This window comes from Carcharodon carcharias, chromosome 9, assembly GCF_017639515.1.
Source record: "Carcharodon carcharias isolate sCarCar2 chromosome 9, sCarCar2.pri, whole genome shotgun sequence".
In the NCBI taxonomy this organism is placed as follows: Eukaryota; Metazoa; Chordata; class Chondrichthyes; order Lamniformes; family Lamnidae; genus Carcharodon; species Carcharodon carcharias.
The window spans coordinates 104254785-104392337 of NC_054475.1; the positions used below are offsets into that span (position 1 = coordinate 104254785).

At 41.8% G+C, this 137553-nt stretch overlaps 1 protein-coding gene across 6 annotated transcripts; it reads left to right on the plus strand.

Moving 5' to 3' along the window:
* The first annotated feature begins 3661 nt into the window (after positions 1–3661).
* phka1a (phosphorylase kinase, alpha 1a (muscle)) lies at positions 3662–120372 on the plus strand. Of its 6 annotated transcripts, none has more exons than XM_041195230.1 (33): positions 3662–3895; positions 10527–10685; positions 12382–12429; positions 13459–13627; positions 19931–20013; positions 22287–22367; positions 22858–22956; positions 26800–26946; positions 37433–37486; positions 39613–39735; positions 41580–41675; positions 47494–47601; positions 51911–51989; positions 54189–54323; positions 55249–55358; positions 57460–57604; positions 68991–69069; positions 70710–70861; positions 77723–77899; positions 82808–82905; positions 92957–93072; positions 93192–93348; positions 94158–94237; positions 94323–94401; positions 95642–95771; positions 100720–100824; positions 103729–103835; positions 109091–109132; positions 111175–111219; positions 112994–113167; positions 113283–113336; positions 117720–117920; positions 118856–120372. In XM_041195230.1, exons 1-33 carry the CDS (start codon positions 3818–3820, stop codon positions 119027–119029), a joined length of 3684 nt encoding a protein of 1227 aa, XP_041051164.1. In that variant the 5' UTR covers positions 3662–3817; the 3' UTR covers positions 119030–120372. The 6 variants fall into 6 exon arrangements, with proteins under 6 accessions (XP_041051164.1, XP_041051166.1, XP_041051165.1 ...); XM_041195232.1 differs by having other exon boundaries at positions 70710–70789; XM_041195231.1 differs by lacking the exon at positions 109091–109132.
* The last annotated feature ends 17181 nt before the right edge of the window (positions 120373–137553 follow it).

A 137553-nucleotide genomic window follows, 5' to 3' on the forward strand; every position in this document is an offset into this window, starting at 1 on the left:
AGCTGTGGGAGTCGGTAGGCTTGTAATGAATATTGATGGACAATCTATCATCAGAAACTGAGACAGAGAGGTCAAGGAAGGGAAGGGAAGTGTCAGTGATGGACCATGTGAAAATGACGGAGGGGTGGAAATTGGAAGCAAAATTAATAAACTTTTCCAGATTCAGACGAGAGCATGAAGCAGCACCGAAGCAGTTATCGATGTACTGGAGAAAGAATTGTGGGAGGGGGCCTGAGTAGGACTGGAACAAGGAATGTTCCACATACCCCATAAGGAGATAGGCAAAACTGGGACCCATGCGGGTACCCATAGCCATACCTTTTATTTGGAGGAAGTGAGAGGAGTTTAAGGAGAAATTGTTCAGTGAGAGAACAAGTTCAGCCAGATGGAGGAATGTAGTGGTGGATGGAGAATGTTCAGGCCCCTGTTCGAGGAAGAAGTGGAGACCCCTCAGACCATCCTGGTGGGGGATGGAAGTGTAGAGGGATTGGACATCCATGGTGAAGAGGAGGTGGTTGGGGCCAGGGAACTGGCAATTGTTGATATGGTGTAGGGTGTCAGAGGAATCACAGATGTAGGTGGGAAGAGACTGGACAAGGGGAGAGAGAATGGAATCAAGATAACAAGAAATGAGTTCCGTGGGGCAGGTACAGGCTGACATGATCGGTCTGCTGGGACAGTTCTGTTTGTGGATTTTGGGGAGGAGGTAGAAGCGGGCCGTCCGAGGTTGGGAGACAATGAGGTTGGAAGCTGTGGAAGGAATATCTCAAGAGGAGATGAGGTCAGTAACAGTCCTGGACACAATGGCTTGATGTTCAGTGATGGGGTCATGGTCTAGGGGGAGGTAGGAGGAAGTGTCTGCGAGTTGACGAAAAGCCTCTGTGAGGTAGAGGTCAGTGCGCCAGACAACAACAGCACCACCCTTGTCAGCAGGTTTGATGACAATGTCAGGGTTGGACCTGAGAGAACGGAGTGCAGCAAGTTCAGAGAGACACAGGTTAGAGTGGGTGAGAGGAGCAGAGAAATTGAGACGACTGATGTCACGCCGACAGTTCTCAATGAAAAGATCAAGAAAAGGTAAGAATCCAGAGGGAGGGGTCCAGGTGGAGGGAGAATATTGGAGGTGGGTAAAAGGATCCGTTGAACGGGGAGAGGACTCCTGCCCAAAGAAGTGAGCATGGAGACCAAGGCGGCGGAAGAAGAGTTCAGCATTGTGCCAAGCCCGAAATTGAGATGAGGGTATGAAACTGAGTCCTTTACTGAGCACTGAACGTTCAGCATCGGCCGGGGCTAGGATTGGAAGACGGAACGGGGACAGAGGGACAGGCAGGGGTGGAGGGTCCTGGATGGGCATTGGTGTCGATGAGTTGTTGGAGGTTGCGTTCCTTTGCACCTGAAAGAGACAAAGTTTTTTGTTGAGGTGTTGCATGAGACAAATAATAAAATGAAACTGGGGGCACGGGCTGCTTAGAAATAGGGTGCAGCGGTGTTGCTGGAGGGAGAGGTCGAGTGTGTTCATATGGTAGCCTACGGCACTGAGTGTGGATCTCACAATGCGACGAGGGGGAGGTAGGAGGAAGTGTCTGAGGAGCGTTGTATGTACCGGAGATACCTGTAATCCTGGGTGGGTTTGAAACATCCGCAGTGTTTTGCTTTTATCCTAATGTTTAATCGACAGCCACTCTCTTCAAGGAATGCCTGCCTTGAAGAAGTATTGCTCTTCTCTCCAACAGAATTTCTGTCCCTCTCTTTTGCCTTGTTCACCTTCATTGCTTTCCATTTCTCAACCTACCAGCATCCGCATTCAAAGGATCATCCTCCGCCATTTCTGCCAACTCCAGCATGATGCCACCACCCAACACATCTTCCCTTCACACCCCACCTCCCCCCCACCCTGCTGGCATTCCGCAGAGATTGTTCCCTCCGGACACCCTGGTTCACTCCTCCATCACCCCCTACACCTCAACCCCCTCCCACGGCACCTCCCCATGGAACTGCAGAAGGTGCAACACCTACCCCTTTACTTCCCCTCTCCTCACCGTCCAAGGGCCCAAACACTCCTTTCAAGTGAAGCAGCATTTCACTTGCACTTCCCTCAATTTAGTCTACTGCATTCACTGCTCCCAATGCGGTTTCCTCTACATTGGAGAGACCAAACGCAGACTAGGTGGCCACTTTGCAGAACACCTTCGGTCTGTCAGCAAACATGACCCAGACTTCCCTGTTGCTTGCCATTTCAACACTCCACACTGTTTTCATGCCCACATGTCCATCCTTGGCTTGCTGCATTGTTCCAGTGAAGCTTAACACAAACTGGAGGAACAGCACCTCATCTTCCAACCAGGCACTTTACAACTTTCTGGACTGAATATTGAGTTCAACAATTTTAGATCATGAACTCTCTCCTCCCCACTCCTTTTCCAATCCCCCTTTTTTCCAATAATTTAAATATATTTTTCTTTTCCTACCTGTTTCCATTATTTTTAAATGTATTTCCATCCATTGTTTTATCTCTACCTTTTAGCCTATTTCAATCCCTTCCCCCCACCCCCACTAGGGCTATATGTACCTTGCTCGTCCTGCTTTCTAACCTGAATGTCACCTATTAGCACATTCCTTAGCTAATATCACCACCTTCAACAGCTCTTTGTCCTTTTGTCTATGACATCTTTTGGCAATCTTCAATCACTGGCCCTCTATGCAGCTCTACCTGTCCCACCCTCCCTAAACCAGCTTATATTTCACCTATTTTCTATTTTCCTTAGTTCTTATGAAGTCATACAAAACGTTAACTGCGTTCCTCTCCGTAGATGCTGTCAGACCTGAGTTTTTCCCAGGTATTTTTCTTTTGGATTTCCAGCATCCGCAGTTTTTTTGCTTTTATCTTAATGAAAAATTGCAGCTGAACTGCTTTTTAAAAAAGCTCAGCAGCTTGCTAATTGCTTTTTTCAAAAGGGCGGGCAGGCTGACTTGTGATTTCAGCACCCATTCGCCTTCCGTATGTATAATTGGGAACTGGCAGGATAACATCAGTTTACCGACCCAATGTCTTTGCGCCTTGTTTTATGTAAGTGCGCGGGGGCAGCCGCAGAGGGACTAACTCTAGCGAAATAAAAAGGCACACTTCGATCAGGGGTGGCGGTGCTGGTGACCAAAACAGTTGGGGCAAGGTGAATTCTCAGTATAGACGAGTGGAGACACCCAAGCTTAGTTTCCCACAGGCTGTTCTAGAATTAAGGGGCAAATAGGAATCCCTTAAGGGGCAACAGTCAAAATAAGGGATAATCCCTGGACATATGGTCTCGGCCGTAAAATCCAGCCCATTACCTCCACCCACCTTCAATATGGCTGAGGGAAAGATAAAGTAAGACCATGGACTTTCATTATAGCTCCTTAATAAAAACACGCAAATCATCTATAAAAATACCAAATACTGACAAAAAGAATCCATCTGCCAACAAGCAAACCAGGGGCAAGATGTCCGCATGCGCAATAACCTCGTCGTTCGTCTGTGCGCATGTGCTGTGGGCAGGACCTCCTTCCGGCAGTTGGTGTCGGTGTCGCGGGTAAGGGGCGGGGTCTGCGTGGAGGCGAAGCTTGAGCGGGAGCTGTGGGGGCGGGGTTTGTGCGGAGGCGGAGTTGCGGTGGCAGTTAGCAGCGATGCGGGCCGCGGCTGTCAGGCTGGTTGTTAGGGGCGGAGACACTGGAGCTCCGCCCCGCCTTTGGGCCGGGGGAGAGTGTGAGTGAGCTGTGAGGTTGGTGGCCTGTCCGCACTGACCCAGCAGGAACTTAGAGTCAGGCGCTCGCAGCTCCGAGGATGAGGAGCCGAAGTAATTCCGGGGTGAGGCTGGACTATTACGGGCGGCTGGTGAACAACACTATCCTGTGTCACCAGGTGGGTGAATACCATCAATTTACCTTGTTAGTTGGTGCATTTTGTAGAAACTACTTCCGGCTTAATGATCAATATTGACACATGAAAGGGTCGCAGTCTTCATGGAAACACTTCGTGCAACTCAGTTAACTGGCTTTTAAACAGCTTCATGATGAAAGCACCTGATATTTTCAGCAGTGATTGAGTTAACGAGCTTTTGTTTGCAAATGAAGACACGAGACTCTAAGCTTCTTTTAGAACTTGTAGTGTGACATTTCGAAACTTCAGTCACGCTATCAATCGCAACAGGTGTTTAACTTGCCAGTGGTATGAATCTTTGTTGTCTTTATCGTTATCTTTCCTGTTTTCTTTTTTCTTTCACTGGAGTATGGAAGATATATTTAATATTTATTTCTTAAGTACGGTGACTTGCAATGTAGGCAATGCAAAGTAACAACCCACAAAAAACTTTTCATTTATATTCTCAGGTTTTGGATGACATTGGAAAGACTACATACATTGCCTGCCCTCAGGATATTAAAGCCAACCATGTAAAGTGGGACTGGAGTCATACGCAGGCCAGTCTGGTTCATGGTGGCAGGCTGGGTTTTTATGGCAATCCAGCACATTCATGATGTTTTGTCTGGTGCCAGCTACAAATCCCAGCAGATTTTTCATGTGCCTAATACCATAATTGCTACTGTATTGCACCCGTAGCTGAATTACTATGGTTAGGGTAAACGGAAAGTTGATTTCTTTCATTGATATTGATCAAGGTAATAATGATGGGAGGAAAGAACAGCTCCATGCCCTTTATGTAGTGCAGTGGGATGTTTAACTTCCAGCTGAACTAGCAAAACTGGCAGGGCAATATTGGTTTCCATATAATATAAAGGAAAGCACTCATAACTATTACTTTTCAATCTAGACGATGAATTTGATTATGTAACTGGCCATGGCATAGTGGTTCCTAAAGTTTTACAAAACCCTTTAAGAAAACACTTCTGCAAAGTATAATATTTGGGCATGCATCATCCTTTTCAATTGTTACTGATGATAACGAAACATAAAATTAAAAGTTTCTCTTGGTAAGATAACATTGTTACTGATTTTTTACTCTCCTCTGCCATTTTAGTCTTTATCTCCTCTTTCTGTTTTTTCATCCCCTTCAATGTTTTGATTGTTCTCCTATTGCTCCTGTCTCTGTTGCTTTACATATGTTCTTGTACTCTTCACACATCCCCCCTTCTAATTTGCTACTCAAGATAGGAAATGGGATCAAATAAATGAAGATTAAAAATCGCAATCTGTCTTTGTTCCCACTGGTTCATCTGAGAATATTATTACTGTTTACTGGTTGCAATGCAGATCTTGGTAAATGCAGTGTTATGATCATACACGTTGAGAAATGCAGTGGTGGACATGGAAATTCCTATCGAGGCTCTCTAAAATGTTTTGGAAACGTCCTTGAATGGAAGATGTGAGGTTGACCCATTAGGTATTCTGTTCCCTGTGATTTACAGAATAATGTAAATCACCTATTTTTGAGGTATGATTGTGCAAAACGGTAACTGGAAAACACTGGCCCAAATAGTTATGACAGAATGAAATATCATGGCCCCAAGTGTTCCCTCTCAATTAATAGCCATGTAAGCCTCTGGGAGAGACAAAAATCCAGATCAAAATCCTGAGGATAAATCTGGGACATACCTTTCTAGCATACCTATAGCAATCAAAATGAGTTCAAACAGTGATCATGAGTTACATAACCACCATTCCACCTACCTTTATGTTCATAGATGTTAGTCATGGGCTGAATCTCGTCCAGCTAATTTTTAAATTGTTCTAGTGAATCTGTAATTACCTTACGAGCCTCTAACTTATTCCAAATATTGATAACCCCCCTGCATTAGGGAAAAATCTCCAGGCATTTAACTTAGTTCTATACTTAAAAAAACTAAGATGCACGACCCTTCATTTTTCTAAACCTAGCTAGTTGCAATAGTCTGTCCACATGGACACAGCCCAGCATCTTCATAATTTAAATTGCTCCTATTAAATTTCCCCTTCTAGAATAAAAAGCTTGTAACCCTTCTTACAGCTTACAAGCAGTGAGACCTGGACAACATTCAGGCTTGGACTGGTATGTGGCAAGTAACATTTCTGCCATGCAAATGCCAGGCAATGACCACCTCCAGCAAGAGAGAATCTAACCACCTCCCCTTTCCATTTAACGGATTATAATCGATTAATTCCCCACCATCAGTAGCCTCGGAGCTACCATTGATCAGAAACTGAACTGGACCAGCTATTTAAATCTGTGGCTACAAGAGCAGGTCAGTGTGTGCGAATTCCATGGTGAGTAACTCACCACCTGACTCCCAAAAGAAATTTACTTATTACATGGTGTGCTCACTTGAACTAATAGCTCATAAATCAAAGGTCCGCATAAAACTTCATCTCCTTAATCACCCTGTGAAAGTAATTGCATCACAGTACAATTGGTCACATTAGAATTACCTTTATAGGGATTCCCTTAGTGTATGTTTTCCTACAACATAAGGTGCAGTGAAATAATACCAATAAATGTCCCATCAGTTTAAATATGTGATACAGTATCCCTGCATCTTAGTTGGCATCATTTGAACATTAGAAGCAGTTGCTTGCCAGAGCCTATCTGTGCTGTAAACACTATGTAATTCAATGTGATCCACTGCTAGCAAAGAAAAAAGTTTATGAACTGAAGAACTTCATAATCGCAGAAGTATACTTATATTAGAATGGTACAGGATTTAGTATACTTCCAGAATATATAAATGCAATGCTGGGTTCAGATGATGTTGGTGAACTGAAGCATTGGCACACTTTCATTCTTTTGTGATGGTTTTGCTTTATACGCCATTTAATCTGTATGTAAATGTAAATCCAGATGGTGAGTTCATTTTTAATTTGAAAAACTGAAAAATTGAGTTAGAAGAAACAGAGTGGTCAACACTTGGAAGGGACTTCCAGATGTGTACTGGAGGGAAACACCATTAAGAAATGATTGGATTGTATGCTTCTTCAGGAAGAATGAATGAAAAGGCCTTCCACAGCCATATTTTTCATATCATGTATGGAGGTCTCCATATTGGAACTCAGACCACATGCTCCCATTCTCTGCAGTCTGGAGGTGATTGATTTATTCACAACTATCCCCATCATGTCCCTGACTTTGAGCCATTCAACATTTTGAGGATGGAATACCATAAAGCATTTATTTTTAAATTTAAAAAATGACATTCTAACGACATGAATCAAAATAGCATCACAACAACTTAAGATAACATAAAAAAATCCAATTGACTTTTCTAATAGCTGTGGTAAAATGATCTTCAGTAGCAATATTAAGGCACCAGAATTAACCCCTGGTCACTATTGTGCTTCTGTGCTTATTGTGCTGTTATTTTTCAGCACGGTTCATCTGAAGTCTGCCAAACCAGTGCAAAGGATTGTGGAATTTAAAGCACAAATTATGGCCAGGCCAAATCCAGTTTCTGCAATCTTTTGTACTAGTTTGAAAAACATGATGCCAAAAATTGGCCCTCTCCACACAACTGATCACACCCCTCGATTGAATTAATTACTGTTATGAGTTTAAGTTAAATGTACCTGTTTACGTCAAGGTTTTGTTTTAAGGTGCTAGGACATTCTATAAATTCTGTGGCTAAAAATATACTGTCCCTCCCTAACAGCAATGTGGGTGTACCTACACCACACGGACTGGTTCAAGGAGGCATCTCACCACCTTCAGGCCAATTAGGGATGGGCAATAAATGCTGGCCTAGCCAGTGATGTCTATATGCCATGAACGAATTTTTAAAAAAACAGTTCAGAGGCTGGAAATCCTGCGGTGACTAACTCACCCCCTGACTGCCCGAAGCCTATTCACCATCTACAAGGCACAAGTTAGGAGTGTGATGGAATACTCTCCTCTTGCCTGGAGGAGTGCAGCTTCAACACTCAAGAAGCTCTAAACCACCCATAGCAAAGCAGCCTGCTTGATTGTCACCCCATCCACAAACATTCACTCCCTCCACCGCCGATGCACAGTGGCAGCAGTGTGTACCATCTACAAGATGAACTGCAGGAACCCGCCAAGCCTCCTTAGACAGCACTTTCCAAAGCCACTGCTGCCACTGTGCATCGGTGGTGGAGGGAGTGAATGTTTGTGGATGGGGTGCCAATCAAGCAGGCTGCTTTGCTATGGTTGGTTTAGAGCTTCTTGAGTGTTGAAACTGCACTCATCCAGGCAAGAGGAGAGTATTCCATCACACTCCTAACTTGTGCCTTGTAAACGACAAGGGCAACAGACACACGGGAACACCACCACCTGCACGTTCCTCTCCAAGCCACCAACCGACAGACTTGGAAATATATTGCTGTTCTTTCACTGCTGGATCAAAATCCTGGAGTTCCCTAACAGGACTGTGGGTGCACCTGCAGCAGATGGACTACAGTGGTTTAGGAAGGCATCTCACCACCACTTTCTCATGGGCAGTTAGGGGATGGACAATAAATGCTGGCCTAGCCAGCAACATCCACATCCCATGAACAAATAAAAAACTAATAGGCGTATGTTAAAAACTCTTTTTTTTTGAATACACTAAGAATTTGACTACTGCGTAACAATATAATTATTGAATGATTTTCCTTGTAATGCTATATCAGTGCTTAAAGTAGCATTGTTGGATGTTTGGGAGGGCTTGGCTTTTATCACAGATTGAGCTCAATAGTAGAAAAGTTAGGGTTCTACAATTGCCCTCAGAGTTTGTGGGGCTAGGGGAAGACAGAAGAATGGAGAATCCTGTTGAAGTATGCAAATGTGTGGATGTTGGGTGTCATTGTGATACATTCATGGCCAAATAACCTGCCACCAGTCACCACCTAGCTGAATTCCTGAAGAATGGTCATTGGGTGAGGTATTAGTGCTGCCAGTCTCTATGGAGCCCTAATAGAACAAAAGTCAGGTGGGGAAGGGAAAATCAAAAAGCATGTCAGAAAAAAATATATAAATTAGTTCTCTTGACCTAATCCCTTCCTAGTGTGTTTGGATGTTGCCACCATCGAATTGAAGCTTCAAGGAGATAACTGTCCCAATAATCTCTAATTTTACTTTCAAACATTTACTTCGTTAAATTAAGATTTGTAAAGTTGCTTAAAAATCCTGGTGCTGAAAATTGCTATGTACAAATACTGTATTGATACCGGGCGGATGTTTCCACTTGTGGGAGAGACTAGAACCAGGAGACACAGTTTAAGAAAAAGAGGCCTACTGTTTAAGATGGAGATGAGAATTTTTTTCTTTCTAAGAGTCATGAGTATGTGGAATTCTCTTCACCAGAAAGCAGTGGAGGCTAGGTCACTGAATTTATTCAAGGCAGAGTTAGACTGATTTTTCATAGATAAGGGAATCAAGAGTTCTTGGGGGCAGACGGCAAAGTGGAATTGAGACCACAACCAGAGCAGTCATGATTTTATTGAATGGCAGAGCAAGCTCAAAAGGGCTGAATGGCCTACTCCCGCTCCTCAGTCCTATGTTGCTGTAAGTTCCTATGTTCCTACATGACAAAACATTTAAAGGGAGCTAGGTAAGCACATAATGGAGAAAGGAATAGAAGGAGAAGCTGGTGGGTTTCGTTGAAGTTGGATGGGAGGAGATTTGTATGGAGCATAAACATTGGCGTTGATTGTTTGGGTACAATGGCTTGTATCTCTGCTATAAATTCTGTTACATAACTAGCAAATGATTTTGTATAGTTTTTTAAAGTAATTTTCAGTTATTTAAAATCGGGTTACTTGCAGATGGATGATTAGGCATTGATAGGATAATCCTTATCTTTTGTGGTAAACCCATATTCAGTATTAAGCCATTGTTTTAATAAAACTGCACCAAGTTACCACTCTTAAATATATCAAGGAATGTTTTTAAAGAAAAACTTTAAAAAGTTTTTAAAACCTACCTAATTGTGTTAGTGATAGGCAGTTTAGTTTGGTGGAAACCTGAGGAAGCAAAAACCTTTTGACACCACAGTTCTGGGGACAATTTGCTCCTGATCTCCAGTTTCACCAAAAGTGAAAATTCACGCCCAGATATCAGCACTAGCAGTGTGGAGAAAAGATTGTAGTTGAGCTCAGGGTCACTGTACAAGGGAGTGGGGAAAAAAAGTGAACCAGTGTTCCTGCTGCTAATCAATAGCAAGCAACTTCAGCTGTAAATTGCATAGGTGTATAATGGGTTATTGATGCAGTAGCCTCCCTTCAACAATCAGATGGTCTTTTTGCATTACTTGCGAGGTGCAGATAAGGTGCCCTTCTGTAAATTACCTGGTTATTTATGTTTCAGTGCATTATATGCTTATGGAAGTAGCATCAAGGCAACAGTTTTTGTGGTTGGCAGAGACTGATGTATAATAAATTTAGCACTGTGCAATTGTTGTTAATGGCAGTGTATAAACATCTGCAACATTTAACTGTTTAAGTAGAGAGTAGCATTATGCTGCAGTGAGTTGTGGTAAAATGAAATATCTTTGTCATAATAGAGCTTTTAACTGACAAGTTATTTAAATGTTGCTTACATTCTATCCATAACCAGTTCCCTTTTTCTTTGTAGAATACTGTAACTGGATTACTTCCTGCTAGCCCTGAACAGCAGGATGCTTGGGTTCGTGATAACGTGTATAGCATCCTGGCAGTATGGGGTCTGGGAATGGCCTATCGCAAAAATGCTGATCGAGATGAGGATAAAGCAAAAGCCTATGAGCTTGAGCAGGTGAGTAGCTGCACATAATTGATGGTTCTTGTTACACAGCGGGTGGAGTGGGGGTACAACGCTCTTACTAGCTTGGCCTAAATAGCCAAGTGGTTATGGTACTGGGTTTGTAACCCTAAGATTAAGAGTTCAAATCTCACAATGGCAAAACTATAAAACAATGTAACTTCATCTGAAAAAACAGATGGAAACGTGTTTGTACTCGAAAGAGTTACAACGCTCTTACTTACACTTATAAAGTTCTTGCACTTTTTAAGAAACATTTTTGTCAGCCACTAGCAGTAGTCAAAAGAACATAAGAATTGAGGATTGATAAGTAAATCGATCTTCCATGTACAAGGATCACTTGGATTATTTCCGTCTACCTCCTATCTTGGTATTAAACCATTTTATTTTACCGGTTAAATTAGAACCTATCTACTTTCATTTTATTGCCTCAACCAAACCCTTGTTCCCTGAAGTGGGTTGGTGTCTCTTTCAGAAGGTAATCACTCTTGAGTGTGAGCTAGTTACTCCTGAAGTTCTGTTCGGATGGAAGTTTCCTTGTCTTAATCCTGTTACTCCAGTTCACTTTTAAATTAAAATCTTGGCCTTCACGCCTTTCAGCCTTTGTACTTATATTGGCTGAGTTGTTTTAACCAATGCTCTGCTCAGCTGCCCTGTGGATATCATGGAGAACAGGAGCATTTTGCTGGTAATGGGGAGAATCACAGTATAGAAAAGGTGACTGAAATATGGCTATTCAGTGGCTTGTGGGATACCATAGATGGTGTTGGTAAAAAAAACTGCATGTCCGACTGACATGGCCTGCTAAGTAAGGATGTCAAGACCATAATGAAGTGCCTTGTTTGAGCCAATGAATAAATTAAATCCATTTTGTGGAATTAAATCCAACAGATCAGCAAGATCCTGAGTTTGTCATTGTCTGTGCTGAGCTAGCTGATCTCAGCTATGGTGATGATGAGGGCATTACAGTTGGCCATGGCATCTCTGGGATAATGATGAGGAAAAATCACCAGGGTTCCTCAGGTTGATTATCTAGTGATGTCTGTTAGAGAGTGCATTTATGTGAAAACAAAATGAGGGCCAGGTTTGTCTCAACTGTGGTGCATCCTGGATCTAAACAGCCTGCTGCAAGTGTAGGTTCATGTGAAGAACGACTACTTGTACGGAATTTCTGAAAAGCGCTAAAGCACCCTGAGCAGTACCCTGGCACTAGAAGAAGGAGATACATATGCAATAATGTGTGACCTCCTACATTCCACCCCCCCCCCCCCCCCCCCCCCCCCCAGCCATCCCCACAATTTATTTTCTCCAGTGACTTATGTAACAGAATCTCCAAGCTTAATGCTTAGCACAGTGTGTAAAATAGAGAAAAATACATTTTAAAAAGTTTTTGTATGTTAGAATTTTCTGTGTGGCTGTTAAATTATTTTAAAGTAAAATGAATAGTTAAGAATCTGGATTTCAATTTGCTTTCTTAGTTTGCTTTCAGTGCTGAAGTTCCTCTAAAATGGATCTGCTAAAGTGGTTGTAACTTAATCTCTGAACAGTGTCATCTCTGAACAGTTTGAAAATGTCATGTGAAAGCTGAGGTGGTTGCAGCAATGCCAGGAAAGGGCAACTGGAGGGTCATGGCCTGGTAGGAATTGCTGACTTCATGTAAACATGTGCTGGTTTTTATTTCATCTTCCAGAGCGTGGTGAAACTGATGCGGGGGTTGCTGCATTGTATGATGAGACAGGTACGAAACCATTCCAGATGTCACATCAGATCCTTTGCTTGTAAAGTAATTAGTCATGTTTCTCACTTCGAACTATGCCGAGTCTTGACGTCCGTCCTTGCAGCATAACTGGACTGCATTGCTAAATATTTAAAAGAAAAATCACCATGTTATGAGATCTGCTGAGTTTTTATGTGTTTTTAAAATTCATAGTGTAAAATGATTTAACTGGTAGAAATTTAACACAATCCAGATTTGGGATTTATGAGCTCTTTTAATTTGCGTTTGGAAGAAAACTTATGGAGTGGCAAGAGGTAAGAAATATTAGTATGGTATCATGACCTGGAGAAGTGATTAGCTAGGCAGCTGGCTAGTAGGCAATTAGTTTTCTCTCATCTCGTCCTGAAGACATGATGTGATATCTCTGAGGTTCTCTGAGCACTGAAGTGTTTCATCAGCTCGCTCAAGTAGTTATTCTTAATGTCTGAAGCTACTTAAGAGGGTAGACAGACCTTTCGACAGTGGGCTCATTACAGCTGAACCCTATTTAGTTCTTAAAAACAAAAAAACTGCGGATGCTGGAAATCCAAAACAAAAACAGAATTACCTGGAAAAACTCAGCAGGTCTGGCAGCATCAGCGGTCATGAGGACTCGAAACGTCAACTCTTTTCTTCTCCGCCGATGCTGCCAGACCTACTGAGTTTTTCCAGGTAATTCTGTTCCTATTTAGTTCTTACCTGCCACTCGTGCACTTATTTTCTTAGGAGTCATTGACTAGTGGTCAGGAGTAGGAACCCCTTTGATTATTTTCCCCTTTCATAGACTGGGGGGCGGGGGGGAATATGAAGTTAATTCTCAAATCCCAACTGCTATCTGTTACAATCTGCTCCTGGACTTTAGGTGCAGTGCAAAACATGGGCAGTTGACTCAACTCATTAGCTGTACCTGTGAGATATGCCCTATAAGGTTTTTGGGGGTCAGTGCAGTATATTAAGATTGACTAATCTATAGTTTATTGCTGGTGACAATATTATTCTTTAAATAAATAGATAAATAAAGTTGAAAAGTTCAAGCATAGCCAGAGTACAAACGATGCCCTTCATGCAAAGTACAACAATGGAACATGTGCTACAGTGGTTGAAGATGATCAGTGGGGTCACCTGCAAATTGATGCTACCTCCATTTTTCTGCTTTTTCTTGCACAAATGACTGCTTCAGGTAAGGAGAACCAACCAAAACTGTCCTAAAACACTAAACTGCTAGCCAATTTTCAAATTAGTGGTGATGATTCTAGTTTGCCTCTAAAACTCCCTGACAGTTGCATTTCCCAATAATTTATATAATTAATGACTTGATGTCACAGTTGCATATAAGTTGTGTGAATTTGCTTCTTTTAAATGGTTGGTTTTGAATAGTGTTGAGTTCTAATTCCAATCAATTCTAATTCCCCACATTGCACCATTCAAGAACGATTGCTTATTTCAGTTCGCATTTGTGAGCATCTGGCAATAATGCAGTATCACAACACCCTTTCCCATTGCTGTATCTGCTTCATTTAATTTGAGGGATGATATTACCAAATAGGCCTAATTAATGGTCTCTTATATGATTGTAACCTGTGATTGTTTTCAGTCACACTGGCCTAGAAATTGGTCCATGTAGTGTTCAGTTTTTGAGTGTAATTATGAATACTTTCCTTACCTAAGAAAGGATTTCCTTGCCATAGAAGGAGTGCAATGAAGGTTCACCAAGCTGGTTGCTGGGATGGCAGGATTGTCCTGTGAAAGAGATTGAGGAGACTGGGTCTGTATTTTCTACAGTTCTGAAGAATGAAGGGTAATCTTACTGAAGAATACAAACTTCTTACAGGGTTTGACAGGGTAGATGCAGGAAGGATGTTCCTCCTGGCTGGGGGGGGGTTGAGGGGCGCTCTAGAATGGAAAACAGTCTCTGAATAAGAAGTAGGCCATTTAGGGCTGAGATGAGGAGGAATTTCTTTACTCAGATGGTGGTGAGTCTTTTGAATTCTCTATCCTAGAGGGCTGTGGAAGCTCAGTCATTGACTATATTCGAAACAGAGATCGCTAGATTTCTGGCTATTAAAGACATCAAGGGATATGAGAATAGTGCAGCGATATGAGGATAGTGCAGGAAAATGGCATTGAGGTTGGAGATCAGCCATGATCTTGTTGAATGGTGGAGCATGCTTGAGGGGCTGAATGGCTTACTTCTGTTCATATTTCTATGTTTCTAGGGAGCAATATAGGAGGCAGGAAGTGTTTGCCTGTTTTTGGACAGAAGTGTGCTGCCTGTCAATAAGTAAGGACAAACACAAAGCATCCTTTATCCAAGCAAATCGGCATTAGAGCACTTACTTATTCGTATATGCAAAGGGCCTAATGCTTGACCCCTCCCACTTCTCACAGTAGGATTGCTTTGTCCTAAGCTGTAACTAAGAAGATAAGTAATGTAGCTGAATGTGAAGCAGCAGAAGCAGATGTGCTCTTCCTTGACTCCACATTAAAGGAACCGGTCACCACCACACCTGACCTCCTTCCTTGACCTTGTAAACCTTGGATGTGCTCATCTTGGTCTGCTACCATCTCCACTCCCTCCGATCTCCAGCCCTGTGTTTTCTGGCACCCTCAAACCCCTAAACCCACTTAACTTACACTTATGCCAACAATAGCTAGAGGAGAGTGTGAAAGGAGGACCCTGGAACAGGCAGTCAGCAGCACCTAGAGGAGAGTGCAAGAGGAAAACCTGGGTCAGGCAGTCAGCAACTGGAGGAGAGTGCAAGTGGAGGACCTTGGGACAGGCAGTCAGCAGCTCCTAGAGGAGAATGTGAGAGGAGGACCCTGGGGCAGGTAGTCAGCATGGGCAGGTGCTTCTGCAACTGTAGATGTGACTCCAGGATGGTATGTTGCCTCCCGGGTGCCAGGGTCAAGGATGTCACGGAATAGCTGCAGGACATCCTGAAGGTGGAGGGTGAACAGCCAGAGGTCGTGGTCCATGTTGGGACCAATGACATAGGAAGAAAGATAAATGAAGTCCAGCAAACAGACTTTAGGGAATTAGGTAAGAAATTGAAAAGCGGGACTTCAAAGTTAGTAATTTCCGGATTACTCCCAGTGCCACGCAGTAGTGAGTATAAGAACAGAAGGATAGAGCAGATGAATACGTGGCTGGAGAGATGGTACAGGAAGGAGGGCTTTAGATTCCTGGGGCATTGGGACCATTTCTGGGGGAGGTGGGACCTGTACAAGTTGGATGGGTTACATCTGAACAGGAATTGGACCAGCATCCTCGCAGGTGGTTTGCTAATGCTGATGGGGTGGATTTAAACTAAATTAGCAGGGCGATAGGACCCTGAAAAGTAGTTCAGAGGGGAGAGAAGCTGAGTTGGAATTAGAAGTTAAATGCTGATAAGTGAGTGTGGAAGGCAGATGAAACATAGGCTAGATAAGAAAGAAGTGAGTTTAGCAAGGCTAGATGAAATATATTTTAATGCAAGGAGCCTGAGCAATAGGACAGATGAGCTGACGGCACAGATAGACACATGGGAAATGATATCATAGCTATGACTGAGACTTGGCTAAAAGAAGGGCAGGATTGGCAGCTCAACATTCCTGGTTATAGGGTGTTCAGATGAGGTAGAGGGGGAGGGGATCGCAATATTGATGAAGGAATCAATTATAGCAGTGAGGAGGGATGATATCTTGGAAGGATCATCAAATGGACCTAATATTTGGAAATGAGCCCAGATAGGTGGAAGGTGTATTAGTAAGGGAGCATTTTGGAAATAAATTACCCAGTTAGATTTAGGTTAGTTATGGAAAAGGATAAGGTTGGGCCGGGAATAAAAGTTCTAAACTGGGGAAAGGTTAATTTTACTAAGAAGAGATACAATTTGGCCCAAGTGGACTGGGTGGGAGCAGCTAATTTTGCAGGTAAAACTGTGTCAGAGCATTGGGAGGCATTCATGGAGGAAATAGAGAGTACAGGACAAATATGTTTCTGTAAAGACAAAGTGGGGGACCAAGTCTGGAGAACCCTGGATGTCAAGGGACATAAAGGTTAGGATTAAGGAAAAAAGAGAAGCTTTTGGCAGATACCGAGGAATCAATATGGCAGAATCCCTAGAGGAGTTTAAAAAGTGCAGGGAGGAACTTTTAAAAGGAAATTAGGAAAGCTGAGAGTGCAGAGTGCATGAGAAAGCATTGGTGGGTAGAATAAAGGAAAATCCAAAAAGATTTTTTAAATATAAAAAGAGGAAGAGAATAACTATGGAAAGAGTAGGGCCAATAAGGGACCATAGAGGTAATCTGCGTGTGGACAAGGAAGACGTGGGTACAGTCCTCAATGAATACTTTGCATTGGTCTTCACAATGGAAAAGGGTGACACAGGTAAGGACATCAGGGTGGAGGACTGTGGAATATTAGAGGAAATTAACATAGAGTGGGTTTAGCAGCCTTAAAAGTGGATAAATCCGCAGGGCCGGATGAGATGTACCCCAGGCTGTTGAGGGAGGCAAGGGAAGAGGTATCAGGAGCCCTGGCTGTAATTTCAAATTCTCTCTGATTATAGGTTGTCTCATTATTAAAAATAGGAGGAAGGGATAGACCAGGAAATTATAGGCCAGTCAGTCTAACCTCAGTGGTGCGGAAGTTACTAGAAAGAATTCTGAGGGATGGAATATATTTGCACTTGGAGAGACATGGACTGATCAGGGATAGTCAACATGGATTTGTTAAGGAAAGGTCATGTTTGACAAATTTGATAGAATTTTTTGAGGAGGTAACCAGGAATGTTGATGATGGTAATGCATTTGATGTGGCCTACGTGGACTTTGGTAAGGCTTTTGATAAGGTGCCTTATGGCAGACTGGTCAAGAAAGTAAGAGCCCATTGGATCGAAGACAAAGTGGCACATTGGATCCAAAATTGGCTGAGAGGCAGGAAGCAGAGTTTCTGTGATTGTAAGTCTGTTTCCAGTGGGGCTCTGCATAGCTCGGTGCTGGGGTCCTTGCTGTTTGCGGTGTACATAAATGATTTGGACTTAAATGTCAGGGGCATGATCAAGAATTTTGAGGATGACATGGAAATTGGTCAGATGGTGTATAGTGAGGAGGATAGCCGTAAACTGTAGGAGAATATCAATGAACTGGTCAGGTGGGCAAAGCAGTGGCAAATGGAATTCAACCCGGAAAAGTGTGAGGTAATGCACTTGGGGAGGGCTAACAAGGCAAGGGATTGTGCTATGAATGGTAGGACCCTGGAAAGTACTGAATATCAGAGGGACCTTGGCGTGCATATCCACAGACCCCCTGAAGGTAGCAGGGCAAGTAGATAAGGTGGCAAATGGGATATTTCCTTTGTTGGCCGAGACATAGAACACCATAGCAGGGAGGTTATGCTGGAACTGTATAAAATGCTGGTTAGGCCACAACTGGAGTACTGCATGCAGTTCTGGTCACCACATTATAGAAAGGATGTGATTGCATTGGAGAAGCTGCAGAGGAGATTTACCAGGATGTTGCCTGGCTTGGAGGGTCTGAGCTTTGAGGAAAGATTAGATAGGCGTGAGTCGTTTGATGTAGCAAAGGTTGAGAGGGGACTTGATAGAGATGTATAAGATTATGAAGGGCATAGAAAGGATAGGAAGGCACTTTTTCTATTAGAGCAGGGGTCCATAACTAGGGGACATAGATTTAAGGTAAGAGGTAGAAAGCTAAGAGGGGAGTTGAGGAGAAATCTTTTCACCCAGAGGGTAGTGGGATTCTGGAACTCACTGCCTGAAAGGCTGGTTGAGTCAGAAACTCTTGTAACATCTAAGAAGTGTTTAGATATTCAGTTGTGTTGCCATAGCCTCCAGGGCTATGGGCCAAACACTGGAAAATGGGATTAGTGTAGTCAGATCTTTGTTGACTGGTGTGGACACGATGGGCTGAATGGCCTTTTTGTGCTGTAAACATCTGAGTCTATTTTCATCCACTCTTTGCTGTCGGGCTCTGAAGTCAGCTTGGCTCCATCGTCCTGTATGTCCACGTGTGCTTCTGAATTTCTCGGGCACTATGTTGGATACATCCAGTTTGATTCTCTCTTCTTGTGTTACAATGTTGCCTCTTTACATTTCCCTTTTGTCTGGCCTGATGCAGATATAGTGGTAGGTCAAAAGTTGTGATTTTTCCAGAGTTGAATCTCCAATCTCTAGCTGCCTTACAGGAAAGTTATGAAGACTAGGAATCTCTCTTCAGGAAATTATGGAAAATCAGAGCTTGAGTCACTGTTGGTTGTTTGGCCCCATTGAAACAGTCATTTCATGGGTATCTTTGACAGAAACTTGGGAATTGTTGTCATTCTTAGAATGAGACTGGTGCCTGAGGACAAAAGAGTGGCAGAACTACTGTTTCTTGAGTTTCTCATTCTGTCTCATCTCCCAGTGACTAGGTTGATTGATTGTAATTTTTCATCCCGATGGAGTCCTGAAACCTCGGAATTCCTGCACAGAAAGGAGAACTTCCCGATGGTGTTGGTATTATTTTAATTTTTGTTCTGAACCTTGATGTAAAAAAAAATCAACAATCTTTCGAAATGAAAATACTGTCATGTGAGTGCATATTGAAAACTCTCATGCTGCAATTCAGATTTACTTTACTTGAAGTTACAGCTGACATTGCAAACTTTCGCACTGTAAAGTTTTCAAAAAATTTGCATTTTCTGTGCGATTTCTTCACTTTTGTTACTGTCTGAATGGGGCTGATGTGGATTTGCTCTATTGAGTTTCCAGGTGACCCTATTGATACCAAGACTACACAAATCATTGTGCTACTTTTTGCTTAAAAGAGGATATGAAAGTTTTCCTTTGTCTTCCTCTTCTTTTATAACTATATAGATTTTCTTCCAAGATATTTTCCTCCTTTGGCTGAGCAAGTATGGCATTCATACCCAGACTTCTTCTCATCATGCTGTTAGGACTCAAGGTGTAAAACAGCAGCCTGGTGATGACCTGTCTGTTTTAATTCCTAACTGTACCTGTGACAGGGAATTTGATGGCATGGGGAATGGAACCTGAGTATCTCTACCCCAAAACATGTTTTCAGTAGCTTGTTCCAGCATACTGCCACAGCCCTAGCATTACAAAGTTTGCAGAAGCTCTGTTTACTTCATTCCAACTATCTGTAGCTGAATTTTGTTTTAATATGTGGTTTTTATTCTTTTTATTGATTCAAATCCTTCAATATATTGGAAATGATTTCCATAGATGCGTAAATCTCTTGGCATCACTGATATCTAATTGTAGAATAAGGTATCCTGGTAAATTTCTTCTCAAATGTCACTGATTTATGATTTTCATAGGAAAATTGATGGAATCAAGGAGTTCAATCTCAAATACTGGTTAAAAAAAAATCTGTATTTCATATATAATAAGGGTTTGGTTTGATTTCCTAAGTCATAAATTTGTGTACAGGATTCTCTTCATTTGAAAGCATTAATAATAAGTTTGATTTTTCCCCCTAGGTCTTCATATAATTTTTACTCTAGACGAAGTGAATTTTATACAAAATCTTGTATTTTATATTGAAGTGGCCTACAAAGTTGCAGTGAGTATTGGGATATCCTGAGCCTTCTGTTTTTAATTTATAATGTCCCTGGAAAATATCATTGTGGTTCTCCTAAATCTTATGGTAAGAGATTGAGAGAGAACATTGAGTAGCTATTCTCTGCCACTTTTATATGCTTGCTTTTATATAATTTTGCTACAAGGTATGTAGGTTCACAGCAGTTATGCACTGTATCATAATCTGGTAATGGCACGGCTGATGGTAAATGCCAAGCTGCCCAAATCCGAGAGGGAAACTCAAAATAGCTGCCAAAATTTATTTTTTGTGCTTTGTATAGTATGAGGAAAGGTTCTGAAATCAAGAAATGATGTCCCTCACTACCTGTAGTGATTTTATAGTAGAGTAGACATTTATTAAGAGCAAAACAAACAATTACACTTAAGCTCAAGAATGGTTTCACACACTAAACATTACTTTAAAACAGTTCTACAGGACCTTAACTACCCTTAGAGCTAACATTCCCCTTTTATGTTCAGCAACTATCCTTATAGATTTCAAAATCTAGAGAATTCCAGTAATTTTTACCACAAGTGCCTTTTTTTCCCATGTGGTGGCCTCTGAAGCTGACAGCAACTGGGTCTTCAGGTCTGGCATTGTTCGCACTGTCTTCTGGGAGTGCTGATCAGCTATCCTGCTGTATTCTAGGAGATCTAAGCAGCTACTTCCACCTAGGCTTCAGTATTTCCTTAAATGTGTTCTTTCCCTTTGATCTCTCTATTGTAACAACCAGTCTTTCAGAAATACTTTCTTCCCAGAGTTGATTAGGCACTTCTTTACTTTAGCTGTTAGGTTTAAAAAAAAGTAAACTTTTCCTATTTTTACCTTTATTTACTTGCACCTTTTTGTAATCTGCATATATCCCCCTTTGAACTAAAACAACTCATCAAAATTATTCCTGCTATTGTTTTATTTAAAACTCTGATTGAAGTGCCTCTTGGTTCATTAACATATCAAAACCACTTCTTACTGTTGGTTTTAGACTCTTGCAGTCAGTCTGACTTTTACTCCAATTACCATATTAACAAACTCCCAACAGCCTGTCTTCCAGTACGCCAGAAATATGACAGTAATATTACCAGACGAAAAAATATTACAATTTCTTGTTTTCTTGACATAATGCATAGGTTCGCATCCAAAATTCTACACGTGTCTGCTGTTTGTGTCAGAAACCAAGTGGATGCAGGGTGTTCCCCTAGCTTTGGAAACAGTGAAGGAGAAAATTTAACATTGTTGCATTGTTTTTTTTTTACATAAAATGAGCCACTGCTAAATTTGTGGGATTATTTCTGTTGCTCCTTGGGCTTCCTAGTTCAGCCATTTGATGAAAACGTGCCATCTGTGATGCACCCAAAGATGAGCCATAATGAATTTAGCTTCCAGTCTTTTTATGGTGGCTTTGATGGTAAAGTCAGCAAATGTACGGAAAGAGTTTAAAATTTCCACTTTTTCCCTTACAAAATATGGATGGGGGTGTTTTTTTTTAAATTGCATGAGAGGTAATCTGGAGAACTCCTTTAATAATCAGTTAAATAAACTAGCATTACGGTTCCATTATTTGGGTCAATTGGTAAGTGCATTGCTTTGTACTTGAGCCATTAAGACTAGAATGTCCCAGGTATGTTCTCTGATCTGTGAGTTAGCTGATCTCAGCCAGGGTTGGCCTGAGTACAAAGATTTAATTTTTAAATTTTTACTACAGCCATTAGATGGTGTGGAATGCTTACAGTTCTGTGCTTCTTGATATTTGTTTTTCTTTCATTATATTGTCATGATTTCTCTGCCTTTCACATCCCAGAGATAGAGATTGTGTACATATATTTTCTTTCTCTTGTCACGTTTGTCTGGGGTGAGCCTTTGGCTTAATGGGAGCATTGCTGCCTTTGAGTCAGAAGGCTCAGGCTTAGAAGCTTGCTCCATGCAGATAGTATGGGTAGACAATCAGCAGGATATTCGCATCGGGTGGTTGTAGATGGACCCCTTCACGCCATATGGTTATGGCTATGGAAGAAACGTTCATGTCACGAGCAGCCTATCAGGCAGTTAATCATCTTGCGATTCCTTATCAAAGGAAGGAATGTGATGACACAAAAATAGTCGCTGCTTGTTTTTGCATGTATTCCTAATTGTCTCTCACTGTCTCCGGTATGTATGAGTGTCCTCTTCCCCCTCTTAGACATATTTTTTCGGGTGCTTGTCCCACATGGTGATTATTACACTTTATGCTGACATGTATTGCTTTCTTTTTGTGGCAGGATTTTGGCATGTGGGAACGTGGTGACAAGACAAACACGGGAATTCCAGAGCTCAATGCCAGCTCTGTAGGTATGGCCAAAGTAAGTGTTAAATTGTGTTTTAAAACACCTGTTGTGGGTATGGAGGGGAAAAGCAATGGAACTGGATCATGCAGTGTGTTAGCATACTTGTTTTTGACCTTTTGAACCTGGACTTGAATCTGACCCAAGTTTGTGGGATGAAAGTCACCTTTCTCTGTCAGCTGCAAGGATCCCATGTGACATGGGGTTCAACAGCCCCAATCAAATTCCTTGTGTGTAGAGATTCTCACAGAATTGTGTTTACATTATTTGTCTTGTTCAGAAAAGCCAGTTAACCGGAAAAAAAACATTTTATGCTATTCTTGAGTTTGGGACAAGTGGAAGTCGCTTTAATCTGCATTTGAGTGTAATAAGATGCTCCGGGTGCCAAAAAATGGAGGGAGGGTGAAATTTCTTTTGAGCATATAAGCACACGATAACTTGCTGGAATATTTTCTTAAAATTGTATTTTAAGCGTGGTCTGAAACGAAAATCATATTTCTTATCACAGGCAGCTCTTGAGGCACTTGATGAATTGGACCTCTTTGGTGCTAAAGGAGGCCCCAAATCAGTTATTCATGTCCTGGCTGATGAAGTACAGCTTTGTCAAGTAAGATCTAAAGAAAGATGCTGCAATTAAACTTGTGCTGTGGTGGCACTGTATTCTGGTAAAAATGCAATAGAATTTTAATTATATCAAGATATACAGATTTATCCATGTAATACAAAAATTTGTACCTGGCATATTTGAAGTGGACAAGCATATATATTAGTTTAATTTTTAAAGCCATCAGTCCAAACATTAAACATTATATCATATGCCTTTAAACTTCTTTGTTGCAATATACTTTGTGGGATAAAACTCCAACTGTTAAACACAAACAACATATCTTTGCCTTAACAAAAACAGAATTACCTGGAAAAACTCAGCAGGTCTGGCAGCATCGGCGGAGAAGAAAAGAGTTGACGTTTCGAGTCCTCATGACCCTTCAACAGAACTATTGAAGGGTCATGAGGACTCGAAACATCAACTCTTTTCTTCTCCGCCGATGCTGCCAGACCTGCTGAGTTTTTCCAGGTAATTCTGTTTTTGTTTTGGATTTCCAGCATCCGCAGTTTTTTGTTTTTATATCTTTGCCTTAGCTGTGCTATCAGAAATACTGTATATCATATTAGAAAAACAAATAACGTTTGCACGTGTTTACTCTGCATACATAAATATATCTATTTTCTATATTAAATTCAGCATGTGGGTTGTGCATTTCACAGATTAGGAAGAACATTGCTTCCATGAATAAATCCATTTTGGTACCTGTAGAGCTAATTGTACCACTAGATGGTGCTGTTGGGGGTTTTCAGTGTTTTGCACTTTCCTTGTCAGATTTACACACATTTGCTGTCACACACAGCAGGATCAAGATATGCTTTTTTAAAAAAAATTAATTAAAAAAAAATTCAGCTTCTGGTACAGGGTTTGTAAAATTATTTTTAAAACTTTTCCAATTTAGACTTCATTTCTGGTAATCTATCCATAATTCTCCCTGCGGCCACCTATATCAATTAATTAAGTTTGCTTCAGCTAACCCGGAAGCTGTCATACTCCCTCTCTTCATGATTCCTACACCCTTTCTTTAATATTAAAGACTATTCTTTCTGAACTCTGGGCATCCTGCCCTGCCTCCATGACAGCAAGCCTTATTAGCATATGCCCCAAAGTGCTCATCTTTCCTGAGCAAGTTATTACTGCAAAACCTTAAAATGAAGACCACTGCATACCAGCAGTGTGTTCACTAATGAACCTGATCAATGGTCCTACAAGTCCCCCTCATCAATTACCTGTGCCTGAAAACCTACATTGGCTTCTGGTCTGGCAACACCTTAACTTTAAAATTCTCATTCTTATTTTCAAATCTCGCCATGGTCTTGTCTCTCTCTACCTCTGTAACCTCAAGAATTCTATAATTGAAGGACTGAGATCTCGGAAGGTTGCAGGATTGGAGGAGATTACAGAGATAAGGAGAGGTGCGGCTATTGAGGGATTTAAAAAGAAGGATGAGAAATTTAAAATTGATGTGTTGCCGGACTGCAGCAAATGTAGGTTAGAGAGTACAGCGACAATGAGTGAACAGGACTTTGTGCAAGTTAGGATACAGACAGTAGAGTTTTGGAGGAGTTCAACTTTATAGGGGGGTGGGGAGGTGGAAGATGGGAGGCAGGCCAAGACAGCATTGGAATAGTTAAGTCTAGACAAATAAAGAGATGAGGGTTTTAGCAGCAGTTGAGCTGAGACATGGGCAGAAGTGAGTGATGTATGGAAATGAAAGCAGATGACCTTGGTGATGGAGTGATTCCGAGGTTGGAGCTTATCTCGGAGTCAGCTAGGATGAAAAGGTTGTACACGGTCTGGTTCAGCCTTGGTTAGTGACCAGGAAGAGGGATGACCAGAAGTCGGTGGCTAAGGAACTGAGTTTCTGTAGGGGACCAAAAACAATAACTTCAGTCTTCCTAATATTTAGTTGGATGAAATTCCTATTGATCTGGGACTGATTATGAGACACGCAGTGTAACAAATCAGAGACAGTTGTGTGGGGGTGGTAGAGTAGGTGCCGTCAGTGTACATGTGGAACATTCTGGGCAGGATCTTCCCCCTGTCGGAGGGGGGTTGTGCGGGAGCAGGCGCGAGCCGACAGGTTCCCGAGGGGATGCGCTGCCATTTTACGTGGGTGGGCCAATTAAAGCTATACGCACCCTGTGCGAGCGGAGTGGCGGGGGGTGTGGTGGGGGATGTCCCTGAGCTGGGAGCGTGCTCTTTTGCGCATACACATGAAAGAGCGCACAGATCTCCCTGAGGCAAAGTGCTGCCTCAGGGAGATCGGCTCAGGTTTGAAAGTTTCAGTAAAGAAGGGGGAAAAAAATTACTGACATGTCCACTCATGTGCCACTGTCACATGAGCTGGGACATGTCAATTTCTTTTACTTAAACATTTTATAAAAATTTTACCAACCTCGTGAAACCTCATCCCGTCCGTAGGTGAGGTTTCATGTTTCTTCAGAAGCCCGCCTGGGCTCCCGGCCTGCCCGCCAACCTTAAGGTTGGACGGGCAGGTCCATTAATCTTATTAATTACATTTTTAATGGCCTTAATAGGCCTTTGACAGTTCGGCGGGCACGCAGCCGAACTGAAAATCTAAATGACATGGGGGTCACTCTGCATCATTTCACGCGTTGGCGAGTGGGCCTCGCCTCTCTGCTCGCAGAACAGAAGATTCTGCCCTATGTTACATTTTCAAATGATGTCACTGAGGGGCATCACGTAGACCCAGAATTGGAGGATGCCAAGGATAAATCATTGGGGGACATCAAAAGTAATGGTACAGGATCAGGAAGAGAAGCCACTGCAAGGGATTTCCTGGTTACCCTTCGAAAGATCAGAATGGCAGTCCTACCCAGCTGAATGGCAGAAAAGAGACATTGGAGGGAGAATGGTGTGATCAACCGTGTCAAAGGCAGCAGAGAAATTGTGAAGGATGAGGAGGAATAGTTTGCCATGTTCACATCATATAGGGTATTATTTTTGGCTTTGATCATAGAATGGTTACAGCACAGAAGGGAGCCATTTGGCCCATCATGTCTGTGCAAAAGCAACTCACCTAGTCCAACTCCCTGACTTTTTATAAAAGCAAAATACTGCGGATGCTGGGGATCTGAAATAAAAACAGAAAGTGCTGGAAAAACACAACAGATCTGGCAGTACCTGTGGAGAGAGAATATTTTGAGTCTAATATAACTTAACTTTGGAACCGAAGACTTTTCCCTGTGCTACTGCAAATTTTGTCTTTTCAGATAATAATCCAGATTCCTTTTGAAGGCCTCGATCGAATCTGCTTCCACCACACTCTCAGGCAATGCATTCCAGATCTTAATCATTCGCTGCGTATTCATTTTATTCCTCATGTCATTATTGCTTTTACATCCACGTGGTGGTCAGAGAGATCCTTGGTTTAATGTCTCATCCGAAAGACAGGACCTTCAGCACTGCAGGCCTCCCTCAACATTATACTGAAGTGTCAAATTGGGTTATGATGTGCCCAAGTGTCTGGAGTGAGACTTAAACCTACAACCTTCTTGTTCCAAGGTGAAAGTGCCATCACTGAATCAAGGTCTAGAGCATTACAAATATATCTTGAGGTCTATATATCAATATCAATAGGTTTTAATTTTTTCCTTGATTCAGTTATCTGCTACATAACTTCAGTATGTTTTGCTTATTCATGGCAATGATTGAGCAACCGTTTAGTTTAGGGTGTGGTGAAAGCCAGGTAATAATCGCAAATTGTATTCCTGGCTCCAGACTATCAGCAATTACACAGTTGTTATTTATTTCCATGCATGAACGTAATAATTGTTTTGTTTCAATATTTTTGCTGATGAAAATGTGTGTGTTTTATTTCAGTCTATTCTACATTCAATGTTACCTAGGGCATCAACATCCAAAGAGATCGATGCTGGTCTCCTCTCCGTCATCTCCTACCCAGCTTTTGCAGTCGAGAATATTGAACTTGTAGAGTTAACTAAACAAGAGATCATTACAAAGCTTCAGGTAGGTCTTTTTCCCAGTTTGCTCCCTCTTCTGTTAAGACTGACTTGTGCTGGGGTACAATTCCATAGAAGCTAGCAGCTTTCTGATAGCATTCTAAGTGGCCATTCTTTCATAGCCTCGATATTCAGCATCAGTGTATGGTTTGACAATGAGGCAAATTTTAGCTCAGTGCAATTTTGTCACTTGCACTCCCATTGTGGTATCAATCGTTAAGGGTAAAACCCTTGCTAATTATCTTGTTTCTTCTCCCGACCTGGGAGACACTTGGGTAAGTTGTAGTGGCACTATCACTATTCTGGCTGAGATGGGCTAACTCTTAGATACTAGGGATTGCTGCTTGCAGCTCGCTGGACTGCAGGGGTGGGGACCCCTCCAGCCATGAGCTGCATGTGGCCCGTTGCATTTTCAAAATCCAGCCCCACCCCACCCCACGTTCTGCACTCTGGGCCAAAAGCCGCCATGTCCTGATGCTTGAGCCTTGGCTGCAGTCACCAGAGGGCCCTGGCTGAGGGGAGAGAATGAGGCCTGAGGCCCAGGAACAGGAGTGCAGGGCAAGGATGGGAAGCCCCGGCTGCCAGACGGATGGTGAAGTATGAGTAATCTGGGGCAGGGGAGAAAGGGAGGAGGAAACCCGGCTTTGTCACCAGTTCATCCACTCTCTTCCTTCCAGCACCATTGGTGTCCCAGGACAGGGGCACAGCCCCTGTTTACTAAGGAAGAGGCCCAGACTACAGGAGCAGGTGCAGCCTCGGACTCGGAGTTGGCCAGAGTCACTGCCCTGCGCTGGTTTGGGGGTGAGTCAAAGTTGGAAAGGCAGGCAGGGTGGGAGTCGGAGGGAGAGGGTCAGGCAGGGTGGGAGTCGGAGGGAGAGGGTCAGGCAGGGTGGGAGTCGGAGGGAGAGGGTCAGGCAGGGTGGGAGTCGGAGGGGGAGGGTCAGGCAGGGTGGGAGTCGGAGGGGGAGGGGCAGGCAGTGTGGGAGTCGGAGGGGGAGGGGCAGGCAGGGTGACTGGAAAGAAAAGCCATTTGTGAGTTGCTATATCATCAGTGCCAGCATATATAACAAGGCTCATTAAGGAAGTGCAAACTCAGCCATTGCATTAAAGCAGTGGGTGAGATGAACATATCTGTATTCTCTCCTTAAAAAAAAGTTGGTTTCTCTTTGTATCTGACGCACGACTGATTTTGCCCACGTGTGAGTGGCATTTGATAAAAAGGTTCCCCAAACCTGCTGTATTGTGTTGATCAGCATTCTATAGGACAGTACGTTTGCCCACTGAACTCGTGGTCAACATGAACAAATTTGAAGCATAGCTTGAAAGAGGTTCTTACAGCATGAGATATTTTTGTAATGTAGGGATCTGTCCACAATATTTCACCTACCTGCAGCAGATCTTTATTGAAATTGGGACTTGTGGTATTACTGTTGTTGCTATGTCCAGAGTGGTTAGCCGTAGAGAACCTCTAGTAGCAAATTAGGATATAACGTTTTCCCAAAATGCTCAAATTTATTAATAAAAAGCATGTGCTGTCACTTGGTCCCAATTTCCTGCTTTATGGATCATTTTGTTTTGCATTACAGTCCTTCAATTGTCATTTTTTGAAAGGCATCTCTTGAAGTGAATGAATTAAAATTTTCTCATCACCAAAGTGCCTTCAGCTGATTCTTCTACTTTCCAATCCTGCTATCAGAACTGATAGAAGAGCTAAGATTAGGATCACAGTCAGAGAATTTTGGCTGCAAAAACACATTTTCCCATTGTGAAATTGTAGACCACAGGAATGCTGATCAAGTCTAGCTTGTTTCATTTATAACTCACTTCAGGGCTCATGAACCTGATCAAACTGACTGAGTTTGATTGGCGTTGACGTTTCGAGTCCTCAGGACCCTTCAACAGAACTAGGTGAATCCAAGGAAGGGGTGAAATATAAGCTGGTTTAAGGTGGTGGGGAGGGGGTGGGGGGGAGAGAAGTGAAGGGGGGTGGTGTGCGTGGTTGTAGGGACAACCAAGCAGTGATAGAAGCAGATCATCAAAAGATGTCACAGACAACAGAACAAAAGAACAAGGAGGTGTTGAAGTTGGTAATATATATCTAAACGAATGTGCTAATTAAGAATGGATGGTAGGGCACTCAAGGTATAGCTCTAGTGGGGGTGGGGGGAGCATAAAAGATTTAAAAATATTTAAAAATAATGGAAATAGGTGGGAAAAGAAAAATCTATATAATTTATTGGAAAAAACAAAAGGAAGGGGGAAGAAACAGAAAGGGGGTGGGGATGGAGGAGGAAGTTCAGGACCTAAAGTTGTTGAATTCAATATTCAGTCCGGAAGGCTGTAAAGTGCCTAGTCGGAAGATGAGGTGTTGTTCCTCCAGTTTGCGTTGGACTTCACTGGAACAATGCAGCAAGCCAAGGACAGACATGTGGGCAAGTGAGCAGGGTGGAGTGTTAAAATGGCAAGCGACAGGGAAGTTTGGGTCATTCTTGCGGACAGACCGCAGGTGTTCTGCAAAGCGGTCGCCCAGTTTACGTTTGGTCTCTCCAATGTAGAGGAGACCACATTGGGAGCAACGAATGCAGTAGACTAAGTTGGGGGAAATGCAAGTGAAGTGCTGCTTCACTTGAAAGGAGTGTTTGGGCCCTTGGACGGTGAGGAGAGAGGAAGTGAAGGGGCAGGTGTTACATCTTTTGCGTGGGCATGGGGTGGTGCCATAGGTGGGGGTGAGGAGTAGGCGGTGATGGAGGAGTGGATCAGGATGTCCCAGAGGGAACGATCCCTACGGAATGCCAACAGGGGGGGGTGAAGAGAAGATGTGTTTGGTGGTGGCATCATGCTGGAATTGGCGGAAATGGCGGAGGATGATCCTTTGAATGCGGAGGCTGGTGGGGTGATAAGTGAGGACAAGGGGGACCCTATCATGTTTCTGGGAGGGAAGAGAAGGCTTGAGGGCGGATGCGCGGGAGATGGGCTGGACACGGTTGAGGGCCCTGTCAATGGACGTGGGTGGAAAACCTCGGTTAAGGAAGAAGGAGGACATGTTAGAGGAACTGTTTTTGAATGTAGCATCATCGGAACAGATGCGACGGAGGCGAAGGAACTGAGAGAATGGGATGGAGTCCTTACAGGAAGCAGGGTGTGAGGAGCTGTAGTCAAGGTAGCTGTGGGAGACGGTAGGTTTGTAATGGATATTGGTGGACAGTCTATCACCAGAGATTGAGACAGAAAGGTCAAGGAAGGGAAGGGAAGTGTCAGAGATGGACCACGTGAAAATGATGGAGGGGTGTAGATTGGAAGCAACATTAATAAATTTTTCCAAGTCCCGACGAGAGCATGAAGCAGCACTGAAGTAATCATCGATGTACTGGAGAAAGAGTTGTGGAAGGGAGCTGGAGTAGGACTGGAACAAGGAATGTTCCACATACCCCATAAAGAGACAGGCATAACTGGGGCCCATGCGGGTACCCATAGCCACACCTTTTATTTGGAGGAAGTGAGAGGAGTTGAAGGAGAAATTGTTCAGTGTGAGAACAAGTTCAGCCAGACGGAGAAGAGTAGTGGTGGATGGGGATTGTTCGGGCCTCTGTTCGAGGAAGAAGCTAAGGGCCCTCAGACCATCCTGGTGGGGGATGGAGGTGTAGAGGGATTGGACGTCCATGGTGAAGAGGAAGCGGTTGGGGCCAGGAAACTGGAAATTGTTGATGTGACGTAAGGTGTCCGAGGAATCACAGATGTAGGTGGGCAGGGACTGGACAAGGGGAGAGAGAGGGGAGTCAAGATAATGAGAAATGAGTTCTGTGGGGCATAAGCAAGCTGACACAATCGGTCTACCGGGACAGTTCTGTTTGTGGATTTTGGGTAGGTGGTAGAAGCGGGCTGTCCGAGATTGGGTGACTATCAGGTTGGAAGCTGTGGGAGGAAGATCCCCAGAGGAGATGAGGTCAGTGACAGTCCTGGAAACAATGGCTTGATGTTCAGTGGTGGGGTCATGGTCCAGGGAGAGGTAGGAGGAAGTGTCTGCGAGTTGACGCTCAGCCTCCGCGAGGTAGAGGTCAGTGCGCCAGACAACAACAGCACCACCCTTGTCAGCGGGTTTGATGACAATGTCAGGGTTGGACCTGAGAGAATGGAGTGCAGTAAGTTCAGAGAGAGAGAGATTAGAATGGGTGAGAGGAGCAGAGAAATTGAGACGACTAATGTCGCGCTGACAGTTCTCAATGAAAAGATCAAGAGAAGGTAAGAATCCAGAGGGAGGGGTCCAGGTGGAGGGAGAATATTGGGTGAAAGGATCCGTTGAACGGGGAGCGGACTCCTGCCCAAAGAAGTGAGCCCGGAGACGAAGACGGCAGAAGAAGAGTTCAGCATCGTGCCGAGCCCGAAATTCTTTGAGGTAAGGGCCTAGGGGTATGAAACTAAGTCCTTTGCTGAGCACTGAACATTCAGCATCGGAGAGGGGAAGGTCAGGGGGTATAGTGTATACACGGCTGGGGCTGGGATTGGAAGATGGGGTGGGGACGGAGGGACACGCAGGGGTGGAGGGTCCTAGATGGGTGTTGGTGGTCTCCTCTACATTGGAGAGACCAAACGTAAACTGGGCGACCGCTTTGCAGAACACCTGCGGTCTGTCCGCAAGAATGACCCCAAACCTCCCTGTTGCTTGCCATTTTAACACTCCACCCTGCTCTCTTGCCCATATGTCTGTCCTTGGCTTGCTGCATTGTTCCAGTGAAGTCCAACGCAAACTGGAGGAACAACACCTCATCTTCCGACTAGGCACTTTACAGCCTTCCGGACTGAATATTGAATTCAACAACTTTAGGTCCTGAACTTCCTCCTCCATCCCCACTCCCTTTCTGTTTCTTCCCCCTTCCTTTTGTTTTTTCCAATAAATTATATAGATTTTTCTTTTCCCACCTATTTCCATTATTTTTAAATATTTTTAAATCTTTTATGCTCCTCCCACCCCCACTAGAGCTATACCTTGAGTGCCCTACCATCCATTCTTAATTAGCACATTCGTTTAGATAATATCACCAACTTCAACACAACTGTGTTCTTTTGTTCTGTTGTCTGTGACATCTTTTGATGATCTGCTTCTATCACTGCTTGGTTGTCCCTACAACCACACACACTATCCCCCTCCACTCCTCCCCGCCGCCGCCAACCCCCTCCCCCAACACCACCACCTTAAACCAGCTTATATTTCACCTCTTCCTTGGATTCACCTAGTTCTGTTGAGTCATGAGGACTCAAAACGTCAACTCTTTTCTTCTCCGCCGATGCTGCCAGACCTGCTGAGTTTTTCCAGGTAATTCTGTTTTTGTTTTGGATTTCCAGCATCCGCAGTTTTTTGTTTTTTATCTCTGAGTTTGATCAGGCTTAATTTCTGCTCCAAAAACAAACCTGTGATTTAATAGGAAATTGAATGCTCAATTGGTAACCTTAGTACCTGTGAAAATCTGACCTGGCAAGAAGTACCACACATCACAGAAAACTTCTAATTAATTTAAAATGTTAATTTTTATGTATTTTCCATTTAAAAAGGAATCCTGACTATGCTATGTATTTCAGTACAGTCCTCTGCTTGGTTACACCTGCACAGATCTCAGTACACCTCTTTCACAATGATATTCTGGAGTGAGGCAGAAAAACAAAAGTAATCATGTTAATGTCTCTCATTTGATAAAGTCTCCCATTACTTCTCTCCCCCGACTTTGAGCAGTCAGTAGTGTCCGTTTCCTTCTTGATACCCTGGTCCATTGTTCCATTACCCCAATACCATTACCCCTTCTCCAGGCACTTTCATATGCAAGATCAAGGTACAACTACTGTTCCCACCCTCTGTGTCTCTCTCTCTCTCTCTCTCTCTCTGTCTCTCTGATTCCCCCTCTGTCTCTGTCTCTCTCTCTCTCTGATTCCCACTCTCTGTTTATCTCTGTGATTCCTACTCTCTCTGTCTCTCCCTCTCTCTCCGATTCCCACTCTCTCTGTCTCTTGCACTTTCTCCGATCCCACTCTCTGTCTCTCTCCACCTACTGCCTTCCCTCTGTCTAGAGCCCCAAACGCTTCTTCAAGGTGAAACAGTGATATATTTGTACTCTATTTCGTATACAGTATTCGCTACTCACCATTGTGGTCTCAACATTTGGAAAATCAAAAGCAGATTGGATGATTGCTCTGTGGGATACATTCATTCAGTCCTTAAATGTGATCCTGAGCTTCTGATTGCTAACCAGAGGTCCCTCTCTGACCTCCCTATCCTCAGCTTCTTACACTATTCTTGTGAAAGCCAACAGAAGCTCGAGGATCAGCATTTTTTTTTATTCGGCACTTTACAGTTTTTCAGAGTCAACATTGAATTTAACAACTTTCAATCAGATCCACTGACCTACTGGATGGCGGATCCTGGTAATGGTTCTGCTGTTATCATCCACATCTCCAAGAGACCCATCTTTTGTTTCTTTACTTGTCCTATAAAAAACTCTTTTGCCTTCACTATACCATAACATATCATGCTTAATCTGTATCCTGCTATTTAATGTCATATTGTGTAGGGTTCTTGGTACTGTTATAGATTATTTCACAACCCTGTTACCTTTCTTTTCCAATTTTTTTTCTGCTTTCCCATTCCTCCTCTCCTGAAAGCATTGACACCTGTTTGTGTGGATTGTTGCTCTCTAGTGACTCACTGTTCTATATGAGGCGAGATGGTGGTGTTATGGTAATGTCACTGAACTCGTATTCCAGAGGCCCAGACTAATGCCCCAGGGACATGGGTTTGAATCCCACCGTGGCAGCTGGTAGAATTTAAATTCAATTAATAAATCTGGAATTGTAATGGCGACCATGAAACTATCATTGATTGTTGTAAAACCCCATCTGGTTCACTAATGTCCTTTAGGGAAAGAAATCTGCAATCCTTACCTAGTCTTGCCTACTCCGGATCAACAGCAATGTGGTTGACTCTTAGCTGCCCTCTGAAATAGCCTAGTTAGCCACTCAGTTCAAGGGCAAATAGGGATGAGCAACAAATGCTGCCAGCGACATCCACATCCCATGAAAGAATAAAGAATGTTGCTAGATTATTTTAACATAGAGAGCATGTAACAACATAGAAATACAGGTTACTGTAACTAATGAGTTTAAGTGTAAAATATTGATCTGTTATTACCTCTGTCGCTGATGGTCCCAAAGTATTTCACTGTATTTTTTGTTTTAATTTCATATCTGCTGGATTTGCAGTTTGTCAATTTTTCCCTATCCTGTATTTTTCCATTTTTTATTTCTGTGGACTAATGCAAAATTACCTTAGCCATGTCCTCTGTCTTCATGCATAGATCCTGTGTATGATTCTTAATTGGCCTCACCCCTTCTTTACTACCCTGTTACTATATATGTGTCTAGAGAAGGCTTTTGGATTCCATTTTGTTAGCTGCCAGATTCTTCTCATACTCTCTTTGCTTTTCTAATTTCCTTTTTCACTTGCCTTCTGAGATTTCTGTATTCAGCCTGGTTCTCACACCCTTTTTCGTTCCTTTTACTCTCTATCTCTTTCGTCATCTAGGGAGCTCTAGCTCACTTTGTCCTACCACTCCTGGGAATGTACCTCAACTGTACTTGAACCATATGCTCTTTAAAGGCAGCCCATTGTTTCATTACAGTTGCCTGCCATTCTTTGATTCCAGTTGGATTAGATCTGTTCTCACCCTGCTGAAATTGGCCCTCCAATTATGTATTTTTACTCTGAATTGTTTCCTGTCATTTATGATAGCTACCTTATGAGACTATGACCACTAAATGATCCCTTACAGATACTTGACCCACCTCATTCCCTGGAGCCAGGTCCAGCTATGCCACTTTTGTTGTTGGATTGGAAACATCCTGATCAAGAAAATTCGACTGGACACACTTCCTTCCTCTCTGAATATCCACCCTCTGTTCTTTACACTCTTACTATCCTAGTCTGTATGCGGATAATTAAAGTATCCCGATATCACTATGCTATAGTTTTAACAATTGTCCGTAGCTTCCCTGCAAATTTGCTCCTCTAGCTCTTTGCCACTAGCTGGTAGTCTATAGAGTAAACCCATAGAGTAAAGGTATCTCTATTGTTCCTTAACTCTAACCACATAGATTCTGTCCTTAATCCCTCTGGGACATCTCTCTCTAGCAATATTGTAGTATTCACCTTAATCAAAACTGTAATCCCACCTTCTTCCTTTTTTCCCTGAACAGCTTGTATACAAGAATATTTGGTACCTAGTCCTGCCCTTTATTGGCCAGGTCTCTGTTATTGCCACAACATCACTTCTCATATGGCTATCTGCGTCCGCATCTTACCAACCTTATTTACCATGCTTCTTGTGTTTATCTGCATGCGCTGTAAACCTAATTCAGACCTTATTGCATTCCCTCTTACTCTGACCCCATTTATTTCTTACTCTAGTGTTATCTGTGTTTCCCTATCTTTGTGCAGCTTGTTTCTATTTTCTAATGTTCATATCCTGCTTCCCATTCCCCTGCCAACATCACTAGCAAACAACTTTGGTCCCAGCTCAGGTTGAAGTACAACTGGAATTGTTTGCACCTCCTACAGAACCAACCTCAATGTCCCAGGAATCTAAAGCCCTCCCTCCTGCACCAACTCTCCATGCATTCATCTGCTCAAACCTCATATTTTTATACTCCCTCGTGTGTGGCATTGCAAGTAATCTGGAGATTACTATCTTTTGGGGTCCTATTTGCTAGTTTCCTTCTTAGCTCCATTAAATCTGCCTGCGGGACCTCATCCCTCTTCCTCCCTAATGCGATTGGGTACTGATATAGATCACAGCCGTACAGTGTTTACCTTGCCCCCTCAAGTGTGCTCTGCAGCAGCCCAGTCATACTCTTCACCATGGTACCAGGGAGGCAACCATCTTGGAATCAAGTCTCCGACCACAGAAGCCACCAACTTAGAACTCCCTGTCGCAATTGCTTTCCCAATCTTCTTCCTGCCTCCCTGCATTGCTGAAACATCTCTGGTGCCATGGACTTGACTCTGGCTGTGGTTTCCCAGGGAACGAGCAGTATCTTGGAATTCTCATATAGATCAGGATGCAAATTCAACAGGACTGAGGTGTCCTGCCTTGCCTCTACCTAAACTGTTTACTTAGTTAATCAGATTAAATTATTGTTTAATTGAGCTATAAGTTCTATGTTAATTAGTTTGTGTAGTTTATTAATTTAATAGTAAGCTTGATTCCTAGCTTGAATTGGACATGCCTCCCTAGCTTAACAACAAAACTAAAACTGCAATACTCACCAATCAATCATCTGTCTGCAGAATCACAGAATTGTTACAGTGTAGAAGGAAGCTCTTCGGCCTGTCGTGTCTGCACTGGTTCTCAGAATGAATAATTCACCTAGTGCCATTCTCCGGCTTGCATCTCGTAACCTTGGCCATTCTTCCTTTTCAGATAACAGTCCAATTCCCTTTTGAATACCTTGATTGAACCTGCTTCTACCATGCTCCCAGGCAGTATAATCCAGACCCTAACCACCCGTTGCATGAAAAAGCCCTTTCTCATAAGTTTGCTTCTTTTGGCAATGAGTTTAAATCTGCCCTATTGCTCTCAATCCTTTCAAGAGTGGGAACAGTTTCTCACTATCTACTCTGTCCAGACCTTTTATGATTTTGAATACCCTTTATTAAATCTACTTCAGCCTTCCCCTCGTCAAGGAAAACAGTCCTAACTCCAATCTATCTTCATAACTGAAGTTCCTCATCCCTGGAAGCATTCTCTTGAATTGCTGTCCTGTGCGGTCAATCCTGTGACATTTTTGTTAATTTTGAAGGTCCGGTTCCCCATTGCTCTGGGGCCCCCGGCCTGCCCCCTCCCTCGCGCGCGCGCCCCCCCCCCCCCAACCCGCCATTCTGCCCCGTCCCTTGACAGCCTGCCCTCCCCCTCCCTCACCCTCACTGGCCTGCCCGCCCCATCCCCTCATTCGCTTGCCCCGCCCTGGCCTCACCCCCCCCCCGCCGCCCCAGCTTGCCCCCTATCACGATGTTTCTCTCACTTTGACTCCCAAATCACTTTCACTCTCTCCCTCCCTTGCTTCCAGCTCTCTCTCTCGCTTTTCCTGGCTCCCGGTTCTACTCGCTCTGGCAATCTCTTTTGCCTTGTTGCTGCCATCACCCAGATTAAGATCGGCCAAGTCAACACAATGGGAATATACTTGAAATCCTCTGGTTCTTTATGTGCACTTAGTACCATTTTCTTTAGGCTCTGGGGATAGTTCATTGCTTTCTGCTCAAACTTAGAAACCAATGACTGCGTAGTGCTGTTGTTGAAATTTACAGTAAATCAATTGCATTAAGTAAGAAATCAAGGTAGTTCTGTGAAAATCGCTGTTCAAAGGGAGGTTGAGTGATGCAGCTAATGATAGTTTGAATGTCAGCATTGATCACTTGCCCCTAACTGTTTTTGTGCTTGTCTCCATTACAACAGGGTCGGTATGGTTGCCGCCGGTTCCTTAGAGATGGTTACAAAACTCCAAAAGAGGTATAATAGCTTTCCTTTGAGGTTTTTTAAAACTATTTATTTTTCCAGCATTTATACATATTAAGTTATCTGTAACTTTGGGTGATTCATGTACACACATATACAAAAGTTAAGTATATTGGTCAGATTTTTGCGGTCAGTAGGGTAGTGATGGCACAAATCACTAAGCTCAAAGGAAGCTGTCCACGAAGATTTAGTGATCTCCTGTATCGTGGATTTCCCCTTTCCTGGCATTAATTTGAATCTAACACCAAGTTGAGGTGACTTCAGGTTTCCAGCGACAGTGATGTCATCCAACAGGGTAAGCAGCCAATCGCATGAAGAATTATCACAGACAATGAACCAGGAAATAAAATACATTGATTATCCTTTTTTTAAAATAAATTTTGCAAAGTGTGAAATGAAGATTGAGCTATATACATTAGAAGTTTAGATGTCATTAAAATTACATTTACAAATGAGTTTTTAATCATAATGGAACATTACACATATATAAAATATATGTAACATATATATATATATATATATATAAAGCCATAAGACATCACCATTTTAGAATTGTACATTTTGTCCTTATTTTTATAATCCTTCCATTTTTATTTTACTTTCATGGTTAAACCACAAATTATATAGTGGTTGGAGTTGTTTAGAATATGCATTTCTCAGCTGCATCGGCTGAGAAGGTGGGAAATGTAAAATAGCACCACCAATGTTGGAGTGATGCAATTATGTGACATTTACATGGGCAGTTTCCGTTACAAACCTAGAAGCGGAATGTGCACTTTGATGGAAGATTTTTAATATAAACAGATTGATACGTTCACAATAAAAAATGAAAGGCAAAATTTTTCGCTGAGCAGGCAGGTGTGCGCCTGACCCGCTCAAATGTGAAACAGCACGTGATGATATCCGGTGAGTGTCCTGACACAGGATATGTCGGTTGGCTGTTGTGCGCTAAACTCGGAAACATGCCTGCCAACAATTAAGAGGGCAATTAAGCCCATTAATGGCTCAATTAACAGAAATTTTTTGTTACCTGTCCAGCGTTATGATTGGTGGGTGGGCGAATTGGCCAGCTGGCCTCTGCATTTTTCAGGAAACCTCATCCACGGGCAGGTGAGGTTTCCGTGATAAATTAAAATAAATTTCTGTGGACAGCATTTTCATTACCTACGTTTTCAGGTGGCTGATTATGAAGCTTGGACACTTTTTTTCCGATTTCTGTGACCTTTAGTTTACGTCGTTCAGGTCTTCAGCCCCTTGAGGCAGCCCTCTGCCATCAGGGAGCTTTCTGTGAGCGCTCGCCTGCGCCCATGCTGACTTCAGCACTGGCCCTCCTCCCACCACCACCCCAGCAGCACTGAGCCTTTCAGCACATGCTTCAGGCTGGCTGGCCAGCCACTGTGAATTTGCAGTCAGCGGTCTGTTTTCCGGACCTGCTGACAGCACCTGCCCGCCCACTGAACTGAAAATTCTGCCCAAAGTTTTGCATGTCATGGGTTATTTCCCAGGTGGGCAAGTTATTATTCCAAACCCATTGACAATACTCCTTTCAGGCCATTAGGAGATATGCACAAATGGCCTAAGATTAAATTGCCCTCTTTAGGAAGAGGGAATAATTAACTTCCAACCAGCACCCTCCTTCGATAGTTCAACTGAGATCAGGAGATTCTCATTCATGGAGTCACTGATGTGAACCTCCACTTTACCAATCTGATGCATTACAGGGATAAAAGCAAAAAACTGCGGATGCTGGGAATCCAAAACAAAAACAAAAATACCTGGAAAAACTCAGTAGGTCTGGCTGCATCTGCGGATAAGAGCACAGTTAACATTTCACCTCTCTTCTATGTTTACTTAGTTCTGTTGAAGGGTCATTCGGACTTGAAACGTTAACTGTGCTCCTCTCCGCAGATGCTGCCAGACCTGCTGAGTTTTTCCAGGTATTTTTGTTTTTCTGATGCATTACAGGAATTGCTTTGCTCAAGGGTATAGAGCAAGAAACAGCTAGCTTCCACTTTTTGAACAGCTAGCTTGGTTCATGCATTGTGTATCATCACTATTTGGGTAGAATTATTTCGTTTCCACTACCTTAGCTAAAAATATTCACCTTGATTTGTTTTTAGGACCCTACCAGGCTTTATTATGAACCTGCAGAACTGAAGTTTTTTGAGAACCTAGAATGTGAATGGCCTTTGTTCTGGACATATATGATACTTGATGGCTTGCTTAATAAGAATACACAGCAGGTAAAAGAAACTGTGAAGTAAATTAACTTAAAATATGTCAATCAAAATATGATTCACTCTCAGACATTAAATTTTAGGGGCAATACCTAAACAGTCTTTGTTTATTTCCACTAAGGCTTGATGAATTGTCAGTTCCTGTGATGCAGCTAAAGTATTTTATAATTGGGACATCTTGTTGCCCTGCAGGTGTCTGCCTTAGGCAGCACTTTCACTTCTGAGTCAAAAACTTGTGGGTTCAAGATCCACTCCAGAGATTTGGATGCAGAATCTAGACTGACATTCATTGCTGAATTGAGTTTTTGTTGTGTTGTTGAAGGTGCTTGTCTTTCAAACAAGATTTGAAACTAAGGTTTCATCTACCCTCACAGGTGAATATAACATATCCTAAGGCACTATTTGAATAAGTATCCTGGATTATAAGTAAAACTTATCCCTCAAATATCCTTCTCCAATATCTCCCCCAAAAAAAGATTATTTCATTGCTGTTTGCTGTATGCAGATTGGCTAGTGCATTTTGCTAAGTTACAAGAGTGATTATTCTTCAAAACTACTTCATTGAATGTGAAAATGCTTTAGAACATCCCGGGGCCATGAATGTTGCTTTATAAATGCAAGTTATTTACCTATTTCTCAATATACCTTACAAATCTTTATGAAGCAACCCATTTAACAATAGTGGCATGACTGCCAATGTTGTTGGCTTGCCTGCAATAACTTGAGTTGGGTCCAAAACAGTTAGCTTTGTCTTGGACAGATTAGAGAACTTAAGGGCACACTGTTAAAGTATTATCATAGGTTTTTGTTGAAGTGATTGTTTGCAATTTTTCACAAAATTAATCAACTGACTGAAAATAGCTGTCAGTCCTTGCATTGTGTATTTCACATATCTGTAACTTTGTTGTATGATTATGTAATTCATAAACCTTAATTAAACAAACATTATTGCATTGGCCATTAGTGTATTTGAACATGTACTTAATTTCCTATTAGTATTAAGAACCAATAGTTGATCTCATATAGTGTTTCTCAATGCTCTTTTGTGAGGAAGTGGATTATTGCAGTATTAATTACAGTAGGTGAAACAGTGTGATATGTTGGTTGGGTGGGGGAGTTATTTAGATTGTAATTATTTGTGAGGGGTAGAAGCAATTAAGTGGGTTGGGCAAATGAAAATTGACTGTAGTGAATGTTGAGAAGGAAGCTTAAAATACAAGAATTATATCATGAATGGAAGTAGCTTAGTGCTGTGGATCATCAGAGGAATTTGGGAACGCAGGTTCATAAAACATCAAAAATAACACCTTGGTAAGATGAGATTGAAAAATAAAATAAATTAAGTTCCAGGTTTTACAAGATCTATAAAATATAAAAGTGAATAGCAAATGATGAGCCTACATAAAAGTGTAGCAAGACCTCAGTTAGAGGATTGTGTGGGCACCACACTTAGAGGAAGGGTATTAGACTTTAGAGAGGGTATAACACAGATTCACCATCATCCTGCCTTGTGTGAGAAAATACAAATAAAATGAAGACTGGCTTGGAAATTTAATTTTTCCACCTTTTCTGTTGTATTATTCTATGATCTGATGTTTAGAGCAATGCAAATCAGAGTGATAGTGAAATATTAACATTATGAACGGTAGAAACTACATGATAAATAAAAACAGAATTTTCTGTAGTTGACGGTCAAGAACAAGGGGCCCTACATGTAAGAATAAATGTAGATCAGCCAAGCATTTTTTTGCAAGGATAGGACCAGTGTTTATCACACAATCTCCTATCAGTGAACATCTATGACTTGGAAAAGAACTATACTTGTTCTTTTGTGTTTTTTCTCATTAAAGGTTGAAGAGTACAGGGAAGCCCTGGATGGAATTCTTGTCAAGCAGGAGGGTGGAATACGTTTACTACCTGAACTTTATAGTGTTCCAGCTGATAAGGTAATTTTAAAATACTTCCTAATGGGTGCAGGATATCTAATAGGACTATAGAAACAAGAGCAGGCCACTCAGCCTGTTGAGCCTCCTCTGCCATTCAGTTAGATCATTGCTGATCATCTACCTCAACACACTTTCCCTTGCCATTTTCATATCCCTTCATGTCATTAGTCTCCAGAAATCTATTGACTTCTGTTTTGAAATGCTCAATTATTGAACTTCCACGGCCCTCTGGGATAGAGAATTCCAAAGATCGATCTGAGTGAAGAAATTGCTTCTCATCTCAGCCTTAAATGGCCTACCCCTTATCCTGAGATTATGTTCGCTGGTTTTAGACTCACTAGACAGGGGAAACATCTTATCTACATTTATGCTGTCATGCCCTGTAAGAATTTTCTAAGTTTCAATGAGCTCTTTATTCTTCCAAATTCAAGAGAATACAGACCCAGTCTCCCCAATCTCTCCTCTGAAGACAATCCTACTATCCCAGGGATTAATCTGGTGAACCTCCACTGCACTCCCTCTATGGCAAGTATAACCCTACTTAGATAATGGAACTGAAACTGTACATAATACTCCAGTACAGTCTCACCCTATACAATTGCAGCAAGACATCTTTATTTCTGTACTCAAATCCCCTTGCAATGAAGGCCAACATACTATTTGCCTTCCTAATTGCTTGCTGCACCTGCATGCTAGCTTTTAGTGACTCATGAACAAGGGCACCCAAGTCCCTTTGGATACCCGCACATCCCAACCTCTCACCATTTAGGAAATATTCTGCCTTCGTGTTTTTTCTACCAAAGTGAATAACTTCACATTATATTCCATCTACCATGTTCTAGCCTATTCACTTAGCCTGTCCAAGTCCTTCTGAAGCTTCCTTCCATCCTCCTCACAATTTACACTCCCACCCAGTTAGGTGTCATCAGCAAATTTGGAAATATTGCAATTAGTCTCCACATCCAAATCATTTATATAGTTTGTGGACAACTATGGATCTGGCACTGATCCTTGCAGTATCCCACTAGTAACAGCCTGCCATCCTGAGAATGATCCATTTATTCCTGCTTTCTGTCTGTTAACCAATTCTCAATCCTGTTATGGCATGGCTTATCCCAATGGGAAACTTGAAATAGCTGCCAAAACGTTTTTTGCAATTTGTATAGTACGAGGAAAGGTTCTAAAATCAGGAAATGATGTCCCCGACTACTTGTGATGATTTTATAGTAAAGTAAACATTTATTAAAAGAATAAAGGAAAAAAAATACAATTGCCTTTAAACACAAGAATGGCTTCACACAATAAGCAGTACTTCAAAACAGTTCCATAGATCTAATCATAACTACCCTCAGAGCTAACCTTTCCCTTTTCTGTTCAACTATTCTTATAGGTTTTAAAATCTATAGAATTCCAGTCATTTTTACCACACCGTGCCATTTTCCCTTGGGGTGTCCTCTGAGGCTGACAGCAACTGGGTTTTCAGGCCTGGCATTGTTCACACTGCCCTCTTGGAGTTTTGCCCAGCTATCCTGCTGTCTCCTGGGAGATCTGACCAGCTATCCTGCTGTCTTCTGGGAGATCTGACAAGCTACCCCCTTACATAGGCTTCAGTATTTCCTTAAATGCGTTCCTTCCCTTTGATCTCTCTATTGTTTCAACCAGTTTCTTCAGAAATGCTTTCTTTCCAAAATTGACTAAATTGTTCTTTACTTTAGCCCTTAGACTTATAAAAACAAACTTAACCTACCTTTACCTTACATCTTTTACAACCTGCATATATCCCCTTTTGACCCAAAACAACTTGATTCAAAAACATTCCTGTTATTGCTTTATGAAAAACCCTGATTGAAGTACCTCTTGGTTTATTAACATATCAAAACCACTTCTTACTGTTAGACCCTTACAGTCACTCTAGCTCTTAATCCAATTACAGCCTTACTTCTGGTACATAAGAAAATATGCCAGGGTTATTACCAGAAGAAAAATATTACAATTTCTTGTTTACTTGACAATCCATACTGGTATATTTTCCCCCAATCCCATGCGCTCTAATTTAATTTACAAACCACCTGTGTCGGACCTTATCAAAAGCCTTCTGAAAATCCAAATGTACCACATTCATTGCTTCTCCTATCAATGCTACAAGTAATACCCTCAAAAAACTCAGTTTGTCAAACATGATTTCCCTATCATAAATCCATGTTGACTGTGCCCAATGTTACCATTCTTCTCTAAATATCCAGTTATCATAACCTTTTTAATAGATTCTAACATTTTCACTGCTACTGACATCAACTGAACAGGCTTGTAGTTCTCCATTCTCCCTCTTCCTCCCTTCTTAAACAGTGGGGTTACATTTGCTACTTTCCAGTCTGCAGAAAATCTATAGGATTTTGAAAGATAACCACCAATGCATCCACTATCTCTCTAGCCACCTCCTTCAACACTCTGGGATGAAGCTCTTCAGGTCCAGGGGATTTACTAACCTTCAATTCATTTAACTTTTCAAGTACTACCTTTTTACTAATACTAATTTCTTTTAGTTCTTCAGTTTCACTAGTCCCTTGGTCACCTAGTATTTCTGGAAAATTTTCTGTATCTTCTTAGAGACAGATGCAAAGCAACTGTTTAGTTTTTCTGACATTCCCTGCTCTCCACTATAAATTCTCCTCTTCCTACATGCAATGGGCCCACATTTGTTCCAGCTAATCTTTCCATTTCACAAACCTGAAGAAGCTTTTACAGGCCACCTTTATGTTCCTCGCTAGTTTGCATTTATATTTTCTTCTCCCTTTCTTAATCAGTTTCTTGATCCTGCTTTGCTGAGTTCTATATTGCTCCCAATCCTTGAGCTTACCATTTTTTCGGGCATCCTTATAAGCTACTTCCTTTGATCTAATGCAATCTTTAACTTCTTTCATTAACCACAATTGATTTATCTTTTCCTTGGGTGTTTGTGCCTTAGAGGAATGTATATTTGTTACAGACCATGAAGTATTTCTTTAAATATGAGCCATTGCCTGTCTACCATCAAATTTTTGTGTATTTTCCTAATCCATCGTAACCAACTTGCCCTTCGTACCTTCATAATTTCCTTTCTTCAGATTTAAGACCCTAGTTTCAGAATGAACTGTATTGCATTCAAGCTTAATGCAAAATTCTATCATATTATGGTTGCTATTTCCCAAAAGCTCCTTTTACAGCAAGGTAAGTTAGCCCTTTCTCATTACATAACACTAAATCCAAAATAACCTGATGCCTAATTGGCTCCTCAATGTATTGCACCAGAAAGCCACTTCATACACACTCCAGGAATTCCTCCTCCACAGCATTAATGCTGATTTGGTTAACCCAGCCTATGTGTAAATTGAAGTCACCCATTATTACTGTATTGCCCATGTTACATGCATCTCTAATTTCCTGATTTATGCCATGCCCAACATTAGCACTACAGTTTGGTGGCCTATAAAAAAAAATCTCCCACCATTGTTTGCTGCCCCTTGCTGTTTCTTAGCTTCACCTAAACTGATTCCACATCTTGATCCTTTGATCTAAGATCCTCTCTTACTAACATACAGATCTTGTCCCTTTATTAAGAGTATTACTCCGTTACCTATCCCTCCTAAACGCCTTGGATATTCAGTCTCTAATCTTGGTCACCCTGTAGTTATGTCTCGGTAATGGCAATTAAATCCTACCCATTTGTTTCAATTTGTCCATTCAAGCTATCAACATTTTTATGAATGCTACATGCATTCAGATAGAGTGCCTTTACTTCTGCTTGTTTAACGTTATTTTCTATTCTGATCCTATTTGATGCTTGCCTATGCTCCATCTGTCTTTAATTTTGCTTTCTACTTTACTACTTCCTTTTATCAGTTTTACTTCCCTCGAATCTGAGATCCGTCTTGGGTTTCCATCCCTCTGCCAATTTAGTTTAATCAAATTTTGCAAATTGAATCCCATCCAAATTGGGTGACATTAAGAATATCTCACTTACCAAGTGATTTTAAAAATACCTTTGTTACCAATTTGCCTCCTGTCACAATGCTGTTTGCCAGAGTAGCCATCTAATGTACACTCTTTCCTTGTGTTGGGATGCCAAGCCCCTGCCTGATAGCTTCCCTGAAAACACATTAACTTGGTATTGGAAATGCAGTGTAGAAATACCAGTCCAATCTATAGCACAGTGTGTTAGACATTTGCTTTATCTAATTATGGCATGCTTTCTATTGACTCATCTATCTTTCATCTGCCTCATGCTGTAAGTAAATCCTGTTGTTAATGGTGACTTTGGTAGAGACAAAGCTGAAGTGTTACAACTATTCAGTCGGTACTGCAGAGAAACTCTCATGTTGCAACAAACTGTTTCTCTGGCAATGGCCAATAAATATCTGAGAGATTGATTTGATGCACCTCTGTTGCTGAATAGAACACTGTTATCTAGGAATCTTGGCCAATCATTGGTCTGCCTCCTTTCACTAAACTCTTAATAGTCTAAGTAAAATCCTTGTCCTCACAGCAAGCCATCTCACCCTAATTTAGAGTCATACCACCCAGTACACTATCTGTTTCCCCATTGTCATACCAGAAAACCACACACCAAGCAATTCTCATATAAAATATTACACTGATTTTTTTTGATACTTCTGTTGTATCAAAAAAATGTTTTGTATTTACAAAGACATTAGTTTTTGTTACTGTGCATGCTACTTGTGATCACATGAGTTTTTATGTGCGTTATTCTGAAAGTTTCTACAGGTGCTTAGGGCTTAATGTTTAAGGCGTAGAAAGTGGGACATGATTTATTTGAGTGAAGCTGATTTTTAACTCCTTCGTATCAGCTTCTAATGTGCATGTCCCAATCTTTTTATTCTACTCTCTGTAAAATAGTCAGAAAGGGTAGAAAAGATAATCACATTTTTTTTCCTGGTTTGCTGTCTGAGAATACTTCAGTGTGATTGGCTGCTTAACCTGCATGCTGACATCACTGTTGTTGGACGCTTGGAGAAACTCTTCAGCGGCGACAGATTCAAATTAACGTCAGGAAAAGAGAAATCCACACTGCAAAGATTGTAAGTTCCTTTTGGGCAGCTTCTACAAAGGCCAGCAGCAAGTGCCATTGTTTTGCTGCTGACTGCAAAATCCAGGCCCATGTTAATTGTCTGATTTTTAATGGAAGCTATCATTTTCTTTTCTCTATATTACGCTCACTTTTCATGCTTCATCTCATCCACCAGCTCAATTATTTTGGGCAGAAGTTGCCTGTAATACATGCAGAAACCTTAGTTTTATATTTCCTCACCCGTAAGAATTCTATTTAATATTTCTAACTTTTATTTGATATATTTTACTGTCGTCTTTCCACCAATCAAATGTCCTTTGCTTTCGATGCTTCCATACAGATGCAAACGTAATGATACAGGTAATTGAGAACATAAACCAGAAAGTGGAGCAGTTGGGCAGCAAATCAATTGTGAGATCGGGGTGCAGTAAAGTGATTTAATAGACTTGGTTTTAGAGAAGATATGAGTTCCCATGTGTTTCATGTATCTATCAATCCTTGGACTTTGAAAGCAAGTTAGTTAATAAACTATTATTTCTTAATTCTAATGGATTGTCTAACAATGTGGCCGATAGTTGTCAGGTTACTGGATTCTTGCCTTTCTATTTTAATCTAATGTTGTTTGAGTGATTTTTTTTTTTTGGTGGGTTGGGGGGTTAACTTTTTCTTTACAAAGCTGTACCACCTCTGCAATTTCTATCAAGTTAGAAAATGCTGCAAAATTGGTAACTGTTGTATCGTTTTGTTTTCCAGACGGATGAAGAGTGCCAAAATCCACATACTGTCAATAGGACCCCAATGGGCAAGTTACCACATATGTGGGGGCAATCCTTGTACATCCTAGGAAGTCTTGTGGCAGAGGTAACTGTCACAATTGTAAAAGAATGCTATGTTTAAAAGTAATAATTCCTTGACCAGGTGCTTTAAGATTGTTTTCACAATGTATGTACCTGTCCACCCATTCAGTTTTGTGATTAGAAATGTATGATTAGAGAAGGTAGAGTCCGAGACCATTGCTCATTGGCCTTGCTAACCTGACAACGCCAAAGGCCAGTTGGATCCCCACATCAGTGTTCTGTGGTGTTGTTTTGTTAGCGTGAACCAATTGGATTCAGATAATTAATCCCACAAAGACACATGTCAATGTTGGAAGAGTTTTTTTTTATGCATGCTGAACTTTTTATTGTGTTTTGCACATGTAGATTTGTAAGTTTCATTCCTTTAGATTTTAATTTCTTTTCCCTAATCAACCAACTACAGACAAGATCTTTTTCTGCTTTTCACCATCATTTTAGTTTTTTTTTAAAATGCCATCTAATTTTGCTTTGATTGCTATCCTTAGTGTTCTAGTTAACAAGCTGCTCTCTCCCACTTCCAATTCCTCTGCTCTGTGATCTCTTAGCCTTTCTCACTTTGGTTTACTTTTTGGTCTTTTGCCCTTTCTCTAAAACTACGTCCTTTAAATCACTTTACTGCTCCCTGACCCCACACTTGATTTATTACCCAAATGCTCCACTCCCAAACTCATGTTCTCAATTACCTGTGAATACCATTACATTTGCATCTGTATGGAAATATTAATCTTCTGGTTAATATCCCTCCTTCACATTGAGGATACCCTCCATCGTCTTGTGTGGCACTACCATCAGCACGGTAGAATAGATTTCGACCAGATCTAGCAACTCAAGACTGGGCATCCATGAGGTGCTGTGGGCCATCACCAGCAGCAGAATTGTACTCAATCTGGTGCCTCATGGCCCAGCATATCCCCCACCCTACCATTGCCATCAAGCCAGGGGATCAACCCTGGTTCAATGAAGGGTGCAGGAGGGCATGCCAGGAGCAGCACCAAACATACCTAAAAATGAGGTGTCAGCCTCAAACTATAACACAGGACCACCTGTGTGCCAAACAGCATAAGCAACAAGTGACAGACAGGGCTAAGCAAACCCACAACCAATGGATCAGATCTAAGCTCTACAATCCTGCCACGTCCAGTTGTGAATGGTCGTGGACAATTAAACAACTCACTGGAGGAGGAGGCTCCACAAATATCTCCATCCTCAGTGATGGAGGGGCCCAGCACATCAGTGCAAAAGATAAGGCTGAAGCATTTGCTACAATCTTCAACCAGAAATGCTGAGTGGATGATCCATTTTGGCCTCTTCCGGAGGTTCCCAGCATCACAGTTGCCAGTTTTCAACCAATTCGATTCACTTCATGTGATATCAAGAAACAGCTGAAGGCACTGGATACTGCAAAGGCTATGGGCCCTGACAACATTCTGGCAATTGTACTAAAGACTTGTGCTCTAGAACTTGCATCCCTAGCCAGACTGTTCCAGTACAGCTATAACACTGGCATCTACCTGGCTTTGTGGAAAATTGCCCAGGCATGTCCTGTACACACAAAGCAGGACAAATTCAAACTGGCCAATTAGTGCCACATCAGTCTACTCTCCGTCATCAGTAAAGTAATGGAAGGGGTCATCAACAGCACAATCAAGCGGCACTTGCTTAGCAATAACCTGCTCACTGACGCCCTGTTTGGGTTCCACCACGGTCACTCAGCTCCTGACCTCATTACAGCCTTGGTTCAAATATGGACAAAAGAGCTGAACTCCTGAGGTGCGATGAGAGTGACTGCCCTTGACATCAAGGCAACATTTGACAAAGTGTGGCATCAAGGAGCCCTAGCAAAACTGGAGTCAATGGGAATCGGCAAAACTTTCCACTGGTTGGAGTCATATCCAGCACAAAAGAAGATGGTTGTGGTTGTCAGAGGTCAGTCATCTCCACTCCAGACATCTCCGTGGAGGTTCTTCAGGGTAGTGTCCTCGGCCCAATCATTTTCAACTGCTTCGTCAATGATCTACCCTCCATCCTAAGGTCAGAAGTGGGGATGTTAGCTGTTGATTGCACAATGTTCAGCACCATTCGTGAATTCCTCAGATAGTGAAGCAGTCTGTGTCTAAATGCAGCAAGACTTGGGCAACATCCAGGCTTGGGCTTACACATGGCAAGTAACATTCGCGTCACACAAGAGTCAGGCAATGATCATCTCCAACAAGTGAGAATCCAACCATCACCCCTTGATGTTCAATAGCATTAGCATCACTGAATCCACCATTATCAACATCCTGGAGGTTACCATTGATCAGAAACTGAACTGGACTAGCCATATAAATACTGTGGCTACAAAAGCAGGTCAGAGATTAGGCATTGTGCGTTGAGTAATCCCCCCCACCTGACTTCCCAAAACCTGTCCACCATCTACAAGGCACAAGCCAGGAGGGTGATGGGATGCTCCCCACTTGCCTGGATGAGTGCAGCTCCCACAACACTCAAGAAGCTTGACACCATCCAGGACAAAGCAGCCTGCTTGATTGGCACCACATCCACAGACATGCACTCCCTCCACCACTGATGCACAGTAGCAGCAGTGTGTACCACCTACAAGATGCACTGCAGGAATTCACCAAGGCTCCTTTGACAGAACCTCCAAACCCATGATCACTATCATCTAGAAGGACAAGGGTAGCAGATGGAGGGGAACTTCCAGGTGATGGTGTTCCCATCTAAGTCACTTACCATCCTGACTTGGAAATATATTGCTGTTCCTTCACTGTTGCTGGGTCAAAACCCTGGAACTCCCTCCCTAACAGCACTGTGGGTGTACCTACACCACCTGGATTGCAGCAGTTCAAGAAGGCAGCTCACCACCATGTTCTCAAATGCAATTAGGGATGGGCAGTAAATGCTGGCTCAGCCAACGAAGCCCACATCCTGTAAATGAATAAATAAAAGAAAATTATTCTTAGCAGCCCAACTTGGATTGGGAGCTCTTCATTTATATAATGGCAGGCATGCCCCTGTTTATTATGACTTTGTGGTGTGACATGAATACTTAATCTGGGTGTTTGTTGCATTGTATGTGAAAGGTGACCTGGACAAATTCAGTTCCATGGTTTGGGGATGTTTCAACCACCCTTAAACAGGATGTAATGGAAAATACCAGTTCTGATAAGATTTTGAGTGAATGAATAAGTAATGTTTCTTAAAATTAGTGATCTGAAGTTGTTAGTTGTGTCGTTGGATGTTATTTAAGAAGGTGTGTATGATATTGTTTTTTTTTTTCAGCATAATTGAGACATTGATATTGAGCCAAACATGGATGATTTCACAGCTATCTTGACTCAATAGGTGTGATTTTAATCTAACTCACCAGGCGATAAATCTGTAGAATCAGATGAAATGGTGGTTTTACACCCTGTCGAATATCACTGTCCATTAACTTCAAAGAACCGTAAAGTTGTTGTAAAATCAGTGTTGCATCCAATCTTGTCAGTTTACTGACAGGAGGGTTAGGTTAAAGTTGTCCTAAATGTCCCTAACAAACTACCATTTTCAGGAGTCTATTCTGTTGAAGAGCAAGGTGTGATCGTTTTTGAAGTAAATTGGTGGTACCTGCATTGAAGGACTGTGTTTTTGGAAGCGTCTCATTAATTGAGAGGATTGTCAGCTTGGCTTTATATTTTACTATTTTAAAAAAAAAACTATTGTCTGCACAGTTCCTTCCTGGAGTCTACTATGGAGCCATTTGCTGACTGTACAAATGGTATTCCTAACGATTTTAATCAGATATATTGTGAGGAGAGAACCTTTCTCTGTTACCTCAGTGTGTCTGTTGGAAAATATCACTAGTCTCTTTTGAGACTAACTAGGTATTTTTTTCATTTCTGCTGAATCTCAGCAAATATTTGTCAAGGACGGGAGGGCATAAAATGGACAGCGCGCAATTGGATCTCAGCTAAGTGACCATAGTTAATGTGTGAGTGTAGGTAGTGATGAGAGATTCTGCTGCATGTGACACCATTGCTTGACCCATCCTTACTGTGATCATGCACATTCCAGCAGAATTGGTGACAACTGGAAAGTGGAGTGGTGTCCCTGATCAGTATATCCTTTCTTAATTACTAGACCAATTTTGTCATCCCAACTGCTGCCTCACTGAGATCAACAAGCCAACACAGACTGAAGGTCATGATTTGAAACTTTCAAAACTGTATAGCCTAGCTACACACTGCCTGTACCTTAAAAAGAGGGGAAAAGAATGTTGCCCTTGAATGAAATCTTCAACCTGTGTCTTACTACAAATGTGTTACTTCCAGGGATTTCTTGCTGCTGGTGAAATTGATCCATTGAACAGAAGGTTTGCGACTGTTCCCAGACCAGATGTTGTAGTACAAGGTATGTTTTTGAATTAATTTCTATTTTATTCATTGTTATGACAGTATTCTAATTTGGTCTTGTGGTTTGGACAGGTCAAAATAACCTACAAGCCAACATAATGCAGTATAGGGTGATTAAATTATGCATTATTCAACAATGATGACCAAGAATTGGAATACAGACCATGCTTCTGCTTTAAATATACAAATGAGACATTTATAGATGGGTTATTTCTGAAATTTATTTTCCCAGTTATATTCTGAACATGGTATATAACAAGGATGGCCACACTGCAGCTTGCAAACCACATGTGGCTTTTTGACTTAGAGTGCATTCCTTGTCTGTGAAACAGCTACATCACACATTGGAGGGAGATAAACAGCTAGGTGCAGCCTTGACCGCAAACAGCTTCATAAAGGAGAGAACCGGAGAGCACGCAGCAGCACGGAGGAGAGGGAGGAGGGTTGAGGCCAACAATTTATTCCAGTGCCATTGTGAAATTTCTTTCGTATTTTTCTGCCAATCTTATGTAGGGCTGTGCGCCATTTTCTCTGGTTCCCTAACCCACCCTCTCACTGCTGACCCTCCAGCTTGTGGCCTCTGTCTGGGAAGGGAGGAAACAATTTAATAAAGAACAGTAACTAAATAATCTACTGTAAGATACTCTGATCCAGGTTTGTTGTTCAGTAGGTGGTCACAACTTTTTTCAAGTAAAATAATTGTTTTTTTTAACCTCTTGACTAATTTTCCACATTGTAAGAGCAAGGCTGCCAAATTCAATTAAGCAGTGAGCATGTGCTAGCTCTGATGCGGGATATTGAAGCAAATGTGCCATGATCTGAATTGTGTGTGAAGGAAGCCTGGGAGATAAAAAAGGAAAAAGCTGAAGGTTTCCTCTCAGTATGTGGAATAACAATAAAAATGTACCTGTAAAGGTTGTTGTGTCTTGTGACTCTGGACTGACTTATGCTTATTGTATGTGGCTCCAAGGTTCAGAAGGTTTGGCCACCTCTGGTATATAAGCTTGCCCATGCTTTATCCAAGGTTAATTTAAGAAGAGGTCTTTGTACAAGTAAACACAAAATTGAAGTGCCTAGTGTTTGACATTTGGTACTTGCTAATATTTAATACAACCCAAGTGAAACAGGTTTGAACAGATCTGTATCCCAAATAGATTTGCCTATTTCTTTAGTTTTCTTGGGCCAGTTAGCGGTGCACACTCGATTAAGGGAGGTGAAAATGAGAGGTAGATGCCAGTTAGGTTCACTCTGACATTAAGAAATGGCTAAGTGCATTGGGCAAAGCAAAAAACTATGGGCCCTGGCAATGTGCCAAATGCTTGTGCACTAGAACTGGTTGCTGTACTAGCGAACTTGTTCAAGTACAGCTACGACACAGGCATCTACCAGACAATGTGGAAGATGACGTAAATAAGTGCTATCCACAAAACCAGAATATGTCTAGCCCTGCCAATTACTGTATTATTTTCATCCTCCCAATCACTGGTAAAGTGGTATTATTAGCCCAGTCAAGCAACACCTATTCACCAATAACCTGCTCACCAATGTTCATGTTAGGTTCTGCCAGAACCACTTGGCTCTGGTTTTCATCGCGATTTTGATCGAGATGTGGACACAAAAGCTGCGTGTTGAAAGAGAGGTGAAAGTAGCTATAGTCAACAGCAAGGCCGAATTTGACTGAGTTTGGCACCAAGGAACCCTAGAAAAACTGAAGTCAATAGGAATCAAAGGGAAAACCGACCAGTGGCTGGAGTCATACCTGACACAAAGGAAGATGGTTGTGCTTCTTGAAGGTCAGTCATCATGGCCCTAGGACTGTGCAGGTAATCGTTAGGGAAGTTACCTATGCCCAACCATTTACAGTTATGTCATCAATAACCTTCCTTCTGTCTCGAGCTCAGGGGTGGGGTTGATGATTTCCCTAAGATTCAATTTGATTCATAACTACTCTGACAATTAAGCAGCCCATGCCAGGCTACAGCAGGAACTGAATAATATATAGCTGGGCTGACAAGTGGTAGTTAAATTCACACCACATAAGTGCCAAGTGATGACTGCCATGAACAAGGCTAAGCCGAAACATCACTCCTTGACCTTCATTGACAGCCATTATTTGAGTCCCTCAATACAAACTCAGCTCACAGATGAAAAACATTACATTTTTGTCCATCTAAAATGCCTTTCTGTTTAATTTCAGTGGCAATAGTGGCAGAAACAAAAGGAATAAAGGAAATCCTGGAGAAGCATGGAATCAATGTACAAACTATAACAGAAGTTTTTCCAATCCGAGTGCAGCCAGCTCGTATTCTTTCTCATATCTATGCAAGACTTGGTGAGAATACCTTTTCTCATTTAGTTGCATTGCTAGTGGGAATTACTGGGAGATTACTTAATGGACTGAGATTTAACTTTAGTTGCTTTCTATGTATTAATGTTTTCTTGTGCAGCAGTAATGAAGATACATTAACTAGGAAAAATATGAATGGGCAATCCAATATTTGCAATCATACATGTTAACGCTGAGAAAAGCACACTTGCCCATTTCAGTTGCAAAGTGTCAGAATTAAATCAAATGAGAAGGTCTAGCAAAGAAACTGTAAAATAAGGCTGCTTATTGTTCACCCAGTAATGTGCCATAGCACAAAAATCATAAGAGCACCTTGTACACTATAGAAACATTATTTTTTGTATATCTATGTTTATATTTATTTTAACCCCAAAGTTAACATAAAAATACAAAAAGGTAGGAGGAAAAGACCATCAGACCCATCCAGCCAGACATATTGTAACCACATATACCATTCATGTGTTCTTTGGCGATGTAGGACTGGAAATAATAGGCTGCTGCTGTCCCCATGCACCCCCAGCTAAAAGGTCAGGGGGAGGGGTGAGAGCCCATCCCCGCTCTGAAAGGCTGCCCCACAACTTGAGGCAGGACTTCCTTCCCTCAGTTACAGAAAGCCCGTCTTGGAAAGCTGCTGGCCACTTGGAAATTGGCATCTCTCCAGTACCAGTAGTGCCACTGGGAGTGGTGGCCACTGCTGGTACAGTAGCAAGGCTTGCAGGAAGCCTTACTGACCCTGAAGCCAGGAACACAGGGAAGCCTGGGTCTTGCTGGGTTGTGGTCCTCTGCAATTTCTCTGGAGCAGAGAGTTCTTCATTTGGGGACCAAAACTGGACACAACACTCTAGGTTTGAGGATTAGTGATTTTGGCCTTTAAGACGTAGCTTACACACACATCCAATTTTGTCGGCAGGTCGCAATAAGAGAATGATGCTGAGTGGTCGGCCTTACCGGCACATGGGTATTCTTGGCACATCCAAATTGTATTTTATTAGGGATGAAATTTTTGCTTTCACACCTCAGGTAAGGGCAAATTAACCTTATTTTTAAAATTCCATTTCAGGAATTGTTTTTCTTTTACTGAATAATATATTCCCTCCTTTAGGTACTCCATAGTATTACATAGTCCAGAGTTCTCAGCACATCCCTGATGGAATTTAGCAGAGAACACAGAAACAGGAATAGAGCATTTAGCCTCTGTTCTGCCATTCAGTGAGATCATGAAAGATCTGTGGCCTGACTCCATATATATCCACTTGTCTCATATCCCTTAATACCTTGGTTATAAGAAATCTAGCAATCTCAAATTTAAAATAACAGTTGGCCCAGCATCAACTGCTGTTTGTGGGAAAGAATACTAAATTTCTACCATGTCTTTCAGTGTAGAAGTGTTCCCTAACTTCACTTGTGACAGGCCTGACTCTAACTTTTAGGTTATGTCCCCTACTCTTAGATTCCCCAATCAGTGGAAATAGTTTCTCTCTAACTACCCGAACAACTTTGATAAATTGCCCCCTAATCTTCTAAATTCTAGGAAGCGAAATCCTAGTTTGTGTAATCTTTTCATGTAATTTAGCCCATGGTATTCGGGTATCATTCTGGTAAATCAACATTGCATTCCCTCCAATGCAAATATATCCTTCCTCAGGTATATAGAGTGGAGCACACTAACTCCAGGTGTGGTGTAATCAAGGCTTTGTTTAGCTATTGCATGACTTCTAATGCCTTGTATTATAATCCTCTAGATATAAAGGCCAGCATTTCAATTAGCCTTTTTAATTATTTTTTTGTACCTGCCCATGACATTTTCATCCATGTACTTCGATCTCCACAGCTTGTGGCTTTTCAACATTTAGAAAGTAGCCATGTTCTATCTTTTTAGGTCCAGAGTGGATGAACTCACATTTGCCTGTGTTGTAATCCATTTGCCACAGTTTAGCCCATTCACTGAATTTATTAATATTTCTTTGTTATTTTATCTTTCCATCTTCCATCTACAATGCCGTCTATCTTTGTGTCGTTGGCAAATTTGGGTGTGTGGCTTATGATCCTATCATCCGTGTCGTTAAAAATAATAATGAATAGTTGAAGCCCCAAATCCACGTGCTTGCAAGACACTGCTTGTCACACATCCTGTCAGTTAGAGTACCTACCTTTATTCAGTTCCAAAGATGAGGATTTGAAACATTGGGCAGAATCTTGCCCTTGGATGGTGGGTGGGCCCCAGCGGCTTAGTGGCAGGTGGGCAGCCAACCTCCGCTACTGAAACAGGGCCCGCCACCATCTTAAGTGGGCGGGCCAATTAAGGCCTGCCCGGCGGCATCCCTGACGGGAAGCACTATTGTGTGTGTGTGTGTGTGTGTGTGTGTGTGTGTGTGTGTGTGTGTGTGTGTGTGTGTGTGTGTGTGTGTGTGTGTGTGTGTGTGTGTGTGTGTGTGTGTGTGTGTGTGTGTGTGTGTGTGTGTGTGTGTGTGTGTGTGTGTGTGTGTGTGTGTGTGTGTGTGTGTGTGTGTGTGTGTGTGTGTGTGTGTGTGTGTGTGTGTGCTTTATTGAATGCCTCCTTGAAGTCCATGTAAATAACATCCGCAGACATTCCCCTGTCAACAACTTTGGTCACCTCAAGAAAACTCAATCAGATTCCTCAAGCATGATCTACCCTTTTCAAAACCATCCTGGCACACTCGAATCAGCAACAGATTTTCAAGATGTTCACTTATTCTATCTTTAATTATGGACTTTAGCAACAGATCTTAGGCTAATTGGTCTATCATTTCCTGGTTTCCCTCTTTGCTTTTGTTAGATAGTGAAGCAACATGTTCAATTTTCCAATCTAAAGGAGATGCTTCAAACAAAAGTTATCATACTTGTGGTGTTGCTGGAAAAAGACTGGAGGCCCACTGTTACATTTCCAATTTCATATAGAATAGTCAGTAAGTTGATCACTCTGATTCCTATAATAAATTAGGATACTTTTCACAATGTCTACCTATCGCTGATCATTCTATGATGTGGATTAATACAGTGACACACTGCGCAAGCTAAACTGTCTGAGTACTATGAGTACTCTTGCATCTTGTTTTCCTTTTATGTACATCAAATCATTTGAAAAACTATCTGTTTACAGTTTATTGATAAGCAGCAGTTTTACCTGGCCCTTGATAATCGAATGGTCGTTGAGATGCTTCGAACAGAGTTGTCATACTTATGTCGTTGCTGGCGAAAGACTGGACGACCCACTGTAACATTTCCAATTTCACAGACCATGCTTAGTAAGTTGAGTATTTTGATTTCTATCATACGTTGAAAATATTTATAACTTTTTAAAAGAAATCCCCAAATGTTTAATCTTGATAGCACTGAGCTCAGATGGTATATTGTTGTACAGACGCTAGCAGCTCTCTGGCACCTCACAGGCACCAGCAGCTTGTACTTCATATTTGAATCAAGCAGTAAATTTTGACTAACTGTTCAAGTGTGGGTAGCATCCTGGCTGATTCTAATTTTGTTCAAACCTGCCATCCACACGCATGTACTTTCTAACAAAGACGCACTAGACCATGATCAGGAGTAGGAAAATAGCCAGATTATTAATTTATAAACTATGATACATAAAAATTAATAACCTATGTGTCTATAATCTGTACACCTAGCTGGTGTTTCCTGTGCTTCATACTCCTTTGTCAAGTTTCAGGTCTCACATTCAAATTTTTGTGTGGCATTTCAAAATGTAAATGAAAGAAACAATGTGATTCTCCCAGGAGTATAAAATGTAATAGGGAGAATTCCTATGGTCTTTTAGTTGACCACTTTATTAACTCATCCAATGTTTGCTTATTTAGAAATCGTTGTTTATGAATTTAAAGAGACACACACTTGCACCTTAGCAGAAGAATAATGCATTTCTTTGCTGGCATTATGTTATTGTGCTTATAAAATAGCACATTTTCTGACAATGTAAGTAAGAACATTTATTTGTTTATTAAATATGGCATTTCAGGGTCACGTGATAGAACACGTGAAAAGTTATCTTATGCTGTATGCTTCTGAGCTTGACCCTGAAATTCATAAATGCATTATGATTTGTAATGTTCCTTAATGAAACAACAATGAACTCAGTAAATTGGAGAACTGGGTCATTCAGACGTCAATTTGTAAAGTGCAGAGTTGCCAGTAATTCAAAGTTTGCCGACTAAACAGCTAATTTTAGAAAATTGTGAAACTCTGTTTCCTTAAGATTAAACTTCAGAGTGTTAAAGGGACACAGATCCAACTCATTTCATTGTTCATTGCATGGGAGAAACACTGGGTGGAATTTAATGTTACCCTAGAGGTGGACTGGAAGGTGGAAAGGCCCATATAATTGAGCAACAAGGTCAGGGGTGGAGACACCATCGCTTTCACGACTCCCCCAGATTAAGTTCTGGGCAGGAAAGAGCAAGGATGGTCTTCCTGCCTGGAAACCAATTGAAGCTCAAGTGGCCACTTAAAGGCCTCATCCCGCCACCACAGGTATTCAACGAGCAATGGATGGGGTCATGCCATGTCAGTAACCCGCTAGATGAACTCTGGCGGGTGTACTTGAGCCCTGGTAGGGAGAGTGTTCAACCTACTTGGGGAGCCCATGCCCAATGGAGAGACCTGCATGTGCCAAGCACCACCCATGTGTGAAGATCCTTGCCTGCCCTTAAAACTAACCCTCTTTACTCCCTACTTTGTGGGACCCTCCCCACCTGCCCCTGGTGGGCCTACACTCCAGGTACCAGTGATGATTCTGCCTGGGCTTATTGCAATACCAACCATGGCTACTGCTTAAAGAGGTGCTGCATTGAGAGGTACTCGAAAACTGCCAGTCTCTGGCCAGCAGCTCTTGGAAACGGGACATCCACTCTGACCACAATGAGAACCACAATGCTAACCAGGTAACTGCCTAATTGGCTTTAAATCGGTTGGGGGTGCTTAGAATGGCTTCGGGGGCATTGAAAGCTGGTGGATCAACCCATTGCCATGGGCATTAAAATCCACCAATGTCGCCTTATAAAATAATGTATTAGTTGACTTACCTTGAATAATGCCATACATGTGTATGCATCTGTAGAGAGAGATTAAGTTTTGATATCTTCTATGTAAGTGATAATAGCAGTGATTTATTATCACATTCTGCTTTCTGACCTTAATGCCACCATAAGCACCTTCTTTAGCCAGTACCACTACCATTAACACTCCTTTGTCCTTTTGTTCATGACAACTTTGGCAGTCTGTCCTTTGACCCCACCTATCGCTGGCTTTCTATACAGTTTCACCTGCTCCACCGCGCCGCGCCCCCCCCCCCCCCCCAACAGTATAAATTTCATCACATTTTTAATTCTCTTTAGCTCTGAAGAAGAGTCATACAGACTCGAAACGTTAACTGTTTTTCTCCCCTCAGATGCTGTTGGACCTGCTGAGTTTTTCCAGCATTTTCTGTTTTTTTTTTGTTTCAGATTTCCAGCATCTGCAGTATTTTGCTTTTAAGCAAAAGTCATCAATACAAAGGGGAGGCTAGTGATAGCTACAAATATATATTTTTGTGCTTTCAGCCACCCTTTGTACCCTCACAAGTTGAAAAATGTAGTAGAGGAAGACACAGATGATGAAATTTAGCAAAAATTTATTTTAAACTTACCTGTTGTTGGATCCAGTGCCCTGGTTTGTTGAGGCTAAAGGATTGTTGTTGCATGCTTGTTTTGGGGTGACCAAGTTGGTACCAAGACAGAGACGACCTGTGGACCATCCTTAGAAGAAACACATTCTGTTTATTTACAAAAGGAACTCAGCAACTATACTTGTGTGCTTGTAACTCAAAACTCTGTCTTTTCTCTTCAGACTCTAACTCAAGACTACTGACTACAGCGGTAGACCCTGCTACTCTGCTATTGGGTACCGAGATCATGTGATCTTACATTACAACATTTGTCTTAAAAGTATCTTACACATCAGATTACTACACCCTCCCCCTTTACTCAGAAATACATTTTACAATTTTTCTCAAAATATCAAATTATTCACACAGATCAATAAATTACAAAGTCAGACTTCCTGGGGGTTTCTTTATGCGTGTAGAACATCTCAGCTCGACAGCTTCTGATGTATCCGGAACCTCCCTCACTGTAGTTGTCTGAGCATCTGGTTCTTCAGTAGGTACCTGCAAATTTGTTTCTCCAACTCTTTCAGGTAGTCGGCCCTTCAGACACATCTGTACACAGTTGAGTTCTTTCTACAGGAGCCGTTGATTCGGTCACAAGCACTGATGGAATAATTTCTGGGCATTTTGTTTTCCCTCTTATATGATCCACGTGTCTCCGAATGACTCGATCATCCACTTTCACATGGTAGGGAAGAAAACAAGTATAACTGCACTTATTTCACCAAACAGTCATGCTAGTCTTTCTCTAAAATTTTTCACAAATACTTTCCTATGTTAAACATCCTGTCACGACTGTGACAGTCATGTCCAATCTTCTGACTGACTTGACTCCTTTCCACCTCCACCCACCCTCAAGTTTGGCATAATTAGGTTCAATCTTGATTGGAGACAGCACTTCTTCATCAAATCCGTAGGTGTGACACCTGTTGTCATATGAGGGGTAGTTCTATAATGGATACGAAAACGTGCTAATTTAGTCGCTATAGAATAAGAACATAAGAAATAGGAGCAGGAGTAAATCATTCAGCCCCTCAATCCTGCCCCGCATTCAATAAGATCATGGCTGATCTGCCCTCGGCCTCAACTCCTCTTTCATGCCAGCTCCTCATAGCCCTCAACTCCCCAATATTTCAAAAATCTATCTACTTCTTTAAATACTTAGTGATCTAGCCTCTACAACTCTCTGGGGTAGAGAATTCCAGATATTCACTACCTTCTGAGAGAAAAAATTCCTTTGCATCTCAGTTTTAACTGCGTGCCCCCTTATTCTGTAACTATGTCCCCTAGTTTGAGATTCCCCCACTAGTGGAAACATCTTCTCAATATCTACCCTGTCAAGCCCCCTCAGAATCTTGTACGTTTCAATAAGACCACCCCTCATTCTTCTAAACTCTAAAGAATAAAGGCTTAACCTGTTTAGCCGGTCCTGATAAGTCAACCCCTTCATCCCAAGAATCAGCCTGGTGAATCTCTTTTGAACTGCCTCCAATGCCAGTATATCCTTTCTTAAATACGGGGACCAAAACTGTACAGAGTACTCCAGGTGTGGTCTCCAACCCCCTAGCGTTACAGGCCAAAATTCCATTTGCTTTCTTAATTACCTGCTGCACCTGCATGCTAGCTTTTTGTGTTTCATGCACAAGAACACCCATATCCCTCTGTACTGCACTTTTTTGGAGTGTCTCTCCATTTAAATAATAGTCTGCCTTTTGATCCTTCCTAACTCACACTTTTCTACATTAACCTCCATCTGCCAAGTTTTTGCCGACTCACTCAACCTGTCTACATCCCTTTGCAGATTCCTTATGTCCTCATCACAACATGCCCTCCCACCTATTTTTCAATCGTTAGTAAAGTCATTTATATAGTCATCCAAGTCATTAATATATGTAGTAAATAATTGAGGCCCTAGGACTGATCCTTGTGGCACTCCACTCGTAACATCTTTCCAACCTGAAAAAGACCCATTGATCCTGACTCTTCTGTGTTAATCAATTCTCAATCCTTGTTAATATGTTACCCCCAATGCTGTGAGCTCTTATCTTGTGCAATAACCTTTTATGTGATGCCTTATTGAATGCCTTCTGGAAATCCAAATAACTACATCTACTGGCTCCCCTTTATCAACTCTGCTTGTTATATCCTCAAAGAACTCCAGCAAATTTGTCAAACATGATTTCCCTTTCACAGAACCATGTCGACTCTGTTTGATTGCATTAAGCTTTTCTAAATGTCCTGCTATTTCTTCCTTAATAATGGACTCTAGCATTTTCCCAACGACAGATGTTAGTCTGATTGGCCTATAGCTTCCTGCTTTTGATTGGATACACCCCTAGACCACCTTTGTTAACCACAGATGGTTCACCCTTCTCATGGAGTACTTTTTTACCGGGATAATTTTTGCTGAGCGTTATGTAATATCTGCTGAAATGTCTTCCACTGCTCATCCACCGACCTTCCCCTTTGTCTATTTTCCCAGCTCGCTTTAGACAACTCTCTCTTCATACCTCTGTACTTGCCCTTATTTAAGTTGAACACACTGGTTTGAGACCCGAGTTGCTCACCCTCAAACTGAATTTGAAATTCTGCCATGTTATGATCGCTACCCCCTAGAGGATCCTTAACTATGATATCTCTTATTAATCCCACCTCATTACATATTACTAGATCTAAAATAGCATGTTCCTGGGTAGAACAAAAACAGAATTACCTGGAAAAACTCAGCAGGTCTGGCAGCATCGACGGAAAAGAAAAGAGTTGACGTTTCGAGTCCTCATGACCCTTCAACAGAACTGTTTTTCCAGGTAATTCTGTTTTTGTTTTGGATTTCCAGCATCCGCAGGTTTTTGTTTTTATCTCTATATTCCTGGGTAGGTTCAGCAACGTATTACTCTAAGAAACAATCCCTGATGCACTCTACAAATTCGTCTTCCATGTTACCCCTGCCAATCTGATTTCTCCAGTCAATATGCAGATTAAAATCACTTATGACAATTATAGTGTCCGTCTTACATGCCTCCATTATTTCCTGATTTATACTTTGTCCTACAATGAAGCAACTCCTCGGGGCCCTATGGACAACTTCCACCAATGACTTCTTCTTGCTATGCCTTATTTCTACCCAAACTGATTCCAGATCTCATTCTATTGCACCCATATCACTACTCACCACACTGATATCTTCCTTTATTAACAAAGCTACCCCACCCCCTTTTCCTTTTTGCCTATTTTTCCGGAACGTTGAATACTCTTGAATACTGAGTTCCCAGTCTTGGTTACCCTGCAACCACTTCTCTGTAATATCTATCAAGTCATATTCATTTATTTCTGTTTGTGTTGTCAACTCATCTATCTTGTTACAAATGCTGCGTGAGTTCAGATAAAGAGCCTTAAGCTTTGACATTTTACCATATTTGCTCATTCTGGTTCTGATTTCTGCTGCACTCTTTTTTGCTTATATTTTCTACCCCTTCCTGTCACACTTTGATTATTGTTCGCCTCTTCATGACCCTGCACCTCTCTCTCATTTCTTTTTGATTTTTTAAACTTCCCTTCAATTGAACCCTCCCCAAAATCTCCAGACAATTTCTTCATACCAGATTTGAATGTCTGAACTGCTCTCTTGGCCAGTCCATTTGAAGTAGGATGGTATGGTAAATTTTTCACATGAGTAATACCATTGAGGCAGATAAATTGGTGAAATTCAGCTTTTGTGAATCGTGTTCCAGTGTCTGATATGACCACTTCAGGTAGTCCGTTGATTGCGAAACTTTGTCATAGCTTGTCTATTGTAGCAGAAGATGTTGGCAATCTCATTAAATATATGTGCATTGATAATAAGTAGAAACATTGTTCCCATAAAAGGTTCCACGTAGTGATGTGTGCTTGCACCCATTGTCTACCTGGCCACTTCCAGGGGTGTAACGGAGCTATTGCAAGTAATTTTTGTACTTGCTGACACTACGTACAACTTCTCTCTAAGTTTTCTATTCCTCCATCCATCCCAGGCCACCAAAATAGCTGCGTGCTATTGCCTTCATTCTGGAAATTCTGGGATGTGCACTATGAAGTTTGGATAATAATGGCTTTCATCCTTTTAGAGGAACAATCACTCATGCTCCCCACAATAAGATACCTTCCTGGCTGGTTATTTCATATCTTCTCTGGAAATATGATTTCATGTCATCAGGTTCTTGTTCTCGTGACCAACCATGAAGAACTTGATCTTGCACTTTGGATAAGACTGGGTCTTGATTTGTCCAATCTTTAATCTGTCTAGCACATATCGGAGGTGAGGTCCAGGAAGTTCAATAATAAAATTAATTCTTGAGGAATTGGAACATCTTTATCTTTTACTTGTATGGGCAAATGACTGAGTGCATCTGCATTTGCAATTTGACTTCTGGGTCTAGGAATGAAAGTATACTCATATGCTGCCAAGATCGATGCCCATCTTTGTACTCTTGCTGAGGCTATAGGCAGTATAGCCTTGTCTTCGTTGAATAATCCTAATAATGGCTTGTGATCTGATATGATAGTAAAATGATGACTGTGTACATATTGGTGAAACTTAACACCAAAAATGATTGACAGGCCTTTTTTTATTTGAGAGTACCCTTTATCTGCTGTCTTAAGTGTTCTCGATACATATCCTATCGGTCATTCTGACCCGTCAACCATTCGATGGGAAAGCACTGCTTCCACTCCATAGGGAAATGCGTTTCACATTAATACCAATTTTTTGGGGGAGTCAAAATGTACGAGAAGTGTAGATGATTTTAACAACTGTTTCACTTTTGTGAAAGCTTCTTCCTGTGGTGTTTGCCAAGACCATTGCTGGTTCTTCTTGAGCAAGTAATACAGTGCCACCTGTTTTGTCAACAAATTAGGGAAAAAGGGTCCATAGTAATTGATCATCCTCGTGAATGATTTCAATTCGGATGTATTCTTTGGAACTGGGGCTTCTCTAATGGCTTTCAATTTTTCTTGGCCTTGTGAATCTACCTTGTGGCCTAGGTAAGTTATCTCTTTTGCTTTGAATGTGCACTTTTCTTTTATCAATCATACTCCAACCTGTGGAAAACGTTTCAAAACTTCTTCCAAGTTTATCAAATGTTCCTTTTCAGTGCAGTCACGAGAACGTCATCCAAATAGATTACAATGTGGGGCAGTCCCTGTACTAAACTTTCCATGGGTTCTTTGGAATATGGCGCAAGCTGATGATACGCCAAAAGGTAAACAGGTGTATTGGTACAACCCTTTGTGTGTATTAATGATGACAAACTTCTAGGAGACCTTCTCTAATTCCAATTGTTGATAAGCATGACTCATATCAATCTTTGTGTAGGCAGCCCCACCTGCCAGGTTAGTGCACAAATCTTCAATTTTTGGTAGGGGGTGTCTGTCCAGCTTAGCCACTTCATTGACTATTAATTTGTAGTCCCCACAAATTCAAATACTTCGATCAGGTTTGAGAACAGGTGCAATTGGTGCTGCCCACTCTGAAAATTGCACTGGTTGCATCACTCCCAGCTTTTCAGATCTGTCCAGTTTGGTGACTGTCTTTTCCCGCATTGCATAAGGTACTGGCCTTGCCTTCATGAATCTTGGTGTTGCCTCTGGATCTACATGAGTTTTTGCTTGTAGCTCCTCAAACTTTCCAAGTTTGTCCTTGAAATTGAGGCTTATTTTTGTAGTAGTTCTGATAGCCTATTAGTTCTCAATTGGAAGTTTTCAGTCCATTGCAATTTAATTTCTTTCAGCTAGTTTTGTCCAAGGAGACTAGGTCCCTTTCCTGCTACCACCATTAAGGGTAATTTCATTGTTTGACCTCTGTAATGTACTGTGACTTTACATATGCCCTCGACTTGTATGTCTTCTCTAGTGTAAGTTTTCAATTTGGCATCAGTTTCTTCCAAATTTAGTTTACTTTCCCCATGATTTGGGTATTTCAAAGAATGCTGACCTATCACCATAGTGGCTGCTCCAGTATCCACCTCCATTCTGATAGGCCTCTCACTCTCATGGTTACATAGGTTCTGTTCTTCCTACCTTTAAACTATACAACTAATATCTGAATCTATTACTTCAGGCTTTTCAATGCTGTTAAACTCATTTGGTTTTTGCTTTAGTCTGGAAGCCTGCCTGATCCTATCTTTACAATATTTCAGGAGGTGTCCATTTCAGATGACAGAAAAAACATTCGATCTTTTTAAACTGTGCTTCAATACAAGGTTGTTTACTTCCACCTCTGTTATCATTATGCTATGTTTTTGCTGCTAAGTTATCTCTCTTGATTTGTCTGCTAGCAGTGCCCGCTTCCCGCTTCTGAGTAAAGCTTTGCACTTTTGTGCTCTTTTTGGCTGAGGCTCCCAGCCCGATGTGGAGGATGGTGGCATTTTGCACTCTCTGTATGGCTTTCGAGTCTCATACTTTACCTTCCATTGCCAGAACAATTTTCAATGCCCTCTGAAAATCTAAATTTGTTTTAGACAGTAATTTCTTCTGAATTGCATATTCATTTACACCGCACACCAAACGATCTCTAAGCATATCTTTGATGTACCAAACTCGCAATATTCAATTAATTGTTTCAGACTTGACACATAGCAGGCAACTCCCCCCACGGCTCTATTCCTTGAGTTAAATTTGAACATTGTCACCAACAGCTTGGGCTGGTAATGATTCTTTACGAGGTTCACTAAATCATCAAAACTCTTCAAATCTGGAGCACTGGGTGCCAACAAATTTTGAACTGATCCATATGTCTTACTCCCACATGTGGATAAGAGGACCGCGCGCTTCTTCTCTCCCCCCCACCGCGATGTCATTCACCTGGAAGAAGAATGAGAGGCATTCAACATAAAGAGACCAACCATCTGAGGTTGGATTGAAAAGCTCAACTCTTCCAAATTGCAGCATCCTCTGAGGGGATTGCTTCAACGATCAGGGAGGAAATTTTTCTTTACTTACAATTACCGTGCAAGGTATGCCCAATGTCGGTTGTTCTGATTTCCTTCGTTCTTTCTTGCTTTTTACCTCGTCCTTTCGTGTCTTTTCTTGTTTTTTACTCTTGTCACCAGTTTGTTGGATCCAGTGCCCTGGTTTGTTGGGGCTAAAGGATCCATGTTGCACACTTGTTTCGGGGTGGCCGCGTTGGTACCAAGACAGAGAAGATCTAGACTGTTCTTAGAAGAAACACATTCTGTTTCTTTATAAAAGGAACTCAGCAGCTACACTTGTGTGCTTGCAACTCAAAACTCTGTCTTTTCTCTTCAGACTCTAACTCAAGACTACTGACCATAGAGGTAGCCCGTGCTACTCTCTATTGAGTAGCGAGATCACGCAATCTTACATTACAACATTTGTCTTAATGATATATTACACATCAGATTACCACACTTGTGCAAGAACATTTTACACTATTTAAATGTCTGACTATCTTCTGTCAGTGCTCTGCCATATTGTTGCGCCTCAGCGTTGGGTTTGTCGGCTTTCCCAACTGTCACTGTCAGTTAAAGAGAATTAATAAGGTAGTAAGCTTTATCTCCCTCTGCCTATGGCCCACAAATTTCAACTGATGTGTTATGATCAGGTGAGGAGGAGTAGAATGGCTCCCCTTTTCCCATGCCATGTTTGACCACAACAGGGTTTTAAAAAAAGGATATTCTTGCCAATCCAAGGATTGTTTAACTGTTTATATGCTGTGATTGTAAAAGAGACACAAACACAGGTTTTATTGTAAGTTTTTAAAAAAAAAGCAAGTAGTATTTATTGTACCTAACACCTGATTTAAATAGAACTTATGAAAACGCTCCAACTCTCGTGCACACATTTATTCAAGGGTTCACACACACTCACCCATACAACTAAGTTACAAAGTGGGAGAACAGGTTAAGAAGTTTAAGACTCCAGTAAAAGTCAGTGGTATACGGATCTTGTAGATTGATGACTTGGATAGTTTCAGACTGGGTCCTATGGTCTTTCTGGATTCTGCATCAAGACAGTTTAAAGATGGTGATGACAATTTTCTTCTGGAGACAGCAGCTGTTGGGCAGATTCTTAAAACACTGCCTGCAGCATTTGGATGGTCAAGTAACAGGCAGGGCTTGAGCTTGCTGGCTGGATGGAGAGAGAGGGAGAGAACCCATTCAGGATCCTCTTATTCTGTACCCCCTCTGCATTCGTTCTCTGCATTCGTTCTCTGGCCTAGAGAAAAGCAGTTTAATGCACTAAAAAGGGTTAGTTGACTCATCACATGATTTCCTCTCACCAACTGACCAATTATCCAAAGATGGTTCCAGCAAGTTAATTCCAGGCCCAAGGTTTAAACATGATTGGATTATGGCTAGAAAAGTTCCCTTCTCAGTTTGGGTTCATTGTTCAAAGTGATTGTGTCTAATGGCTTTTTCCATATCCATTTGAATACACAGGTAATTGTCTGGATGTTTTCGTGAATGGTTCAGGATTTTGGGCCCTTCCCATTTCTCTAAGGTGATTGCCTCTGATGGGTTCTTCCAGACAGTCTGACTCCATTACAATGGTTTTGTAATTTGAAGGGTGCAGCTGTGTTAATGTTTGGCCATCTAAGAAGCTGCTGTTTTAAGTGGAATTTTATTTCATCATTTAAAACTCAACCAGTAGTTTCAGCCCAATAAATAGTCATTTTCGATAACAGATGTAAAGGGCTACCATTCACTGGTGTGTCAAGTCTTGTAGTTGGTAATTCTGCCCCACTCTACCAAACCAGTTTTCAAGCTTTCCTGAGTTTTGTATGGTGATTGGTCTTCATATTTCCAGATCTTAGCACTGAGTTACAGCTGTGCAATCATTGACTTATTGTGCGCAATACAATTGGAGATCTGTTAGTTGACAAATGAGATGGAATTTTTGTTTTTGATACCTGAGTGCAAATTATAACTCTGATCCTAAAAATGACTATGTTTTTTAAAGTGTAAAATTTAACATTGCAGTTGACGATGGAACCAACATTGATCCGAAAGTTCTATCAACATTAAGAAAACTTCAAGATGGGTATTTTGGAGGAGCCAGGTAGGTAATATGAAGGCAGATGAATGACTGAACGATTACACATTTTCAGTAGAAGTCATTGAATAATCATGAGGAGCAGGGGATATGGCTAATAGTTTTTGCGCACATGCCCAGCAATATTAAAACCAATTGTATTTAGTAATGCCTGACCCAATTGAGATCTGCAAATTTGGCAGAGACTGAGAAGGAAACCTGAAACTTTCTGATGTGTATAGCTCAACAATACATCAGACGTTGTGTATAAAACATACGTTGACAGCATATGGGCTTTTTAATAATCATCCTTGTTCTGTCCATGAGTGAGATCTTAAAAGCAATTTACTGCCAAACACTCCTGTGGTATAAAGCAACTTTCTGGCAATTGTAATTTTTTTCTTCTAATTTTCCCCTCTCTTAAATGTCATGATTCTTTCTCAGACTCCGTTCCATGGACACTGATTGCTAAGTAGGGAATTAAGCGATCATAAGCCTGGATAATGTGTTGGCAGACTATTCTACCATAAGATGAGGGCTTCACAGCTGAGCTTGCTGCTCTCCTTTGATCTCATTGGTGTCCACGTTTTCTGCAGGGATCGCAGGATGGCTGTTAGGAATTTAAACTTTGGCTGATGATCTGTTTCATTGCATAGGGTACTGAGAGCAATCATGTCTTGTTCCTACTCTGGCTCAGATAAGCTAACTGGAAATTGAACCTCTCACTTACCAACTGAGCCATAGGGAAGTCTGATTTAAATTTATAAAAGTTGTAAAATGTTCCCTCTTGAAGTTGAATATGCATACCTGATATCAATAATGGCATTCAGCTATAGATGGCACAATCCAGTTGATTACTCATATAAACTTTGGCAGGTAATGTATTGCCATATATACCAAATGCAGGTTGTGTTTTAATTGATTGCATTCTCAGTCTTTTATTCCCTTTTTTAGCAGAAAAACTGCAATTTTATTTGGGTCAATAGCTGCATTCTATCCTCCATTATTAAACTATTTTTGGCATTACACTTAATGTTTGGTATTTTTATGTTTTTTTTTCTATTTCCTCTTAAAGATCAGCCACAATGCTATTGATTAATTTCCTTTGTGTTTGCTCTACCTTAGATCTTAAACTGCGAAATTAGTAACTCTCTACAGAGTTGAATGTAAATATTGTTTTCACCTACATTGGCAAGAGAAACAATAAAACCATTCAGTCAAATCCATTCAGCTCATCATTTAGGTTATTACTCAAGAACTGGCACAGACCTTTTTTACCACCTTCTAGAATCATAATCCAGACTGAATCAATCTCTTTCTTTCCAGCTCTGATGATTATGAGGCCTTTTTTGCAGAATGCAAATCTGATTTGGCATTTATTTCTCAAAGGGTGATTGTTTTTGTATTGATAGAGAGCCCCATTTGTTGATCTGCTGATTGGTGCAAAAAAACACATGTTCTGCCATCTTCATTTTCCAATCCACCCTGGTAAAGAGCTGGAAGCACATAACAAAAATTTGTACTATTTCTGAACTTCCAACCACTGCATTTCATGGTTTAAGTTCAAAATGACCCTAACTCCATGGTTAAGTGCACTTGTGGCTGGGCCTATTGAGTAGCTTGTGTTAAGTTAACAGAAAAACACTTTACTTATTTTTTGTTTGCAGAGTTCAAACAGGCAATTTGTCAGCATTACTGGTAACTTCATGCTGCACACATCTCAGTTTTATGGATCTCGGACCTGATGGTAAGGCTGACAGGCTTGATTCACATCTTGCAATAGAAACGGTGGAGTTTCTGCATGAATTTCTAGATCTTGGTAAGGATGAGGATCTACACAATTGCCATTTATTTAACAATACAGATTTGACTACAAATACTGACATTGGTTTCTCAATAATTAGATGTTTGTAAGCTTTTTGGAATCAAGCTATTTTCAGTCTGCAGTGTTGTGACTTAGTGTGCTGCTTAATACTCCAAGAAATGTTAGTGATACTCTTAAAGAAAGAGCACTATGTTTCAATTACATACAATTTTTACTTTTTAAGTTATATAGTGTTTCTACACATGAAGTTAATGTAAATATAACATATCTTAAAGGAAACATGAATTAGCATCTATGTAGAGTAGTTGCTTGTTTAGAGTATTGTATCATTTGATTCAACTGTGCTCTTAATTTTTGTAATTTTTTTAACTTTAGAGAGAAATATGGAAGGGAGAATAATAGGAAAATGCCATTTTGTTTTTGAGTGAGGTTATGTAGATGATGAACAACTTGAAGAAAGGCATTTAGATTATGGTTGATATTTTTGCTTTGCACTTATATAGTATATTCTGGAGGCACATCCCTTTTGGCTAAATTGTGCTCACTTACTGTGTTGTGCAGGTTTTCACAAAGTAATAATTAGAATTTTTTCTTTTTGCTTATTTTTCAAATTCTGTCTGTTTCTTCAGAACTCAATGACTCCAGCTGAGTCAGAAATTGAGTATTGCAGCTCCTCCAATATTTTGCTCAAATAACCATTCTTTATGTAGAATTCAATATTGTGAATGTTTCCAGAAAGATCTAACATCAGGGTAATGCAACTCAGCCTACCAAATGATCATGTACATACTCTCCAGCAGATTGCTTATTCTTCCTTCTCCATCTTCTCTTCTCCAGCCTATTGACATCAGTTGTACAATCCCCCATTACTACTTTGGCATCACAACTCTGATTCTGTTTTCATCTAATTTGTGTGCACATTTTGATTCTGTTTTTATCCAATTTGTGTACTTGTTTTAGAGAAGATTTCTGGACAGTGATCAGAAACAGGAAACATGGCCCTTTTCCTTCCTAGCCTAGTTGCATCTAACTGCAGATCAAACTAGACATATTCCTGATCTCTCTGATTCAGGTCCATAGTGGACAGTACAGATACAATTGGAGAAGACCATTTTAAAATTAAATAATTAGATTAAAGTCACAGTTAAAATGGTTTGCATTTAACCGGAATATAATTGCAGCAGAGAAGTGATGAGGTTAGCAATAGCACAAAGAGGATTAGCTTGGAACATTTAGAAAGTAGTATCTAATTTTCTAGTGATATTTGTATAATAAGCGGAATCTTTGGAGAAGGTAATTTTAAACTCCCAAAACAAGTAGGTTTTGTTTGAGTGGGAGGTTAAAGTATTAAAAAACTGAAACAGGAACCCAACTTACTTGCAATACCCCAGTTCTGTTTTTAATTGAGGCAGGGTGAGGGGCCAGTGACCAGCTTGTTTGCAGGAGGCAGGTTGGTTGTTTTATGAAGGCAGAGTGCCTCCATTTTTATAGGGTTTCTATTTCTAACCCACGCGGGCCATGTAAAACAAGACAAGAAAGGCTGATCCATCAGGTAGGTGCATTTACAGCACTGGTTGTGGGCAGGGAAGAACAGGAGTTTCCTCCAGGCCCAATAAGCTTGCTAGTAAACATCCTGCACCATCACTCCCCCACCCACATGCCATCATTATTGACTTCCCTCACACTGGTCTCTCCACCACAAAGCTCTTTCTCCATACATCACCAACTCCTATCGCCAGCTAAGCACCATCACCAACCATCATGTTTGACAAATTTGCTAGAGTTCCTTGAGGAATAACAAGCAGAGTTGATAAAGGGGAGCCAGTAGACATAGTGTATTTGGATTTCCAGAAGGCATTCGATAAGACGTCACATAAAAGGTTATTGCACAAGATAAGAGCTCACAGCATTGGGGGTAATGTATTAACAAGGATTGAGGATTGATTAACACAGAAGAGAGTCAGGATCAATGGGTCTTTTTCAGGTTGGAAAGATGTTACTAGTGGAGTGCCACAAGGATCAGTCCTAGAGCCTCAGTTATTTACTACCTATATTAATGACTTGGATGACTATATAAATGACTTTACTAACGATTGAAAAATAGGTGTGAGGGCATGTTGTGATGAGGACATAAGGAATTTGCAAGGGGATATAGACAGGTTGAGGGAGTGGGCAAAAACTTGGCAGATGGAGTTTAATGTAGGAAAGTGTGAGTTCATGTACTTGGTAGGAAGAATCAAAAGGCAGACTATTATTTAAATGGAGAGAGACTCCAAAAAAGTGCAGCACAGAGATCTGGGTGTTCTTGTGCATGAAACACAAAAAATTAGCATGCAGGTGCAGCAGGTAATTAAGAAAGCAAATGGAATTTTGCCTTTTATTGCAAGAGAGTTGGAGTTTAAAAATAGGGAAGTCTTGTTCCAACTCTACAGGGTGTTGGCAAGGCCACACCTGGAGTACTGTGTACAGTTTTGGTCCCTGTATTTAAGAAAGGATATACTAGTATTGGAGGTATTTCAAAAGAGATTCACTCGGCTGATTCTTGGGATGAAGGGGTTGACTTATCAGGAACACCTAAACAGGTTAGGCCTTTACTCATTAGAGTTTAGAAGAATGAGGGGTGGTCTTATTGAAATGTACAAGATTCTGAGGGGACTTGACAGGGGAGATGTTGAGAAGATGTTTCCGCTAGTGGGGGAATCTCGAACTGGGGACATAGTTACAGAATAAGGGGGCACGCAGTTAAAACAGATGCGAAGGAATTTTTTCTCTGAGGGTAGTGAATGTCTGGAATTCTCTACCTCAGTTGTGGAGACTAGATCACTGAAAGTATTTAAATAGGAAGTAGATAGATTTTTGAAATATCAGGGAGTTGAGGGCTATGAGGAGCTGGCATGCAAGAGGAGTTGAGGCCTGGGGCAGATCAGCTATGATCTTATTGAATGGCGGGGCAAGCTTGAGGGTCCGAATGGCCTACTCCTGCTCCTACTTCTTATGTTCTTCCTCCCTCTCTCCATTTTCTCCCTGACTCCTTTAATGATGTTCAAACAGCAAGTGATCAACCATGACCCTCCAAACTGCACGCTACGTTGCCCCCACCCACTAGCCTGGCTTCCAGGTAGGGAATTTGTGTCTTAAAAAGCATGCACATGGTGTAGTTAAAATTTGCTATTGAAGAATCGAAATTATGGTATTAGGGTAGAATATGAAAGATTCAGCCATTGTTACTATTTTCTACATGCAGAAATTATTTTGAACTGAATGTCAGTCATTACATTTTATAATATGAATTGAACCACTCATTCTCTCACCATTGTGCCAAATGGGATCAAAATTTATTTGTGGGCTGTGAAAATCCTCATCATCATTACACTAAGGTGATTCAGGATTCTGGTGATTGGACTCTCCATACCTGGGTTTGCATTATTGCTTTTAGTGTGGCATGACATTAAGTTGCTCCAAATTATTGGCTGTGCTTTTAAAATAGGGCATATGAGATGGTGAAAATAATTTTGCTTCCTGCTATAGTAGAAGTTATTGCACAAACTGCATTTATTTTAGGTGTATGGGTATGTTCTGTTGAGTCACTTAAAGCTTGTCTTGTGCTTGGCTATTTTCAGTATTAAGTCGTGCTTTTTTAATATAAAAATTAAAGTGAGGGGGAAATTATAAATATATAATTATACTACATAGATCTTAATTGCTATATTCCTTTTCAATGGAATTTCTGTATTTGATTGTTTGAAATATCGCTGTGTCCGGCTTATTGAGAAACCGAAGAGCGTGTCAAGCTGTCACCGTTTTGTTTACAGCTGCTTTCTGCTGTTTGCTGTGCCTCATTTTCTAGCAGAAATGAGTAAGGATGCATACAATTCCTGTTAAGATCCTGAATTTCCAATTAATTTGATGTTGACGTTTCAAGCTAGAAGGAACTGCTGATCTTAAGGGCTAGATTGTACTCTATTTCGATGCTGTCAGTACTCTCAACAGATGAACCTTTAGCTATCAGTATCAGAACTTTCAACGTTAACCTTATTGAGAGTGCCAAGCGTGAAGCCTTTGTGACTTTCTCCCTTTGAAATCCTCAACAATACTTCACCTTTCATAAATTCTACTATATCTGAACATAATTTTGAATTTTTTTTTATCCATGCATGAACTGAGGTTGGGGAGAGGCAGATGGCAACCTGGTGTTCAAAACATATATTTTGTTTTGGATTTTTTTCCAATCTAGTACTCACCTCAATTCCCCTGAAGACAATGACTCATGCAATTTAATTCACTAACTACTGACATCTAGCTGGCCCTTGCTTAAGTGGACATTTAGTCAGCTGTGATCATTGGCAGGATATTATCGCAGGAAGCATCACAGCCAAAACCTGTCCTGCCCTCACCTGACATCCATATATTCCCACTTTACAGAATGTTACTGGATAATTATCAGGCATGGGACCCCCTGATGGGAACAGAGACTTATTGTCATTCCTGTACTGCTGTCTTGCTTGAGATAAGTTAGTTTAACAGATTGGCATTTTCCGCTTTTGAAGAAAACATAATGGTGATCAGAAAATTATTTTGTCTAATGAGCAGTATTAGATCGGGTGACAAACATACAAAGATCATTGCTATACATAAGACAATCTAGGCAAACAAAATACTACTTTAATGACATTTGCACAAGGCCACCAGCAACCATGGTAGTGTTCCTCAGGAATGTGGATCTTTATAAATTGTGAATTCAGATTTGGACCTAAGGTGCTTCTCCAGCAGAACTCGTATGATGATTAAATCTGGAGCTACTGATCCTGTTTAGACCAAGTAAAGTATTTTTGTATGAGCAATTTGCCACAGCATGCATTTTCATCGAGTCTGTTTGGGATCATCATAGAGATGTGCAGCTGAATACAGAATATCAATAGAACATCTTTAAACCTGCTCCAGCCTAGATCCAAATCAATTTTACTCCTTCCAGTAGGACCTCAATAAACATTTGGTTGGGAACCAGAGGCTAATAGAAATGGCTGCAGCCTGAGATGGCACATATGTAGAAATAGTTACTTCTGAGCTACTGGGCAGGAGGGCAATGCCATTTGTTAGGAATTAGAGACAATTTAAGTTATATTGGTATTTGTGGGTGTTAGGAATGAGTTTTAGCTTTGAAGTTTAAGTTTGATTTGTATTTCTGTATCTATGTGTTAAGAAAGGTCAAATGGAGTTTTCGTTTCACTTTAAAAAGGTGCTTGCATTTCTAAGTAGAGTTTATGACTTAAGTTAAGCAAACACGAGTAGAAAAAACAGTGCTGTTGCCTAGCCACAGGGGTCCAAAGAGGCTGGTCCCTCCCACAGACACATTTACAGAAGACGAAAGACAGCAGTTTATTTTGGAAGCTTTTGGAGTTCAGCTGGTTTGGAAGACAGCTGCCAAACAGAAGCTACCTAGGAGGGACAGATAGCTACTCCCAAGCTAAAATTGGCTGAAAGTGGCTTCCAGAAAGAGACTGGAACAAAGGAGGAAGATAGCCAGTCTCAAGCTCAAGATAAGACCCCAAAATCCAGGTGAGTGGAACAGGGGAAAGTCTTGAGCAGACTTTCTAAGTCAAAGAAAGGACAGGAACCTGGAAAAGGTCCTGTTAATGAAGTTAAGAGTGAGGGATAGAGAGAAAGGCTTCAAGCTTCAGATTTAAAGAGACAAAGCTGCGGAAAGCAGATTTAAAGTGAGAACAGCTTGCAAGAGGCAAGAAGGTTCAAAGAGACAACTGAAGGTTTGTAACTCTTTGCAATGGGCATGTGAAGCAGTGGCACTTTTGACTGCTGAGTCGGTGAGAGAGAATGCGTGGCAGACAGCTTGAATGTATGTGGTGACCCAGGGAAGAGGAACATCAGAAAAAGAGTTCAAAACCTTGGAGGTGGACCCTTGCAGAAGGCGTCTGAGAGAGAGCTTCAGTTTGGGAGAAGATTCCAAAGTAGATTCTTGGAGAGTGGAGATTGGAAACTCTCATGTGAAAGACGGAGTTCAGTGAGACCGGTTGGTTCACGGTGTGACAACCATCGGCGGGGAGTTGTGAAGAGATCCATAACATCTGGTTGAGGTGGCATCTGTCACTTGGTTTCAAAGTGTCTTTCATCTGACCACAGGTTGCCATAGATTTACGTGGACTGTGTACCTACTGTGAACATTAAAGTATATGGGAGTTTTTGTAACTTGTATTATCCTTAAAAACCGGATATACCTGTAAAAGTATAGTTGAGGATGAAGGAATATTGTTATATACTTCATCTTTTCTTTAATGTTTTATTCTTTTATGAAAAGGTCATCAGCTGACTCTGGTGACTCTATTCAGTAGCCACTCTCCATGTATCTAAACAAGCAAATTAAAGGTTATGATCTATCAAGCTGAGTTCCTCTCTGGGATCAGGCTTGTCCAGGGATAACCTCAGCTGGAATCATAACACATTATTGCTCCTGTTTTTTCCCTGATTGTCTTTGGGAATCAGGAAATATTTATGTAAATTATTTTAGATTAAATAGGTAGATTAGAGTCCATACTAAAACAGTACGTAGTCTGTGGAAGGTGTAAATTGACGAACAGACCTTTTCTTATTCTTCTTTTCTTCATTGGCTGTATGTTTGGTTGTTTTACGAAGGTCAGTCAGCCAATGTATTGACGGTAACGGGAACTTTTTTTCATGGCTGCTGCAGAATGTTCATTTAATGTGCATGAATTTGCAAAGCTTGAGGTCTCTTTCGCTCTGCCTGCCTGCTTATACGAATCTTCAAATGCGGAAGTGTTTGTGTCTTGCTTGACGCCTGTCAAGATTTGTACCCATTAAGTGTGAGTGTCTTCGTTGCCACAGTGGAAAGACGGGATGAGTTAACCGTGTACTTAAGCCAACTGCTGGAGAGCAAGCCATCACAATCTCATTTGCTGCCGACTGCACAGAAAAAGGGTCTGCATCGTTTCCGTGCTGCTGCACATGCTACACGGGACCTCCTGTCTCTGGTACACAAAGCAAAAGGACTTAACATTCAAAGTTAGTTTGGTATCATTGATTTTTTTTTTCTAGACATTTTGCTGTGACTTTGAGCACTTTTAAGGGTTAACCTAACCTTGAATCCTTGGACAGACAAGTAGGATGTCCATTTGATGAGCCAAGTAATTCTTTCTTATAAAAAGAAGGGGGAGGAATCCCATCTGTTTTCCTGTCTTAAAAGAAAACTCTTAGAGAAGTAATTATAACTTGTAACAACATATTTCTGATGCTGTATCAATGGTTATTTTTTCACTTTTCCAGTTCAGAAAATACTGTTTTGTTGCCATCAACTAGGAAACTATTGAGGGGGATTTAAAAATTGACTCTGTTTATTCAGTTGAAATTGCATATTTTGCTATGGCTCCCAGGGCTATTGATGATCTCTTTTATGGCTAAGACAACTCCATTGGTTGGGTTGTTTGTTCCAGTCTTTCTCTCCTCCTCCTTTCCTCGGTTGCCATTTGAACAAGAAAGAGATAATATATTTTAAAGAAGTACTGCTGTTTATTGTTGTAGTTCACAAAATATTTTATTTTACCCTTTACTTTTGTCAGTTTTAAGGCAATGCTTATCACTTCTTTAAAATAGAGCTTATGACCTGTGTATTGTAGTGTTCATGAATAATATTCTTCTAACTATTTTTCAATATTTTTAAAAAGAAGTCATCTGCACTTGTCTAAATCATCTAACCTATCAAGCTTACAAAAGATCCCTCTGCCTCTCTGTTTTTCTCTCTCTTGGTAGGGAAAATCAGAAAAAGTCAAAGCCAAAGGCTGTATATGTGAATGGTCAAAGCATTCACATTAAGTTCAATGAATTAATAGAAATTAACAGGTTTGATCTAATTGCCATTACAGGGTCATGGTTGCACAGTGACCAAAGCTGGGAACTAAATATTGCAGGGTATTTCTTTTTTAGAAGAGGTAGATAAAATGGAAAAAGAGGAATAGCAGCCCTGATAATAAAGGATGGAATAAATACAGTTGAGAAAAAGGATCTTTGCGCAGAAAATCAAGAAGTGGAATGGGTGGAGCTATGAAACAACAAGGAGCAAAAACTGCTATTGGGGGTTGTTTCAGGTTCCCTAACAGTTATAGTGTAGGGCAGAGTATAAATCAGGATATTGGAAGTACATGTATTAAGGATGTTAAGTAATCATGGGGGATTTAAATCAGCATACAGACTAGACAAATTAAATTTTCAGTAAAAATGTGGAGGAATTGTTCATGGAATAAATGCAAGTTATCTTTCTAGATCAGTATGGTGAATAATCAACTATGGAACAGGTTATCTTGAATCTAAAAGGCCCCTTTAAATCCCTTGGGTTTTATCATAACGCTTTTAAACTCGGCTGACCTGGTTTCGGCCTTTTTTTTGACTCAGTTGGATTCTCTTGAGCCACTTTAACCTTCATGGCTTCCAATGCTTGGTGTAGTGGTAGTTTCTTCTTTGCATAAATACTTTATCATGTGCCTCCTGTTCCCACCGAAACTGATTCTTCAGGACAGCGATGTTTGCTTTTGAGGATGTAACTCGCAAGATGGATAATGGAGAATAATTGTTACAGGATATTTGGATTTTCAAAGAATATTCACTGAGATGCCACACGAGGTTATTACACAAAATTAGGGCTCATGGGATTGGGGGAATATATTAGCATTGATTTAAGGATTGGTTCTGTTCAGAAAACAGACTAGGAATAAACAGGCCATTTGTGGTTTGGTAGGCTGTAATTGGGGGAGGTTTGGGGGCGGGGGTGCCACAAGACTCAGTACTTGGGGCTCAGGCATTTATGATCTATTATTGACTTACATGCAGGGATTGAGTGTAACTCATACAGCTTTGCTTGCAATCCAAAGTTGGGTGGGAATGTAAGAAGTGAGGAAGATGCACAGAGGCTGCAGAAGGATGTGTACAGGTTGGGGAATGAATAAGAAAATGGCAGATGGAATGAAATGTGGTGAAGTGTGAAGTTATCAGTTTGGTAAGAACAGTTTAAAAAAATTAGTATATTTTTTGAATGAAGAAAGACTGGGAAATGATTGTATTCAGAAGTACTTGTACATGAATCACAGAAAGTTAACATGCAGATACAGCAAGCAATTAGGAAGGCAAAAGGTATGTTAGCTTTTGTTCTAAAGGGATTGGAATATAAGAGTAATGAAGTTTTACTACAAATATACAAGACATTGGTGAGGCCACATCTGGAGCACTGCATGCAGGTTTAGCCTCCTTACTTAAGGAAGGACATGCTTGCCCTAGAGAGAGTGCAGCAAAGTTCACTTGACTGATTCCTGAGATGAAGAGATTGTCCTGGAGAGATTAGACAAGTCCTATATTCCTTGGCACTAAGGGGAATGAAAGGTGAACTAATTGAAGCATCTAAAATTATTAAGGGCTTGACGGGTTAGATACTGAGAAACCTTTCCCCTGGTTGGGGAATCTAGAACACGGGGTCATAGACTCAGAATAAGGGGTTGGCCATTCTGAACCGAGGTGAGGAAATGGTTTTGTAATTCTCTACCTCGGAAAGCTGTGGACGCTCAGCAACAAAATGTTGATAGATTTTTGGGTACAAAGGAAGTTGAGGGAAATGGGGAAGGTGGAATTGAGGTGGAAGATCAGTTATGATCTTGTTGAATGGTGGAGCAGACTCAAAGGACAAGGGCCTATTCCAAGATTTCTTATGTTCTCACTCTTTCTGTCTCATTCTCGATCTGTTTGTTTTGCTCTCTGCTTCAATCTCTGTCGCTCTCCCTATTTGTCTGTGTGTCTCATGTGTTGTCTTCCCACCCTGCCTCTGCCTCTTCACCCTTCCGATTATCCCCACAAAAATCAACATATATCAACATAAACTGCTCAGTGAATTCTTCATCTCCATGCTGCAGCAAGAACTCATGGCTACACAAGTACCTGAGACTCTACTTCTAATCTCGCGTGAATCCCAGTGGAGACCAGGGAACCTGTCTATTGTATGTAAATGTCCTAGTGGCCATGTGCCAGGCAGTATCTCAAAGTGCGTGGATATTTTGCACCCCCACTGGAGATATATCCTAGTTGGGAAAATTCGTGCCGCCTTCATATCCCACTCAAAACTATTTGCTGGCCAATTTTTATAGGAGGAAGAGCAGGTTATTCAGCCCCTTGAGCCTGCTCTGCCATTCAATGGTTGACCTGTATTCTAACAACATCCACCCACCTTGGCTCCATTTCTCTTAATGCACTTGGCTAGCAAAAGTTTATCGATTTCAGATTTAAAATTACTAATTGATCTAGCATCTCCTGTTTTTGTGGGTGAAAGAGTTTCATACTTTTACTGCCTTTTGCAAGTAGCACCTCTCTACTTAATGGCCTGACTCTGATTTTAAGGTTGCCCTAAACTCCACTGCTAGTTTAAAATGCTTTCCTCCATCTACACAAACAATTGTTTCAAAATCCTAAAATAACCTCAATTAGATCATGTTTTGGCTTTCAATATTTCAGGGAATACAAGTCTGTGTAATCTTGGAGCCCTGATAATATTTTGGAGAATCTGCATTGCACTCCTTCTAAGGCCAATATATACTTTCTAAGATGTGGTGCCCAGAACTATATACAGACTCCAGGGGAAGAATATTCCCCCGTCAGGGGGGAAGTGCAGGAGCAGGCACGTGCAGGCGTGCCTCCGATCGGCGCCCCCTGATTGGAGGCGCGCTGCCATTTTAGGCGGGCGAGCCAATTAAGGCCCACCCAGCATGACATCCGCCATCCCTGTGTGGGCAGGGGGGGATTCCCTCAGCCGAAGTGTGCTCTTTCGTGCATGCGTGCGAAAGCACACTCATCTCCCTGAGGCCAAGTGCTGCCTCAGGGAGATTGACGCCAAATTTAAAAATGGTAAATGTACATAAACAAAATTTCCCTGACATGTCCCCTCATGTGACACTGTCACATGAGTTGGGACATGTCCATCACTTTAAATCAAATATTTAAAAAAAATTTTTAAAACCCTCATGAAACCTCATCCTGCCCGTGGATGAGATTTCATGCTTTCTCTGAATCCCGCCAGGGTTCCTGGCCTGCCCGCCATCCCTAAGATTGGACGGCAGGTCCATTAATGATGTTAATGAGTTTGTCACCAGCCTCAATAGGCCGTTGACAGGTTGGCGGGCGCAAAGCTGTTTCGGCTGCACCCCTGCCAACCTGAAAATTGAAATGATGTGGGGTGACGTCGGGAGTTCTGCCTGATGTCATCCCGCGTCATTTTACACGTCGGCCAGTGGCCCCCTCCCGCCCCCACTCACCCGCCCGCCGACCTAAAGATCCTGGCCCAGATGTATCTAGCCAAGGCTTCATTGCAGTAGAAAAACTTCCTCCCATTTATATTCTAGCCCTTTATTTATTAAGATTAACATCCATTAGTCTTTTTGATTTTTTTTGTATCTGACTATTACCAATACTATTTGTACCAGGCACAATTTGAAGTCCTAGCTTTACACATCTTCACTTAAATGGCCAATTCATGTTTCTCTCCTGTGGTCAGTGGATTATTTCAGTTATTGTTGAGCTGAGCAAGATGTCCAAATGGGATTGCTGTTATTCCTGTTGGACTTCTACACACAATTCAAAAGGTTCCAGTTAAATATTTGTGAATGTAATAAAGGTGCTAGGAAAACCTGCAGGGCTATAGGGAAAGAGCAGGGAAGTAGGACTAATTGGACAGCACTTTAAGAGAACCGGCACAGGTGACAATGGGCAAATGACCTCCTGTGCTGTAAGATTTTATGATAAGTATGTTGGGTGTAGTATGGACAAAGTGTTTGGTTGCGTGTTAAAACTGAAATCGAGGGCAATTGATGACGAAATACTTGTTCTGACTATTTTGGATGATATTTTAAATGTAAAATGATTGTTATTTATTTTCTATTGTAGATATCTCTCTTTATCTACCCAGCAGCTTGTTAACTATCTCTCAACCATCGTTTAATTCTTCATCTGTACCTTCAGACTTAACAAAAGCCAATATACAGGTAATAACTCCTCGAGTTACTTTTATTTTTCGTTTAATTGTTACATATGCCCAAGGTTACAGCAGGGGTCCATTCTGGGACCACTCTTTTAAATATGTGGTTTGGGGGAAGGAATAATATCAAAGTCCTTGGTGTTTCTCAGAGATAAAATTGGCAGAAGTAATTAGCCCCAACAAGCAGATCAATTACAGAGGAAACGGGACAGGTTGGGAGATTGGATTAAGAAGTTGGAGATGTTGCTTTTTTAAAATTAATCTTACGGGATGTGGGCGTTTCTGGCTAGGCCCGCATTTGTTGCCCATCCCTAATTGCCCTTGAGAAGGTGGTGGTGAGCTGCCTTCTTGAACCGTTCTAGTCCCTGTGATGTAGGTACACCCACTGTACTGTTAGGGAGGAAGTCTCAGGATTTTGACCCAGCGACCGTGAAGGAACAGTGATATATTTCCAGGTCAGGATCATGAGTGGCTTAGAGGGGAACTTCCAGGTGGTGGTGTTCCCATGTATCTGCTGTCCTTGTTCTTCTACATAGTAGTGGCTGTGGATTAGGAGGGTGCTGCCTAAGAAGCCTTGGTGAGTTTTTGCGGTGCATCTTGTAGATGGTACACACTGCTGCCACTGTTTGTCAGTGATGGAGGGAGTGAATGTTTGTCGATGGGGTGCCAATCAAGCAAGCTGCTTTGTCCTGGATGGTGTCAAGCTTTTTCAGTGTTGTGGGAGCTGCAGTCATCCAGGCAAGTGGGGAGTATTCCTTCACACTCCTGACTTGTAGATGGTGGACAGACTTTGGCAAGTCAGGAGGTGAGTTGCTTGCCGCAGAATTCCTAGCCTCTGACCTGCTCTTGTAGATACAGAATTTATATGGCTAGTCCAGTTCAGTTTCCGGTCAATGGTAACCCCAGGATGTTCCTATTGAAGGATTCAGCGATGGTAATGCCATTGAATGTCAAGAGGTGATGGTTAGATTCTCTCGTATTGGAGTTGGTGATTGCCTGGCACTTGAGGTGTGAATATTACTTGGCACTTGTCATCCCAAGTCTGGATATTGTTCAGGTCATGCTTCATTTGGACATGGACTGCTTCAGTATCTGAGCCATTGAGAATGGGGCTGTACATTGTGCAATGATCAGTGAACATCCCCACTTCTGACCGTTTGATGGAAGGAAGGTTATTGGTGAAGCAGCTGAAGATGGTTGGACCTAGGACACTAATCTAAGGAACGCCTGTGGTGATGCCCTGGAACTGAGATGATTAACCTCCGATATCACAACCATCTTCCTTTGTGCTATGTATAACTCCAACCAGTGGAGAGTTTTCCCCCTGATTCTCATTGACGCCAGTTTTGCTAGGGCTCCTTGATGCCACACTCAGTCAAATGCTGCCTTGGTGTCAAGGGCAGTCACTCTTAACTCATCCCTGGAGTTCAGCTGTTTTGTCCATGTCTGAACCAAGGCTGTAATGAGGTCAAAAGCTGAATGACCATAGTGGAACACAAACTGAGAGTCAGTGAGCAGATGATTACTAAGCAAGTGCAGCTTGATAGCACTGTTGATGACCCCTTCCATCACTTTACTGATGGAATGGGTCATCAACTTAATGTAGAGAAATACAAAGTTTAAGAAGTGTTGAGAGTACAACATAAATGGGAACAACCTTCAGGAAATCTCACTAGAGACAAATCTGGGTATTTTACTAGAAAACACTTGGGGCAGGATTTTTCAGTTGGCGTGGGGGAGCGGGCCCAACATGCCGATGCATAAAATGACGTTGGGCGTGCGTCCTGACGTCATCGCGCTCTCTCGTGCTGTTTGGTTCAGTGGGCGCAGGACGGAGTCGGTTGCGCGCCTGCCAATATTTAAACGGTCTATTAAGGCCATTAAGGAAATGATTAATGTAATTGTTAATGCTGCCCGTCTAACCTTAAGGTTGGCAGGCAGACAAAAAGGCCAAGTGGCCTTCACGTTTTTTAGGAAATCTCATCCACGAACGGGGTGAGGTTCCTAAAGCTTTTATTAATTAAATTTTAAAAATTTCCTAAATATAAAAATATGTCTCATCTCCTGTGACACAGTCACATGAGGGGACATGTTTAAATAAATTTGTAATCCATGTATTTACTCATTTCAACAGCGATTCAATCTCCCTGAGGCAGCTCCGTGCCTCAGGGAGATTGAAGCGCTCTTTCGCACTGGCCCCGACACTCCTCCCCCTGCCCACATAAGTAGCGCTGAGTGCTACAGCTCGCATCTTACGCTGGGCGGGCCTTAATTGGCCTGCTCATTGAAATGGCGGCATGGAGCCGATATCGCGGGCAGCGATTGGCTCCGTGACTGCCCACTCCCTCCGAACCCACCTGCCGCCAGAAAAATCCAGGCTTTGCAAAACATTAGATCATCAATGCAGTTGTTATTGCAAACAGGATGTATAGCTCGAGGAACAGAGTAAAAATGTCTGTGATAATTGGTTTGAACAAAGCACTGTTTCAAACTATCCTGTTCATGGTGTACATTTCTGAATATGGTATCACAGAGAAGACATCCCGGCCTGTAAAAGAGAGTATGGAGAATGGAATTAAGGTTGGACAAGCAGGTCTTTAATGATCTTAATTTGCCATTGACAGGTCGGCGGGCGCACAGCTGATTTCGCTGTCCCCTCGCTTTCCTAAAAATTTAAAGGGACCGGGATGACATCGGGGTTCATCCCAATGCCGTTCCACGTCACTTTCCTGTCGCCCCTAAATCGTCGATGGGAAAATTCTGTCCATAGTGTGGGGTAGGGATAGTTAAGTATGTTAAGTGATGTTAAAGATGTAACCACCAAATCCTAGAGTTTGCTTCATTGGGCCATTTCAGGCCATTGAAGGGATCATTTAAATAATTAAAGGACCTGCCCGTCCAACCTTAAGGTTGGCGGGCAGACCAGGAGCCCCAGCGGCAAATAGAGAAAACATGAAACCTCATCTACCGGCGGGATGAGGTTTCGTGCAAGGTTTTAAAAATTTTAATGAAGTTATTATGTAAATTATGAACATGACCCATCTCATGTGATATTGTCACATGAGGGGGACATGTTAGGGATTTTTTTTCTATTTTTAATATTTTTCAAAGTGGAAGTGATTTCCCTGAGGCTGCACATAGCCTCAGGGAGATGTGCGCTCTTTCTTGCGCATGCGAGAAAGAACGCACTCTCCTTTTTAGGGAATCCCCCTGCCCACACAGGAAGCACATAGCGCTTCCTGCCAGACGTCCCACTGGGCGGGCCTTAATTGGCCCTCCCCTGTAAAATGGCGGCAGGGATCGGCTCCCTGCCCGCTGGAGGTTGGGTTGGGCCCGCCCACCTGATAGGTAGTAAAATCTGCCCATTATCTTAGAGGATTAAAGGAGAATTTTCTGGAGTTATCCCACATTGTTTTTCCCCTTTCCCAGGAGGTAGCTTACTAGTAGGGGATAAAAAGTAAAAAACTGCAGATGCTGGAAATCCAAAACAAAAACAGAATTACCTGGAAAAACTCAGCAGGTCTGGCAGCATCGGCGGAGAAGAAAAGAGTTGACGTTTCGAGTCCTCATGACCCTTCAACAGAACTAGGTGAATCCAAGGAAGGGGTGAAGTTTAAGGTTGGGGGGGTGGGGGTGGGGTGGGGGTGGTGGGGTGGGGGTGGTGGGGGGGAGCGGGAGAGAAGCGGAGAGGGGTGGTGTGGTTGTAGGGACAAGCAAGCAGTGATAGAGGCATATCATCAAAAGATGTCACAGACAAAAGAACACATAGGTGTTGAAGTTGGTGATATTATCTGAACGAATGTGCTAATTAAGAATGGATGGTAGGGCACTCAAGGTATAACTCTAGTGGGGGTGGGGGGAGCATAAAAGATTTAAAAATATTTAAAAATAATGGAAATAGGTGGGAAAAGAAAAATCTATATAATTTATTGGAAAAAACAAAAGGAAGGGGGAAGAAACAGAAAGGGGGTGGGGATGGAGGAGAGAGTTCAAGACCTAAAGTTGTTGAATTCAATATTCAGTCTGGAAGGCTGTAAAGTGCCTAGTCGGAAGATGAAGTGTTGTTCCTCCAGTTTGCGTTGGGCTTCACTGGAACAATGCAGCAAGCCAAGGACAGACATGTGGGCAAGAGAGCAGGGTGGAGTGTTAAAATGGCAAGCGACAGGGGGGTTTGGGTCATTCTTGCGGACAGACTGCAGGTGTTCTGCAAAGCGGTCGCCCAGTTTACGTTTGGTCTCTCCAATGTAGAGGAGACCACATTGGGAGCAACGAATGCAGTAGACTAAGTTGGGGGAAATGCAAGTGAAATGCTGCTTCACTTAAAAGGAGTGTTTGGGCCCTTGGACGGTGAGGAGAGAGGAAGTGAAGGGTCAGGTGTTACATCTATTGCGTGGGCATGGGGAGGTGGAATAGGTGGGGGTTGAGGAGTAGGACGTGGTGGGGGAGTGGACCAGGGTGTCCCAGAGGGAACGATCCCTACGGAATGCCGACAGGGGGGGTGAAGGGAAGATGTGTTTGCTGGTGGCATCATGCTGGAGTTGGCAGAAATGGCAGAGGATGATCCTTTGAATGCGGAGGCTGGTGGGGTGATAAGTGAGGACAAGGGGGACCATAGCTATCATGTTTCTGGGAGGGAGGAGAAGGCGTGAGGGCGGATGCGCGGGAGGTGGGCAGGACACGTTTGAGGACCATGTCAACGACCGTGGGTGGAAAACCTCGGTTAAGGAAGGTGGAGGACATGTCAGAGGAACTGTTTTTGAAGGTAGCATCATCGGAACAGATGCGACGGAGGCGAAGGAACTGAGAGAATGGGATGGAGTCCTTACATGAAGCAGGGTGTGAGGAGCTGTAGTCAAGGTAGCTGTGGGAGTCGGTAGGCTTGTGATGGCTATTGGTAGACAGTCTATCACCAGAGATTGAGACAGAGAGGTCAAGGAAGGGAAGGGAAGTGTCAGAGATGGACCACGTGAAAATGATGGAGGGATGGAGATTGGAAGCAAAATTAATAAATTTTTCCAAGTCCTGACAAGAGCATGAAGCAGCACCGAAGTAATCGTCGATGTACCGGGGAAAGAGTTGTGGAAGGGGGCCGGAGTAGGACTGGAACAAGGAATGTTCCACATACCCCATAAAGAGACAGGCATAACTGGGGCCCATGCGGGTACCCATAGCCACACCTTTTATTTGGAGGAAGTGAGAGGAGTTGAAGGAGAAATTGTTCAGTGTGAGAACAAGTTCAGCCAGACGGAGAAGAGTAGTGGTGGATGGGGATTGTTCGGGCCTCTGTTCGAGGAAGAAGCTAAGGGCCCTCAGACCATCCTGGTGGGGGATGGAGGTGTAGAGGGATTGGACGTCCACCGTGAAGAGGAAGCGGTTGGGGCCAGGGAACTGGAAATTGTTGATGTGACGTAAGGTGTCAGAGGAGTCATGGATGCAGGTGGGCAGGGATTGGACAAGGGGAGAGAGAGGGGAGTCAAGATAATGAGAAATGAGTTCTGTGGGGCATAAGCAAGCTGACACGATTGGTCTACCGGGACAGTTCTATTTGTGGATTTTTGGAAGGAGGTAGAAGCGGGCCGTCCGAGGTTTGGCGACTATCAGGTTGGAAGCTGTGGGAGGAAGATCCCCAGAGGAGATGAGGTCAGTGACAGTCCTGGAAACAATGGCTTGATGTTCAGTGGTGGGGTCATGGTCCAGGGAGAGGTAGGAGGAAGTGTCTGCGAGTTGACGCTCAGCCTCCGCGAGGTAGAGGTCAGTGCGCCAGACACCACCCTTGTCAGCGGGTTTGATGACAATGTCAGGGTTAGACCTGAGAGAACGGAGTGCAGTAAGTTCAGAGAGAGAGAGAGAGATTAGAATGGGTTCATATGGCGTATGAACACATTCAACCTCTCCCTCCAGCAGCACCGCCGCACCCTTTTTCAAAGCTGTGTGTGCCCCCAGTTTCATTTTATTCTTCGTCTCATCCGACGCCTCAACAAGAAACTTTTTATCTTTCTCTCAAGTGCTAAGGAACGCAAGCTCCAACATCTCATCGACACCAACACCCATCTAGGACCCTCCACCCCTGCCTGTCCCTCCGTCCCCACCCCATCTTCCAATCCCAGCCCCAGCCATGTATTCACTATACCCCCTGACCTTCCCCTCTCCGACGCTGAATGTTCAGTGCGCAGCAAAGGACTTAGTTTCGTACACTTACGCCCTCACCTCAATGAATTTTGGGCTCGGCACGATGCTGAACTCTTCTTCCGCCGTCTTTGTCTCCAGGCTCACTTCTTTGGGCAGGAGTCCTCTCCCCGTTCAACAGATCCTTTTACCCACCTTCAATATTGTCCCTCCACCTGGACCCCTCCCTCTGGATTCTTAACCTTCTCTTGATCTTTTCATTGAGAATTGTCGGCGCGACATTAGTCGTCTCAATTTCTCTGCTCCTCTCACCTATTCTAATCTCTCTCTCTCTGAACTTACTGCACTCCATTCTCTCAGGTCCAACCCTGACATTGTCATCAAACCCGCTGACAAGGGTGGGCTCTTGCTGTCTGGCGCACTGACCTCTCCCTCGCGGAGGCTGGGCGTCAAATTGCAGACACTTCCTCCTGCCTCTCCCTGGACCATGACCCCACTACTGAACATCAAGCCATTGTTTCCAGGACTGTCAATGACCTCATCTCCTCTGGGGATCTTCCTCCCACAGCTTCCAACCTGATAGTCGCCCAACCTCGGACGGCCCACTTCTACCTCCTACTCAAAATCCACAAACAGAACTGTCCCGGTAGACCGATCATGTCAGCTTGTTCCTGCCCCACAGAACTCATTTCTCATTATCTTGACTCCCTTCTCTCTCCCCTTGTCCAGTCCCTTCCCACCTACAACTGTGATACCTCTGACACCTTACGTCACATCAACAATTTCCAGTTTCCTGGCCCCAACCGCTTCCTCTTCACCATGGACGTCCAATCCCTCTACACCTCCATCCCCCACCAGGATGGTCTGAGGGCCTTAGCTTCTTCCTCAAACAGAGGCCCGAACAATCCCCATCCACCACTACTCTTCTCTGTCTGGCTGAACTTGTTCTCACACTGAACAATTTCTCCTTTAACTCCTCTCACTTCCTCCAAATAAAAGGTGTGGCTATGGGTACCCGCATGGACCCCAGTTATGCCTGTCTCTTTATGGGGTATGTGGAACATTCCTTGTTCCAGTCCTACTCCGGCCCCCTTCCACAATTCTTTCTCCGGTACATCAACGATTACTTCGGTGCTGCTTCATACTCTCATTGGGACTTAGAAAAATTTATTAATTTTGCTTCCAATCTCCACCCCTCCATCATTTTCACGTGGTCCATCTCTGACACTTCCCTTCCCTTCCTTGACCTCTCTGTCTCAATCTCTGGTGATAGACTGTCCACCAATATCCATTACAAGCCTACCGACTCCCACAGTTACCTTGACTACAGCTCCTCACACCCCGCTTCCTGTAAGGACTCTATCCCATTCTCTCAGTTCCTTCGCCTCCGTCGCATCTGTTCTGATGATGCTACCTTCAAAAACAGTTCCTCTGACATGTCCTCCTTCTTCCATAACCGAGGTTTTCCACCCAAGGTCGTAGACAGGGCCCTCAAACGTGTCCAGCCCATCTCCCGTGCATCCGCCCTCATGCCTTCTCCTCCCTCCCAGAAACATGATAGGGTCCCCCTTGTCCTCACTTATCACCCCACCAGCCTCCGCATTCAAAGGATCATCCTCCGCCGTTTCCGCCAACTCCAGCATGATGCCACCAGCAAACACATCTTCCCTTCACCCCCCCGTCGGCATTCCATAGGGATCGTTCCCTCCGGGACACCCTGGTCCACTCCTCCATCATGCCCTACTCCTCAACCCCCACCTATTCCATCTCCCCATGCCCACGCAATAGATGTAACACCTGCCCCTTCACTTCCTCTCTCCTCACCGTCCAAGGGCCCAAACACTTCTTTCAAGTGAAGCAGCATTTCACTTGCATTTGCCCAACTTTGTCTATTGTATTCGTTGCTCCCAATGTGGTCTCCTCTACATTGGAGAGACCAAACGTAAACTGGGCAATCGCTTTGCAGAACACCTGCAGTCTGTCCGCAAGAATGACCCAAACTCCCCTGTCGCTTGCCATTTTAACACTCCACCCTGCTCTCTTGCCCACATGTCTGTCTTTGGCTTGCTGCATTGTTCCAGTGAAGCCCAACACAAAGTGGAGGAACAGCACCTCATCTTCCGACTAGGCACTCTACAGCCTTCCGGACTGAATACTGAATTCAGCAACTTTAGGTCTTGAACTCCCTCCTCCATCCCCACCCCCTTTCTGTTTCTTCCCGCTTCCTTTTGTTTTTTCCAATAAATTATATAGATTTTTCTTTTCCCACCTATTTCCATTATTTTTAAATAGTTTTAAATCTTTTATGCTCCCCCACCCCCACTAGAGCTATACCTTGAGTGCCCTACCATCCATTCTTAATTAGCACATTCGTTTAGATAATATCACCAACTTCAACACCTATGTGTTCTTTTGTCTGTGACATCTTTTGATGATATGCTTCTATCACTGCTTGTTTGTCCCTACAACCACACCACTCCCCTCCACTTCTCTCTTCCACCCCCGCCCCCCCCACCGCCACCTTAAACCAGCTTATATTTCACCCCTTCCTTGGATTCACCTAGTTCTGTTGAAGGGTCATGATGACTCGAAACGTCAACTCTTTTCTCCGCCGATGCTGGCAGACCTGCTGAGTTTTTCCAGGTAATTCTGTTTTTGTAGTAGTAGGGAATGTTGGTGGATAAAGTTGCATTCTCCAATGGATGCAGTGAATGTTGATGATCTTTTCTTGCACTTTTTAAAAAAAAATGTATAAAAATTCTTAATAGATATGTGAAAACGTATTGCCTTCAAAACTACAGCACTAATCCACAACTTTTATTCGGATGCCTTTGTGATGAATGCAGACATATTTTGTTGTAAGTTGTAAGAATATCTATCAATGTATATCATAGCATTCAAGATCCAGGACCAATGGACATGAACTTCAGCTTGGATGCACTCAGTAATTGAATAGCCTATTGACACTGATAGCTCATGCTAAAACAAATATGGCCAAACAGTTGAGGTACTGGAAGACTTCCAGAAACTACAAAACAGTAGGAGACTGAAAACTGAACTTTTCAAAAAGAATTTTACATCTTAAACTGTACCACCACCACAAACTGGGGAAATTTATGGCCATCAGTATCTAGTTCATGCTATATCTGACCTGAAATGCTTAATAAGATAGTGTAAAAGAAGCTTTACTTCACTTGCATTTAATCTGATGGTGTTGGCTGATGCCCAATGCCACTCCATTGTCTCCAATCAAAGTATAGTCTGACCTAACAGCATTTGTTAATGTAAGAGTTAATTTACCTTAGGCTTTATCTGACCAAACGGACTCTGGATAAAGAAGTTTTTTATCCCATAGAAGTTCTGTTTCCTCCATGAGCTCAAAAATTCTTTCAGTAGAAAAAAGAATTCAGAATAAGATGAACTGAAAGTAGTTTTGCTCAAACCATCTATTATTGTTTGCGCTGAGTGATTGTATAAGTCCATTTTGGAATAAGGTCACAGCTGTACATTTTAATCTAGTCTTTATTATGTCAATTTAACACAGCCATATGCTTTATTTTCTCTCCTTTTTCAGTCAGTTAGTTATACTGGGTTTTAAAAATTTATAACAGCTAACATTAATTTATATTTGGTTTGTGGATGGCACTCTGACACTTAAGCATGCCTAGTTGTCCTTCATTCATACTTCAGAGGGTATTAAAAATCAACCACATAGTGACTAACAGACCAAATAGGAGTGCAAGTTCCAGTCCCTGAAGGACTTTTATGAACCATTTGGGTTTTTTAAGGCAGCCATTAATTATAAGATTAAAATTCACAAACTTCTACTGTATGCTGATGGAAAGCTTGATTTGATGTTGTGTGACTGAAAGATTCAGAATTATAATTTTGGACTTGTTCTTATTCTGTATCCATCAATCACTGTAATAAAGGATTTGCCTAAGGATGCCTCCGGTGAAGTAGATTGCAAAGCCTTGGTCGAACAGTTGAAAATTTGCTCAAGCTTGCAAGAACAGTTTGAACTAATCCACATAATCTACATGGCGAAGTAAGATATTTCTAATTTTCAAAAAATATATTATTAAATATTGTTGAGATAATGATTAATATTTGGTTTGAATTGTATTTTTCTGCTTCCCTCTCCCAACCTTTCTGTTCTTTGTGTAGGGGTATGGATTGGGATACAAATATGACTGAAAATCCTGGCACCACTGTCCGTGACCTCCTAATAGAGCTGTACTCAAAAGCTGGCATTGCTCAACATTGGGGACTAATCCGTTATATTTCTGGCATGCTACAGAAAAAGATTGAAGAACTTGATGAGGTAGTTAAAAATCTAACACTTCACTATTAAACTGCACGATGCTTACTATGTGGTGCGATGCATATTAATTTTAACATTTTCCTAGCCTGAAATCTGTTGGTATGCTGATGTTGGCATACTCCCTTAACCTTATTCTTAGTGTGCTGATTGTTTTATATTCAATTTGTATTGGAAATGTCTGTATCTGTTAACTAAAAGAGATGGAATTGGAGCACAGCCACTTGATTGTGTACAATTCTGAGAATTTGTAAGGTTCCAATTTCATCACAATGTGGAATTGAGCTTTTGTATTTATTTAGGCAATATATTTTCAGATGCTTTCAGTTATGCTCCATTTTACCTCCTCTATCTTTGAAAGTAGTGACTGATTCTGGACAACAGTCTGCAGGTCAGCAACCCTTTGACATGTTGTTCACGTGACCACTCATCATGTACCAACCTGGACAATGAACGTTCACTCGTTATTTGATTGTTGAAGCTATTCAATTGAGCCTTATCCTTATCCAGTATGGACTTTCCAACATGTTACTGAATAATCAGGGGTATTATACCTTGGCTGCGTTTTTGACCATATGAGACTCCCACTGCTACCTTGCCTGAAATTGACTAACTTAATACTGATCAGGGATTTGTATGGTCACGCCATATGGCATGTTTTCCAATAAAGAATGAAATAGTGCAGTAATTTACTGAGCCATTGGAGCATCTTCATTGTCAGTAACCCAACTAACTGGTTTTAAGTTATTACTATATTCTTTTAGTGTACAATATTACATACTAAAACTGCATTGTGATGGTATCTATCACAGGCCTGCACAACACTCTTGTCAAATCAGAAGCATCTGACTGTTGGCCTTCCTCCTGAACCCCGTGAGAGAACAATTTCAGCGTGAGTACTTAACTGAAGATTGGCTGTCAGGTCACATTAGGTTGAAATAATTGACATTAATTTATGATTTTCCCTTTCTCATTAGACCCTTGCCACTTAATGAACTTACAAAATTGATTGAAGAAGCTAGCGAACAAAATGCTAGTCTGGTCATCCTCACACAGGTTGGTTCATGCAACGTAAAACCCTGTTAACAAGTCCGATTTAAAATCCTATCATAATATACTTTCAGTTTTAATGGCCAATTTATGTTTCTTCCCTGTTATCAGTGGATTACTTCAGTCATTGTTTAGTTTGGCAGTACATCCTGTTATATGACACCAAAGCATGATTCAAAAAATTCAGGTTGGACAGTGTACTGTAAAAATACAAAGATTGTTCTCCTACTTGGTACAGCTGGTCCATTTACTGCTAAAGATACCTCACTGGATACACTGGTGGTGTTGTCAATGGTGTGTTTTCTCAGAGTTGGAATCACTGAATCGATTCCCACGCTAGTGTTGACATTACAAGTCTCACCAAATGGAGCCCATCTTGGGATATGGAGCTTAAGAGGAAAGGAAATTAGAAATGGTGGTTCGTGTTGGGGGAGGAAATTTGAGGCAGGGTTGGATTAACAATTTTCTAACAATCTCATGTAAATAATGGAGTTATTGGGGGGGAATACTACGTATAGGTAGTATTCGTACCATGGAACCTTTAATGTGTGCACAATTCACCAGAACTGCCAGGCAGGACCTCTGGGGTGTTATGTCTATTTTTTAACACCCAATGATTATGTTTTTTCACTTTCCTGGTTCATTTGTGTGATTATTGCCACAATTTAAAAAGATTACAGATTGCTTTTCCATAGCATAAAAAATTATTGTTGGTTTGGATTGTATCCCATTGTACAATATATTCACATGGTAAGACTATAGAAGCTTGGATTGTTCTCCTTTTGAACTGAAAAGGTTAAAGAGCTATTTAATAGAAGCATTCAAAATCATAGGTTTTGATAGAGTAAATAAGGAGAAACTGTTTCCACTGGCAGCAAGGTTGGACATACATTCAAGATAATTTAGGGAAAAGATCCAGAGGTGATGTGAGGATTAAAAAATTACACAGTGAGTTATGTTGATCTGGAAAGCATTGCCTGAAAGGGTGGTGGCCATATTTTCAATAGTAACTTTCAAAAGGAAATTGGATAAATACTTGAAGGCTAAAAGAATTGCAGGGCCGTGGGGAAAGAACAGGGGAGTGGGACTGATTGGATAGCTCTTTCAAAGAGTTGGCACAGGCATAATAGGTTGAATGGCCTCTTTCTGTTCTGGAAAATTCTATGATTCTATGAATTCAGAATTTATTTTGTACATTATAGCAGTTGCTTTATTTTGCATTTATGATCCTTTCTGTTTTTGGTAGGAAATTGTGGTTTACCTAGCAATGTACATAAGGACGGAACCCAGTTTGTTTGCTGAAATGTTCCGACTGCGTATTGGACTAATTATTCAGGCCATGGCAACTGAGCTGGCCAATTGTCTCGACTGTCCAGGTAAAACTTCTCAGAAACATCAGCAAGCTCTCTCTCAGGATGTCAAAACAATCTTATGTCTGAAAATATTCACATTCAAACTTTGAATGGCTGTGTTCAGAATCAGTCCAAAAAAATGTAATAGTGGGGATAAAGTACGGGAAATAATTTGTCGGAGTTTCTGGAATTCGCCAGTGTGGACAGCCTTCCTGAAAGTCCAGTTAAATAATATTGCCTCATTACTTGCAGGTGCCATCGCTAGATTAGCAAGCTCTCCCTTCTTTAGAGATTGGATCTATTTCTGCCCATATTCCTCCTTTATCTAAAAACAGATTGGACTAAGACTTGAGGCCACCTTCCAATAACATCAGATTCCATATTCAAAGAAAATGTTGCGAGTGCTCATATATTTTTCTCTACCAAGACCCTTGGCTGAACGGATTGCTGCTGGGGATGTAGGACAATTGCCATGTTTTTGTTTATTTTTTAAAAATTCTTCACAACTGCACCAACTTCACTGCTTGTGAGCTGAAGGGAGGTTACGTAATTGTTAGGTCGTAGCCCCTCTGGATGCCATTTCAATTTAGACTACTTTCTCATAGTAGTGTGTACATATTCAATAAGTTGCCAGCTTCTATTATTTAGCAAAATCATAGACGGTAGCACAATGTGGTCCTGGCATTGACTGGGACAAAGAATTAATGTCTGTAGATGGCAGAAGGTCAGAGTTCCTTCGTGGGAATATTGTTGAATCCTCTCATACGCCGCATTGAAGGAGTCAATGATGACTTGAAGCTCGGTCTCTGAGTGAATATGTACACAAGTGCCATCTGTGCACTGAAGCTCATTTACTGAGGTAGGAGTGACGTTAGTTTTGAAGTGAAGGTTGAATAATTTCCCTTCTGTCCTGTGGGGAGCTTGCTGGAGGTTGAGGTACAGAATTGTAAAGATGAAGAAGAGTTTTGGTGCGATTACACATTCTTGTTTGACCCCAGTCTACAATAAGGTAGGGTCTCTAGTAGTTCTGTTAAAACATAAGAAATAGGAGATGGTGTAGACCATTTGTCTACTCAAGTCTGCTTAATCACTCAATAAAATCATGGCTGATCTGATTTTGGCCTTAACTCTACTTTCCTGCCTGCCCCCCATAATCCTTATAGATCAAAAATCTGTCTGACTCAGCCTTGAATGTATACATTGACTCAGTTGCCACTGCTGTCTGGGTTAGAGAATTTCACAGATTAATGACTCTTTGAGAGAAGAAATTCCTCCCCATCTCCTCCTTAAATGGGGGACCCATTATTTTAAATCTGTGTCTCCTAGTTCTAGATTCCTCTACTATGATCATGGCTCGCATGTCATCATGTAGTGTAAGAAGGATGGTGACAAATTCCTGAGGGCAACCAAATTTGAGGAGGACTCTCCATAAACCCCACAATTGACCAAGTCAAAGGCTTTCATGAGGTTGAGAAAGGCCATGTACAGCAGTTGGAGAAGCTGTCTGCATTTCTCCTGGATTTGCTACATGGTGAAGATCCGTGTACCTGTCACTGGGTGAAATCCAAACTGTGGCTTTGAGAAGAGCTCTTTGGTCACTAGGCGGAGGCAGGTAAGGAATATCCTTGCACTGATCTTCCCTGTGGTAGACAGCAGTGAGCCTCCCCTGTAATTGCTGCAATCGGACTTATCTTCATTCTTGAAGATTGTCACGATTACAGCGTCCCTGAGATCCCCTCACATTCGCTCCTCTTCCCAGCTGAAAGAGATGAAGTTGTGCAATTATGCCAGGAGTGTATCTCTGCTGCGTTTTAGGATATTGGCAGGCAATCCTGCCAAAGTTCTGCACCAGGGGTCTTGTTTTTCTGCTGATAAACTACTTTTGCAACTTCATTCCGAGCCTAATTAACACTGAGCCTTAGACAGGTGGTCTACTGATGGATGGAGTTGATGGTACTTAGGTCAAGGCAGAGTCTCAGTTGAGTTCTTTTGAAATGATCCCTCCAACAGGCAATGATTGCCTCTGTCCTTGATAAGGTCTCCCCTATTCTTGATTCTCTGTGGGGTAGGCCTTTGAATATTTGGGCCATAGATGGTCTTCACAACACTGAAGAACCCATGCATGTCATGGTCATTTCCAAGTTTTTATATAGATACAAAGATATGAATTAGGAGCAGGAGTAGGTCATTCATCCCCTCGAGCCTGCTCCGCCATTTTATAAGATCATGGCTGATCTGATTGTTGCCTCAACTCTACTTTCCTGCCTACCCACTATACCCTTTGACTTCCTTGTCATTCAAGGATCTATCTAACTCAGCCTTAAAAATATTTAATGACCCCGCTTCCACTGCTTTCTGGGGAAGAGAATTCCACAAAAGACAAAAATTTTCTCCCCATCTCTGTCTTAGATGGGAGGCCCCCTATTTTTAAACTGTGTCCCCTAGTTCTAGCCTCTCCTACAAGGGAAAATCTCTTCTTAGGATCCACCCTGTCAAGTCCCCTCTGGATCTTATATGTTTCAAGAAGAGCACCTCTCATTCTTCTAAACACCAGTGGATACATATCCAACCTTTCTTCATAATATAACCCCTTCATCCCAGGAATCAGTCGAGTGAATCTTCTTTGAACTGCTCCTAATGCAATTATATCCTTTAAGTAAGGAGACCAAAACGGTACACTGTACTCCAGTTGTGCTCTCACCAATGCCCTGTACAATTTCCAGAAAACTTCCCAACTTTTTTATTCCATTCTACTTGCAATAAACACCAACATTCCATTTGTCTTCCTAATTACTTGCTGTCTCTGGATACTAACTTTTCGTGATTCATGTACCAGGACATGCAGATGCCCCTGTATGGCAGAGTTCTGCAATCTCTCTCTCTTTAAATAATATATTGCTTTTCTATTCTTCCTGCCAAAGTGGACAAGTTCACATTTTCTAACATTATACTCAATCTGCCAAATTATTGTCCGCTGATGTAACCTAACTAAATCCCTTTGTAGACTCTTTGGGCGGAATCATCGCAGGTTTGCACTAAGTGCAGTAGAGGGCCGGTAAAACAATGTTTTACCCGCCAGCCGGGATGGCGAGTTTTCACACTGTCATCCCAAACCTGCCATGTTATTTATGCATTCCCAGGAAACACACCGTTTCCATGGCAGGCTCCCACTCACTGCACCATCACCTTGTCGCTTCATCACGCCAGGCGACCACATTTAAAGTACAGCTGCGCTCAGTGCTTCCAGCTCAAGACTGCAGCAAAGAAGACATGGTCCCAAAAGGCAAAAAGACTGCAGCCCTCGAGTGCCCTTTGGACACCATGGAGGCCCACTGCAATGTCCTCTGACCCCGCTCTGGCCACAGGAGGGGCAGCAAAATTACCACTCCAGCTTGGGAGGCGAAGGCAATGGTGATCGGTGCCAGTGCTGCACAGAAAAGGTTGGCCATCCAATACAGATAGAAGATGAATGATCTCATCCATGCAGTCAGGGTATAGCAACCATCTCATCAATCTAAACTCTCGCACTCAAGCCCATCACACCTTCACTGGTATCTCACTCACCGCCAGCTCAAGGGACATCACCATCCATTCTCTCACACACACTCTCACTTGTCCATCTGGCCTCATCTCTCTGGAGAATGCCTCCTCAGGCATCACCATCTTGAGGCCACTTGCACAGATCAACCTGCGCTCCCACACAAACCCTGGGTTACCCTCCTTCCCCAGTAAAGCCCTCGTCCAGCAGCCTCTTCCCTTTCCTGAGGCCATTTCTCACCCTCTGCCAAACCAGCCTCTGCCAAACCAGCCTCTGCCCTGCAGCCATTGAAAAGCCACCCACATGTGGCTGATCTGGTAGGTAGAGATCTGCCATGAGTCCCCCTAAAAGTGATGTGACGCTGTCTGTCACATCTGATGCTAATGACTGTGAGTGCTGACCTAAGCAAGGTAGGCAAACAAACCTTGAAGTCCCAAGCGAATTGCAGCCTGCCAAGCGCACATCGCTTATGTGCCGTTGTGAAACACGTGTTTTCCTGCCGATGTGAGCGGACGATCCAGCCAGGGGTGGGGTGGGACGGGAATGATTCTGGCAGGCTGGTGTACTAATGACATGCTGATGTATTACAATGAGGGTCCCGACATCTGTTGGTGGACAACGTAGTCTGCTATCAGCTGCTGAGCAGATGATCACCAACTGGTTTCATGCTGTCGGGAAGCCAATTGCACCATATTGTCCACTCATGCCACCAAACACGTCTGACGCTGCAGGCACGGAAAATCCCAGCCTTTGTCTTCATAACCATTTACTTTCCTACCTATCTTTGTGTCATCAACAAATTTAGCAACCATACATTCAGTCCCTTCATCCAAGTCATTGACATAAATTGTAAATAGTTGAGACTCCAGCACTGACCCCTGTGGCATTCCACTAGTTACAGCTTGCCAAACCAAAAATGTCTTATTTATCCCTAATCTCTGCTTCCTGTTAGCTAACCAATCCCCTATTCGTGATAATATGTTACCCTATACACCGTGAACACTTATTTTGTGTGGTAACCTTTGATGTGATATCTTATCAAACTCCTTTTGGAAATCCAAGTACACAGCATCCAGAGGGTTCCCCTTATCCACATTACTTGTTACTTCCTCAAAGAACTTTAATCAATCACAATTTCCTTTTCACAAAACCATGCTGACTTTGCACGATTGCATCAAGATTTCCTATAGAGCCTGCTATAACCTCCTTCATAAATAGATTCTAGCAATTTTCACCATGACAGATATAAGGCTAACTGGCCTGTAGTTTTATGTCTCCCTCCTTTCTTGAACAGAGATTAGGGTTAAAGGCTCTACATAACCTCTAGAGGCTTGTGCTGTAATATGTTTGTTATATAATCATAGCATTACGTTTCTTTTTCTAATTGCAATAATCTTGACTATGTTCGTTCCTATCAATTTGACTTCTGTTTAGGTGAATCAGCAACTGAACACTTAATTTCTATGACACCCTCTGATTTGAAGACGCTTCTACACCATATTCTGAGTGGAAAGGAATTTGAAGTCGAGGAGAAAAATGGTTGTTTTTTAAATTCATTTATTCTTTTACAGAAGTATGTTCATGGTTATAATGCTAAAGAAATGACCAAAAGTAACATTTAATGCTCAGCAATATGATCTGTCAACATAGGATACTTTTAAAGTAGCTTATGACCTTGTTTGATTTTTCCATCATTGTAAACATGGATTCATTTATGAACAGGGAAAAATATAAGTTTGATCTGGTTAAGTCAAAACTTTTCAGATGCCTTCTGTACTCACCCAAAAGTGAATGGTGTGCTAAGCTTCATTGTTAGGACATCTTAAAATAAATAAGTAGAAGTACTATCTTTGCCTTTATAAGGCCTTGGTGAGATTTCATGTGGGACAGTAGCTGGTTTTGAGCCCCTCACGGTGGGTAAATGTTCAGGCCCTGAAGCAGGTTCAAAGGACGGCTGCTTTTCAGGCAGATCACAGTTGTATTGTACTCACCAGCTTCAGCTAACAATTACATTATGAACTCAGTGCTGGAGAAGCTCTTTACTGCCCTGCAGCAAAGCTTCGACAGGGTGGAAATGGTGGAGAGATGGGGCCGGAGGGAGAGACCACCTTTTGGGAGTGGAACTGGAAGATTGAAGCCATAGGGTGGGCAGCAGTGGTATATTAATCAATAGCTTGTGAACAATGTTCCCTGCCTTGTAAACAGGAGAGCTCATTGGTGGGGAAATAAGTCCAAGGCAGGTTTATGCATGGAGCTTTCAAAATCCTTCTCTCAATCTCAAGATGTGATTGGAAAAAGAGCAATGCTGTGCTCCTACATGAATTCGAAACATGGCGGTCCAACAAAGCCATCCAAAAAGAAACTCAACTTCTAGTTCAGATGCTTGTGACAACTTTTTAATATGAAATGGTTTAACAAAGTGACAAAAGTGTACATCAAAAAGAAATAGTCAGAGGTGACACTAAGTCCTTGAGAAAAGATGAACCTACATTGATCATATTCTGAGAATGTCTCACACAAGGATGCAAAAGCAGATACAGAAATGAAAGCCACAGGGGAAAATAGCTGATGGTTGAACATGAAGGTCACAGTAACAATAGATGCAGATGAAGTGCACTTACAATTATGTAAGCTGGAAACAACGATGCAAGACAGAATTCAATGGTGCTGATTGATTGATTATCGCCCTATACAGCTCAATGGCACAGGAAGAATAAAATTTAAGAAGGATGGGTGATTTAACAAAAATAGTGTTGCAGGAAGTAAGTGTGATCCTTTCAGGGATGCATTGCTATTTTAAAAACTTTTAATGTACACACATATATGAATATTTTTTTAATTCTTTCATGGGACGTGGGCCTCAGTGGCTAGACCAGCAATTTTATTGCCCATTCCTATTTGCCCTTGAGAAGGTGGTGGTGAGCTGCCTTGAACCACTGCAGTCCATGTGTTGTAGGAATACCCACAGTGCTGTTAGGGAGGGAGTTCCAGGGTTATAACCCAGTGACAGTGAAGGAATGGCAACATAGTTCCAAGTCAGGATATTGTGTGGCTTGGAGGGAAACTTGTTGGTGGTGGTGTTCCCATGTATCTGCTGCCCTTGTCCTTCTAGATGGCAGAGGTCATGGGCTTGGAAGGTGCTGTTGAAGGAGCCTTGATGAGTTGCTGCATTGCATCTAGCAGATAATACAAACTGCTGCCACCATGCGTCAGTGGTGGAGTGAGTGGATGTTGGATCAGGCTGATTTGTCCTGGATGGTGTCAAGCTTCTTGAGTGTTGTTGGAGCTGCACTCGTCCAGGCAAATGAAGAGCATTCCATCATACTCCTGACTTGTGCCTTTAGTTGGTGGGACAGGCTTTGAGGAGTCAGGAGGTGAATTACTCTCTGCAGAATTCCCAGCCTCTGACCTGCTGTTGTAGCCACAGTACTTATATGGCCGATCCAGTTCAGTGTCTGGTCAATGGTAACTCCCCAGGATGTTGATAATAAGGGATTCAGCAATGGTAATGCTATTGAATGTCAAGGAGAAATGGTTGGATTCTCTCTTGTTGGAGATGGTCATTGCTTGGCACTTGTGGCATGAATGTTACTTGCCACTTCTTCACTCAAGCTGAAAATTCAATTCTAGTTGGAACAAAAATCCCCTAAGCTGGGGTAGTTGGTTGTGCTTTGGTAGATGATAGAATGAGCTGCGTTTAGCCTGCATTTCAGTTTACATGATCATCTACAGTTGACTTTTTATTGTGTATGAAGATGAAAGGTTGTTGGTGTTTGTAAACTAGTAGGAACTATTAAGGGCACTCACCTGCTTCCTCCTTGTATAAAATTGTGAAGAGAAGGAAATGTCCAGGAAATGAAAACAATTATTGGAGGACAGAGGGATCAGGTAGCTGGAATAACTACATTATATGGTAGTGAGCTGGATGAATTAAAGTTTTCTTGTTCCTATCTTATATAATTAAGTGTTGCAGTGCAGCTAATATGGGAGTTTAATTTCCTGTGGTAGGATCCTGTCAAATTGCTTTGGTATCATTTGCAGAGTTGTTAATCCATTTAAATTAAAGGAATTAATGTCTGTGTTAGTGCAATGAGAATTTTAGGACACTCTAAACCCTCTAAATGTCTATCAATCATTTTGTTTCAAAGAGCAATTTCATTTGAGACAAATCATCCCCTACTATTCAGCAGTCAATTTTATTCGATTTTACCTTGTATTAGGAATGTTGCAAAATGAAATCCATATATGTGAATAACTTTTTATGTTATTTGTGTTTCACCTTAAATGTGTGTCAGACTCATGCAGACTTTTTTCAGCCCTATCCTTTTTTCTGTCATTCTGTTTGAAGTTGTGTCGCAACCTATTTTCAAGTGCAACTGCTACCCAATTTGTGCCATTTATGTAGCTGTTCTAGCTGTAATCATCCTGCTTGTCTTTCCATAGTTCGTCATTCTACCATAAAATATATTTCTATTCATGATATGGATCACACTGGAGCAACAAAAAGTGAGAGAGCTGGAATTAGCAAATTGAAGATTGAGATGAAGCGGGTGAGTAGCCCATTCATCTGATATATAACCTGTATATTTGTAGAAATATTTCTAATTGCTATTAAAGAATAAAGATGATACATTGTCCAGTGTTAAACTGATCGGGTTCAATTAGCCAATTGCAATTGGAATGCACTGCATTAGCACCCCTGGGCTCAGAAAAGTTAAAAATTCATCAGGGTATATGATGCAGTTCATACCCATATCTCGCTGGAAAATGCATTTGTACATGCCAACCAAGGAGAGAATCCAATTTATTACCAGTAATTACTGAGGCTAGGCAGAACCAGTGGAATTGGCCCAGAATTTGTGGTAGGAATAATAGCACAGCCATCAGCACTCACTGTTATTGGGGATGAAATTGGACAGCAACATACAGCATCCACACATGGAGTTAAAAATAGAAATCATTCCACCAGGAAATATATTTCTATTCATGATGTGGATCGCACTGGAATGACAAAAATTGAGAGATCTGGAATTGTTGAATTTCCTGTCTGCCTGCCATGATCCACCACAAGTTTCATTCTAATACTTTGCAGAGAGACTCAACATTAAAATACATCACATTGTGCTACTTATCCACTAGTTATCCACAAAATGTTAGCACCTATTCATTCAAGTGTAAATGAATTTTTAACACAAGTTTTATTTGCTCTCTGGCACCGAAAATTTATTTTTTACATGTGTGGACTCTTATTTCTTCAGATTTTATTTATTATTGGAGATTTTAAAAAGTATATATATATTTTTAAAACTATTTCTGTCTTTCTTATCTCTTTTAATCCATCCTTCTTTATTTCTTTATATCCTTTTCTTTATTTCACTTTCTGTTCGTGATTTTATATTGAATTAAAATTTCTAACTTATACTTCCTGGTTTAGACAACATGGGTGGAATTTTTACGGAACGAAGTGCTTGGAGCAAGAGTGCCCAGTAGTATGTGGGGTATCCAGAAGTATCTGCATGTGTTTGTTGGTGGCTTTTTAAACCAGCCGTTATATTTGCAATTGAGTTCTGGATTTCCCAACCAATTAACTTGCGTGGGCAAGCTGATGACCTGCATGAGTCTATTTCAGCTGAACTGTTTAAAGGGGCAGTGGGAAGATGACAGTTGATGGCTGAATGATGATGAAGGTGATGAAACAGAGGGAGCGATTGTACTAATGGATTCCCAACATGATAAGGCTGGACTCAGTTCACAAGTACCTCCCTATGCAATGGTCTCCAGGGAGATACTTTTCCCTGTTGGTGGAAGGAAGAAGCCTACCTCAGAAAGCAAGATGATGTGGCTGGAGATTGCTGAGGTTAGAAGTTGGAGTGTGGTGCCATGCTCCTGAGTACAGTGCTGAAAGTGGTTTAATGACGTAATCAAGATAGGAAAGAGGAGTACAATTGCACAATCAAATATATCCAGTTGTGCAAGACACCCACCGCCCTCACTCTGCCTTCTCGAGCCTACTCCTGTACATCACTCTTTACAAAACCTTACCTTGCAGCTGCACCCATCCCTTTTTATTTAGGTGCCACTTCACATCCCCATCTGATCCACCACTGACACACGCCCTCATCTTAATATATATCACACCTATCCCTCATGGTAACCCTCCACAAATGTTGCCCATCCACCTGCTCAACACATTCCATTACTGTGTGATAGGTCTGTTCTATCCTTCCTTGGAGGAAAAAGGAACACACAACATCAGAGAGAGATGCTGGAGATGAGTTGAGTCTGTGTGCCTGGCCATTTTAGATGGAGAATTAGGAACCTCCCACCTGTCAGGTGACGGAATTAAATATCACACAGCCACATGGCATACAACACACACACTTGTGTTGACTTAAAGTCAGCAGCCAATGAAATATGAACACATGCAAAATAATCACTTAACTTCTTACCTTGACAGTTCTAATGTATGTCATTAAGCTCCCACAGTCCCATCACAGTCCTGCAGGAGGTGCTGCAGGAAGAGGATGAAGATTTCTCAGAGAAGGTCACTCACTCTGAGACCACACATCACAGGAGCCACGAAGATCACTCACCAGCTCAGATTGCACACTTTAATAGGACTGGAAAGATAGATAGTTGGGCTTTCACCTGCTGCCTCACATATTACAAGTGAGCAAGAGCAGATGGTGGACAGGGATGGCAGTGGAGTCCACATTGGAGGGTGCAGAGTAATCCAAGCTCTGCTCAGCTGGGCACAGACATCGTACCTTGGGGACCATCGATGTTGAGGAAAATTCTTGAGCAGCAGCAAAAAAATGTAAGGCATCCTGGTAGAACTGGCAACCTTTCCAGCTGCACAATGAATGCTTGCAGAGAGATTGGAGTAGTCTGTCACAAACAGGAGTGCTGCAATGTTGCAGGCTTTTGTGATGGTGTCTTTGTCTAGGAAAGGAGGTCCAGGTGGAGCAGACTTTAGCAGCGCCCTTATGAGCTCCAAAATCCAGAGGAGATCAACCAAGAGTATCTCAGCAATCAGAGCAAAGATTTAAGCAGCTTACCTCTACCTCTGCTGAAGCCACAGGGGTTACAAAAGATAGAAGTGCTGGCAGAAGAACGAGCAAAGATGTGTTGTTGCACATGGGTGTGCTGAACAATGTTAATTTTTTGTTTAATTTTTGAGTTTTATAAAAATGATTTGTTAATGCCACTTTCCCGCCTTGCATATTTGTTCGCTGCCTGGCAAATGACCTAATCATTTGGGATGAATGGTGAGATAGGTCTTAAATCCAAGTAATGGGTGCTTGTGGTTTGGGTTGTGGGGAAGGATGGAGGGCACAGGTGTATTCAGCATGTGGCTGCCAAATGGGCACACTGGTGAAACCTGACTAAATCTTGGCATGATGAAGCCATCCCAGAAGCAGTGTTGTTGGTACAATGGTCATATAGCATTCCTCTCCTCCTCTGAAGAAGCATTGTTCAATGTGCCTTGTTTCTCCTGCAAGAGATATTTGCAGGGTTTTGCAGTCAGCAGCTCACAGATGCATCTCACAGGTCACCAGTGTCATGTTTGCCAGAACAGGCAGTCATGTGCACTTTGCCACGGATGAGGCCAGTCAGAATGAGCAGGCTCTAATCCTCACTCCTGCACTATGTTGTATAAAACACAGCACATTGTCATTATTCTTAAGAGCATGGCTGGAACGTATTGAAGGGCACCTTCAAATCTGCTAGGCACATCTGTAGCATCCCAATTATTTGCTCATTGCTTAATAATACTTATTATTATCTGGCTTTGTTGTGCTCTTGGGCCTCATTTCTTGGGGTCCTCAAACGTATCATCAGCCATGTTTCAAGAAGATTGCCCTTGTCTCCAAGCTGCTTGACAGTAAGTCTATTCTGATGTGTGAAGAGCTCAGGGAAGTTAAATGGGAGAACAAATATATCATGGTGGTTCCCTGAGAATCTTGCACCCGTATGATCGTTTTGTGGTTTGAAATATGTTGCACCTCAACAGAGTGGAAGATCTTATGGTTGATGAACACTCCTAGGTGATCTGGGAGTAACTTGATTGCTAAACATGTGCATTCACCCTTCCGCTGTGGGAAGCCAATCGAAGCCTCGAACATGTGTGCAGGCTCATAATATTCTGGCTGGCATCTTTGGTGGCAAAGCGTATGTAATAGTCTATCCTGGCCACCTGATGTGAGTCACCTATGTGATACATTTGTGGATGACTGACTGAGAATTCTTGCAAATATCTCTTGCACGTCCGGAAGGAGCCTGAGGCAGATCTTATAAATGACATATGTAAAATTAAAATCAGGTGCACAAAGCTCCAAAATAATGAAAGTGACCTGCAATGTAGTGAAAATCACCTCAAAAGTAATAGCAATCACCATCAGAGTAGTGAAAATAAACTCAACAAGTACTGTGAGCAAAAGGCTTCACTTAGATAAGGAGGTAGCTGTGAGATCTCATTACTGAGAGGATTTTTTTGCCTGTCATTTATTCAGCCCCCTCAATGGCTGCTGTGTTTTTACCTTGCTTTCACTGGCAAATTCCAGGAATGCCGAGGAATCCTGTTCACCCACAGTTGAAGTTAAAAATCCCTATTAAAATAACTGTTAATCACCCTTTAACATAGTTAAATTGGCAGCTCAAGGGGGATTCTTGCACGCAACTGAACGCAATGCAGTTAAATGCGAAAGTTGTCAGATAGAAGCCAGGTTTCCAATGTTGTGCCAATATTAACCACCCACCATCTCCCAAACCCAGTGCTTTGAATTTAAAAGCCCCCCCATATCTCTCAGTAAGGATTCTTCAGTCTGATTGGTTGAAGTGACATGCTGTTTCTTGACCTGTTCACTCAGGTCTCTTGTAGAAGATGCCATGATGAAATGAATCTGTCATTACCCTAAGTTGTTGCACAAAAGCTATGAAAAGTCTGATCAGCTGTCAAGCATAATGAATGGAAAGCACTGTTCAGTCACTGCTAGTCACAAAATACAGGTCACTATCCTTGGTGACAAGAAAAGAAAATTGCAGGGGACATTTTCTTTTTTAAAGAGGTGTTAATACAAAATCATTCGAGGTTACCTTCTTCCAGTAATGGGTTCTACATTATTAAAACATAATTCTTCTTTTTGTCCCATATAGTTATATGAGACCTTGTATTTCCTCCCCAATTTCCAAAGCTCTCTAATCAAATTGATAAGCTTGAGAAATCTAAGAAGGTATCCTCCTTCAAATATTTGATTACCATTATCAAAGATCTCAGCAATATCCCAACAGAACTTATTGTGCACTGGGAGCACAGGCTTGGCTATAATTATAATTGGCTTTAAATTCACCTGCCTTTAGCATAGCCAACTTTTGGTTTTAAGTATATTTCTGTAGGCTTTTAACATTGTTGTGTACACTTTTAAAATCTTAAACAACTTGAATAAAACTTCCACAAAAGAAACTTAAATATAGAGAGAAAAGATTGCATGCCATCTCGTGCAGAGAACAATCGAGGTAATATATAGGGAGAAAGTGAATACTAGGTACTATATTTTTATTTACGAGAAGGAGGAGAGAGTAAGAATACCACAAATGGATGTGTTACGCTTATAAGATATTGCAATAGGAGAACATATAGTACATACATGGTTTGGAAGTTTGATTGCAGTAGAATTGTGATACCAATGATTCTGACATTTTATAAATGTAGCCTGAGAGATGTTGTAGCTTTAAAGTGTCTCACTCAGAAAATGTTTAAATTTGATGTCAGCAGTACATCTGATATTTTTTCCCCTGTTTGTAGATGGATTCACGTAGATTTTCTGCTGGTGTAACCAATAAGGAGGTGACATATTTCTAGCTGGAATTAGTGGCTTTCACAACTTTTCATCTTTTTTTTATTTGCCTAAATATCTACTTACTTCTCCAAAGACCATTAAACACTGTGCATTGCTTTGAAGATGCAACTTAACCACCAGTTTAAAGTTTTCAATTAAAACAACACTGCATCACAAGTACAGTGTACTCTCTTACCAGATGTGTAATTGTTGCATGCTATGATTGATTGCAGTTTTATCTGATGATTGCATGTATGCCAATGTAGTATATTTAATCTTTTTCCCTCCTTTTTAACTTCATTTTTCTCCCTTCTCCTTAAATACCACTAATTTGTTTGGCAAAAAAGCAAGCAAATCATTTAATTTCATAGCTTCCCCAAACTTCCATCCATCCTTAAACTTTTTCCCTGTGAGAAGATAGCTGATCTTTGCTTAGCACCTCACAGATGCACATTTAAGTGGTGAGGAATTGAACCTCCACCTTACTACAGTTCCTTAAACTGTGCGTTATTTTATCAATGTGCTTCTAGAGATGTTTAAAAACATTGACTAAACTACTTTGAATCAATGCCATACACAAATGTGAACTGTTGATTTCAGTTTATTTTTGCCAACATTGGCTTGATGTTAACACTCTCATTGAAGCAGCAGAATATTGTGAATTCAAACCTAACTCTAAAGATTTGAGCATATAGTCTACGGTGACAGTGCAGTATTGAGCGACTGGTGCAATGTTAGAGATGCTGTCTTTTTGGACCTGATATTGAACTGAGACATGGTCTTCCTGCTTAGGTATATGTAAAAGATACATAGCACCACTTGAAGAAGAGTAGGGGAGTTTTCCTGATGTCCTGACCAACATTTATCCCTCAACCAGCAGCAGAAAACACAGTAAATGTGACAGGATTTTCCCCAGTAGCTTCAGAACTCCAATGTCAGGATCAAATGGAAGTTAGAAGTCACACAGTGAAGGAAACTGGCACCTAGCAGTGTTTATCCATGAATTGGCAAATTGTGGCTAGAAGGAGGGCTTGTGAAAGGAGGCCCTGCAGCACAGTAAGAAGCATCAGGCTGCTTTGTTAGGCAAGTGAGAGAGCTATTAGCAGCTGGGCCACCATTGTGGCAGGGGCTATCCCTCCACAGGGTGGGCTGCAACTGCATTTGAACCAAGCAGATGGGAAGGACCTCATAGCCTGCCTGGAGTGCTGCCCCAACCCAGTCAGCCTCTGACAATAGGCCTTAATAAGCCTTCAAGGAGCCTCAATTGGCTACCCACCTGGGGGAAGGTAGCCCTGTTGGATTTTCTACCCATCCTACCTTCAGAAAATGGTCCGGAGGTAGGATGATGCTGGCAAATCAATGGCACAAACTTCCATACCTGCCCACCTTGGTGTTTGCCCCCATCACGACCTAAAGATTCAGCCCCAGGTCATTTAATGCATTGCTATTTATGGAAATTTGGTGTGTGTAAATTGGCTGTTGTGTTTACCTACATTATGACAATGACTACATTTCAAAAGTACTTCATTGGCTGTGAAGTGTTTGAAGTGCAAAAGGTGCTTTATGACTGTAAGCTAATGCTTTTCCTTTTTTTCTTGGCAAGCTCAATAAATAAAACCATCAAAGCCTCCTTTCACAACTTGATCCTTGAGTTAACCTGTTTCCATCTAGAGATAAAAAGAAAAACAGAGCTAAAAACTGAAATAAAACAAAATACTAAATATGCAAAAAAGATTGTTTAACATTTAAAAAAGAAAAATTGCTCCATGTTTCAAATAGAGCCTTACGTAAGGATCCGAGTAGAAACCTACTCAGTAACAGGTTTACAGGGATTTCTGTTCTAATTACATTTTTAACCATGGGTACTAATATTGCTTTTTGCATGATGTCTCAAAAATGAATTGACCACTTTCCTCTTGTAAGTTTCATACCTTCAATATTTGAAATCACTAACTTTCAACTTACTTTGACAGGTCAGAAAACAGAAAAGTTATATTATTTATTATGGTAAGCACTTGAATCTAACATGTATTATTTCCCATCTTTGCAGACGGGAACGCTGATGGCACAGCAGGACATGGATGAAACACATGAGGTGATGACTATTAATGTTAGCAAAATTGCATAATATTTATTCCTTTTTTGGTAATTGATTTGTCATTCAATTGAGCCTTCCCAATTTATGTCAGAATCATTGTGTATCAACTATACTGAGTGTAGCCTTTGATGTCTCCATGACTTTCCTCAGTCCAAAGAAAATAAATGGATCAGTTGCCATAGTATGATCTAGGGTGGATATCCACTCAGCCGTTAAACAAACATGGTCAGCTGCCTGTAAGAATTTCTGTGCAAAGTGAGTTTAGATGATTTCTACACAGTAGATCTTAATTTCACTGGAATAAGTGGGCTTCATAAACTGGGAGAGATTCCAGTTGTGCCAACACAGGGTACTCCTTTCGTAGGAACCAGAGTTAGACCACATGTTTCTTCAATCGGATTGTTTTCCCTCAAACCACTGGAAAAACTGATTCATTTGAGGCCCATGTTATCTCTACATCCTGGACTTCATGAATATTTATTTCTGCAGTGACTATTGGTTTTCTATTTTATCTCCATTATTATGAGAAATTATAGAGCATTTTTATATTCTGTAGATCTGGGCAATGAATACTGGACTGTGGCTACAGCCCTCTTTTTCAGCAATAGCCATTGCTTTGCCTGCCTTTTTTTGGTGTCTGTCCTTTTTTTTTAAACGGATTTACTGCATATCAAAAATGTGTTCTCATTCTAATCCTTTTCTCATAGACTGACTGAAATAAAGGGTTTTCCATCACCCAGGCAAGAAAGTAAACTGCTTATTGTTTAGTCTTTAGTAGAACCAACTTCCATTACTTGTATTGTGGCATGGTACTATTAAGAATCATTAAGAATACACATTGATTTTAAAATCCTATCATTACAAATCGCTTTTTCCAAATTATTTCTGTGGATAAATTAGCCTTTAAACATCCAAAGATCTGACTGGATGTCGATTCTTCTTGCCCGCAGAGGTACTTGGGCTTCTTTTAGTTAAATTCCTATTGACAATGTCTGTAAAGAGCTATGTGGATTATGCCATGACTGTTTAAATTTTATCAAAACCTTTGACAATGTTTAAATAAGAGAGTTAGACATCCCAGCTAGGGCTGACCTGCTCTTAAATTGATACCAGTTTGGTATGCCTTTGTGATGCGAGAGAGATGCCTGAATGACGAAGATGGAATTATGTAACTTGTAGAGTTGTCATTTGACAAATAATGAGATTTTTCACAGGCTCATTTCATCCTAACCTTTCACTAAGCCTTGCAGGGATGTTTTCTGGCTAGTGAGTTTTGAAGGAAATTCTTTTTATGATGGTCTTTTTTGATCTACTCTGGCTATTGTGCAAGATGTGGGCCTTTACACAGGGTGGGAGCAAGATTCTAACAAAAGCATGTAGTGTTCCATGGACAATTTTAACATACTTGGGGATTTAGCAGCACAAGACCAAGCACTTTATCTTTAAGTAGGATGGGGAGCATTTTGGCAACTATTTCACTTTTATAAATGCAGAAAATATTTGTATAACTTATTAATAGATTAAAGTACAAGGTTTACAATGCATAATTAAACCTGCCATTCCCATGAATAAATTGAATTGCCACAGGTAGTTGGTGACATCACGATTTAATTAGATTTGCCTTCTGCTTATGATGAATGAGCGCAGTCTAGTTTGTGATGATCGAAACTGGGACCAAACAATTTAATCTATTTAAATTGCTTTACTGTGCTTTAAAGTACGCTGGAACATACATTGTAAGCTCATGATTAAATGCACTTGTATATTACAGCAATCAAGTAACCAATTCTCCAATGTGGCTGAGACTTTGAGCCATGTTCCATTGGAAGGTAGTGATTTCACTGATGCACGCCTTGGACAATGGTTGCGGCGAAGGCGCATTGATGGGGCACTCAACAGAGTTCCTGTTGGTTTTTATCAGCGAGTCTGGAAAATTTTACAAAAGGCTAGTGTACTAAGCAGTGCTTAAGTGGAATTGTGTTTTTTAAAAATAATTGTTCTTAAAATTAATTTTTGAAATGAGGAAATATGTTATAAAGAATCTGGTCTATGCTTTGCAGTGTCAAGGATTGTCTTTTGAAGGTAACGTGCTCCGATCATCTACCACTGAAGAGGTAAACCACATCTATCTTTTTAGCCTTCAGTAGTTTAGCTTGTCTCACTAGAATCTGTCCAAGTGCGAAGTTTGAAAAGAATGCCTCCTTACTGCATTATATTTGTAACTTGTGTCACCCTTCCAAGACTAACCGGACATGCCAATTTAGGAGAAAAATAAAAATTGCTAAAAATATTCAACAGGATAACTGGGAAGAGAGAAGCAAAGTTAACATTTCAGGCTGATGAATTTTCATCAGAATTGGAAGAAATTTGAGATGTAACAGTGTTTTACTCCAGAAAACCAAGTGTTGAAAGATAGAACTAGAGCCAATCTTCACACTTTCATAAACATTTGCTTACACAGTTACAGATTACACCAAGTGCCTCCTAACCCAGCAACCACAGTTTATGTAAGTGCCTATTTATAGGGGCACAAGTGAATCCCCAGTTCATGCTTGCCACTTGCATACAATTAATAAAATTGTGTTTAGAATTAACAACAGCCTTTAAGCAAGTATAAAGGCAGGGAAAGGAGGAAGGGAGGAAAGAATGAAAGGGAAGGTCTGATAGGGTGGAAGATAGGAGAGATTAAATGACAAGGGATGATGGTGCAAGGCAAAGGGGGATTGTAATGGGACAAGTGAAGAAATAAAAAATTGGTCTAGAGGAGGTGTAAATGGCAATAGCAGATCGTTATTACAGCTACTGTCCAAAACATGGCAGCAGTGATTATGATCTGAAATTGTTGCACTCGGTGTTAAGTCCTAAAGGCTGTAGAATGTCAAACCAAAAGATGAGATGCTGTTCCTCAAGCTTTCATTGAACTTCATGACAATTTATTGCCATCAATTTGTTCACAGAATGGGCAGTTTTGTAAGATTCAGACTCAAACCAAACAGACCAGCATAATCTTAGCATAATGTAGAATAGGGATTATACGTTATCGTTGAATATAGTCAAATAATGTGTTGTCAGGAAATGCAATTAAAATGACACCATAACTGACAATGAAATGGGACAATTAATTTGTCTGATGCTTCCAATACAACAGTGGGAAAAGACAGTTCTCCTTTGAATTGACTAAAGCAAAATAATGCTCAAGTTTAAATTGCTAGTTCAAAAATCTTCATCTAAGGCAAATTGGGTTGAAGCTGCTCAAAATTATTTTGGAGGGGGCCCTTACATTTGAGAACAGACATGGTTACTGGGACGATTTATGAATAGCGCAGCCTAGAACAGCAAAGCCCTACTGTGCTCGCCTGGGGTTGGGGGCGGGCGGGGGGGGATGTGAAGAAAGTGGGGATGGTGCTGAGTTGTGCCACATACAATCCCTGCACTTGAATGGTCCAAGACACCCTTGATGTTGGGTATCAGGCCTCATTTCCATCGCGCTACAGAAAGCAAGAACCAGCTCATAAGTGAAACATGTTTGAAGACTGGGCTGCCAGCAGGCCTCAGTTGTGTCCTGCAGTGGGGTTATTAGACAAAAAGTGGGCATTGATTGGGGAAGCGAAGGAGCAGCAGTGCTCCTTTTAATGTGAGGACAGGAGCAGCAGCCATGCTTCCCAACTCTATATTTAGCCAAATATATTTTTAAAAACTTGGTCTCGTTGGTTGAAGCCTATCAAGCACCATTTATTAGGCCACATGAAGCATGGTTTTCCTGAGTGCTACCTTAGGACAAGCCTGAGCTGGGATATTGCAAAGTGTACAAAATTTATTTATTAATCTTATAAAACCTTCAGGAACCGTCATCCTGCTCGTGGATGAGGTTTCCTGGAAAATGCGAAGACCGCTTGGGGTTAAGGTTGAACCGGCAGCATTGTTAATAAGATCAATTGCTTTCTTAATGGCCTTAATAGGCCCTTGACAGTTCGGCGGTCATCTCGCATCAATTTATGCGTCGGCGCATCAGGCCTGTCCTGCATGCCATTGGAAAAATTCTATTCCATATGCACTTCCACGAGCTATCACAGGATAAGAATTTGAAACACGAACTGATTTTACTCCCTCCCTGGCGTAATCACAGCAAAGCCAGTTGTTATATAATTACAGTAATGGAAAGCTAATAGCAAAATTGCAACTTTTAATTTGCATGGTTTAGTTAATCATTTTATCTATTACTTGAACCATCAATTATAGAATCATAAGATGTTACAGCATAGGAAGAGGCCATTCAGCTCGTCATTTGTGCTATTCCCCTTCCCATTTATTCTGGTTAATTTTGCATTCTAATTGGTACTTTACTCCAATCTAATATAACAAAATCTATCTATTGTATTCCTTTTGTAACCAGGGGAGTGGGGGGATAATATTTTCAACCTTGAGCACTTTCCAAGTCCCACCGTCCATTTGGGATTTCTAGTATCAAAGTAGAGACCATATCCTGCAGTGCAAGTTATCGTTTTTCAATGTGGCTGTGACAAAGGTAAACTATCCCTCCTTGTCCTCCTTGATCTGTCTGCAGCCTTTGACACCTCCACTGCCTCTGTCGATCAGCTAGGTGGGACTTTCCATTCTTATCTACCTAAAAGTAGCCAGAGTATTACTTGCAGTATCTTCTGTTGCTGTTCCCACACCATTACTTCTGGTGTACTCGAAGGATGTATCCTTGGCCCCCACCTGTTTCTCATCTACATGCTGCCCCTTGGCATCAATATCTGAAAGCAAAGTGTAAGTTTTCACATGCATGCTAATGACACCCAGCTCCACCTCACCACCACCTCTCTTGACTCCTTCACTATTGCTAAATAATCAGGCTCCTTATCTGACATGGATGAGCAAAAATTTCCTCAATTAAATATTGCAAAGACTGCAGCCTTGGTCCTCGCTCCAAACTCTGTCCCCTAGCTACTTGTCAACAGTCTGAGACCAAACCAGTCTGTTCACAAACTTGTTGTCATGTTTGAACCTGAGATGAACTTCTGACCACATATTCATGCCATCATTAAGACCGCCTATTTCCATCTCTGTAACATCACCTGATGTCACCTGTCTCAGCTCATCTGCTGCTGAAGCATTCATGCCCTATTATCTCTAGACTTGACTTTTCCAATGCATTCTTGGCTGGTTTCCCACATTCTACTCTACGTAAACTTGAAGATATCCAGAACTCTGCTGTCCATATCCTAACTTTGGTATTTGAGCCAACTGTGTGTTACTGCATCATGCTGCCTATGAAACTAAATGAGATTCAATTGAGGTAGACATTCAGCCTATTCCATTTACATTGGTTGCCCAGGTGAGGTAGCTTGAGAGTCAATTTAAAGTGAAAGCCATTAAAATACATTTTTGCTGTAAAAATAGTCAGCTATGAGTATAATTATTGATTGAACTACCACAATTACCCGTAAGTTCATTTTGTTCCATTTTATTCCCTTTTTGTTTATCAATTTTCTCCCATCCTACAGTTTTATTTTTGAATTCTGACTGAGATTTATAAGAGTTTACAACTGTGTGGGTGGTGTGTGTGTGTCGTTGAATGTGCATGTGGGCGGGCATGTGGTTGTGCCTTTAGGTGTCTGGTTGGGTGTGTGTGGGTGGAGTGAGTGGGTGTGTTGAGATGAGCAGAGGGGCATCACAATTGAATTTTAATATGGTTCTTGGCTGACACTCTCACACAGGTTAAGAAATCGTAAATGTGAGCAATCTTCCCTTTTATTTCCCTTCGCTGTGCGCAGCTGATTTGTTGCATTGAGAAACCCCTTTAAGATTGCTGCATGCCACACTTGCACACATCTTAAGGGACCACTTCTTGTGCGTGGTCTGTTTGTCCTTTGCGTGGTAAATTCTTTACTGTTGTATGCTCCCTGTTGTTGTCAGGTTTATCTCGCTTTATCCTGTTTAAACAGCGATGTAACATTTGTAAACCAAAATGTATCTCTTCACACTTCTCCGCACTAAATTTCGTCTGTCACGTGTCTGCCCATTCCATCAGCCTGTGTGTCCTTTTGAAGTTTATCACTATCCTCGCAGTTTACAGTTCATCCAAATTTTGTCACCTGCAAATGTTGAAATTGTACCCTGTACGTGCAAGTCTAAATCATGACTATATATCAAGAAAAGCAGTGGTCCTAGTACTGACTGCTGGGGAGCACCATTGTATACCTTCCTCCAGTCTGAAAAACAACTGTGTACTACTACTGTTTCCTGTCACTCAGCCAACTGCATTTTCATACTGCCACCTTTTTATTCCATGGGCTTCAGTTTTACTGATAAGCCTACTATGTGGCACTTTATCAAACATCTTTTGGAAATCAATACACACAAACCACATTAACCACTTCACAGTCCATTTCCTCATCAAAAAAACTGACGTTTCTTATAGATAGATACTGAGATGAATATTTTGATTTACTTGACCTACAGTTCTTTTTTTTTTCCCCTTTCTTTCTAAATAGATGACTCCTGGTGAAATAAAGTTTGCTGTTCAGGTAGAGACTTTTCTGAACAGTGTGCCACAGCCAGAGTATCGGCAGCTTCTTGTGGAAACGATCCTCGTCCTCACCATGCTGGCTGATACAGATGTACAAATTATTGGCGAAGTAATTCATGTTGATCGCATTGCACACATGGCAAATAACTTATTTATTGAGGAGCAGGTAAAATTTTTTTTTCATTGATTAGAGTTACAGTTTTTCTTTCCAGTCCCTATCTCCTCTTCCCTGGCCAGAAAGTTTGGAGGGAGGAGCAGGTAATTTATAAAAGCCAGTTTGTATTCAATTATTGGAATTGCCTTGTGGTGCCTGTTCCAGCTTACGTTTTTTTCTCTTCCCCATCAATCCCCAAATGCTACAGTATCTTTGGAAATTTGTTGAACAGCGTAATAAATTGGAGAACCCCTGGGGCTGAATTTAAAGCTCCCTGATTTGAAGGTGGGGACATGTTAAATCCAGGTGGTAGCCTGCCCACCGCCTACCTAGTGTAAGGGGGTGGGGTTGGTGATTGGGTGGCCTGCCTGTCAGTGAACCAATTGAAGCCCTTAAGTGAGCAATTAATTCACACTTAAGGGCCTCATCCCACCAACGCCGGGATTTAAATGGCAGCAGGAGAGGCCCATGCCATGGCCAGCTCAGCAGGTTTCCCTGGATGGTGACAGGAAGGGGGAGGGTCCCTCCTTAACAAGCTCCCTGAGCCCATCGAAAGAGCCCCTTCAAGGTGTAACCTCCCACCCTCCCCTTCTTCCCTCACTGGTTCTCCATTTTGCTGGAAATCCCACCCACACTTTTCCCTTTTAAGGGTTCCAGCGATGATCCCTGTTGAAGGCCCCTGTATAATACCAGTACTGGCCATCACTCCCTCTGATTGGCAGCTAGCTCTCTGAGGTGGGACTTGCTGCTCCTGACAGGCAGAAGTCCCAATTGGCCATTAGGTTCTTCTGGACAGGCTCCTGCCTGACATTTTAGCCAGGAGGGGCGGAGACTCCGGATCTCCCATGATTTTTGTTATTCTTTCCATCCCCATGAGCCTTAACTTTGTTGGTATTACCTTTTATAAAGATGTGGCACTAATTGGATTTTTCACTTTTTTTCAATAGACAGCCCTGGGTGCTGCTGATGTCATGCTGCAGAAGGATACTGCCTCTGGGATTTGCAAGTTGTTATATGACAGTGCCCCTAGCGGTCGCTTTGGTTCCATGACTTATCTTTTGAAGGCCGTAGCCATATATGTGGATGAATTCTTACCAAGCAGTGGGTGCGCTATGCAATAAACTGATCATCAAGTTTATTGATGTAATCTAAATTAAAAGACTGGATACGGAGTTGCCATGTACAGCATTGAAATTGGATGTTGCCATGCAGCAGTAATCCAAAAACTGTGAAGTCCATGTTGTGTCACTCATAGTTGCCAAGAAGAAATTACTAAATGAAATCCTTAAATCAATTAAATTTTCACAGAAAGGGAAGCATGAACTAGTGTACATTTCTATATGCCCCTGTTAAGTATGGACCTGTTTTCTCTCAGTAGAAAATAGAGAAGATCTGGAATGTTTTATATAAATCTTTTTAATATATCAGCAAATGCAGCAAAATTGTATAATTACATAAGGCAAAACTTTACATATGGCTAAAAGCATGCTATTTATTTAGATTCTTGGGCAAGAAAGCCATCTATTACAGTTCATGGTTGAAGTATCTAGCCCTGTATAAACTCTTTTTTAAAAAAAAAAAGCACCAATACTAAACATACTGTAGTACTTGTTGAGAAAACTATATATTTTGTACGCAAACAATCTTAAAAGTAAAATAATAGGTTCAATGATGCATGCAAGCGCATCTTCCCACCATTCTAATGTCTCGAATGTTGATGACATCTAGCACACACATCAATATTACAGAATTCTTATAGGGCTGATAAAGCTAACCTCTGGATTCGATAAATAAATTTTTTTTTAATCCTCATCCCGAAGCAAAATTGTAGCGATCAGGTGTTTGGTTTATATTTCCTTTCGTATATTTTTTTAAAGAGAAATTTACACTTTGACAGTAATGATCAGGGTAATGTTGCTGCCTTATCTTGAGTAATAATCTCTAAGGAACATAGTTTTAGAAATTAAGTACATTTTTTTAAAAAATCATAAAGCAGAGAAATATTTATCTATTTTAGTGATATGCTTGTTATTTTGGCAACCTGCTTAACAGTTTGCTTTTAATTGAGCTGTTTAATATACTAATGTGCCTTTATTGTTTGAACACAAGGGTAGTCAAACCTGATTAACTTTAAAATGATTTGTGATTGCAATCATTATGCTGCTCAATTATAGGAATGTTGTATGTGTAATGCAACAAAATGTAGAGGCTGGCACTTTAAAGTTTAAATAAACATTGTGAGGAAGGAGTGTAAAATAGCTGGGAAACTAATTGTGCCTACTGTTTTAAATGATGCTTATGAAGATGTCATACTCATCACTTTATTGCCTTAAAAACTATCAGATACAAGTAAGAAGAGATCAGTTACTCTTCACCTGGTTCAACACTTTAATACTTATTGCAGCTTCACCATAAATCTCAGACTGTTTGGTTCATAAAAACTTCTATTAAACTATGAATTCAATATGAAGTTGTTTAGAAATTTGTCTTACTAATATTTTAATATGTTCCATTTTATCTGAAGAATTATTTGTGTATGTGCATGCACATTAGGGAGTTTTGTTGTTGTCCTTCTAAATTTTACTTGTCTTTCCTTCACAAATCATAACCAACTTTCCCACAATTCCAAGTTTGAACCTCCCCAATCATTGTTCTGCCACTACCTCAGTACTGAAAGCCACAATATGAATTCTCTGACTGTTGTACATTCCTTAATTTTTTTAAAAATCTGGTTGAGCCTTTTACATGTTTAATCAAATCACCTGCCTCCAATGTACCTCCTCCATAGTCCAGCTATATGGGACTGTCCCCTCCTGGTTTTATTCTTGTATATCCTGTTGCAGTCCAAGAATCCCCTGCATTAGCTTTTTTTTTTCTAGTTATGTATCATTACCTCTATCCTTGACCTTCACCTATTTCTCTTCCACATAATGCCCCTCAACGACATCATCTTGTTTTGATCCTTGACCAGATTGCCAGTTTTTTTTATAAGATTCAGCTAGGGACCAAATAACATTTTATTGAAAGTAAATAAAGTTTGACATTCAGGACACTTGCTAATAACAAAGCCACAAGATTTCATGGGTTTTGAACAAACAAAAATAAACTTTACTATACAAGATCAGAATGATTAAACAATTTACAATATCTATCTTAACCGTGAATGTTAGAGTATAAGGTACATGTGAATTAACAGGCAAATTGTGGTTGACCACATCACACTGTACAATAAATGGCAGATGTGACCAAGACAGAGTTCACAGATTTTTCAATAACACACCCAGACGTCAGTAACATTGAGTCAACCAATCTCACTGAAACTCTGTTTCTCTCACAAGGGATTGCAGTCCTTACCTTTAAAGATCTAACCTTGGAATTATCTTCAAAAGTCACCTCAACTCAAACAGTGTCAACAACGGTCCACCTCGCAGGGTTTTAATCTCATCTCCCGAGATCCCGTTCCCCTGGATTCCCGAATATGCACTTGAGCACCAGTTCACAAACACAGCTTCAGCTTTTTGCCGCACTGAGCAGAACACCACTGCTCCAAAGAGGTAGCTTTGCCGCAATGTCCCACAACATGGAGTCGCCAACCTTTGGCTGATTTCTTAGATCTTCAGGGCTTCTCCTGAGCCTTCTTCAATTGCCAGATTTGGACAGCATCAATGACGGCCTACCTTCAATGTCATCTCCCAGGTTCCATTCCCTGGATTCCTGAGCATGCATCCAAGCACCAACTCTCAGGCACAACTTCAGGTCTTTGGCCATGCCGAGCAGAACACTGCTGCTGCAAAGGGGTACCTTTGTCCCAGTGGTCCTCAGCAAGGAGTCACCAACTTTTAGCTGCCTTCTTCACTTCATCTGTTTCCTGCAGCTCTTGTTTGGAGCCCGTTTCTCTGCTTCCCCTCTTTTTAATTGAAGTGAGACCTTTTCTTGTCCCTGCCCCCTCTCTGGAACTCTTTTTTTGGGACCTCTCCCTGTCCCCTCCTCCATTTGAGATTTCCCCTGTCTGGGACTCTGATCTGGGTTTTTGGGAATCTTTAGCCCCTCTCTTTATGTGCAGGCATGCTGGGCTTGTCCTGGTCCCAAAGAATTTAAACTGCAGAACTGTGCAAGTGCAAAAGCTCCAAGGTCATTGGGAGTTGAAGTTTCTGACCTCCACTCTCATCTCTTGGGTACGTTTAGTTTTCATAACAATCTGAAGACATGGGGTTAGGTTTTCTTTTCTTCACATCTCAGTAAGGATATATTGGCCTTGGAGGGATGCAATGCAGATCCACCAGAATGATACCTGAATTAAATAATGAGGACACTTTTCATAGGCTAGGCTTAAGTTTCCTCATGTATAGAAGATTAAGAAAGTCTTTGTGGTATTTCAGTGAATAAAAGAGCAGATAGTTTCTCTCTAGGTACCCTATTTCCTCTGATGGGGGAGCCTAGAACTAGGGACAAATCTTAGAATTAGACTGTTCAGGGATGATGTCAGGAAGCACTTCTTCTCACAAAGGACAGTGAAAATCTGAACCTGACTCCTCCAAAAAGCTAAAAGCTGTCAATTGAAAATTTCAAAACTAAGATCCTTCCAGCTCGGAATCATTTTCATGGTTCTCTGAATCTTTTCCAAGGCTATTGCTCATCTGCTATGCGAGGGAACTAAAACTGAATGCAGCAGTCCAGAAGCAGTTTAACCAGTAACCTAGTGGCAGATAATTTCCTACTTTTAATACTGAATGGTTCTATTAATACAATATAATGCCCTACGATAGCTACTGCTTTTGTGCAATGATCATGAACCTTTAGAGATATTTGCATAACAACTATATCTTTTACTCTCTCAACCTCTTTCAGTATTGTTCCCTGTAAATAAGTGCATTCTGTGTTGGTCCTATCAATATGCCAGATAGTCAATTTATCTAGGTGAAATGCCATTTGACATTGTATGGCCCATTTCCCTACCATATCCAAATTTCTCCGCATTAGATTTCACTCCTCTATTATCTTAATCTTTGCACAGATTTTTTTTTCTAATCTTTGAACTTAATGACCAGGCTACCAACACCACTATCCAGGTCATTAATAAAAAATGAACACCAGCAGGCTTAGGACCGATCTGTGGGGGACACCACTAGCAACTGTTATGATGCAGCAGATGATACGTGCCAGGCAGATCAAATCCATGAGGAAAACTTGATCACATGGTCACAAAAATTTTGCAATTTGTATTTTATTTCAAGATGCGTGCCCTGAATTCAATAGTAATAAGTCCACCAAGATTCTAGAGTTTTTTTTATAAAACAATATTAAATATTTATTAACAAAAGATTTCAAGCACATAGGTCTACAAATTACTACTATAATAACTCCTAAAAATCCCTAATTAATCTGGCTTCCAGTTACACCTCCATTAAGGCAACAGTAAAAAAAAATAGATTTAGTCAGATTCAGGCAAGTCAAACACGATACCCTGGATAGCAGAATTCATGGTGTCTTTTCTCAGTTTTGGTTTCTCTAGACAGCGGCTTAATGCACAACCACTGGAGGCTTTTCACACTTCTGGTAGATCTTAAAATGCCTTCCTCTCTGACACATAACCTCTTCTCCTTTATACATGTTTTTCCCTTTTAGTGCAAATTCCATTGTTCCCTTTTATCTTTGGAACTGTACTTTTCTCATAACATAAATCATTGCATGGTGCTCATATTAACAGTAACTTTTGGGAAAAATAAACACATTGATTGGCCTAGCTTCTCTGGTTGGTGTAACATCCTACCATCTCTCTGAAATTCAAACTACCCTGATTTATCTAAAAATGCAAATACTCCTCACCTCACATTCTAAAACTTCAGCCATGTTTACGTATTTAGCATTTCAAACCCTAGCTTCTTTTGATAAGTCAAAGCCTCCAGACCAGCTGTTATGAGAATTATTATACTTTTGTGACAGCATCCCATTAATGGCAAATCTTTGCATGTAGGTTTGGAGCTAATTCATAATCCAGCATATCAAATTCCTACAGGTTGTACCTCAACAGAGAACGTGTGCTTACTGTTTTAAATGATGCTTATGAAGATGCCCCAATAACTTCATGGGGCGGTTTGCTAGTACTGTTGGGCAAGGTTCAAACTAACTTGGCAAGGGGATGGGAACCAGGATGTAGCACCAGAAGAAAGAAATGAGATGTACATAAGACTGGGAGAGACAAACCACACTAGAGTAAAAAATAGTGGAGTGTAAATAGGGGTCAAACTAAGAGGGAATGCATCAAGGTCTAAATTAGGCTTACAATGCACATATGTAAATGAGCAAAGCATAGTAAATAAGGTTGATGAACTGCAGATGCAAATAGCTATATATGATGTTGTAGCAACAGAGACCTGGCGCGCACACTGGCAGGTACCTGATATTCCTGGATATAAGGTGTTCAGGGTAGGAAAGAAAGGACAAGGGGTGGCGTTATCGATTAAGGCAAATATTATAGTGCTGGAGAGAGGAATGTCTTGGGTCAAGGACAGAATCTATCTGGTTAGAGTTAAGAAACAACAGAAGTACCATTACACTATTAGGTGTATTCTATTGGCCACCAACTTGTGGAAAAGATGTAGAGGAGCAGATTTGTAAGGAAACTACGGAGAGGTACAAAAACATAGAGTAATGATAATGGGGACTTCACTTATCTTATTATAGACTGGAATAATAATAGTGTTAGGAGCAGAGATGGGGAAAAGTTTCTGATGTGTGTTCAGGGGAATTTTCTTGATCAGTGTGTTTCAAACTCAATGAGGAAGGAGGCATTGCTGGATCTGGGGATTGAGGTGAGTCAAGTGGATCCTGTGTCAGTCAGGGACTATTGAGGGAATGGTGTAATAATGTTTAAGTTAACTATGGAAAATGGCAAGGAACAATCCAAAGTGAAAATACTTAATTGGAGGAAGGCAATTATCAGTGGGGTGAGAATGAATCTGCTCTGGGTTGATTGGAATCCAAAATCAGCAGGCAAAACTGAAATGGAACAATGGGCTGCCTTTAAGGAGGAGATGGTTTGGTTGCAGTCAAGAAGGGAAGATAGAGCAGCCAAAGCCAGAGCTCCATGGATGATGAAAGAGATAGAGAGAAGGGTGAAGTAGAAAAAGGGTGCTTATGACACATGTTGAGTTGGTAATACATGTGAGAACCAGGCTGCATATAGGGGAAGTGAAAAGGAAAATGAGAGGCAAAGAGAATGTACGAGAAGACATAGCATCTAATGTAAAAGGGAATCCAAAAGTCTTCTATAGGGATATAATTGGTAAAAGGATAGAGGAAGGTTGTGGTCAGTAAGCAATAAAAAGAGGATCTAGATATTGAGGAAGCAGGCATGGCTGAGGTTCTAAAGAAATAATTTCTATCTTTTTATCAAGAAAGAAGAAATTGATAAGATAGTATTGGAAATACTGGCTGTATTTAAAAGTTAGTAAGTCACTAGGACCAGTCAAATGCATCCAGTGATGCTGAGGGAAGTAAGATTGTGGTGGTACTGGCCACAATCTTCCAATTCTCCCTAGATGTACAAGTGGTGCTAGAGGACTGGAGAATTACAAAGTTACACTCTTTCAAAAATGGGTGTGAGGATAAGCCTCGTGACCACACTGCAGTAAGTTTAACCTTGGTGGTGGAAAGCTTCTAGAATGGATAATTTGGGACAAAATTTACAGTCACTTAGGTAAATGTGCATCCAGGAAAACCAGCATGGATCTGTTAAAGACAAATCGTGTTGAACTAACTTGCTTGAGTTTTTTGATAAGGTAACGAGGGTTGCTGAGTAACGCAGTTGATGTGGCCTACATAGATTTTCAAATGGCTGTTATGACAGAAGTTGGTAAAGGCTATTATTTAAAAACCCAGAGGGAAACTTTAAACAACTGACATAACCTATATTTTCAATTGGTATAAAAGCAAAAGCTCCGAAGAAGAGTCATACGGACATGAAATGTTAACTCTGTTTTTCTCGCCACAGATGCTGTTAGACCTGCTGAGTTTTTCCAGCATTTTCTGTTTTTGTTTTCAACTCATATGTTTGAGATACAGCTCTAAATTCAGGAATAAGACCACCCAGTTCTCAAGAGGTTTTTATATCAAACTAAATGAGACATTTATTAAGTTACAACAAATTAAACATATATACATGACTACAAATTACTATCATAACTTTTAACAAGTTCTCAAATTAATCTCCACCAAGGCAACAATAACCATTAGACTTATCCAGACACCAAACAAAGCATTTTCACCTTACAAATTCAAAATTAAGTTCCTTTCAATTTGGTTCCTTTGCAGACAAAGCCTGTAGGCCTACAGGCTTTGATCTTACATGCCTCTGCTTTTCACAGAGAAACTCCTGTCAGGTTATACCCAGCCTGCCCTTTGAATGCAAATTTTCATTGTATCACCAGGCCCTTTGAATGCCACCTCTTCTAACAATAAAATCCCTTTCATAGTACCAATTTTATAAATAATATAAACATTGGTGTCTCCTAGATCGGTGCAAGATTTCACCCCCCTTGAACATTCTATTCAACAAAATGCAAATGTACTCTTCACCTCTGTTAACATCTCAAAACTACTATACATCAAAGCACCCAGACTAACTGGCTTTAATCCAATTAACACATACACAGATTAAATCTCTATTTAAAAAAAATAATTTCCAATAACATTATATACACTAATAGCTTCATGACATGGTGTTTGATAACATGCCACATAATGGACTGGCCATCAAAGTTGAAGCCCATGGAATAAAAGGGGAAGTGGCAGCGTGGATACGAAGTTGGCTGATTGACAGGAGGTGGTGAACAGTTGTTTTTCAGACTGGAGGAAAGTATACAGTGTTCCGTATTAGGACCACTGCTTTTCTTGGTATATATTAATGATCTACAATTGGGTGTACAGGGCAAACTTTCTGAATCTGCAGATGACACAAAGCTTGGAAGTATGGTGAACTGTGACGAGGATAATTATAAACCTCAAGAACACATTGATAGATTGGAGAAATAGGTGGAGATATGGCAGATGAAATTTGATACTGAGGAGTGTGAAGTGATACATTTTGGTAGAACAAGGAGAGGCAATATGAAATCAAGGGTAAAATTTTGAAGGGTATGCTGAAACAGAGGCACCTGGGGGTATAGGTGCACAAATCATTAAGGGTTGGTGTAGGTTGAGAAAGTGGTTAAAATGGCATATGGGATCCTGGGCTTTACAGAGAAAGGCATAGAACACAAAGGCAAGGAAGTTCAGAAAAACTTTTATAAACACTGATTCAGCCTTAACTGGTGTATTGTGCTGAATTCTGGGCAATGCATTTTATGAAGAATGTGTCGGCTTTAGAGAGGGTGCAGAAAAGATTTACGAGATGAGGCACTTCAGTTACATGGATAGAATAGAGAAGCTGGGATTGTTCTCCTTAGAGAAAAGAAGGTTAAGAGAAGATTTGATAGCAGTGTTGAAAATCATGAAGAGTCAATGCCAGACATGTATGCATGGAATCTTTCATAAGCTCAGACCAATCCTAGGGCTCTTTCTCTGTCTGGGAATATCTCTCCACATCTGTCAGAGATCCACTGGTATAGGCAATGATTGTCAGGGCTTCAGCATGCATTTGCATCAGGTCTGCTCCTAATTCTATTGGATTAGCAACTGCTATGCCATTGTTGGTGCTTTTGGATCATAGTATCCCAGGATTCAAGCACTTCTTGAGCTGTCTTTCAAAGCTTTGAAGGCAGCATTTTGTTCTTCGTCAAATCTGAACCATTCATTCTTTCTGGTCAACTTTCTCAAAGGATCAGCCAAGGTAGGGAAGTTTGGGATATATCTCGCACAATAGTTCACAAGTCCCAGAAAACTTCCCACTTTGCTGGCATTTTGTGGTTCACATAGTTCTGCTATTGCTTCTATCTTGTCTTTGGCTGGATTGATTCCGCCACTTATGAGTTTATTCCCCATGAACATTAGCTCTGTCAAGCCCAGCAAACACTTGCCTGCACTTCCCTTAAGTTCTGCTGACTGCAATCTTGCCAATGCTAATCTCAGCCTCTTGTTATGTTCCTCCCTATTGGCTCAATGAATAATGATGTGATCTGAGATATTGGCTGTTCCTGGAATCCCTTGTATCACCTTATAGATTTGGCGTTGGTAAATCTCTGGTGCCGCATTGATGCCAAATAGTAATCTCTCATATCAGTAAAGTCCACAATGAGTGACAAAAGCTGTCACCTTCCTTGAATCAGGATGAAGCTTCAGCTGGTGATATCCCCACTCTAAGTCTAATTTGGAAAATACATTGCTTGTTGACAATTCTTGAAAGACTTCATCCGCAGTGGAAATTGGGTGACCTTCTCTCACTACTACTTCATTCACCTGTTGCGTTTCAACACAGAGTTTGATGTCACCATTTGTCATCATGGCATAACCACAACAAGGCCCATCTTTGTGTTGGTCCTTCAACTGGTTCTATGTTTTTATTGATCAGTTCCTTGATCTTTGCCTCAACCTACCCTCTCAGATCAAAAGGTGTTCTGCGTACAGGCTGAGCGACAGACTTCATGTTCTCATCAATGGTTATTCTCACTTGGTGGTTGTGTACCTCCCCAATTGCTTGAAACACTGATCCAAAGTCCTTCCTAAGCTTAAATAGAATTTTGCAGAATTCACTTTCAATCCAATTTGTAGCACCCCCAAGGCTTGGGCAGTTTTTCTGCTCAGAAGAGGCTCACCATCTTCCTCAATCGCTAAAAATTCTGCCTCTACATTCCGATCCCGAGCCTCACATCCACAATGAAGCATTCAACAGTTTGAAGTGGGGTTTTATATTTGTAAGGATAGAGCTTTTTGACACATTTTTGAGATGTGCACTTGATTCTCTTTGTCTTCAGTTTCTGACAAAATGCTCTGTTCAAGACATTACTGTCACTGCCTGAATCTACAATAATGCTCACTTCAACACCACCAAAAATCACTGGAATTTTCTTGTGGTTTCTCCCATTGACAGAAAACATGTATCTATGATTGCTATTCATTTCCTTACTCTCTGCATCGTCTTCAACTTGTCTCACAGTTGTGCTACTTTAATCTCTCCTTCCTTTATGTTGTTGGCCAGACTTCCCTCTGTTCAGAGATAAAAACAAAAAATTGCGGATGCTGGAAATCCAAAACAAAAACAGAATTACCTGGAAAAAGTCAGCAGGTCTGGCAGCATCAGCAGAGAAGAAAAGAGTTGACGTTTCGAGTCCTCATGACCCATCAACAGAACTGATTGAATATTAGGAAAGGGGTGAAATATCAGCTGGTTTAAGGTGCCGGTGGGGGGGGGCGCGGTGGGGGGAGAGAGGTTGGTGAGGGGTGGTGTGGTTGTAGGGACAAGCAAGCAGTGATAGGAACAGATAATCAAAAGATGTCACAGACATAGGAACAAAGAAGTGTTGAAGGTGGTGATATTATCTAAACGAATGTGCTAATTAAGAATGGATGGCAGGGCTCTCAAGGTACAGCTCTAGTGGGGGTGGGGTGGAAAGAGTAGCAGGGTATACTAGATTTAAAAATAATGGAAATAGGTGGGAAAAGAAAAATCTATATAAATTATTGGAAAAAACAAAAGGAAGGGGGAAGAAATGGAAAGGGGTTGGGGATGGAGGAGGGAGTTCAAGATCTAAAGTTGTTGAATGCAATATTCAGTCCGGAAGGCTGTAAAGTGCCTAGTCGGAAGATGAGGTGCTGTTCCTCCAGTTTGCGTTGGGCTTCACTGGAACAATGCAGCAAGCCAAGGACAGACATGTGGGCAAGAGAGCGGGGTGGAGTGTTAAAATGGCAAGCGATAGGGAGGTTTGGGTCTTTCTTGCGGACAGACCGCAGGTGTTCTGCAAAGCGGTCGCCCAGTTTACGTTTGGTCTCTCCAATGTAGAGGAAACCGCATTGGGAGCAACGAATGCAGTGGACTAAGTTGGGGGAAATGCAAGTGAAATGCTGCTTCACTTGAAAGGAGTGTTTGGGCCCTTGGACGGTGAGGAGAGAGGAAGTGAAGGGGCAGGTGTTGCATCTTTTGCGTGGGCATAGGGAGGTGCCATAGGTAGGGGTTGAGGAGTAGGGGGTGATGGAGGAGTGGACCAGGGTGTCCCAGAGAGAACGATCCCTACGGAATGCTGCCAGGGGGGTTGAAGGGAAGATGTGTTTGGTGGTGGCATCATGCTGAAGTTGGCGGAAATGGCGTAGGATGATCCTTTGAATGCAGAGGCTGGTGGGGTGATAAGTGAGGACAAGGGGGACCCTATCATGTTTTTGGGAGGGAGGAGAAGGCGTGAGGGCGGATGCGCGGGAGATGGGCCGGACACGGTTGAGGGCCCTGTCAATGGACGTGGGTGGAAAACCTCGGTTAAGGAAGAAGGAGGACATGCAGAGGAACTGTTTTTGAAGGTAGCATCATCAGAACAGATGCGACGGAGGCGAAGGAACTAAGAGAATGGGATGGAGTCCTTACAGGAAGCGGGATGTGAGGAGCTGTAGTTGAGGTAGCTGTGGGAGTCGGTAGGCTTGTAATGGATATTGGTGGACAATTTATCACCAGAAATTGAGACAGAGAGGTCAAGGAAGGGAAGGGTAGTGTCAGAGATGGACCATGTGAAAATGATGGAGGGGTAGAGATTGGAAGCAAAATTAATAAATTTTTCCAAGTTCCGATGAGAGCATGAAGCAGCACCGAAGTAATCAATTGAGTCTTCTCAATTTCTCTGCTCCTCTCACCCATTCTAATCTGTCTATCTCTGAACTTACTGCATTCCATTCTCTCAGGTCCAACCCCAACATTGTCATCAAACCCGCTGACAAGGGTGGTGCTGTTGTTATCTGGCATACTGACCTCTACCTCGCGGAGGCTGAGCGTCAACTCGTAGACACTTCCTCCTACCTTTCCCTGGACCGTGACCCCACCACTGAACATCAAGCCATTGTTTCCAGGACTGTCACTGACCTCATCTCCTCTGGAGATCTTCCTCCCACAGCTTCCAACCTAATAGTCGCCCAACATCAGACGGCCCGCTTCTACCTCCTACCCAAAATCCACAAACAGAACTGTCCGGGTAGACGGATCGTGTCAGTCTGTTCCTGCCCCATGGAACTCATTTCTCGTTATCTTGACTCCATTCTCTGTCCCCTTGTCCAGTCCCTTCCCACCTACATCCGTGATTCCTCAGACACCTTACGTCACATCAACAATTTCCAATTCCCTGGCCCCAACCGCTTCTACTTCACCATGGATGTCCAATCTCTCTACACCTCCATTCCCCACCAGGATGGTCTGAGGGCCCTTAGCTTCTTCCTCGAACAGAAGTCCGAACAATCCCCATCCACCACTACTCTCCTCCATCTGGCTGAACTTGCTCTCACACTGAACAATTTCTCCTTTAACTCCTCTCACTTCCTCCAAATAAAAGGTGTGGCTATGGGTACCCTCATGGGCCCCAGCTATGCCTTTCTCTTTATGGGGTATGTGGAACATTCCTTGTTCCAGTCCTACTCCGGCCCCCTCCCACAACTCTTTCTCCGATACAACGATGATTACTTCGGTGCTGCTTCATGCTCTCGTCGGAACTTGGAAAAATTTATTAACTTTGCTTCCAATCTCCACCCCTCCATCATTTTCACATGGTTCATCTCTGACACTTCCCTTCCCTTCCTTGACCTTTCTGTCTCAATTTCTGGTGATAGACTGTCCACCAATATCCATTACAAGCCTACCGACTCCCACAGCTACCTCGACTACAGCTCCTCACACCCCACTTCCTGTAAGGACTCCATCCCATTCTCTCAGTTCCTTTGCCTCCGTCGCATCTGTTCTGATGATGCTACCTTCAAAAACAGTTCCTTTGACATGTCCTCCTTCTTCCTTAACCGAGGTTTTCCACCCACGATCGTTGACAGGGCCCTCAACCGTGTCTGGCCCATCACCCGCGCATCCGCCCTCAAGCCTTCTCTTCCCTCCCAGAAACATGATAGGGTCCCCCTTGTCCTCACTTATCACTCCACCAGCCTCCGCATTCAAAGGATCATCCTCCGCCATTTCCGCCAACTCCAGCATGATGCCACCACCAAACACATCTTCCCTTCACCCCATCGGCAGCATTCCGTAGGGATTGTTCCCTCCGGGACACCCTGGTCCACTCCTCCATCACCCCCTACTCCTCAATCCCTACGTATGGCACCTTACCATGCCCACGCAAAAGATGCAACACCTGCCCCTTCACTTCCTCTCTCCTCACCGTCCAAGGGCCCAAACACTCCTTTCAAGTGAAGCAGCATTTCACTTGCATTTCCCCCATTTAAGTCTACTGCATTCGTTGCTCCCAATGCAGTCTCCTCTACATTGGAGAGACCAAACGTAAACTGGGCGACTGCTTTGCAGAATACTTGCGGTCTGTCCGCAAGAAAGACCCAAACCTCCCTATCGCTTGCCATTTTAACACTCCACCCTGCTCTCTTGCCCACATGTCTGTCCTTGGCTTGCTGCATTGTTCCAGTGAAGCCCAACCCAAACTGGAGGAACAGCACCTCATCTTCCAACTAGGCACTTCACAACCTTCTGGACTGAATATTGAATTCACCAACTTTAGATCTTGAACTCCCTCCTCCATCCCCAACCCCTTTCCGTTTCTTCCCCCTTCCTTTTGTTTTTACCAATAATTTATATAGATTTTTCTTTTCCCACCTATTTCCATTATTTTTAAATCTAGTATGCCCTGCTACTCTTTCCACCCCACCCCCACTAGAGCTGTACCTTGAGTGCCCTGCCATCCATTCTTAATTAGCACATTCGTTTAGATAATATCACCACCTTCAACACTTCTTTGTTCCTATGTCTGTGACATCTTTTGATTATCTGCTCCCATCACTGCTTGCTTGTCCCTACAACCACACCACCACCCCCCACTTCTCTCCCCCACCCTAAACCAGCTTATATTTCACCCCTTTCCTAATATTCAATCAGTTCTGTTGAAGCGTCATGAGGACTCGAAACGTCAACTCTTTTCCTCTCCGCCGATGCTGCCAGACCTGCTGAGTTTTTCCAGGTAATTCTGTTTTTGTTTCCCTCTGTTCAGCTTTACTTCTGCACTTCTTGGCAAAGTGGCCTCTGCTTCCACATTTTTTGCATATTTTTCCCTTGACAGGGCAGCAGGAATGTTTTCCACAGTGCCCCAAGTTGTCACGTCTGAAACACACTCAGACTTTTGCTGTTTACATTTGCACATACCTGGATTCTTTTGACAATAGCAGAGGTGGGACCAAGTTTCAAACTGTAAAATTGCTCATTCACTGCTTCCAATATAGCTGCTATTTTCAAAGTGTCATCCAACATTAAGTCACCTCTTTCCAGCAGCTTACCCCTCAACTTATCCGACTTGCAAAGTTAGACCACCATTAGACCCATTGTCTTGTTAATCAGATCCATTGCAGCATAATTGCATCTATCTGCATCTGCCTCAAACAGGCCATAAACTGGGCTACTGTTTACCCCTCTTTCTGTCTCATCTGGCACAAAATAAGCTTTTGGAATATGGCAATATGGCATCATCACATAATGGTCCTCCAAAGTCCTGCACAATTGTAATATTTCTCTGTGTCAGGCAACTATATAAAACATTAGTTAGGCCATAGCTTGAATGGAGTGGATGGGAAGGGCCTATTTATTTTAGCAGTGAGTAAGGGGCAGAGGTTTAGTGATTAGTAGAAGGATTAGAGGGGAGATGAAGAAAAATCTTTTCACCCAAAGGGTTGTTGGGGTGTAGTACTGACCATCTGAAAGGGTAGGAAAGGCAGAAATCCTCAAACCGTTTTAAAGGTGTCTGGAAATGCACCTGAAGTGCCATAACCTGCAGGGCTACAGACCAAATGCTGGAAAGCGCGATTAGGCTGGGTGCCTCATTTTGAAAGTCATTGCTATGTCGTTATGTCTTGAAAATCTCCCTCATGGAAGCACCTGCATTGAACGATAAGGCCTGTTACTGTGCTTTCTGTACCACCCGTCACCCTGTCCAAAAATAAATTGAGACTATTAGCATATGCTTCGAACTCTTCCGGCCATGCCTTCCATTTCACACAAAGTACTGGCATAACTTGTTGGATCAAACAGGTCAATTCCCCATAATGCAGACATATCAGCTCCAGAAAATGCCATGAAATAATCCTAAATACCTCTGCATTTATCTCTGTTGCCAATATCACATCTCAGACTGAAAGAACAATACTTGAAATCACAGATTTAACAGCAAGAACAACATTATTTAATCTGCCATACTGGCTAACTCCCTAACATATGCTGTCTGATCTTCAACCCCATGTCAGGTAACCCCCATATGTAGTACAGTACCTTATCCAAGTGCCGTATAGTATGTTATACTCAAGTCCACATACACACACAATCAGCTATTGTGTTCACTGGTGTTCAAAAGAAAACAACTCCAGCCTACCCATTCTTTCCTCACAGGTAAAACTTTACAGTCTGGGCAACATCCTCATAAATTTTCTCTGTACAGTCTAGTGTGAAAATATGCTTCTTGTAATACGGTCACCAGAACAATATGCAGTGCTCTAGTTGTGGCCTACCTACTGTTTTAGCATATTCTCTGTGCTCTTATATTCTATGCCTTAAAAGAAAATTATCCCATTTCTTTTACCTTTTCTCTTCTTAACCCACCTTACCTAGTTGCCCTGCTGCCTTATGCCACCATTCTCAAAGGCAATTAGCAATTGATAGTAAATGCTGGCCTTGCCATCAACACCCACATCCTATGAATGCATAAAAAAAGTTATTCCTAAGATGATTTTTGGTTGTGTTTTTAAGATAACCCAATGTCACTCTGTTTTCCCATGTTTAAAAAAAAGTATTTATCATTAGCTAGAAAGGTTTCTGGAATTAAACAGGATTCAATTTTTAATGTTAATTCAAAACTTTCCTTGCAAGCACGCTCCAGGATTCCTATAGAAATGTGCTGGCCATGTTATGCCTTTAACATCTGGATTGCATCTTCAGGCTTCACATTATCCACCAATAATAATGGAGGAATATTGTATATACACAAAGTCCATGAGCTACATGTTTTCCTTTTCGAGTTGTCACTGCGTTATCTGGGTTTTTTTTGGCGCCTGTCAGCTAGTTTTCTGGGTTTCATTTTAGGAACTGTTAGCTCGCCTATTCAAACTCTGGACAGTCTGTAACCCCTACTTGTAGGATACAGATGATGAAGAGAATTAATTACTGATTATCAAAACTGACTGAAATTGGAGTTTCCAACTGTGACTCAAATGTATTCCTGGAGATTTCATCACGACTTGCCCCCATGCTCCAGCTATTATTTGGCCAACATATCCATTCCTATAACAAAAACAGAATTACCTGGAAAAACTCAGCAGGTCTGGCAGCATCGGCGGAGAAGAAAAGAGTTGACGTTTCGAGTCCTCATGACCCTTCGACAGAACTTGAGTGAGTCCAAGAAAGGAGTGAAATATAAGTTGGTTTAAGGTGTGTAGGGTGGGGGAGTTTTGGGTGGGGGGAGAGAGAGAGAAGTGGAGGGGGTTGGTGTGGTTGTAGGGACAAACAAGCAGTAATAGAAGTGGATCATCAAAAGATGTCACAAACAACAGAACAAAAGAACACATAGATGTTAAAGTTGGTGATATTATCTAAACGAATGTGCTAATTTAGAATGGATGGTAGGGCACTCAAGGTATAGCTCTAGTGGGGGTGGGGGGAGCATAAAATATTTAAAAATATTTAAAAATAATGGAAATAGGTGGGAAAAGAAAAATCTATATAATTTATTGGAAAAAACAAAAGGAAGGGGGAAACAGAAAGGGGGTGGGGATGGAGGAGGGAGCTCAAGACCTAAAGTTGTTGAATTCAATATTCAGTCCGGAAGGCTGTAAAGTGCCTAGTCGGAAGATGAGGAGTTGTTCCTCCAGTTTGCGTTGGGCTTCACTGGAACAATGCAGCAAGCCAAGGACAGACATGTGGGCAAGAGAGCAGGGTGGAGTGTTAAAATGGCAAGCGACAGGGAAGTTTGGGTCATTCTTGCGGACAGACCGCAGGTGTTCTGCAAAGCGGTCACCCAGTTTACATTTGGTCTCTCCAATGTAGAGGAGACCACATTGGTAGCAACGAATGCAGTAGACTTAAATGGGGGAAATGCAAGTGAAATGCTGCTTCACTTGAAAGGAGTGTTTGGGCCCTTGGACGGTGAGGAGAGGAAGTGAAGGGGCAGGTGTTGCATCTTTTACTTGGGCATGGGGTGGTGCCATAGGAGGGATTGAGGAGTAGGGGGTGATGGAGGAGTGGACCAGGGTGTCCCGGAGAGAACGATCCCTATGGAATGCCGATAGGGGGGGGTGAAGGGAAGATGTGTTTGGTGGTGGCAACATGCTGGAGTTGGCGGAAATGGCGGAGGATGATCCTTTGAATGCGGAGGCTGGTGCGGTGATAAGTGAGGACAAGGGGGACCCTATCATGTTTCTGGGAGGGAGGAGAAGGCTTGAGGGCGGATGCGCGGGTGATGGGCCGGCCACGGTTGAGGGCCCTGTCAACGACTGTGGGTGGAAAACCTCGGTTAAGGAAGGAGGAGGACATGTCAGAGGAACTGTTTTTGAATGTAGCATCATCGGAACAGATGCGAAGGAGGTGAAGGAACTGAGAGAATGGGATGGAGTCCTTACAGGAAGCGGGGTGTGAGGAGCTGTAGTCAAGGTAGCTGTGGGAGTCGGTAGGTTTGTAATGGATATTGGTGGACAGTCTATCACCAGAGATTGAGACAGAGAGGTCAAGGAAGGGAAGGGAAGTGTCAGAGATGGACCACATGAAAATGATGAAGGGGTGGAGATTTGAAGCAAAATTAATAAATTTTTCCAAGTCCCAACGAGAGCATGAAGCAGCACCGAAGTAATCATCGATGTACCGGAGAAAGAGTTGTGGAAGGGGGCCGGCGTAGGACTGGAACAAGGAATGTTCCACATACCCCATAAAGAGACAGGCATAGCTGGGGCCCATGCGGGTACCCACAGACACACCTTTTATTTGGAGGAAGTGAGAGGAGTTGAAGGAGAAATTGTTCAGTGTGAGAACAAGTTCAGCCAGACGGAGGAGAGTAGTGGTGGATGGGGATTGTTCGGGCCTCTGTTCGAGGAAGAAGCTAAGGGCCCTCAGACCATCCTGGTGGGGGATGGAGGTGTAGAGAGATTGGACATCCATGGTGAAGTAGAAGCGGTTGGGGCCAGGGAACTGGAAATTGTTGATGTGACGTAAGGTGTCTGAGGAATCACGGATGTAGGTGGGAAGGGACTGGACAAGGGTAGAGAGAAGGGAGTCAAGATAATGAGAAATGAATTCTGTGGGGCAGGAGCAAGCTGAAACGATCGGTCTACCTGGACAGTTCTGTTTGTGGATTTTGGGTAGGAGATAGAAGCGGGCTATATCCATTCCTATGTCGCACTGCCTTTCTATGCTAATTTTAAAGCAAAAAGACTAATTATCCAATTGGATATTTTTATGTCTGGTAAAGAGAAAAGTTCAAAGTAAATGACAAAAAAATATCTTTTTTAATGTCCTGATGATTTTCCTACAGGGCTGTACACC

Excerpts from the sequence above, each read along its gene's own strand:
- phka1a (XM_041195230.1), top strand. The coding sequence starts at position 3,818 with ATGAGGAGCCGAAGTAATTCCGGGGTGAGGCTGGACTATTACGGGCGG. Across the intron at positions 20,014-22,286 it reads AAGTGGCCTACAAAGTTGCA|GATTTTGGCATGTGGGAACG; the intron begins GTGAGTATTGGG and ends TTTTTGTGGCAG. Across the intron at positions 103,836-109,090 it reads TGAAGATTGAGATGAAGCGG|ATGGATTCACGTAGATTTTC; the intron begins GTGAGTAGCCCA and ends CCCTGTTTGTAG.